Below are 110,766 nucleotides of genomic sequence, written 5' to 3'. Positions count from 1 at the left end.
GATCTCACAATAAACAACACTTTCAAAGAGTCCTTGAGTCGTTGTTTCTCCTAATCTCTCACAAAGACACTTATATAAAATTCCTCAGCCTCGAGAAAAACACATGATGTCAGCAAACGAGAACGACTTGAGGCTTAGCCGTGAAACTGCTTCTGACACAACAACGGGCTCCAATGGAAGATTGAAACGTGGCAAACTGCGTTGGATCACAGTTATTTGCCAGCTCAAGGTGATAGCGTTTGCGTGCAGCTCAATCACTCCTTGACCGCACCTTTAGCATCCACAGGGAATTGTAGCAGGGAAAGAGGTGGAGTAGCCATGCTGGAGTAAGACATGCACACATGCCCGCAGGGCATCGTTCGTTATGCAGGGCTGTGCTGGACAGCGCCTAGCCTGTGGTTCATAGCGGTCACCTGACGGATCGCGGAGGGAGCCGCAGGGAGCCAAAGGGAGTCAACGGGAGGCAACAGGAGCTCGCCATACATTCCGCTTACATCACCATGATCAGTTGATCTATTCTCTAATCAGTACGCTCGTATAAGTGAGAAGCCGGTGACGCGTTCGGAACTGCCTGCAGGTTAATAGAATACTACTGCTACTACTGTTTATTCACGGTACCTTGCAACACGACTATTGTAGTCAAGCAACCAAACTTCTACAGACCAAAACTGTAGACTCAGACATCACAATGTCGAAAGCCAAAGATATCGCCGTCGAAGACTTCTATGACATCGAGCACCGCGTCAATGGCTTCTGGAACTCTGTTCTCTTCAAGTTCTTCAAGCCTGAGACCATCGCACCTTCTGGAACGGGCCCCTTTCAATCGACCTTTTACATCTCGCCAGAAGTATACCCAAAGCCGAAAGATACATCGGGCGTCAGAGCCGATCTTGTCGTCAGTAAGATGGTATACAACGAAGAGACCCACGGCGCCATCTTCACGACAGTGTTGGCCTACGAGGGCAAGGGCGCCAATGGGGACACGCTCACCCAGGCCCGTTCTCAACAGGAGGACTGGTTCAAGAAGGCTGGTCTTAAAGGTTCGTCGCCGGTTTGCTATTGTATTACCACAAGAGGACCGTTTGTCAAGTTTTATATCTGGGAGCCTAAGTATGGTCCGTCTACGCTGACGCCGATCTGGTGGGATCGCACGAAGGGAAAGCTACTCAAGGGCGATGTAGGGGGAGATGCGCCTGTGCCGACGACTAATACTGATCATGCTTATGATACGTGTGTTGCGATGGATGTTCAGGATATCAATCAGATCTTGACGCAGATTAAGACGAATGTTGGGGAGCCGGATCAGACGGATAATGGGGATGTGCCGAAATCTTGATTCTTCCAGACAGCAGTACCTTCTAGAATATGAATAAGAACTTTGAAGTCTTAATTCTGGTTTGACTTTGGGGTAAGGCCGTCAACGCAGTCAAGTGGCGGAGAGAGTAGAAGTTTCGAGTTGGCAACGTTAGTGATCCGAGTCCATAATCAGTGATGACTAGTTCTTACCGCATCTGTTACTTTCTCCCAAAGGTTCAGGTTTGAAACTCCTTACGTACACAAGAGTCATATATGGGTATCTTGTGCCTGGATTCTAGCTGAAATCTCTACATTCGCCAAAACTGTTAGTCAGAGCTCCATGATTCAGCTGACAATGTGGCTAAATCTTCAGTCGTTTCGAAATTTGTACTACAGAAGACACGCTCCTCTTCTGGTTATAGTATCGATATCAAGATTGAATGGTCCACCTGTCGTCATAGCTATTCCATAGCTGATAGCCTCCACGATGCTGTGTCAGGTCATCATATCTGCTGGTGTTGACTATCTCGGAGACTCAGCATATCTGATCATTTCAAATTCACACCAACACTCTTAGCATTAAGAACGAGAAGCAAGCACGGTTGTCATTCGATTTGGTCTGAAACTAAGCGCCTTGACAAATCCAGGAATCCCCAAGGAAAAATGTTCTCGACTTGAACATGTCAGTTTGAAAACTCTCACCGCTATTCTTCTCCTAACGCTGTAGTTTCGCACCACGGACTTGGATGTCTCAGAACATCAAGGTTCGTAAATCTTGCGCACAAGGCGATGGAGGTGCCAACGCCTCCCTCCACTCACCCCAAGCCGCGGCATCTCCCACCGTTGTTTGCCCGGAGGAAGCGTTGTCACGGCCAAACTGCAACGTCGATCCTGTTCTTGGGGGGATAGGGATTTGTGCGACCTGACCTATCAACCACTCGGCTGGATTAAGGCAGCAGGCGTCGATCTTGACTGTTGAGGTCGCTAGTCCGACCAGAATCTGCACGTATCTGTCCGTGCTCAAGTCGAAGTGTTTCAACTCCGTTATGGTGCTGAAGGCTTCAGCTATGTCGTCGACTTGCACGTGAAGGTCATTCAGATGGACTTTGAGGTCTTGGAGACTGGGCATCAATGCAGTGATGTGGCTTCTCAAAGCTGCAGTCTGGGCGTTGAGATTGTTAACGTCGTTGATGATTGGAGTTGCTGCATCGACGATGCCGAGGGCGATGTCACGAGTTTTTGTTTGTTGTACGATTTGTGTGTCGAAGTTGCTGATATTTTGGCAGTGGCTTTGCAGGAATTGATCGGTAATCACCTGCAGCACGGCGGATTTCGGCGGGATATGTTTTAAGATACCTTTGTTATGGGGCTCGTTCTGTCGGTTTAGTAAGTCAGAAGGGCCCGATTCTCATCTTTTTTCCCCCTACTACGCTTGCTCCGAATGTGCCGCATTACTAAACAAGCTATGAGAGCTCTAAAGTCATCCACGACAAGGTGCATGATGCATCATCTCAGCCAAGATTCCAGCTGGTGATCGGGGAGCGGCCAAATGTTCCCAACACCACAGCACTGGTACATCATGTTCATATGGACCCTGAAAGTCATCGTAGATACCGATATCGCGATTGCGGCCACGATCATCACAGGCGAGCTTATCCAATCCACGAACGCTGTTGGGTCTTGATCCGGCAGACCTTTGGCAATTCTGGCTCTTCTTCATTGTGTGCTGTTGAAGAAAACCTGCACCTTTTTGTGGAAGCTCTCCATCAGAGATGGCAAGACACCTTGTGTAGCAGCATAGACGGGTGTTACCCAGAGGACATACGATGGATCGAGGGCAATTCATACCATGGGGGCAAATACTTTCGCGATCCAGATGAATTCCTGCGTCAGGATAGGGACTATGGGGCTTGAGAGTCGGCATACCTACCTAGGGATCCCGTGAACGTCTTCGAGCTCCGGGATATAATCGATCGGGCTATCCAACGTCGCCGGTCGAGGCCGAGAAGAACAACAGGATGAAAAGCTTTCCATCTGCCTTCACGACGGCAAATAATAATCCCCCTTGAAATCCAATACATGACCATGGAATGACCTCGAGGGCATGCTCGACGCTTTCGGGTGGGAGATCCCAGATTCATACTGGCGGGCTAGATTCCCAAAGGATATCATCTTTGAATTCGAAGATCTTGTTTCCAGAGATGTGGATCTGGACTGGCAATATCTCTGCCTGAATGCGGAACGTCTACTTAAAATCTCACATGGGTTACTGAATCGACGACGCATCATGGGACTCCTTCAACGCACGAGAAGTCTCCTCTTCGTTCGAATGATCGATGAGTGGGAGCGGGCAGAAGAAAAAGACATAGAGAGAATGGTACTAAAATGCCAGGAAGCGAAGGAAGAATAGGAGGAAAAGGAGGAAAAGGAGGAAAAGGAGGAAAAGGAGGAGGAGGTGGTGGTGTTGGTGGGGGAGGAAGGGGAAGACGAGCATTATATTGTACTACGTCGCTTAGAACGTGCCTTGGTTGTTCAGAGCGTCTGAAAGATAGGCAGACAGAAATGGAACAGAATGTTTGTTTGCTTGCTCTTGTTGCCTTCTCTGGCAGGGCTGGAACAAAACATTCACAAGGCAGCACAGTGAGGATCCTGGAACGCGAAAGGATCTTTTATTTGTCACGATGATATGACGACCTAGTTCTTGTATCTCGAGCCGTGGGTTCTTACGACATCGTACCTTGTACACGATGCAGCCTGAAGGCATATGCTGTGTCGAACAGGGGTTCGCGGGGTGGCCTGTGCACCTCCACCTTGACGGCGGAGAAGCATCTTCATTTTCACCTCTCCATCCTGCCTCCTCTCTCCCCTCTCCATCTTAATCTGATCTCCATCCCCGACTCATACAACGACTCCTCCTGACTCAAGGTCGCGTGCTCCCGTCAGTTCCGCCGTCCGTCCGCTCCGCTCGAACACTTGGCTCGTCGATGCGACTGGCCGCGCCAGAGCTCCACCGCGCGCGGTTCTGCTGTGGGGAGAGCTGGAGTGATTGGTGCTGGGCGGAATCGCAGCCCATCATCGAGCCCCTCCGGCGTGCCAGAAGTTGCACAGTCAGCAAGACTCACGTCTGGCACCGAATCCCAGAGAATCCATCACGTCACGCTGCTCATCGTCCGGTCCGCCCCAGATGGCCGCTGCCTTCGACGACGAAGATCTCTCCCTCTCCCTCCCCTCCTTCGACCGCGATCGTGATCGTGACCGTGACCGAGACCGCGAGCGAGCCTGCGGGGCTCTCCCCAACTCCAACCTGTCCGCCATGGCGATGCCTCCGCCTCCACGCCCCAACGGCCGGGGCGGCGATCCTTCGGTCCAGTCCCCTGCGACGACCAGGGACATGCAGCGCCTCGACCAGTATCAGATCGTCAAGAACCTCGGTGAAGGCTCCTTCGGGAAGGTCAGACTGGCAATCCACCAGCCCAGCGGCCGCCAGGTCGCCCTGAAGATTATCCCTCGCCGGAAGCTGCTGTCGAGGGACATGGTCGGCCGGGTCGAGCGCGAGATCCAGTACCTGCAACTGCTACGACATCCCCACATTATCAAACTGTGCGTTCCTACTGATGTGGATTATATGACATGGCAGAGACTGACCAGACCCGGCGCACAACAGGTACACGGTGATAGCAACGAAGACTGATATCGTAATGGTGCTCGAGTATGCGGAGCGGGAGCTGTTCGATTACCTCGTCAAGCGCGGTCGGTGCAATGACGATGAGGCGCGCAAGTTCTTCCAGCAGATCATCTGCGCTGTCGAATACTGCCACCGGCACAAGATTGTGCATCGGGACCTGAAGCCTGAGAACCTGCTGATCGACAGCGAAAAGAACGTCAAGATTGCAGACTTTGGTCTGAGCAACATCATGACCGATGGAAATTTCCTGAAGACCAGCTGCGGAAGTCCCAATTATGCCGCTCCGGAGGTCATTTCGGGCAAGCTGTACGCGGGTCCCGAAGTGGACGTCTGGAGCTGCGGAGTGATTCTCTACGTGCTGTTGGTGGGCAGGCTCCCATTCGACGACGACTACATCCCAGCTCTGTTCAAAAAGATCGCAGCGGGCAACTTCCACATGCCCTCGTACATCTCTTCGGGAGCAGCTAGGTTGATCAAGGCAATGCTGCAAGTGCATCCTGTCCATCGAATTACCATCCCCGACATCCGCAAAGACCCGTGGTTCCTCAAAGACCTTCCCAAGTACCTACATCCTCCGCCAGAGGAGTTCATCACGACGGGCGTGGACCCGAACAAGGCAATTGATCCCCGAAAGATCGCACCGGGGAAGCCTCCCTCTGTCCAAGAAAAGATCCACCAGATGGCGGTTGCGAAGCTGGAAAGGAGTATGGGCTACGCGAAAGAAGATATCGAGGATGCATTGAGAAAACCGGAACCTAGTGCGGTCAAGGACGCATTCTTCATCATTGCTGAGAATGAGATGATGCAGACAACTTGTGAGTATACTCCACTGTCCCGTAGCTCGTACCGCCACACAGACCGGATGGTTTTGGAAGTGTGACGTTGAATACTTGCTTGCGCCCTTTGATGCTAACTTCAAACAGCACCAACAGATGAAAAGATAGAAGTTCCCACACCTGCTTCATCCCCTCCGCCACAAGACGCATTTCCGTTGTCACCTCCAAGAACCAGCAAGCCCGCAGCGGCAGCTCTCCGCCAAGAGCCTCCCATTGCTCCTCTCACACCTCAAGTACCACAGACTCCACCTCAGCGATTCCATACTCCTCAGCAAGACGATTCCGAAGACCCGGAACCTCCTCGTGTTAGCCACGTCCGGATACTACCAACCAGCCTGCCGTACGTTCATGACCAGCTTATGGAACAGCGCGACCATGATCAGAGGGCGCGCGCTGCAGAAAGAAGTCCGGACGAAACATCCCCAACTGGGGTCGAGGCAGACCAGGACAACGCCGATGTTCGCATGGAACGTTCCCCTGAGGAACAGGCGGCAACGGCAAAGGCCCTCAAGCCCCACGCCCGTAGTATCATCGACCTCGAGAAGCTCCGTCTTGACCCTCCCGAAGGCTTCACTGCTGCTACGAACCAGCCGAAGAAGCCCCGTAAGTGGCAATTCGGAATCCGGTCTCGCAACCAGCCGTACGAAGCGATGCTGTATCTGTACAAGGCCATTGCCGCACAAGGTGGCGTCTGGGAAATCCAGCCGGCTGAAGCAGGTTAGTGTCTTCTATCCTCTGTACCTCCAGGGCCGCAAACTAATTGACACAATCCAGAAGGGAATGAACCCGAGATCACTCCTCCTGACCAACCGAAGCCGCTACAGCGCAAGTATCCGGATCTCCCATCCGATTACTACATCCCGAAGGAGGCATGGTTCATACGTGCGCGACTCCTTAAGGAGGGCGTCACAGCTCCTGGCCAGTCTGCCAGCACACACAGTAGCCGTAGCGACCTGGAGGAGCTCCGCCGTCGGCACATGTATCCCGACGACAAGGTCGCCGCAGCACACGCCAACTTGGACAACCCAAGCGTCACAGGTCCTGCATCCGCCAGTCCACAGCACCACCCTGGGGTGAAGATCTCGCATGGCGTATGGGTGTTCATCGATATCCAACTGTACCAGCTGGAGTCGAACTACATGGTGGACTTCAAGTGCGACGGCTACCAGAACGTAATCCGTGCCGAGGGTGACACGGAATGGCGCCCCGTCAGCAAGCGCATCAAGAATAAGGAGAAGGAGGTTACCAGCCCCTATCCATACCTCGATGTGGCCTCGGATCTGGTGGCGCAGTTGGCAGTCGCCAGCTAACAGACTTTCACCATTGTCTTCATCTCCTTATTCCAGCTTCATCTAGTTATCTTGGGTTAGTGATACGGCGTGAAGGGGTTTGCTGGCGTATGGACATACTTCGAATGTTCGCTTGAATATCGGCGCGATGACGAGTTATGACTTTTCTTTGATATTTTCTGAGGGTTCTTCTTTTTTTTGCTACTAAACTGCCCCTGATGGATGTGGCAGACAGGATTTGTGATAGCATTTACATTGAAATCCATTTCGGTTGATGTCATGTAAAATAGATTACGTCGCATTGCGTGTATCCGAGAGATGTATCGAGGAGTATGACAGCTTTGATTATCTTTCTACAATCCAGCTACCCACCTATGCATGTTTCTATCGCATTCATAAAGCCCGATCATATCGACTATAGGAGACTTCGAGCGTTCAGTACTTTACATCCACTTTCTGGACGAAGATTACCTGCCAATTCTAGAGACCGAATCCTGTAGCTTCCCGTGAGTCTTCCGTTATAGGGCCATTCCATTTGGATCCTGCTCAAAAGTCCCTCCAAGTCCTGTAAGAGAACTTTCACGAGGCGCATTATTAGTAACCGAGTCAAAGAGAAGTCAAGAAGTCAAAACGGGGGTAATAATAGAGCCTTCGTGTGCCTAGTCATCCTGTCGTAGAATGTCTGTTCCGGGGATGGTTGTCTATAGAGAAATCCTCGAAGACGCATATTCCTGTCGATGAGGATGGCATTGGCGTGCCCTTTGTTGTGGAGATAAAACAGGGGAAGAGAGGGAGGGAGGAGAAGGTATAGTATGGGAAAAGGGGGGGGGGGGGGTGGGGCAGAAAGCTCACGTCGATATCGCTGAGAGGACACGGTGATTTCGGTGCCTTCCTTGTATCTCAACATTACGCCGTTGGGGAAGTAGTCATCCATGGTGGTGAGATCCCTATCGATAAGTGGGCTTTGAAATATCTGATATATGGATGGAGTCGGAGTATCTCTGTCACCTTTTGATGCGCTGGACGGGGCTCCCTTATCCAATTACCGTGGAACTTGAAATCTGGGAAAATTGAAGAAGAGGATAGGATCAGAGGATGGAATGTAGGTGGCGTAGGAAGGGGACAAGGTACCTAATTGTGAACAAAAAAAGGGTAGTATCTTTTCTGCATTAAGGCTGTGATGTCAGTGAATGACAAAGATTCACATAATGGAAAAACACTCTAAGACATAGTCACCAAGTCTTCAATGGCAGGTAGGTACCAACAGACTGGTACTTGCTAGAGTTGATCTAACTTTAACTTAACTACCTACAGTAGATAACCTAGGTAAGAACACCATGATGATCCCTGCGATGGGCAGAAAGGCATTTGATAATACTGCTCCTTTGCGCGTTTCAAACTTACTGTATCCCCGTAACTTTATATACCTAGCCTCGTCCTCTAGACATTATAGGGCATCATGCGAATCGTGTTAGTGGCACCTAATTCATTGTTTTGAGGATTATCTATCATTTCTGTCATTATCATATTTGTGTGTTTAGAAGTTCCTTACATGGTAGACAAGATCGTCCGCATCTATCACTCTTAACGCTTTTAATGGAGTTTTCTGTTGAATCAGGAGGTCTCGGACCAGTAGAATATCCTCGTACACACAGATCCGTGTGGGAGATAATGCCAAAATCCAGGATCTAGATCAATCTCTCTAGTGGAAATGTCAATTTCTCTTTTGGGCTATTTGAGGTCCTTTGTAACTACCTGCAGATAGACAGATTAGTCAAAGGACCACAGAACATTCTCAAGTCATCTGTTGGGAGATGTCTGACGTCGCTTCTAGAGCAAATGAGACCGTCTGCTAGGTAGCACCCATGTCTGATCAGGTCCGCAAGCAGGGGAGGGAACACAACCAGGAAAAAGGCAAGCTGAGTTGGTATGAGAGTGGCAGTGCAATCCCAAGGCTCAGATAATACTTCAGCGCAGTCCAAAGCAAAGGATGCTTAAATTTCAAGACGCCGAATGGATCGACATTATTATTGCTAAAAGAACTTCTGGCGATCTGCGATGCAACTCCGCGAGTCGGGCACCACATCCGGTTTAGCGCAGAGTCGGGGAGTGCAACGGGGAAAGCGTAGGCCGGAAAGTCGAAGCATGATTGGCCCAGGGTCAATCTCCAGCTCGTCCTGTTCAGCCGATGACTCGAGGGGCTGCTCAGCCGTCAGCGTTCGAATATAGACGGCCGCATCCCCGGAGATCTGGTGATTCCTTGAAGCCTGGTCTGCGTTCGTTGGATTTTCTTTTGAGATTTCCTTTCAGTTCAGAGTCGGTGCCTGGCACCTAGGAACTTGGTCCTCGACCTCTTGTACAGTGCCGAACCTGTTCCTTACAGACTCCGTGGTCGAAGTTGTCTCTCATCATCAATGGCTTCGGACAATCTATTTTATCCAATGGATCAGAAGAATTTCCCTGACGAGTCATTTGACTTTGACAATTGCTTCGGTTACTTGGTCGACGATCTGGACCGTGCCCTGATGTCGACGAGTTCTCTCCCTGGAGGTGAAACAAACCACCCGACAACATATCTCGCAGATGATTTGGTATCATCAAATTTACATTGCTCTCAGACAAGTGCTGCTGGCTTCGACAGTTACGAACCCCGGCCAGAGAACATGTATGAGGACTCGAGAGCAATTGGCCTGCCAGATCCGTACATAGATACCACGTTTGATCATACTGCCAACTTCTCAGAGCTTCCCATGCAGACGTCCAACCGATCTACTCCGCAAAACTATGCAGGAAACGAGTTAACCCAGCTGAAGTCTTCCATCCGGAACTTCGTTTTTTCCCAGGCAGCTGCCGACCCTAATTGTGTCTCGAGAAAGGAGACGCGGAGAGACACTGCGATTGCACTATATCTTCAACGGTTGAGGGACACGTCTGCTGAAGATGCAGGCTTCATATCGGATTCGAGCATGACGAGTTTCTCATCCCCGCGGTCTGCGCAAGGAAGTCTAAACACGAGCGCTGCGAGTCTTTCTCCCTGTACACCAGCCTCCTCCGTTGCCTCGTCAAAGGCGGAAGTCGAGGCACCCCGATCGAAACCTGCGACTGGCGGGGTCGAGATGGTCCTTGACTTGAACATGAACGCGAGCACATGTTTGCCTAAAAAGCAGAAGCCTAGGACACGGGCTCAGAGGGAGAGCTACATCAATGTCCGCAGAAATGGCGCTTGTGAAAAGCACAGGAAGCAGCACAAGAAGGTAGGTCGACACTATCACGCGCATTGCTGTACTCGGAAAATAACCATCCAGACGACTACCAATGTCTGCTTATCGAGCAGTGCTGATCAATATCCAGTGTAATTGCTTGGAGAAAGCCTCTTCACGTGTTAGTTCCGGCGGAAAAGCAAGAGCAGCCCAATCTACGAGGGAGCAGAGGCAACCAGCAGAGGAGCTGCATGGTCAGCAATTTGGTCCATATCATTACGAAAATGTGCCGATTGAATGCTCTGATGCGGTGGAGCCCTCCGATCTCGATATATCTCGGGAGCGGTATACATGCCTCATGCCTGGCTGCACGTACTCTAGTCGTACGGTGCCTTCTTTACAGCAACATTATTCGAGACATTCCTTCCGCTCTGTGCACACTGCCCCAGTGCACCTCCAAGTTCCAACATACCAGCATCCCAGTGGTCTCGCGTCGTCTCAAATCGCCGTGTCGACTGGAAACTTGTTATCAGTTCCAGAGGTCATCCCAACTGCGATCCGCCGCACGGATGTGCCCTCGAGTGGATACTCATTGCTGTCTGCTGCCAGGATACTGGAGAAAACCACGACTCTGGCTTCCAAACCGTCTCAAATATCTGGAGTCGATGTTTCTGCTGGAATACCTGCACAGACGCAGAGCGAGGTCTACGCAAGCACAGAAAAGGTCTGGCGTGAAGTACGGTGGCGCGCTCCTCTCTACAGACTGGAGCACGGCCTCACCTCTCAGCCCGTGCAAACAAGAACACTTCGGGGCGCCGGAGACGCTCTGCTGGCGTGGTACGATGGTTACCTTGTCCACTGTGCGATATCTGCTCTCGTTACGTTTTGGCGGTTTGCTCTTGCTGTTGCTTGTTGGTTTCAGGCTCACATCAGGGCCGCAGCCGTCTTCTCCTGTTACCAAACGGTGGTCACAGACATGGGTATGGGAATGCGTCCACTCTTGACGTAGCCTTTTGGGATTGGTGCCATTTAGGATTTCATGCTTTTTGGATTATTTTGGCTACATGGTTACAGAGGCTATTATCCAGCAGCGGTTGCTGCACATTTAGATGGAGTCTCACGCAGTTCATGAGAAAAAGGAGGTCAGGAATAGCGCAAACTAAAAGGTGTTGGGGTACTGTGACAATGTACTATTCATGGTGAATTGGGATGTGTGATACTTCAACAAAATGCGGGTCTTTTCTGATTTCAAGATCTAAGATTATTGCATTGCACGGATGATACATAATTAAGATGGTATTTTGTTTTATTGCCCTGCTCTTTTTCTGAACAGTGCAATTGGTTTTTCATTACCACATAATGTCCATCAACTTCTCCCGTAAGTCATGATGCATGTAGAGCCTCCCAATTTGCGCCAGCTCCTTTTTGGTCACCATTAACGCCATACCCCAGACGCCATTATACTCCCCGAGGACCCCGTCAGTTGAGATCGTCTACGATAACGCCTTCATCATCGTCTCCAGCAACCTCATCTGTGCCTCGATCGAGCTCATCCTCGTCTCTATCGCACCGATGCTCATTTCCATTAGCACCGCGCTCACTCACGTTTGCATCGCGTTCAACATCGTCTTGGCCATTGTCATTTGCGAGTGTTCGTCTTCGTCCTTGTTCTTGTTCCCGTATCGATTATCCTGCACTGTTTCCTGAGTGGTTGGGTCATTATCAATTGGCTTTTTTTTTTGCAAAGACGACCTCGGATTCGACCTTGTCGGTATGGTCATGGTCCTCCTGCGCTTACTGATGCGGTTCATTATCTTGGACTGGCCGCCGCCCCATCATGGTGGTGCCATCGTCATCACATCCTTGTTGTCTCCATTCCTCGAATCCTCGCCTCCGTCGCTCACGTTTCGGTTGTCCGTCTTCGTGGACTGTGCGGGCTGCCCAGTACATTGAAGTCTCCGACGAACGTATTCCGCGGAACGTTTATCTAGGGTCCTGGAAATTTGATTTTTTACAATTCGATTTATAGGTATCATAGAGAAAAAGTCACGACTTTTTTATTCATCTGCTTATGAACAGCTATCTATCTGCCTTCCAGACTAATGAAAAACCGTAGATGGTTTCGATCTCGTTTTAGATTAACAGCATAACCCACTTGTGGTAAATACTCAGAAAGAAAGAAAGCTGAGTGAACGCTCTAAGCACTGCATGGGAAAACAAAGACTGAAGTCTGAAAGATGGAAGCGAGAACAACATGCAGTCCCCCAAAAAAAGCTCAAGCTTGAAAGCCTTCCTTGTCTGAAACTACCTATATTGATGTACTACAGCGCTCTTGATCGGGCCGACGGCTAGGGCCTTGACCAAATGGATTCCATTCCTCTGTGTCCTCCTGGATTGATGGCAGCCCTGGTGGTGAGTCTGACCAAGTCAAGCCACTTGTCTCTGCAAAGCTTCTCTTTCTCGACAGACTGGATGTTCTGGTGGTCACTGGAGAGAGAATTGCCGCATGTACGAGGATCTTATGGATCAGTGAGATTATCTCAATCTGCTTACCCAACTCCCAGCGGAGTGTGCATGAGGAATACTAAATGGATTAGTTTAGTTATTCTTTCAATCTTCTTGAAGGGTTTATCTTACGCAAGTGTTGTTATCTATTTGGAGAAAGTGCCATGAGAAGCTGTAGGTCGCGATGCCAAAAATGGCAGTGTTTTCTCTGCCAGCTTTCTTTCGTGCATGGTGTATCATTGCTGGTATGTGAGCAAAGTGGTAGATACATAATGGAAGCTTTGAACTTACCCATGTACGCAAGAGCTTGGTGGTAGCCAGTCTCCGCATGGCCAGACTTCTTTGCTTCGACAACCACCAAATTTGTTTCTTGGTCTTCTGGATTGCCATACCATAAGGAATAATCAGTTGTACCGTTGAGTACGAACTGCTGTTGTTTGTAAGCCCAAGGGAGCTTGACCATCTTTCCAAATTGCCGGTAAAGTGATTTGTATGAAGCAATTGTACCAGTAGAGATGCGGTTGGGAGGTCGCCTGAACTCTTCCCTCTTCTTGGTTGCAAGGGTTATCAAGAGGATTGCATCAAGTCGTGTCCGAATCAGTGCTTCATTTTCTCAGCACCACCAACTGCAAGCTCATAGTCTCCCAGAATGGATCATATATTAACGTAGTCAGTAACAGCACGGGCTCATATTAAGACTTTGGCCTCACTCGCTCATTTGCAGTCAGATGCCAAGCAGCATCCGCATTCCGATTGCCGCGAAGCTCAAACATGTTGATAATATCCCTGGGTTTAAGATCTTCAGCTGGACTAGGGACCTTATCAACAAGAGCCTTCTTCTGGCTCTCCAACCTTGCAACTGCAAATGCCTTTTGGACCTCTGCACGAAAGCTTGGGTCCTTGAACTTGGAAGCCAGCTTTTGGATCTTGCTCTCGAGATTATTAAGGAACTCACTCCATTGTGATAGATAGGTATCAGACAAGAGATCAGTAGACAACAGAAGAAGAAAAAGTCTCAAATTAGGTTGTGCTCCAAGTCAGTCTTCAAGAGGATGAGGAACAGAAGGATATTTACTACAAAAAAAGGATGTTTGTGTGCTCCCTTAGAGCTGAAGTTCTGGTTCAGCTGCCTGCAGTGGTGAGTTAAGCTAAATCAGGTCAGAAGAGTACAGCAGACAACCATATCTTTCATTACCCTCTTCCCTGCCACCTACTGTCTTGGCAGATTGCTATTCTATAACCACATGACTTTGAAGCCACTGGAGGGTACCTGGGCACTATGATAGGCCACAGAACCCTAGATAAAGCCAGTCCAGGTCAAAATATAGCAAAAGCGGCAAGCTAAGTGGCTTGGACAGGGGGGAGGGGGTGCTGAAAGATATAGTTGCCTACTGTAGAAGATCAGATATTTAGGTAAACAGTGATGAGAGGAAGTTGAAACGAAAGAAAGGGAGGAATTGGAAAGGAAGATAGCTCACATTGTGCTGTACTTGTGTATGTACAGGGCAATCTATGGCCTGGCTGTTGACATCTAGATCGTCTGCACGTGGTTGTACCCGCATCCGTGGATCTGCGGCGGGATGTGAGAGGTCCGTTGCGCTGCTCAGGAACTGGAAACTTTCATCTACAGATCCATGAGTCCTCAATTCGGTCTCACTGATCCAGTCATTTTGACTGCTCATCTCAGCCTTTGCACGCTCTTAGATAGTATCACCGCATCAGTCTTCACACCTTCTGTCACCCCGTCTCCACCTCTTAAGGATGCCCCGCTGGACGCGATGGTCCCGCTCCGCCGCCCGAGACTCCACGTCAGTCCCCAGCAGGACGACCACCGCCTACCGCTCCTCCATGACGACTACTATGACAGACGTGGGCATTGGCGGCCTTTGCGACAAATCTGCCAGATCGTGGTGATCGTGTATGTATTCTTCCTAGTATAGAGAGCGCGTAGTACGCCTCGCAATCATGTACCGCCTCTATCCTCCCCGCACCGGCTTCACCTAGAAAAGATTTATGGGGTAGTACTTAGCTAACTGCATGGTCCGCAGCCCTGCCCTGCTTCTGGCGACTGTCCTCGTTGCTGGATTCGTCGCCATGGCTGAGTCTGTGCCCTCCGCGTCCTATCTCAAGTACAGCACGGTCACCGGGTACTTCCTGCAAGACGACCCGGCTACGGATCCCAGTACCTTTGACTACGTATGTTTTTGTATCATTTGGTAGCATCAATTGGATCGCGTGCGCTCAGCATTAATACTCGTACGCTGACTGGTATTATATCTTCAGGTCTCGACCAATTTCGGCCTCATCAACCAGACCTACGACACGGATGCGCAATTCGACCCCGACGGCCAGAAGACGCAATGGGAGCGCTTCGAGCACAAGGTGCGCACAATGAATGGCATGAGCGGTGACAGTGTCGAATGCAAGGTGCTGTTCCTGGGTCGTCACGGTCAAGGGTACCACAATGTTGCGGAGGAATTTTATGGGACGGAGATGTGGGATGTACGTCCCCCTTCCCCGCGCGCATTCTTGTAAAAAGCTGAAGTACATGTCTGTGCTGACTTTGACAGTGCTACTGGTCCCTTCAAGATGGCAACGAAACCACGACCTGGGTCGATGCGCGCCTCACGGACAAGGGCGTTGTGCAGGCTGAGGTCGCGCATGGTGCGTGGGAGAAGCAAATTGAGAGCAAGATCCCATTCCCGGAGTCTTACTATGTCAGTCCGTTGAACCGCTGTCTCGCGACGGCGAGTATCACGTTCAAGGGTCTGAGTATTCCTCATACGGATCCGTTTCGGCCGACTATCAAGGAGGTACGCTCTTTCCATGTCTAATCCAGAAGGATCGAGACAAGAACGATATTGGCTGACTGACGTCCAGCTCCTTCGCGAAACAATCGGCATTCACACCTGCGACCGCCGCTCATCCAAATCCGCCATCCAGGAAGAATACCCCCTCTACACTTTCGAGGACAACTTCGCGGAGACCGACCCTCTCTGGTCCGCCGACTGGCGCGAATCCAACTCCCAGCGCGATGCACGTCTCCGCAAGCTCCTGGACGACATCTTCACCAGTGACCAGAATACATTCATCTCCCTCACGGCGCATTCGGGCGCTATCACCAGCATTCTCGAGGTCGTCGGGCACCGGCCGTTCTCCCTCGCCACGGGCGGCGTGATTCCCGTCCTAGTCAGGGCGGAGCGGGTTGCAGGTGCTCCTCCCGCGACGAAAATCGATCCGCCCTTGACGGCGCCGACGTGTAAGGTTGATCTTGTAGGTGCTAGCGCTGGCGCCGCCGCTGCGCGTGTTTCTACAAAAGCATAGCGTAGGTACAGTACTTATGTATCTAATTCTCGTCAAAAGGCATTGGGGGACCTCTGGATATACAGTTACGAGCATAACCTTATAGAAGGAAGTAAAAATAAACGTCAATGAAAGAAAAAGCTCAATTAATTTATCTAATTACACATTTCCTTTCAAACTTCAAATTTCAACTTCTTCGGTTCACGATCATATCTAAATCTAAAGACTAATCCATCCATCCCACTCTTGGAATCGAAATTTTTCGAAAGAGATCCCATCATATATATACATTATGTTCTCCATTCCTCATTTCTCATCGTCTCTACCACATCCCCCACAGAAACAATAACAACAACCACCCCATCGATATAGACATAAAAACAGACATAACAATCGAGACCAACACCAGCTCAACGTCAATAGCAGATTAATAGATCGGCAACTCCAACCCCCCCCCCCCCCCCAAAAAACCTGCCAACAGCGCCCTCTCGTACCTCTCCTGGTCGTGCTTCACTTCGAAGAACTCTCGCGCTCGCTGGGCCTGAGCCTGGGACATTGTTGTCCAGTTCGTCGCTTCGTCCTGGGTTCTAGACATATTCGTGTGATTGTGAACAACATGATGGATATCGACATCGACATCGACCTTGACAGGCTCAAGCTCAAGCTCCGGTTCAAGCTAAGAGACAGTAGTGTCGACGACATTAAATTAAGAACGTGACTGATAGCCATGACTTTCTTGATCGTTGCAGCTGTGCTGTTGTCATCAGCCTCACTGTCCTTGCTGCTGTTGCTGTTATTGCTGCTCGTGTCCATGATGGTAGAAGCGTTGGTAGTGTTACTGTCCCTGCGCACACGGCTCCTCGTCCTGGACGCCACGGAGTCTGAGTATCTGAGGATGGGGAGGGCGAGGGACTTGGTTTCTGGTTTTGGTCTTGAGACTGGTTCTGGTGCTGGTGCAGTGCTTGGTGATTCTGGTGGGAGATGCGCTCGAGCTCGAGAAAGACGCAGTGGAGGTCGAACGAGATGAAGACGGAGAGGATGCCATGGCTGTCGTATTTTGTTTAGTTTCGTCCGTTTCGATATCGAAGACCAGCTGACAGGAGGAGGAGAGAAGAGCAGACAGAGTCGAGCAAAAAGTATGCAATGCAAGTACCTATGTGTTGTAGGTTTGATTTTGGTTTTGATTCCGATTTAGATAGGTAGTCAGGTCAGGAGTCCTTCGCAATCTTCTTCTTGAGATGAGAATGAAACGGCCTGATAGATTGAGAGTTGATATGCAATCGATAGCTAGAGACGCAAAAAATTCACAGACGAGGGAACGTGAAAAAGAAGGCGAAGAGAAGTCAAGGAGCTGGATGTTGTGTTCCTCGGGCAGTTCATTGAGATTACTGTATTAGAAGAGGAGGTATGGTGACGGGTAGTGAATATGCTGGATGAAGAGGCTGGGGGGCTAGAATACTCCGCTAGTGGTGGTTGGTGTGTTCGTGTTGTGTTGTGTTATCGATTTCGAGGGTTATGGAGGTAAGGACATTCCTTTATCGACCTTTTTCTCCTAAATTTCTTTGATTTCGTTACATTCCTGAAATCATCTTTATATGTATCGGGTATCTCAATCTTTCCAACTATATACATACCTAACCTAACCTAGAGAGCACCCTGTATACCTGTTTATGAACAGACTCCGATGAGATGAAATCGTGTTTGAAAAGCCAGCCCCTCAAAACAGGTAGATCCAAACTGGGCATGGACTGGCCTTAGATAGTGCCTCTAGCTTCCTCCGGAGGAAGAAAAAAAAGATGAATGGTTCTTCCTTTCCTTTCGCAGACTTATCCTGCTTTCCGACCTGCAGATTGCAGTTGCTGCTGTCACATCGGTGGTGGTTGTGAGGGTGGTAATGTCGTCCCTCATCCCTTTCCCCGTATTCTTCTGTACCTCCTTTCTTCGATGGTGCGAATTTCCAAGAACTTGGAGCGTTTCCAAAGACGCAGGCTGCCAATAGCCTGGTCTCATTTGAGCTCTAGCTGAGACCGCATTGTGATATCAAGTCACCTCCGGTGCTGGGCCTTCCCGGACGCTGGCTCGCTCGATCTCGCCTTTAAGGAATGCTATGGCACGGGAATTTCAAATCTAGTCGTGATCTGCCATAGATGCAGATAGATGGATAGCACATCTCAAAGACGACATCTAGAGCGGCCCCGAAAAGTTTCTCTCCTCCCCCTGCCAGCCGATCCGGGGCCATCCATCAGGCAATGTTGCGAACGGCGGCAGCGTGTACTGGCCCTCGCAATGGTCGTCCTTTTCGCAATTCAGGTCACACAGGCCGTAGACGTTGCAGTAGCAGTCTCCTGCGCTGGGGCAGTAGACAGAGTCTTGGCCGAAGATCACTGTAGTAATAACGTCAGCATCACCTATGCCCGCCTTCAAATGTTCTAATTAGAGCTCGGGGTGTAGAAGGGACATACTATGCCACGAATACTCAAACACCCTCCCCGTCAACGAGTCGTCCAGCGACGACCTCAACAACCACTCCCGATACCGTACATACTCCTCTCTCGGCCTCTGACGGATCCTCTCCCTCGTCACCGCGAACTGCGCGCAGCAACTGACGCCCACTTCTTGCGGGACCTCGAGATCCGGGAGCAACTCCTGGAATGCTTTCTTGTAGATATCGCCGGTCCGCTGCTCGTTGCTGTTTTCAGCCTCGGACTTGGCCGCCGCTTCTTCCTCCTCCGCAAAAGGGCGGATCTCGAGTGGACAGCCGATGGCCCAGACGCAGCGCAGGTTCACGTACCCCTGCTGCTGGAGGTAGGGTAATCGAAAAGTGCGCAGGAGGGGGAGGCCGTCGTAGTCCGGGTCGTCGTTATGCCATTGGAAGCGCTGGGCGTGGATGAAGAGAATGTTGGCGGGGAGGTGGTCGTAGTTATCGATGATGTATCTATCATGGTTTAGCATTCTACAACATCTCAAGAGCTACTGCGTTATGGCAAGAAGGTATACACACGTCAAATAGACCATCGACTCGCGTCCTTTATTCATTGGGACCGTCAAGGCCGCCTCCGGATCGTCCACGACGTAGATGCTACTGCGCCAGGTCGGGAAATACTCGAGTAGCCAGGCCGTGTTCTCGTGTTTCATGCTCGCCACGACGAGCTCAACATCTGGAGCGTCCTCCGTCGAGACATCATTTGGCGGGGCTGACGCCGTCGCAGTACGATTCCGGTCGAGATACCGGAGGTGCAGGATGATAAGCAACGCGCCCAACGTGCACAGCGCCCCTATCACGTCGGAACGCGTGATCCTGCCTTTGAAGCGCAACATAGTCGTTAGGATATCAGAAAACACAAGAGAAGAGGTATGTACAGATCCGTCATGTCTTGACCGACGGAACATCCAAGAAAGTCTGGAGATTATTTAAGAGCTTAGCTGCAGCTGGGATTGTTATTAAAGGTGCGCTCCGGCGCCTGGAGTCGCTGATCGAAGCGGCGATCGCGAGGGGCTGCCAATTCACAGCGCTCGTTTAGCGCCCGACGATCTATTGTTAGCCACGCTCCAGACGTCCCCTCGCCTATCACCACGCGAGAACTTGAAGATGCTAAGCGCCAGTTCGAATTGTCTTTTCGTTCACCATACCAGTCCAGGGTTGCATTGCATCAGGTACTTTGTACCTATTTTAGCCTAAGATGGCTCTACGTCTCAAATGTCAACAGTTTCCCAAGCGCTCAGTCTCTTTCTCTTCTATATGTACTCGCCCCGCTGTCAGCATTCGTATATATCGATTTCCTACCTAGGCAGTGTTCCATGCTGAGTTGGTGCTTACATGCCTTCCAATCTTGATTGAACATTAAGAATGGCCCCGTTCATGGGAACCCTCCTCGCATCCGCCTGGTCCTTCCTCTCCCTCTTCCAGTCTCAGGAGGTTCTTCAAAGAGCTACATCTCTATCCCCATCTCCAAATCAGGAGGAACCATTATGGTACGGCGGGACGCCAGTGCCGGACCTGTTTCAATCCTATTCACCATCACATCCATACGGAATCAACGACGATGAGCTCTACGGCCACAGCATCTTCAGACGAGACTCCTGTGGCGATGCGTTTGGGCCGGGCGCGGCGAATTCACAGTGCGCGCCTAGTATCACTCTTTGCTGTATGTCTCTTACATCTCCTTTGTCAGACAACTTATGGGTGTGCAAGAAATGCTAACGCATGTTCTGCAGGCGTAAGAACAGACAACGCCTACCCATCCTGCCAGCAGCACTTGAATAAAGGATGGTGCTGCATTGGGAAGTACGTACCACTCATCCCCTTCCTAGCAATGCTTTACACCACCTAGGTATACGATATAGAGTCTTGCTAACACAAGACATCCAGCAACGCAACCGACAACTGCTACGTCGACCAACCCTCGGCCTGCGACGAGGAGAACTCAGTCCCCTGCACCAACCTCGCCAAGGGCACGACCAAGGCATGCTGCCCGCGTCTGACCAGCTGCGCGACCAACTTCGCCGCCAGCAACATCGTGCGGTGTAATATCCAGTACGGGGATCTGATGCGAGCTGCCGCCTCATCTTCCTCCTCCTCATCTTCTTCTTCTACAGCAGCAGCAGCTAGTACCGCCACCGAAAATGCTTCCACTTCGACATCAGTGTCAACACCTACCTCCCAAACAACAACGACACCTTCAACCCCAATCTCAAACAACCCCCCACCTACTACACCATACCAACCCCTCTCCAGCGCCATAATCGCCGGCATCGCCGTTGCCAGCGTAGCAGGCCTCGCCCTCCTCGCAACTCTGATATGGTTCCTAATCTGGCGGAAGAAAAAAGAACACCAACACCAACATAACAGCCACAACATCGACTACCCATCCCAATACGCCGAAGCGGCAGGGAACCCCATCGCCCCCGGTCCGTACGGGAAGTCATCATCACCGCAGATGGGTGCGGGTACCTTCAGCAGCTTCCCGGTGGAGATAGGGAGTAGTGGAACGAAGGCTGCAGAGTTGCCGTCGTCACCGGCGCAGACGACTCGGTATGAATTGGGGATGCCTTGTCCAAGAATATGAATATGAATAAATATGAACATGTCAAACTGTGACGGTGGGACTTTGGGCGTTATGATGATGAAACTTATTTATCAGGAGCTGTTTAAGCTGGATTGATTCTATTCTTTTTTTGGTTCCCTTTTCCGTCACGATTTTATCTCGAGCGAAAAGAAATGACGGGTTTAATTTTCCAGATATATGTAAATACGGCACAGTACAATACCTGCCTCTTTTCATCAATGGGAATATAACTAGTCGCTCATATGGACCTTTGAAGAGAACAAAGCATATGATTTATATACATGCCTTCTACTAGCGAGGACATTCATTTACCTCGTATGTCGACGAGTATACCTACAATTCCATACAACAGCATAGAGAAACGAGACGAACTGAAGATAGAAAGGTATTCATTTTCATAAATTCGTCCGCGTCCTGTTAACATCCCATTCATGCTAGCTAGCTAGGTTAGGTAAGATAAAGGATAGGTAAAGAAGATAAGTATGAATATAGCCATCGCATCGCATCCCTCACCATCGCCTTCACACCGGCCGAATTAATGCAAGTCAAATCGAAGGAAAAAACAGTCAAAAAAACACACTGCAAAAAAGACAAAATAACGAAGGTAATAAGTCACAGTCAATCACAGATAAACCGTCATGCAATCCGGTTGTGCTTTTCTCAGCAGAGCTCTGCTCCGAGTCATGCTCAAGGGGGAAAGGGGCTCCTCATCTATGGATTTTCCTGGTGGGCCGTGAAAGCCACAAATATACCCATGCTCATGCCACAAGAACAACGTCTTCGCTGAAGAGCGGATCCCGGATCAAAAAAGGGGGAGACGAAACAAAAGTGGAGAGAAAGGAAACTGACAGAGCAAGATAATCTACATGGGATCTTGATAGACGATAATGCTGATATTGATGCTGTCGCTGATGGTGTTGGGATATAGTCTTGTGGTAATGAAACAGCGGGGTGGATAGAATGGAAAAGCGCAAGACCGAGAGAGCTAATGGAAACCAGCGCCCAATCGAAGATGCGTATGTAACATCGCTATTGTGCACTTCCCTGGATCATCGCGCGGAAGTCATCGTTGCTTTTAGAGGCCTTTTCTCCCTCTGCTCTAGGGCCAACGTCTGCTGCTGACGGAGGACCGCCACCACGCTTCACGCCTAATCCGCCTCGTCTGCCGCCGCGGACACCGGGCTGTACGGGACGTTTTATCGGTCCTGCAGGCTGGACCATCATGGTCGTGGTCTTCTCCTTCTGCTTACCAACCTGAATGCGGTCGACCTTGCGCTCCGCGCCTTGCTTCAGCATCTCAGGGACGCTACCGACGTGGAGCTTGCGGCCCGGAGCGATCTCCTTGCCCTCCAATTCCAGGGACGCCTTTCCTGCATCGCTGACATCGGCGAATTCCACGATCGCGCCCTGATGATCGGGCCGTAGAACAATCTTGATCAGCTTTCCATAAGGTTCGACGAGCGACCGGATGCGGGCGTCGTTAACGGTGTCGGGGACGTTCATCAAACCGAGGGTGCGGGCGGTGCGGTCACCCGCTGTACGGTCTCCCTCAGCCGCGGGGGACGGTGCTGACACGCCGTTGGGCTCAACTGAAGGCGATTTCGATCGACCCACGCGAGATACGATGGTGGTTGCCGTGCGCTTGGCTCCGGTGGGGGCTGACAGCTTCACGTGGAGCGGTCGTCCACGGAACTCCTGCTGATCCATCTCAAGCGCAGCATTCGCCTCATCCTGCAGAAATTAGCTTGGCACTAAATAGGTGTTTCTAAAAACGCGCCTACCTTTGACGAGAACACGACATAGCCGAATCCCTTGCTGCCACCGTCGACCTTGGTGGGAATACGAGCCAATTCGACCGTTCCGTACTTTGAGAAAAGCTCCTTGAGGTCGTTTTCGCTCGCTTTCCAGTCGAGATTCGACACGTGAATCTCTCGTCCCTCGTGCATAGGGCCATGGCGTTCCTGTCGCTTGGAGGGGTCTGAGATCTTCGCGACCAGTTGCAAGTTGTCGCCTACCGTGCTACCGTCCAGCTGGGTTGCGTTGCAGGCCTCATGAGGGGATCTAAACTGGACGTAGCAGAACCGTCGGTGCGTATTGTACTTGAGGGAGGGGAACCGCACGTCGAGAATCTCGCCATACTGGTACAGTGATCAGCACCCAACACCAAAGCATAGATCTCACAAATCAACATACCTCGCGGAACAGATCACGAATGTACGCCTCGTCGGCTGTGGGCGGGAAGTTGGTGACGAACAGAGTGGCACCGCTGGCCAGCTGGACCTCGATCGTGTTGCCGTCGAGGATCTTTTGGTCACGTGTCTGGGCAGAGACGGCGTCGTCGCGGTTGTCGAACTCGATGGTCGCCAGCGCGGAGTCATTTTCCGGCACCACCTTCAGGCTGTTGATCGTGCCGCACTGCGCACCGTTAGCTAAAACACGCTAAGTCGTGCTAAAACGAAGCCACTTACGTCGCGGAAGAACTGGCGTATTCTGACCTCCGAGATGTCGCGCGGCAGGTTTTTGACCACCACCGTTGCGTTCTCCCGGTCTCTCTTGGGGGGAGCGGCCGCAGACGGCCGCAGGGCAACATCCTCGGGCCGTGGCTTTTTGCTGGGCAGAGCTTGAGCATCCGCCTCTTCTTCTCGTTTTCGTTTGGAAACAAGCACGCCGTTCTCGGTCGGCGGGGGCTCTTGCACCGGGGCGGGCTGCTGCGCCGCAGCTTCCATCGCCTCCTTTTCACGTTTCCTGGCGACAGCTTTCATTGCCTTTCGTGTTTCCACGAGGGCAAGCTGAAGCTCGTCGGAGTCCTCGTAGTCCTCGCAATGGGCGATGTAGGTGGCCATGATCTTCTCAGGCCAGTCCAAATCTGTCCTCTTGATCGCCTGCTTCAGCACGGCCGTTGCATAGCTGGGGTTGGGCGTCCGCCGGGCAGCATCCGCCGTAGCTTCTCCCTGGACGAACTTGCTCCATGATATCAGCTCCCAGGCGTAGTATGTAAGCCAGAATTCGTAGCTACTGCCACGACGACCGACAAGGCCTTTGAATGTTTCTCGAGCGCTGTCCCAGCTTCCGCTTTCGCTGAGATATCTGATGTAGATGCGCTCCAGACGAAACATTGGGTCCCCTTGGTAGGATTTGCCGTATTTCTTTTCGCCCAGTTCCTGGACGCTTTCGATGGCGGACCGGATGCCGACTTCTGCCACATCGAGGTCCTCGTCAGTGGAATCTGGCAGGAAGGCGCGACGGCGGAGGTAGCTGCACCAGGTCGTGTGGACTTTGAGAACCTCCTCCATCCCACCAGCGTCAAGCAGACCGGTGCTCGTTGCCTTGTGCTTGATATCAGCGATCTTCATGAACGGTTGCCCTTCCCGTTCGGAGCTCAAGAGGTACTGCGACCACAGTGAACCAGACCAGGGACAATGTCTCGTGGCTCGATCAAGCGTGGAGATCGTAGACGTGGAGACCTGGCCGTGCATGGATTCGTCAATCAGGAACATGATGTAGTCCTCCCAGAGGTTCACATCGGTCGGGAAACGGAGCACGGCTCGCTGGTAGAGTGCGTTCGCCAGATCAAAGCTGAAGATGCGCTTTCTACGGTTCCGGCTGACTTCCCAGTCGATATACTCGGAGAACGTGGTCCATTCCAGGGTCTTGTCGCCCGATTCGACGGCCCGCTGGAGTTTCATTTCCAGCTCTTCACGGGCACCATACTTGGCCTTGGCCTCCGCGGCTCTTGTGACCGTATCGGCCATGATTTCCTCGTAGTTCGCATTGTAATAGGTCGAGATGAAGTTGGAGAAGAGCTGGAACGTCTGATCCCAGGTGGCGTGCGGGGTCTGGAGACGGCTGTCAAAGAGGGCGCGGACCTGAGCAACCCTCTCCTGGGTGGGTGTGCGGGCAAGATCCTGCATGGACAGGTCGAGGAACCGATCCCAGACAACGTTGCTGTCGTTGATCCGCCAGCGGGTGGCCTCCGCGCCTCTCTGCCACACATCCATGACCGATTGCCAGCTGAAGACTTCACGCCCGACCAGCCTATCCTCCTCACTCCACGAGCTCTGTCCAGAGTCACCGGCTGCGGAGTTGTACAGATAGAGCATCCATTCCCCGTAGATGCCCCACAGCTTGGTACTACCGTATTCTTCCTCTACGGACCTCTGACATAGCTCCATCACGGAGATCCTTTCTTCCACGGTCTGGGCCAGCATACTCTCGTCCTGGATCCACTCCGCCCAGAGATCCTCTCCTAACGCGAAAAGCTTGTCCATTTCCTCTCTAGCAGTCCTCATGTCCTTGAGCAGGTCGTATTTCTGGGGGTCACCGTGTACATCAGGGTTGTCCGGAGGATAGACGTGATTGACAAAACCCGCGTGGAGCAGCTGGATGAACTGGACATGCGACTCGTACGCATGGGGATTCTCCTGGATATGGGAGAACAGCTGCGTGGCCAGCTGCTGGGCCTCAGGAGCCAGAGAGGTATCTGCGTAGTTCCTCCGGGCGTACTCCTTTGGACCTTCCGACATGGCGATATCAAACGAGGACCTAGAGGTAGGGGTGTTATGTGAGACCGGATTGACGTGAGGATACATGGTGGATGGGGAAAGTTGGCTTTCGTAGGACTCCGTGCTGCGCAGGATGGGGGCATTGGAGCGCGGGGGTTGATGGTGCTGCATCGATGCCAGGTCTGCGAGCGTGTCCATGCCCGGCGTAGACGGCTGTCTTGACGGGGGCAGCTCATTTGCAGGCGGTGTGCCGTTCCCTCCACCCACGTTCTGACCATTTGTAGGACTCATCGCGGGCGGGGACGCTTCGGGGAGGCGCGAGGGCGCGTAGACATGCTGCGCGAGCGGGGACGAGGTCATGCCATGTCGAACGGATCCTGAGCGCGGTCTCCGAAAACTCCTGCTGTGGGGAGATAGGCTGGAGGATGGGGCGGAGGAGGAGACAGGCACGGGAGCGGGCGCAGGGGAGGAATGCCCCGAATGGGCGGCCGAATCCTGCGGCGAGAGAAGTGAATTGATATCCATCTCCGCGGCGGGTAGGATGCGCCTGGGGAGAGGACAGCTGTCGACGACCCTAGACGACAGAATGGGGCTACCACGAAGCTCAAGGGGCCAGATGCGCTGTCAGGGAAAGTGGAATCAGAGCGAGACCGCGAGATACCTCATCAACGAGTCCATTCCTGCCTCGGCCGCGAGCCGTTTTTTTTGTCGAGCCACTACCACGGTGGGCGATCCGGAGGAGGGGAAGCAGAGGGGGCGACCCGAACGAGCGCGACACGAGGCCGTGAACGGGGGGCGTTAAAAGAGGGCGCCGAACGACCGAACGGAGGATAGGGTCTAGGGTGGAAGGGGGAAGAGTGGGTGGAGGTGGAGAGAGCTTTTCAGGTGCAGGACGCGGAGGAGCGAGCACAGGGAGAGCGACGATGGAAGGGAGAAAGCCAGCAGAGAAACCGACGGAGGAGACGAAGGAGCGGCGTCCCAAGCAAGGCTGACGGGGAGAGCGAGAGATGAGGACGAGAGAAGCAAGAAAGATGAAAGAGATGAGCCCGGTGGATCGACGGGGTGGAGATGGACGGGGTCTCTGGAACGGACGACGGACAGACAGCTCGTGATGGCGCACCGTCCACCTGCGGCTTGACGTAGGGACGAGCACTAGAGCGCTACGGGGTCGAGGAGGTATCGATAAGCCTCGACTTGGGAGTCGTGAGTCTGTACGAAGGAGATCTCGACTGCTTGACGTTCGGGGAGGATGTCGTCCGAGTGAGGCTGATGCTGTGGCTGGTCGTTTAGGGGCTATGATCCTCTCTTGTTCTCCATACCTACAGTCGCGATGGGACGAGCACAGCTCCGTCTGTCTAACCTTGTCTGCTACTCTGTACGCAGTAGAACAGCTTACTATGCTTCTCTCTTCTACGTGATCCTCTCAGATGAACAAGATGACCTCCGGTCGACCACCCATGGCCATCCTCCCCATCTGCTGCCCCAGTAGGCGAAATAGTCGAGCGCGACCACGACATCTCCGTGCGCTGGGCCAGAAGAGCCCGAACATCTCCATAGGCCCAGCCTCTTCGCGGCACAACGTATTGCCGTCCCTCAGCCCTTTGTGTGGTCACGTGATGACCATCGTGAGTAAGCGCGCCGGCCTGGACCCTGGTCCCCCCGAGTCCTCCCCGACTTCTTCCCCAGCCGCCCGGATGTTCTTCTTCCTGCTGTCCGACAGAGTCTACACAAATGCTCTAATGATCTGGCTGTATGCATCTCACGACATCTGTATACGGAATGATGGTAATCCGTCCTGAGCAGCGCGCGGCTTGACCAACGCAGGAACGCACGAATCCTGCACGCTCTCATTCGTCAATTTGAGAGCAATTCCATCTGCCCTCGTATACAAAATATCTCGACCGCTCGCTTTGCTTTTCTCCCACATGACATGTAATGAGAATATTCATCTGCCACTTTCTTTCTATTTTTCCTTTGATATCTGCGACTCGTTTTATACCCATCTCAGTGGTTAGTGACTGGTTCTCTCCCAGCTCAACGCGTGTCGCGTAAAGTGACTGCCAACCGACCACATCTCTACTATCTACAAGATCATCCAGATACATCACAAATAATCAGAATTGTCCATCCAAGCTGGAACCTGGGCGTGTGCCTTTTGAACCGCAACAATGAACACCCGCAGCATAACCACAAGCACAGCCACTGCCAGCACCAGCGGAAAAGACAACATCCTCCGGGCCTCCACCCGCGCAAAGATTACAAAGCCCAATCTGAAATCCAGACCTACCACCTCTAAAACGACATCAAGGTCTTCAACCACCACACCAAACCCCCAGCACCAACCATCCCCCCACCTCGACCCAACCCTCATCACCAAATCCCTCCGCCGCATCGCCTCCCACCCAACCCTAACCCCCTTCCGCCGCCAGGTCTACCGCACCCTCCTCTCCGTCCCGCCCGGCCGCTGGACCACCTACTCCGCGCTCTCCGCGCACCTCGGCAGCTCCGGCAGCAGCTCCAGCTGCGCGAGGGCGATCGGGAACGCGATGCGCGACAACCCGTTCGCGCCGGACGTGCCGTGCCACCGGGTTCTGGCGACGGACCGGACGATTGGGGGTTACAGAGGGGCGTGGGGGCAGGGGGGTGAGTACGCGGTCGAGAAGACGAAGTTGCTTGTGGGGGAGGGGGTAGTGTTTGATGAGCGAGGGAGGGCTAGGGGGGAGTGTTTTACGGAGTTTGTCGATTTGGGGGAGGTATATCAGGTTTGACTTTAATGATGATATGTGTTCAAGAGATGTATTATTATTATTATTGTGTCTGCTTTCTGAACCTGCTGCTGATCAAATTCTCTTCCGTCTTGAAAAGATCTCGCTAGCTAGTCTTAGGTAGCACACACATAACACAAGCTACATAATTAACACATCATAACTCATACATCCAAAAGAATCCCAGAAAAAAAAGAAATAGATAAAAGACCATGAACTACAAGTTATCCCCTTCAGGGAATACCACAGTAACTTCCAATACACGGAGCTCCCAGGAGCTTGTAATATATTTGTCCTATTGCGCGTCCTCCCTCCCTCTTAAAATCACCTAATCAAGGAAAAACGACTGTAAGCTTCACGTAACCACTTATTTAGTCCAGTAGATTGAACAGACCATATAGACCCGCGTAGTAGGCACGTCTCGGCAGTGAGAGCACATCTGGACCTCACGAACGCCAATACCTGCTACTGGGCCACATCACGGAGCACTCCCCTAGCACCTAGGGGTTGGTGCTAATGTTGAATATAGGTGGCTTTTCAGATGGATAGCCTTCTGGCAGTTCGATCTCGAGGGTCAGGGGAGGAAGATGAGCGAGCTCGTGGACATGCGGTCCGGTATCACTAGCCAGAGGGTCGATCCCGTCCTTTTCTCCATTGCTGAGACCTGCCTCGCTGGCTTCGAGAGACGTAGGTGGCGTCAAAAGAGCAGGTGGAGGACCACCCGTCAGCACTCCATATATGCCATTCAGAGCACTACCTACCTACCTACCCCGCAACAAAACTTAGGGCCCCTAGCTCAGTTATAGAGGTAAAGTAAGATGCCTGCAGCGCCTGACCTGACTTGGCCTCCTGGGTCCTTAGAAGAAAGAATGTGCCCCGGTTCTCAAATTCTGGGGGTGGTATTAGCTTAAATTCTAAGATAGAAAAATCCTGTCCGCCAAAAGCAAGACAGGGTTTTCATAGCATTCTTCCCCATCTATCAAAGGATAAGCTGGTGGAGTGAGCTGTTTTCGGTTTTTGTTACTTTTATGGATCGGTGTTTATATCTTTTAGTAAATTAGAAGCGTACTGTTTGTTGTATTTTTGAGCTGGAAGTTAGATAAATGTGACTTCTATCTCTGAGATGCATGTAAATAGTGCTCGTTTTAGATATTACTTTACTGCGTTGTATAGAGAGACAGGAAGAAATCGAGACCACTAAGGTAATAAGGCACGTAGGTAAACAAAGGGGGAGTGGTCAAATCCCGTTACACCTAGGAAGACGACATTACCAGTAATGGAAAGCCAGTGTTATGAGGCTTCGAACGCGGGGAATGGGCGGCCACCATGGACTTTGAGTCTTCCTCCAGACCAACAATCAGAGTCCTTCATCAAAGCAGATCCGTAAATTGTCACTGGATGGTATCCTAATCATTTTCAGAGTCAGAGGATCAAATAGGCAGACAAAAGAAACGGCTCTTTTCAATCCTGCAACTTTGAAACATTGTGGATATGCGGGGCAAATGGGGGTAAATCCGGGGCCCCTCACTGTGGGGGAGACGGCTCGGTGTAGCTCCGAGCGAGGCGTTGCAACGTGATTATGAAGCCGTAACTAGGTATTTTTCATTGCTGTTTATGAAGGTCTACATGGGATCTGATGCCCAGTAGTTGTAGAATACATGCATCTGAGAAAACGTCCCCAAAAATTGCATCATGAGTGCGCATCCATAGTAAGTTTAGGGCACAACTTATTCGCCCAGGGAAGGAAAAACGGCAGGATTTCCTGTGAAAGTCCACCAATAACGACTCCATACCTAGACGCACTCTACGCGTATCATCTCGTTGAAGAGGTTTGATTGCTCCTCCAGTGTAAGATACACGCTCAGACTGAAATTTCCGCCACCCCTCGCGTGTTCTTCAAGGGCAGAATATCCCTGCGGGTGCTCTGCTGGCACCAGTCTAGACAGTCCGACGAAAGGCGTACCGTGCCATAGCGGCTGGGCGCCGGATAAAAGCCTGAACGGAACGGAACATCCACTCCAAGCTATACGACCATCGAAAACCCTCCAGTTGAAGCCATTGCATGGAGCACCAGGAAGATGGAGAACAGGCTTCAAGACAAGGACATATGGATCGGAGTCAGCGGGGCTCCATTTGACTGTAAGCTCGACGGTACCGACGCCAGCGACAGGGGCGCCTCCTGCGGTGCCGCTGATTTGATGGTACTTGGTGAAGGATGCCCGGTTTTTTGCAGTAGTGAACGTCTCCGCAGATGAGCATCTAGTCATAGCATCGCTGTTCTGCCGGGGTCTGGACGGCGTCCTGGTGTTCGTTCTGAGAGGTGGCATCGCGAGGAATTGCACCGAGTTCGCTCATCCTGAATGCTATGACGGTAAATTAGCAACTTCTCTGTTCACTTAATAGCAAAAACAAGACATATCTTTAGGTAGCCACGTTCCTGTACGGACGAGGTACTGGCAAGCGAGTCGTCGAGACTGACAGTGGACAGGGTATCACTGTGCTGGTCGTCCTTGTGCATCTAGCAGTTGTAGACTTGGATAGAGAGTGAGTTAGCTCGACTTTTGTCTATCCTCGTAGATACCTAAGGAGCAGGAAGGTACCTGGAGTAAGTGAAGTGTGGGCGTGTTTGTGGACAGACGTGACGGAGCCCACCCTTCCTGTCGGACTCTCGAGGTAGAGAGACCTCCTGGTCATGTGTTCTCCATACTGCTTGCGCTTTCCAAAGCCATTCTTTATCTTTTTTATTTCCCACTCACTTCAGACACAACATGTACGGTGTGTGAAGCAACGTGGAGTCTACTATATCTGTTTACATAGTATCCCGGGCCGCAACTCCAGGTCCTCAAGATCTGGGACTAATTAATCGAACGAGGTAAAGCACTAACGGGTCAAATCGCCTGCATAGCCTCTGGGCTAATCCCAAAGACAGTCATTTACTGGCATTGACTCCGCACTTTGCTGATACCGTTTCATGCTCGACAGATCGATTACCGGGAAAGATGATGAGAAATACTACTTATGGTGACTGGTCCTTACCTGTACATTATCGACTTCAATACTCGATGATGAAATTGGTCCAAGGTGCAGTATATCAAGCCGATTTTACAAGAAAGCTTATTCACTATTGCAACCATGGATATGCTTCTGAGTATCCTACTGCACTGTCTTCTGATTGCGGTCCCCGTTTGCGGGGAGGTGATACTTATGCCTCAGAATGACTTCCAACCCGTATCTGGCCAAAGCTATTCATTTCCAGTCGATCTCAGCCCGTTCTTTAACAACCGTGGATTTGGAATGACTTCCAATGAATCCAATTTCGACGGTTACGGAAGTAGCGCACCTTTTCCCACTTCAAGCGCTTAAACATGCTAACTATATGTACAAGACGCATACCCTGCTCAGGAAATGCCACCTGCCAACTTTGTCTATACGGGGATCAATTATCAGTTTCCTACGTATAAAGCTGTAGGAAATGACAACGTTCTGGCGCTGGGTCAAGAGATCAAAGTTCCGCTCTCGAAATATTTCAGCGTCCAAATGCTGGCAGCTTCAGAGACCGGAATGGCCTCCGGGACAATTAATGCAACGTATGTAGACGGAAGTACTAGCTCTGCACCTGTCTTGGTTCCTGCATGGTGGAGCTGGCCATATCCCACCGGAGGGGACCTGGTCTTCCCCTACTACTTGACGAACACTTCCATGAACTATAACCGCACCAACATCTTTCAAACTGTTACCTGGCTTGATTCGTCGAAAGATCTGGTGTCCTTGACCCTGCCCAATGTGACAAGTGGGTCGGATACGAGCCCGGGTGGAGCAGCCATTGGAACAAGGTTACATATCTTCGCCTTATCGATGTTGCCTATTCCAGACCAGCCTTCTGAAAGCCCCGGACTTGAGGTGCAATACGCACGGTCAACACAAAAATGGTTTGACGGGACAGATAAGACTCAGATCCTTGAAGTCTTTGTCAATAACGTGGGCTCGCAATTTGTCTTGAAGAACAACTCAGTTACCCTATGGGTCGACTCCCCGGGCTTAGAAACGGTGACCAACGGTACATTGAAACGGCTTCACCCTGGCGATCAGGCCTTGGTAGAAATTGGAGTTGTGAACAAGAAAGGTGTCGATGCCGGAAGTACCGGTAAGGCAACCGTTGTCATTTCAGGGACCGGAATTAGCAGCGCCAACTATACATTCAATGCAACGTATGGCATCCGTCCGTATGAACCTACCTACGATTCCATCTATGCACACGAAGCGCCGAAGTGGTACAAGGATGCGAAATACGGAATGTTTATTCATTGGGGAGTATACTCAGTACCTGGATGGGGGAATACTGGCAAGAACGAAAACTACGCTGAATGGTAAGAAAGAATCAGTATCTGCCGTTCAGAGCTAATGAATGTAGGTATTGGTGGAGTCTTAACCAAGGCCCTGGAACTGCGGACCAAACATATCAATATCATCTGGAAACATATGGACCAGATATTGTTTACGATGATTTTATTCAGAACTTCACAACAGATGCATGGGATCCGAAGGAATGGGTTGATCTATTCGCAGATGCTGGCGCAAATTATTTTGTTCAAGTCAGCAAGCACCATGATGGATATGCGATATTCGATCTTCCAGAAAATGTGACGAAGAGAACCTCCGTGGCACTGTTCCCTCATCGTAACTTACTTCAGGTTAGCACAATATATACCTACCGCAGGTCAACATATATTCTTATTGGCTTATTTAAACAGGAGCTTTTCGATGCATCAAAGAAATACCAGCCACATCTGCACTGCGCAGTTTATTATTCTCTACCTGAGTGGTTTCACCCAGACTATAAAAAGTATGGCTTTTCATCATGGCCTGGAGGTATGCTGCTATTGCTCTACCTTTTACTAGAGCCATTCATTCACCTGGTATTTAGGAAACGCTACAAACCCCTTTACCAATCAAACGCTCCAATATACCGGCTACGTTCCACTAGAGGACTACATCACCGACAAAATAATACCGGAGATGAACACTCTAGCCGATATGGGCGTCGAAATCATGTGGTGTGATATCGGTGGTCCTAATAAAACCGCCGAATTTGCATCTTCCTGGTTCAACCGTGCGGCAGAGCAAAATCGACAAGTCGCAATGAATGCTCGCTGTGGGTTACCAGGAGATTTTGACACACCCGAATATGCACGGTACGACAGCGTGCAGGTCAGGAAATGGGAAAGTAACCTCGGTATGGACCCCTACAGTTATGGATACAACCGGGCGACCCCCTTGGCTAGCTACATGAACGCCAGCAGCATCGTCACTAGTCTTGTGGACATTGTCAGCAAGAACGGGAACTTCCTCCTGGACATCGGGCCCACTGCGAACGGGACCATTCTGGAAGTCGAGCAGAAGAATCTTCGTCAGGCCGGAGCGTGGATCAAGAGCCATGCCGAGGCAATCTTCAACACGACGTACTGGTTCGTGACGCCCGAGGAAGGAGAGAACATCAGATTCACCGCGACACCGGATGCTTTCTACATCCACTCGATTACGAAGCCCGATAGTACGGTTCTGCTTGACACTCCCGTCCCGTGGGTCGACGGAGACAATGTCACCGTTGTCGGTGGCAAGAAAGCGGGGACAGTGGTTCCGAGTGAACGGCTGAGCAACGGGAGCTTGAGGCTAAACGTTAGTGAGGAGGTGGTGAATGCAGATCAGTACGCATGGATCTTCAAAATCACCTATTAATGTCAAACACACGGTTTTTTTATAAGGCGGCATTTATTTACGGACGTAAGAACCGGATGAACTTGAGTTACTCTGGAGATCGAACTTGGAAATTTATCCAATGTTATCACAGCATATTGACCAAAAATAGTACTGTACCTAGGCAGGTGCTTTTTCATGTGAAAATTCATCTCCTCGATATCTGTCTTCTGACTAAGCTTCTGCATGCATGCCCTGAGCTTCCGCCTGTTCTACTCTCCTTCTGCTGCAGCCTACCACTGCCAACACGTGATGTGATACCCATCTGGTGCCATGGGCACTCGCCCGCCCTCCGACCAAAAGAATTTGAAGAATCGGAGTGATCAGAGAAATGGGAGAAATTGAAGCTGGCATCGCTACCCTCTTCGGTTCTGTTTGAAAGTAAATCATAGAGAAAGTGGATATGACCTTTCCTAGGGTAGACGAACATTCCCAAACGCTCATTTTGGATAGCTACAACATCATCTAATACTGTCGTAAGTACGGCTAAACCCAGTTAGCATTAAATCCAAGGTAGCTATCCCGCGAAATGTGCATGTCTCATCATCCAGATTGAATATTGCAGACAGACCTTGAGGGTAGGTAGTGGCGGATAAATGTCTCAAAATCAGAAAATGTCAAAACACAAAACACCTCTAAAAATGGAATAAAAAGCCTTGCCACTGCTTACAATCTATTAAAAAAAAAAAACAGTACTGCCTGCCTATGCGCGAGTCACAGTCATTTCATTTCCGTCCAGCCTTCATACCATTCTCTGAAATCGACGAGTATTTCACAAACCCTTAGCATGCATTTCTTCTCTATGTATGTACAACAGTTACCGTACTGTTACACATATCTTTATCTATAAGATCCTCACACTTCTCTTCCTGTTCTTTCACACTTTATCTTGTCAATACACAGTTGATCATCTTACAGCTATCAAAGCAGACATTGTATTTCCCTCGGCCTGTTGACCACCTGACAGACATGGCTCCAAAACTTAGCATTGTTCTGTGCCCTGAAGAACCTGAGCTAGATTGCATCCCCAACTACAACAAGCACACAATAGGACTTTCCGCCCCAACCGGAATATCTAGAAAATGTTACACAGTTCCAGAAAGGTCTCTACGAGCAGCTCCACGCCCAGAACTGGACTGACGAGCAATGCTACTTCTACTTCACCGATCTGGATGTGAACCAGGGATTTAGAAGTGAATTTTTGCGTCACAAAGGCTGGACTGAGGAACAGATTCAGCAATGGGATGAGGCGTGTCAGAGGATCAATCCTCTACCAGATTCAAAGGAAGAAACTGGGCTCTATACAGAGAAAACGTGCAGCTTTCATGGATATTATGAAGGAAGGGAATCGGCGCAGAAATATTGCAGGAGAGACGATGAAAGGAGTTGATGGGTCTACATGAGATTGATCTTTCTATTATGAGGGAATGGAATGTTAAAACTGACGCAGCAACCGGATACTGTCAGACGAACGCGATCGAGCCATCGGCCGATCCAAAGTTGGGACGATGCCGAAGAAGCCCTCCGCAATAACGCGTCTATAAGGTACCACAAACTGGTAGTATTGCCTTTTTGTTCAACAGAGACTCTCATATAGATAAATCTACATACGTTTAATATAAAGATGAAAGAATTGCTCTATTTGAGTAAGTTCTCAGGCTGCAGGTCATCGCTCAGGGCTAGGATACGAACATCACTTAGGCATTCTTCACAATAATAAAGGCATGAAGAAGAAGCAGTCTCCTATAGCTTCCTCTAACCTCCTAGAATTTCCCTAGATCTTGCAGAGTACCTACCTACTGACGTAGAAGCTCCCTTTCTCAATAGCTACGTAAATAATGAAAACAGAGTTATAGCTGAATCCCTGCTATGAAGGAGAATATGGCCCTTTGGTACCAGTCTATGTAACAACTTCCCGCTATTCTCTATTCAAATGGTCCTTCCTTCCTGCAGGTCTCCGAGTCTGAATCCCGAAGGTCCCCGATGTTCTCACACTATACCTGCTATATAACTAGTCCGTGTAGAACTAACTCCTGGATACACTGCCACGGCCATGGCCTCATCTGATGTGATATCGGTATGAATAATGGGGTTGAACGAGATTACGGCTCTAGTGGTACGGTAAAATTGAATAAAAAGAGCTTGGTAAAGTCAGGTGGACTCCTTGAGCCCCTAGATAGGTACATGCAAGATGCAAAATGAGTTTGGCGCTCCCCGCCTGGTTGCTTTGTTGTTTCTCTTGTGCCATTCAGCATGTTAATTATTCTTTGTTACCCTTGTTGACTTCCATGTGGCGGCGACGGTGCATCAGGTACCACTGGCTGGACGAGTCGATTAGCTTGGCCAAACCGCCCTGCATAGTTATGTAACTCGCCCTGACTAAGGTACCTAACACACCTGCCTATACATACCATTTACTTTCTTTGGAATGGTGCTAAGGTGAGAATCTGCCGTGGAACATTGTATTAGGTAATTTCGACGAAAGCGGAAGCTTTCCATGTGGTCCCCGTTGGAGCCCGTGGATTTGCAGTGATATGTTGGCCGTTGATTGGCCCGGGCATCGTATTACTTGGTGGTTCCCGAATGCCGGGCTATTTGGCGGGTTAATTATAACTTTTAACGAAGTTACCCGGTTTACCTAAGAAGGTACCTAAAGTAGCGAGTCGAATAGTTACGTTTCCTAATATTTACTTTTTTTTCATACCCAGTAAAAGGAAGTATGTACATGGATACTACCTTTTTAATCAAGGAATTCTGGGTGAAGGGAGAAGAGAAAGAGAAAAAGCCACAGAATTCCGGAGTCTATTGTATAAGTCCTATGAATAATGGCACAAGCACTTTATGAGAAGTGATACAATGACAACCAGTTGCTCTAGTCCTACACACTGAGATCAAATTATATTTAGATTAATTGATTGATCCCACCCAAGCCAGCTAGGCTTATATTGGGACATCAACGTTCATATGGTCATAATCATGACAAGTTCATAGGTTAGACTCGTCCAAGATCGTACTCCTTAACCAGCTTCTCAGCACACGTGGCTCCGGTCACGTAAGCCACGGCCTGAATATGGCAACTTGGCAAGACTGGAGCAACACTCATATCGGCCACGCGGAGACCCTCAATGCCGATCAGGCGGAAGTTGTTGTCAACGGCAGCATCCGCATCTCCGGGCTTGCCCATCTTAATCGTGCCCGTCATGTGCCAACTAGAGGAGATGTTCTGCCTCCAGTATTCCAGAAGGTCTTCGTCTGAATCGGATTTGGGGACGGCAAGCTCGCCCACGTTGTCCTTGGTGTAGGCATCATTCTTGATGACCCGGAATGCATCGCGCAGAGATTCAATGGCTGCGCGGTGGTCGAACGGGTGAGACAGGAATTTGGGGTCAAACCGGAGGGGCACATTGGGGTCTGACGACTGCAATGTGACTTCGCCCTTGCTTTGAGCGTTGTAAAAGAAGACGAGCAGGCATGAATAGTTGAGAGCGTCCTGGGGGAAGTTCGGGATAAACCAGTGAACAGGGAAGTGGGTCAGGATCTCATAATGGGGCACGGTCTCCTGCAACAGATACTTCTGCTCATCGGCCGGGAGCTCTTGGAACTCCTTGGATGCCGTCAACTTGTCCAGCTTGAACCAGCCGATGCCCAATTCACAGGCGAACTTGGACCAGGGTCCGGACCCTTCCCGCTTCCATTGTTCTAGAGCATCATCCATCGCCTTCTGATCGCCAAAGAAGGCACGACGATCGGTGCTGCTGTCGGTCCGGGTGTAGACCAGCGGGCAGAAACAGTGATCGCGGAGACCCTGCCCGATGGCGGGAACGGAGTGCACGACGGGGATGTTGTACTTTTCAAGCTGCTCTGCAGGCCCAATTCCAGAATGCATAAGGATCCTCGGCCCATCTAGAGATCCTGCTGACAGAATGACCTCTTTGGAAGCGAAATCTACAAAAAAGAGTGGTTAGTCGACAAAATGCAGAGACAAATCACGATCGGTACACAATTGCTACTCAACTCACATTTCTTGCCGTTCGATTCCACACCTACAGCCTTCTTGCCTTCCAAGATCACGCGCTGCACGGGTGCGCCGGTGATGATCGTCAGATTGTCTGGCGGGGGTGTCAACAGGTCTGCCGCCGTGGAGCGTAGACCCTTGTGGGCGGAGTTGATCAGCACAGACATCCCAATCGGGTTGCCAGAGTTGTGGTCCGGGTTCAAGGGAAACCCAGCCTGCTCAAAGACATCGAGCAACGGCGGGAGGTCCCTTTCCCACTCCGCAGCGAACCCGACATGAAGGGGTCCGGAGGAGCCATGATCGGAGGCCTTGGGGGAGGCGTATTTCTTGTCAACGCCGGCCGGGACTTCACCGTGGAAGGTCTCCAGGCTCTTAAACCGGGCCTGGATGTGTTCCCACCGAAATTCATCATCACCCACGATCCTTGCCCACTCCTCGTAGTCGTCCCGGGCGCCAACGCTGTAGACGCCAAAGTTGATGGCACTGGAGCCTCCCAAGCAGCGTCCACGGGAGTAGTCAATCTGGCGGTTGTTGCAATGCTCCTGGGCAGCGGTCGAATAGCCCCAGTTCATGTCTTTGTTCTGGAAGGTTATCCACCGCTGCCCGTCGACCCGGAGGTTTCGGTCCTCATACTTAGCTCCGGCCTCGAGGAGGAGCACCTTGGGACTCTTTGGAGTGCGTGCAAGCCCGGCAGCAACAGCACTGCCGGCCGGTCCACCTACATGGATTTAGCATCGATCAATGAATCAACACGGCATCCGTTGATAGACTAACTTCCGACGATAATGAAATCAAAAGTCGACGCCATGGTCTTCTATTAGCTTAGGCAATGCTCGGGTGATAAATAGGCAATTGATGGAGAGGTGAGAGATGGGCAGAAGGAGCGATGGTTACACAAAGGGACCCGTCCGTAGCAAGGGACCGTCAGCTGGGTAAATATATCCCGTACGAGGGTCGATGTCCTCGCGACATTGTTCTCATCAAGCCGTGAGCAAGTGGGAACACCGTCCACCTGGCAGCTGCTGGTGTCCTTCTGCGGACTAGTCAGGAGTTAGCTGCATGATAGTAGCCCGCATTAGTGCATGATACCATGCGACTCTATACCTCCACATCCTTGCATTTGGTACGATGTACGAAGTACTGCGCAGCGGACGTTAGAGACGACACAGTAGAGAGTTCGGGGATTGGAGGTGTGAGAATGTCAGGGGCGGTTTGAGAGATTTGGAAGGTCGAGAATATTAGGTAATAGGATCTATGATGGACTCGACGTTAGAAGAGATATAGTTGGCTCTAAGATACTTGATACATAAGTTTGACGTTGAAGGAAGCGTGGTGAGCCGAGCTGGTGGATCATGGACGTTCTGCCGTCTCCCAAGCCAGGGCCCGCCCCACGGGGTGAAAGCCGAAGCGGAACCGCTCGATCCGGCTCCACGTCCCGCCGGTCCTCTCGTTTTACAGAGTTAAGCCCACGAGATAGATGTTGCTGGTAAAGACGGTGTACAACTCTACAACGGCCACGCAGGGGCTCCTCTACTACTACTATAGAGCCAAGATACACTTCTGTGGCCATCGGCGCCGATCCTTTCACCGAATAACGGCTTCCACCACGAGACGATGTACGAGGATGGAGAACGAAGACCTGACAATTTTGCTGAACCTGAATAATATGTTGCTAGGGCCCTACGTGGTCTCCCTGGTTGGGCACTAAGAGAAACTAATAGTTAACAGATTTGTTGCCTTTCTCTTGACGGTTTCCTCCCATGAAATCGCGTATGACACGAGATTAAAGATCAACATCCTCACCTTGCTTTCAGCTTGACCTTCGATTGCGTGGCACGAGGTGTTGGGGCTGGATCCGACAGATTAACGGATCAACCCGACGGGAGTGAAGCACTGATCCAATTTTTGCGTCTCGGGGAGTGGACTGTGGATAATCATCACCAACTTTTGTAGTTTCCCCACTTCTCTCCGAGACGGTCTCGAGAACACCCAATCGGCTTTGCATGAGTGACTGGATCTGAAGGCGGTTTAACTCAACTACCGAGGTGGATGGGCCTGCTTCAAGACACAATATGAGTTGCCAAAGCTTTCGTTACCCAGGATCCCCTGTCTTCCTAGCAGCATTGGCAGATTGCTGCTTTATAGCCATGTGATTTTTTTTGGAGCTCTTGGAGGATACGATGATACTATAGGTCAAGCAAAGTTCGTTAGGGCAAGCAAAAGCAGCGAACTAAAGTGGACAGGGGTACCCCCTTGCCAGCTGCTCGGTATTTCTCGTAGTATATGAAACAGCTGCGCCGCATCGCTTCAAATCTATAACGCCCTACCATCTGCTACTTTAAAGGACGCAACGAAAATCTAGGCAACCTGCTGTAGATTTATAATGGCAAGGACTTCTTACCTTACTGACACCCAACTAGTACTACAAACGGTAAAAGCATACGGCACGGGCCGCAGTAGCTCTTTCGACATGGGGTCAAATGCAGATATATCCAGATGCCCCATTTCCGGTCGTCCGCAGAGGCGTGCTGCTTCAACCCCAATTTTCCATCTTCCAGCCCTTGTGTGAATTAGACGCCCTCTTCGAAAATGGCCGATGCTGACGTCGAAGGTTTTACTCTTCTCTCGTTGGGCCTTGTCATCATCGGTATACGTGTTTACGTGCGCTGGACATGGGTCGGCCCTTCGAACTTCCAGCTCGATGATTATTTGATGCCTTTCACGGGGGTAAGTGAAGTCTTCAGTTTTCACGACCTGTACACAAATTTACCACCAGACGTGAGACTAAGCGTTTTGTTCTTGATCTTAGGCGGTGTTCACAGGAGAAACGGTAGCGGCGCATCTCGTCGGTGCCAAGTTTGGAGGCCTGACGAACAGTTTTATGACCCCCGAGCAACGAGCGGCACTCGACCCCAACTCGACGGAGTATCATAACCGTGTATGGGGCTCCAAAATCCAGGTTATAGGCTGGTCCTTGTACGCCTGCATTCTGTGGTCGCTGAAATTCTGTGTGGCCATCTTCTACTCCCGCTTGACGTACGTGGTCTGGTCTCCAAGCCGACCGTGCAATTCAACGATGATACTGATAAAACGGACCTTAGGGAGGGGTTGGCTCATTTGACGATACGCGTTCGCATCGCATATGTATTACTGGGTGTGACCTACATTGCAACCGCTCTCTCCATCTTACTTGGATGCCAGCCCCTGGAAAAATACTGGCAGATTAACCCCGATCCTGGAAGTTAGTTCCCCCTGGACTTCCACATTGCAGACCGAGACGTATACTGACTGGAATGCCATAGATCTATGTCAACCAACGATTTCGATGCTGTACATTCTGGTTGTAGTGATACCAAATGTCCTAACTGATATCTACCTGCTTTCCATTCCTTTGCCGGTATGTTCACCACTTACCCTTTCGTCTTTGGACTGGATGAACCCAACCTCTCTAACCACTATCCGCAATAGCTGCTGTGGAAGGTCAATATCACCATGCGGAGAAGGATGATTTTGATGGGCCTCTTCAGCGGGGCTATTTTCGTCATCATGGCCGGCATTATCCGCGCGGTGACCATTGCCAAAGTAAGTCTGCCCAGTTTGCCGAGATTAACCGGCACCAGTTCATAGTTCTTGATTTGACATTTCTTTCTTCTTTAGTCCGGCAAAGACGGTGCAATTGCGGGAAGTCGATGGGCGTGTCGCGAGACATTCGTCTCAATCGTCGTTTCCAACCTGCCCATCATCCAGCCTCTCATTCGAAAGTGCGCCGACAAGGTTGGACTCAGCCACTTGTTCAGCACGTACGGCAATGCAACCTCAAAAAACTATCCTCTCTCGAGCAGAGAACCCCGGAGTGGTCGAAAGCAGGGCACACACCCGCTCTCCATCCCTAAGGGCACCGCTTGGGGCAGCGATGAGCACATCCTGCCTCAAGGGGACACTAATGGTCAACCGGGGCCAACCAGATCGTCCAACGAAATGAACAACGAAATCACCGTGGTCCAGGAAACCGTCGTTCACTCGGAATCCTGGTCAACGAAACCAGCCACTCCTTCGGTGTCTGCGGCGCACGATTGGGAACAGAGTTCTGCCGACCGTGGTCATTCGAAATACCGGTTCTCTGTCACCGGAGGGACATCCCATCCTGATCGCTAGTCCTGCTGGATCGGAGCTATACATATATGTCTGCGCGACGTAGACTTAATCTTTTATGATGCTGATTTTTCTTTTCTTATACCCATGATTGCTATCCAGTGCTCTGGTGCCACTATGGCGGCAATATTAAAATGTTAATCAAGGCCTTTTTTTTGTTGGATTGCCTACTTTGGATTCATTCTCAACCTTGTCAGCTCCACATTTTCTGACAAGCTGCATGGGATCTGGGGTCTGGGGTTTGCTGTCCAGGTCACCGTCGTATTTTTCCGCTGATCTTGTACTGGTCTGTGTGGCGGCGTTATCGATAATACAATTGTATCCTTATTCGCAGGTTGTGATTCAGGCAGGATTGCAGTGAAAAGCAGGGAATAATGGTATTTCTGTACAATAGATGCGCCTTGTTCCATCAATAATCATCTTGGATTCTTCTATATCCCCTTTTCTGCTGATGAATTAAGAGGTGAGTGGACGCAAAAGGCAAGTCCCGGTAGGATTCTTTGCATGGTTCCTCTTACAGGGATAAGATGTCGTTGGATAGCGGGCAGCATCAAAGCTCAAACTAAGCACACACTCTTTTGAGTGGGACTGTACTAGTAGAAATCCTTAAGACTTACTGGGACCTTTTTGTACAGTAGTGGTTTTGGCCCCCACATTCAGGGGGGCGTTTTTTCCATCCCCCGGAAAAAGTGGAAGCTTTTAGTCTATCGCCGTATCAATATAGTAAAACTGCCAGGTCTTCAAAAACTTTAATTGCTACCCATAACGGCTGAGTTATCATATGACCCTTTCTTTCTATCTGCACAGCTGAAAGATGGTCACCTTAGGAGAAAAGCCGAGACCTAATAGGCAGCAACAGAAGTCATCATGATGGTCACATTTCCCCTGACCATAAGTGCCTCCTTTCCCTCCCAATTCTTTATTTTCTATTGTCAAAATGGACTTAGAGTGGTGAGGTGCTGATGGTGACAAAGCAAGTAGAAGGGTTATCTGCGTGGTCGATCCTCGACGGTGCTGTAAGTGGATACACATTCCCCAAGGATGCATGAACGCCTTGTATAATTACGGGAGTACCTCGCTGAGGACAGCCTTGGCCGAGACAAGCAGTTCTCTTCTCCGCTGTCACACCAATGGGCATTATATTATGCTCTCAGCTTCCTGTCTTACTCCCTTCCATTCTGTTCTGTTCCCTTGGTATTCGCTTGGTACTGAGTCATGTGAGGGATTAAACCTCTTGTCTGTGGACAGAAATGGCATGTGGTAAGCTGCATTTTGGCCCCCAACTATGAGTACCTGCACTACCTTGGCAGAAATTTTGGCTACCACCCTGTCCCTATCCAAGTCGCCTACCTTATACGGTCTGTCACCCACATCTATCGTAATGTTTGATTACCTGTTGTGGTTTCATGGTCACGTGGATATATACCGATCGCGATCTACCAAGCCACTAGCGATGTGGATGTACATGTAACCAGTCTTTTGGAACTGCGGCACTGCACTTAGAGAGAAGACACGGATCAGTGGACAAGCATAGACCGCTGCTTATCTTATCATTCTCTTAAAAACCTCTTTCAGCCTTGTCTTTTGCGGCTAGTCATGTCTGAACCTTACCAGACCCTTCAAGCTCGGGGCCGTTCTCCACTTCAGCCCAGCTTGTGGAGTTCAGCGGCACCTGAATAGCAGCACTTCATCGACTATGACTGCGATTCGTGACTGTGATTGTGACCGCGTCAGATGATAAGAGTTACTGTACATGGTGCATCTCGTGAAGAGGGCTGGAAGTCCAGACGCTACCCCGCTCTGGGCGTAGCTGCACGAGCTGAACTCGAGAGTGGAGGTGCCAACAAGGCGCGCCCCCCTCACTGTGCTGTGACCTGTCAACACCAGCCCACTAACATTTCAAGGACAGAGGACCTTTTCGTTTGTAGCTGACGTCCCTCTGCAGTACTCCTTGGCGACCATGACTTTCTCTTTTTCTCTCTTTTTCTGGTTTCTTTCCATGTTCTATGTTTTTTGTTTGATAGCAGCGCTTCTCCTCCTGGGCTTTTTCGTTCTCTATCTTTTATTACTGCCTTAACTGGCCTCCTTCTATTCGCATCTCATATTGTTCAGTACAAGGATGGTGGTAGAGTTTCTTCCATCCCAGATCGGTACCGAGGATGGCGTCCCGCTGCCTTACACGGGTTCTCCGCTGCTTCTCCTCCTGAGCGACGTCCTTCTCTTCTTCCGCAGCCTCTGGTGCTTCCCTGGGATCATATTCCCACTGGAGCCATGGGGTTCTGGGGAACTGGACGAGCTCTACCCCTCTCGGGAGAACCTAACCGCACTCGCTATCCATGGGTTTCTCTGTATGTACCAGATCGCCTTTCTTGTGTCGCTTCCCTTCTGCTATATGGTCCCACTTGTGTGGATGGTGCTTTACGTGGTTGTGGTTCTTGTCGTGAATCATGCTATCTGCAGGAAGTTGAATGGCAACAGGAGGTTCCTGCAGTCACGCGTGCCTGTTGTTTCTCGTCCGGAGCATGAGTCGGAGCATTGGATCTTCGTAAATGGCGTCGCCGTTGGGTACGTCGTGGAGCTTTCCGCTGGTTGGTCTTGGTTGCGGTAGATGGTCTGACAGGCGCGGTGTTCAAGGGAGCATTGGCTTCAGAGCAACATCGACCGGCTTTCATACACGTTTGGTCGAAGGATCACTGGAGTGCATAATCCTACGTGAGTTAATCGAGTTCCGCGAGTTTGTCGCTTGGTCGTGATTTTACTGACTGTTCTATGCATCTTCCAGCGCCGGAATCATCTTTGACACGATCCAATGCTTAATAGAGCGCAATTTCTGCTACGCGACGGACGACGTGAGGGATGCATATGAGCTGATCAAGGGAGCCCTAGCGAACCCGAAGAATAAGAAAGTCGTTCTGATCCTGCACAGCCAGGGCGGTATCCAGGGTGGTCTGGTGATCGACTGGCTCCTGGCCGAGATCCCGCAGGACCTCCTGCAGAAACTTGAAGTCTACACCTTTGGCAACGCCGCCAACCACTTCAACAACCCGCACCGGTATGTCGAGGGGCTTCAGAACGCCAAAGCAACCCGCGGAGCAACGCACTCGGACGGCAAGTCCATCCGCTACATCGAGCACTACGCCAACTCGTACGACTTCGTCAGCGTCTGGGGCGTTCTGAACTTCATCAGGATCTCGAACCGATACATGGGCCGGGTCTTCGTCCGCCCGGGTTGGGGTCACCAGCTCAACCAGCATTACCTGGACACCATGTTCCCGCTGGGCCCAGATCGCAAGGTATTGGAGAAGAATGAGTTTATGGAAATGGAGGTCGAGTTGCCGAAGTCTGGTATGACGGGAGATGAGGGCGAGGGCCTTGTTTCCAGCATTGACGACGACACGTCCGACGAGGAAGAGGCCACTGTCTTTGATGCGAATACTCCCGTGGACGTCACGGCTCCTGTGCGTAAACGGCTGAATGGCTCGCTGCCACGGACGTTGAAGGTGAAGCATTTTAGCAGACTGTGGCTGTATCGCAATGGGAGATCGCCAGCCACGTCGGGTCAGACCTGAACGGATGACTATACAAGCATAAGGAGTTCCTTTTTCTCACTTTGGAAGATGACTGTTCCTTGGTCATTATGGTTTACGTCACGTTTGAATATACCCGCATTGCGCTTCGTTTTGGATGTCTTTGTTGCAAATACTACTTCACCCAGATCTATATATCCAGCGGTCAATCTATACAGGCATACCACGCACGTGAAGAACAAATATCCATCAGATATATATCTCCTATTACTTACCTTTGAGTTTAATCTATGGATGTGTTAATTGCAAAGAATTGTTTGTGAATTTTATGAAGCCTGCCATTTCTACTTACCCGTTTAGGTAATGACGGTGGCTCAGGTGGGACCTGACATCGCGATGACATCACTCCCAACAACAGCCAGACGAACAGCACGATGTGCAGCAGATCGTGGGGCAGACACAGCACGCGGACAGTGGATATTTTATTAAATCTAAGAGACCCTCTACATTAGCCTGTCCGCCATGTCCATCACGCGAGCCCTTGCTTAGTCCATAACCGTCCTAGTATATACCAGCATACGGGCGTATGCGCATACGCACTACATACTTACATATGCATACACGCAGAACAACATGTCCCTTATCCTCCAATACATCCACAACCTCGTCGATGCGGCATTGGGCCTGGTGAAGCTGTGCCAGAACCGCGAGGTTGGGTGGCTCACGATCGACCGCAAGACGGGCGAGTTCAAACGCGAGAAGCAGACGCTGTGGAAGAAGTTCAAGCTGCTGTTGCTGTTCAACCCGCTAACAGAATGGATTGACAAGACGCATCTGCTGCGGCTGTGGACGCATGAGAAGAATTTGTGGGCTGGTAAGTATATATATGCATATACCTGCATACATAGAGACATCTAGGTATCTAGTATCTATTACTAACTATAGACAGGATTTATCGAAGGGCAAGCTCGCTCCGCATACCACATCAAGGGCTTTGTCGATTTCTACCAAATCGACATGTCCCAATTCAGCCCTTCCGACATCTCCCAATACCGAACATTCGAGGAATTCTTCGTCCGCAAACACGCCCCCGGCGCGCGCCCCATCTATGAAAAGGACGACCCAACCAAGGCCATTGTCGTCGCAGACTCCCGCGTCGTTGTATACTCGACCGTTGAACGCACCCGTGCCCTCTGGATCAAGGGGACCGACTTCACGATCGCGAACCTGATCGGGGACGCTGGCGGGGACGCTGGCGGGGAGTACTCGAAGGCGTGGGACGATGGAGCTGTCGCCAGCTTCCGCCTCAGCCCGCAAGACTACCACCGGTACCATTCCCCCGTCGAGGGTGTCGTGAAGTGGTTCAGGGAGATCCCCGGGGACTATTTCCAGGTTGACCCGGTGTGTTTGCACAGCTCTGTCAACATCCTGACGCAGAACGCGCGGTGCTGTGTGTGTCTGGAGACGGAGGACTTTGGGGACGTGCTGTTTGTGGCGATAGGAGCGACGGAGGTTGGGACGGTCGAGTATGACACTTGCTTCTTCCTTAACCATCTAAAAAGGATGCTCACGGGATAATTGTTGGTATAGAATCCACGAACCCATCCGCTTACCCGGCCGCCACGTGAAAAAGGGCGAGGAGATCGGGCTCTTCCAGTTCGGAGGGTCGAGCATCATCGTCGCGTTCGAGAAAGGACGGATCCAGTTTGACGAGGACCTGGAGAATCTGAGTCACAAGCAGGTCATGGTGGATGTGGAGGTGGGGATGAGCCTTGGGCGGGCGACGCTGGTGGAGGAGAAGAGGTGAGTAGTAAGTATGATACGATCGGAGACTGTTTCCTTTTTTGATCTTTTTGTCTCGAGGTGTGCAAAATCTAGGCTAAGATGTGGGATTGTGATGACAGTACTATCATTGTATGATATGATATGATGTGCGTATATAGGAAATATATCCCTCTCTCTCTATGTGCATATCATTCCAGCTGTCTGCCATAGTAATGTCCTGATACTATCTGGTATCAACAAATGCAGAGTCGCATACATTGTCTATGTACGGCTGACAAGTAAATAGTAGGAGAGGAAGAGATAAAGACTATTATTAAATTAGATTCATGTAGTACTAATAGGAAGATTGTCATGCAAGCATCATGGTTGATGCATTACTGGCGTACTTACTGCAGTCTCCGACGTCTATGTCTATGATGCTCTCTGTTGTAATGCGCTCGAATAATATCAGGGAGAGTTCCAAAGACTTCTATCAAAGAAGGTCAACCCCGCTTTAAACTGGCCCTGCCCTGCCCTGCCCATCTAGTCCCAACTACCTGTTGTCGTTTAAAAAATGAAATGAGACGCGACTGAAAATATAAGAGTCCTCGGGGGACCGAGATACCTGCCTACGTACCCAATATACCAACAATATGACAGAAAAAAATAACACGGAATATTACCCCCAAAAAATGAAATGATAGCATTCATCGCAGAATAGAATAAATAGACACCCATCCACCCATCCACCCACCCACCAACACCCAACCCACCAAGACCAAGTCCGATGATGACTACAAGTATTGATTTGCTGCAATTGCTGAACCCCGCTTTCATTTGTAGGTTGTTGTGGGGGAAACGCAACATGCGCGGATACATAGTCAAAAATGTCCTGAGGGTTCCGAGGTCTTCGTTTTTATTATTTACATGTTTCTTGTTCCTTTTTCTTTTTGTTTCTGCCTGTTGGTCAATTTTCAGCCTGTTTGTTAATTCTCAGAAGACAAAGAAAGAAGAAGGGTATATCCTTCAAACTGGCTCATCTTCAGGAAAATCGTCTGGGAATTGTCTAATGTATATATGGTACATGTACATACAATTAGTATGAAAAAATGCTGCTGAAGAATAATGAAAATTAGAGTTAGAGAGAGAAAATACAGAAGAGCAGAACGCAACTGTAAAAAGTAGGGCAGCAGATGATGCAGAGAATGAGAAATGGAGATATTGTTAAGCTAAAAAGGCAACGCTACCTATTCGTTCCTGCAGGGTTCGACCTTATATTCCAACAGATATATAGTATGTAGTATCCTCAAAGAAAGAAAGAAAGAAAGCAGCGAAGACATGCATCCACTAGAATGGGATGGAATTGAAGAAAACAAAACAGAATGGTATCTCCATGCGAGGTTCAAAACAGCAAGAAAGCACTGAGCCGATCAACTCTATTGACTTGACTTGCACTGAATTGAATCGGAAAGAAGTATTCGTGATTTATGGAAGAAGAAGAAGAAGAAGAAGAAGAAATAAACAGCTGCACAACGAACATAGAAGGTATATATAATCAATACACCCAATCACACCTATACAATGCAAATGCATATGATGACAAAGAAACCAGTGCTTTCCTTTCTCAACTGAACCTTGACTGTGACCGTGACCTTTACCTTTATCCTAAAATTTCCCATCCCAAATCCCAAAGTTAAATTAATCAAAACCCAAACCCCACCTCTTTAGACATGTAGTATAGTGTACAGCAATAATAGGATGAGATACAGTCTGTCATAAAGAAAAGTCATAACAACCTAAGAAAAAACACAAAATGAAATGAAAAATGGAACAGTGATATAAAAAGGTAGAAGAAGAAGAAGTAGGTATGTTTCTATGGTTGGTTATACTTCCTTCGTCTTGAACCCAGATCCTTGTGATGCCTTAAAAGGAACCCTGGCCGGTAAGAAGTACGGTCTTTACCAGACAGGACATATCAACAGGACTACTGAGACGATAGACCTGTCTGTCTGTCTGTCCAACTTCAACGTAAATGATTTGAGAAACTTGCGATTGATTGCGGACGGACGACACGAGCGGTGCTAGCCAGTATGATAAATCCGATATATATATGTATATATATATGCATCTGTTAGAGTCAGGTTAGGAATGTGTTCAATTAATTATCTGCTAGGTAGAAATTCTGGGTTCTTTTGGTTGGTTGGTTGGGTGCAAGATACTTACCTGCCTAAGAGACGACTGCTATTTGTGGGGGTCTCTGTGGGGGATTCGTCATAGTGGTATATGTGGAGCGGTATCTGGTCTGCGCTGAAGGAGGAGGAGGAGAAGAAGAAGGCTCAAGCAACATAGCTTGCGCTTGTGTTTGTGATGGCCTTGCTACTGCTGGGCGGTTGCTGTTTGCGGAGCTGGTGGCGGAAGGCAATGTCGCCTGGGATGCGCGGGCATGATGATGAGGATGTCGTTGCCTTTGCGCGAAGATGATGGCTCCGTCAAGTTCGGATGGAGTTGTGGCATCGGAGCGCTGAGTAGTACTAGAGGAAACTAATCGTTCGATGATAATGTGTTCTGGTCCAATAGCTGAATAGGGTTGGAAATCCATATTAGCGCTGGTACTTGAGCTAGGATACTGATAACGATAAGGAGATAATATAATATAAGGAGGAAGTACTTCTAGCTTCACGTCGAGTCCGTCGAGCTTCCCAGAGAGTCAATAGAGCGACAATGAGAGATGGGATGCCTAGAGCCAATGAGATGAGAGCTTCGATGGAGAGTGCTGGCATGTTGATGTATTGGCTTGTTGGGTTATACTGTTATACTGTGGTAGAGGCAGTAAGTACCTAACTAAGAGGTATATGTAAGGAATTGGAAGCAAGGCGAAGATAGTACCTGGCAGTGGTAGAATTTTAAATAATAAATAAATGCCTCGGTACCTATTTATCTGGACAGGGCAGGTATGTAAATTCTGTTGTTGGACGCTTATATAATTTAACCTGGTCTCGTCTCAAGTTTACTCTCCTATCACGACTGGGGCAGCGATAGGTAGCTGCTCCGCCATGGAGGCAGTGAAAACACAAGGGACCAATGTTGTTCGGCAGCACCTGTTACAGCGCCACAAGTCTCTACTCCGAACCCAACTTTATGAGCCTCAGGACGTGATAGCTGGTCGTTTACCACTGGGGCTAACTGGCGGTGATCCCCGAGCAGGGATGGGTCACCCAGATGTATAGCTGGAGCGTCTCAGATGCAAGAGGATTTATGTTCAATCTTGTCTTTTTTCATTGTTTGAAAGACAAAGAGACAATAACCTCGATAACCTTAAATAAATAAATACCTACTGATTGCTTGATCAAGACCTCCTTCTCTGATCGCTCGGAATACCGATGAGGTTGAGGTGACCCTACACTTGCGTTCTTTCTGTTCGAACTACTGCCTTGTGAAAGATGTATCGACATTCTTGGACAAAGTTACCTAGTCTATTCATGACGTTACGAATGATAGACGTGAATTGAACCCTTGGTCTCGACCCACCTCTTGGAACCGACAATCGTGCTCAATCCTACTAAACTTGCAGCCAGAGTTTCCATCCACATTTGGAAATAATTCTGAAGAAGTGGCGAACTAGAACCCATTAAGGTCATAATAATAGTAATGCCCAGGTACAGTACCCTATGTCCTGTATAACCGACTACGCCATCTAATAACCATATGCATGAATTTGAGTGATTCCGTGAAGGCATGCAGACATAACATATAGCTATGTTCCATCTTCATACTGTAGTGACAATGGACGGAAACCTCCCGCCACAACCCAACCCAGCCCAAAAACAACCAACAAAGCCCATGAGGAAGCAAAGAACAAGGACAAGAGAACAAAGAATCGAAATCATTGTCAAATTCCACCAATAAGTCAAGACAAAAACAAAAACAGAAAAGCAACTTCTTTATCTCCTGCCAAGATGTATATAAATACGAGTACAATACAACGGGCATGCTCTTCTCTTGACATCCATATCCACATGTACATACATCGACATACAGCAAAGCTCAGTCTCTCCTGAGCAACTCGCAAGATCGACTGAACAAGGACACAGAAACAAAAGAAAATCCCAGATATGTACTAACTACCAGACCAGTGGCTCACTATCACTCAAAACCAGTATAACTGGCTGATAACGCAATGCCGCTCCAATTACCGACCTGCTATCCCCTCAGGATAGAGGACCTCTGGAGCAACGACCTCAAACTACTAACCTTCATCCTACACACGGACATCACCAGCGTCGACCCGAGACAAAAGCCCGATGCCGAGAACCGCGTCCGGAACCGGATCGACGAGCTGCCACTGCGCCTCCGGGATCTCTGGATCTTCAGGCTGATCCCGAACTTCGCGATCCGCGGCGCGAAGGTGTGCGAGGTGCACAGGGACTTGAACAGGCCGGTAATCCACCACATCTTCCGCCTCGTCCGGCGCGAGGTGGGTGAACATCTTAACGTGCTGAAAGAGTTTCAGGGTCTTGTCGGGCAAAAGGGTGAGATCGTGCGCAGACTCTGCGCGATAGAGGGCATGTGGACGATGTCGGCCCCGATGCACGCTGCGCCGTGGCTGCCCTGGGATTTCCAGACGGACAAGTGCGAGGCGTGCATGTTGGCCCGGATTGCAGCTAACCAGGAAGCATTGGAGAATCTGCGGATCGTCTTGTTGAGCCGAAACCCGACGAGAAGTCCTCGCCCGCCACCGAGACTCATCAGATGGGTGGAGGCGTGCATGGGCCAGTACAGTCCAGGAGAAATACAACGTCTCTGGTACGATAGCAGCAAAAAGGCATATCCCATGAAGGACATAAGAAAGATGGCACTGCGTTTGGATCAGAAGCAACGACGGCAACAGGAGCGCCGTAAGTTGAGGGAGAAGAGCGAGAAAAAGAGCAGCAGTAGAATGGAAACGACCATTGAGACAGAAAAGTGCATGGAGGCAGAGCTCTCGATTCGTAGCAACCGCGAGATATACCAGCATAAGCAACCCAAACCCATCCGAGTCAACAGCAGCAGGTTGCGCGTCAACCGTACAGGAAACAAACCACTTCAGGGCATCTATGGGCCAGGACAAAGCTACATCGCCATCCACAACATCCTCGACCTGTATGCGCGCCGGAGTGACGCCATGGCGTCCCTCGAGCGGCTTTTGACCGAGACGGGTTTGCAGTCACAGACAGACGACAAACCGCAGCAAGCTTTGTCCAGCCCTTCGACACCAAACCTGGGCACATGGTCGAACACTCAGAGCCCTCTGTCCGCCTATCATGATACTCAATACAACACCAGCGTCGCAGAGCTGTTCGAAAATCCTCGAGCCGGTCGTAAGCCGACCCGCAGAAACGCCAAGGATCCCGGAGAGGAGTATCGAGAATCCCTGCCAAAGTTTGAGTACTCGGACTCCGAGTACAGCAAAGAGGAGTAGGAAGATTGCACGGTGCATGAACTAGAAGAACCCTGCAGCTAAGACGACATGGAGCCTTCTGCTCAAGGAGACATAGTGCAATGCGCCTCAGTTGGATCCGACGAGTTCGGTCAATTGATGTATGTCATAACCATAGACAGCTAACACATTATGTACCTGGGCGCAGGCGCGCCTCGCAATAGATCAAAAGATACATTATTTGAAATGCAAAGATATAACCAAGACCAAGACTGGATATAGACTTCCCCCAGCATCGAAGAATAGAAATCCAATCAATCTTTACAGTCATTAGATCAAGTTCTCGTGTAAATAGACACGGAAATAAGAGGAATCACGAGAAGGAACGCTGTGTAAAAGCCGTTTGTACGGAGTTGCAATCGGCGCGGGGCCGGTATTAATTAAAAGAGACTTCAGAGCAGCCGAAATGTACAAAAGAAACCTACCCTGTACTGCCACAAAGACGTCCAGAAACTCCAAGACGGGCAATTAGCGGTTTTGCAACGGCAACAAGAGCGACACTGCCACTCCCGGTACTCCAGAGACAAGCAGACTAGCTGTGACTACTTCTATAGAACGCTCCCCGTCACCCCATGACTGACGCCTTTCAAGCCGTCCGTCTGGGTCTTGCTCCGAAGGAGGTTTCGTGCACAGGTGTCTCTTTCTTTCTCGGTGGTGATGCTTCCATTGCTCCGGACGTCGGCGGAAGTCGTTGCCGCGGTAGTCGATTCAGCTTCCGCGCGCTTGGCGTCGTCCGCATCAATCTGTTGCTGGGCAGCCACCCGGGCTTTCTCATACCGCAGGGACACGTCACCCTTCCACTGGGTTCCCATGAGTCGGTCCCAGAAGATGAAGAACGGCTGGGAGAAGTTGGTCTTGATGCCCCAGCTTTGGTGGTGGATGTCATGGTAGGCCGCATTGTTAGACGTCAAGTGCTGCAACGGGTCCCAAGGGAATGCGTATCCGCAGTGGTCGTCGACAGTCTTGATGGTGGAGAGCGTGAAGAACCACATGCTCTGGCGGTTGGTCATACGGGAGGTGAGGAACGCGACGCCCGTGCCTGCGGTGTCCAGAAGGAATCCCTCAACCGGGTGGTTATAGAGCGCCCCAAACGCGTACGGTACATAGAGGCGGTGATGGCGGGAATGGAACGTCACTACTCGAGTCAGAACCAAAGAAAAATGCCTACTAAAGATGTTGCAGTGAGAGTATGGGTAAGCACTAACCGTAGAGCCATCTATTCAGATGCATGGCCCGGTGCAGGAAGTACTGCCAGGTGTCTACGACGGTGATGGCCCAGATGAACTGCAGAACAGGGATAAAGTACCAGTAGATGAAACTGGCCACGGACAACTCCCAGCTCGCGAAGGCGGGTGCGACCACCTCCGCGCCCGTGTCAAGGATGACCGTCTCCGTCAGGGACGGGTATTTACCACCGGCAAGGGCTCCCGCGAGCATAGGATGCCCGGTCAGATTCTTCGCCAGACCAACAGAATCGATGCCTACCAAAGCCAGCAAGCGTGGAAGGGCCAATTGGGCGATACGGATGCGCCTGGCCCAGACAGCCACGTCGTACTCCTCCTTACCGATGTACTCGGGAGCATCGAAATACGCCACGACCAGACCAGCGAGAGTCTGGACCACCTGCTGCAGAATGACATCCTTGACGACGTCCCAGCGGGAGACATGGTTCCGCTTGAGGAGCTCCGCGGGAGTGTGCAGACGGTACTGAGGGAAATAGTCATTGATGTCGATGAAGTGGAAGGCCATGGACACGGTCCAGTAGGCGACGATTGGCAGGATGAGCGCCAGGATATTGTCAGGTATCGGCGGCAGGAGAGGCTGGCGGGGAGTCAAGGTGTACGAGGGGAGCGGTGGGAGGTCGAGCGGAAGCGATGAATTGGACGCCATGTTGACAGGCGAGCAGAGAGTGTATCTGGCGACAAAATGATCAGGGTAGGCGTCACGACTCGGGGGACATCGGTCTCTTTGTACAGGTTCTTCGATGGCAACTCAGAGGACGGTTGATGGATTCACGACTAAGAATACACCACGGAGGACAACGAGGACAGAAGATGGACGGTGCGACACGAGGATCGACGGCGCGTAGTAGGGAACAGGGGGATGATAGACGATAGGATAAGGCTGAACGAGGGAGGAAAGGCGTGGACAGGGAGGTGAAACGAAGGCGACGAGATTCCTTATGGGGCGGTTGTTGGACAACAAAGCAGGCGCCAGTGCAGACCGACCAGCGAGCCGTGTCGGGGCTGCCGTCTGAGCGCGAGGCCCTAGTGACAAACGAGCGCAGCAGACGATCCCCGAGACCACGAGGATCTGCCTGAGAAGGTCAGATTCTAGGGCGGTACGGGCGCAGAGGAGAGCACAATGAGGGAAGGTCGAGAGTGGGAAAAGATGAGCAGAAGAAAAGAGATGGAGACGCACAGGCAGCACCGTAAAGTCAGGGGGAACCGACGTGGCGGCACGCGGGAAGACGGGCCTCCGGGCTTATCTGATCGATCTAATCAGCCCCTTTCTGCCGGCTTTGCTCCGGTGGTGGCCACGGAGGGGAACGACGTAGAGAAGAAGCCGAGCAGAGGTTCAGAGCAGAGAAAGACAGCAAGCAGCATCTAGGCCTAGAGGCTAGATCTCTTTGCCATGGACGCCCGCGTCGCCACCACCGCGTCGCCCGCCAGAACGCTGCCCCTGCCCCGAAGCGGCCTAGCGCCCTTCGCCCCCTCGATCCCCCACCAACGCCGCATAAAACTTCACAAATTCCCCTCCGGCCAGATCTCTTTCCTCCCCATCCCTCTCTTCTTGGTCCTTCTCTACCGCCCGTTTACATCTACGTCTGTCGTTTGTTTGTGTGACTTAGATTCTCGCGAACCGCCATCATGATCATTTACAAGGTGAGTTTACCCTGCTGACTTTTTTTTTTCTTTTTTTCCTGCTGGCCCTTAGCGGGCCCCGCGTCTCCCCGTGCATCGCACCCAAGAACGAGAAATGTGAAGCACAAAAGAAAGAACATGAAGAGCTGACATGTCAAAACTTTGACAGGACATCCTCTCCGGAGACGAGGTGCTCTCCGACACCTTCCAACTCAAGGAGGTCGAGGGTGGTGTCCTCTGGGAGTGTGACTGCCGCAAGTACCTCAAGAAGACGAATGAGGAGTTCGCGCTCGAGGGTGCCAACCCCTCCGCCGAGGGCGAGGATGAAGACGCGGGCGGCGAGGGCGAGACGAAGTTGGTCTACGACGTTGAGGACCAGTTCCGTCTCGTTTGGCTCAAGACGGAGGAGGGCATGAAGCCCTCCAAGGACGCCTTCAAGGCCCACCTGAAAGGTAAGTCCATGCCCCCACTTACCTTTTTTCCGTGTTTATTTTCAGTCCGCTGATAGTTCCCTCAGCCTACGTCAAGAAGGTCAACAACAAGCTCAAGGAGAAGGGTGCCTCGGAGGAGACCATCAAGGCGTTCCAGGCTGGCGCCCCCGGTGCTGTCAAGAAGATCCTGGCCAACTACGACAACTATGACGTCCTGATGGGCGCGTCCATGGACGGTGACGCTATGTATGTACCTTTCTCGTGTCCCCACGGTGTTTTACTCGAACAGCAGGTACTAACAATGCCACAGGCACGTCCTGATTGACTACCGCGAGGACGGTGTAACACCGTACGCCACTGTCTGGAAGCACGGTCTGGAGGAGATGAAGGTCTAAACTTGCGATTCCCCTTCTGCTAAACAAGTGCTGGCCGGGACGTGAGCACCTTTCCCCATCCTTGGGGGAGGACTCGGGAGGACTTGTTTGAACAAACAGACGCCCTTTCCTTGCCAAGCCATCTTCCTGCTGTCCATGTGTCTCCTACCTCACCTTTTGTTTCCCCTACGCCCTTAACCCATCCGAATCTGCCACGCATCAGAATTCACGGTTTCACGAATCTATTGCTGTCTACTACGTCCTAGTGCTACTTATCTTGTCGCGCCCGGAGCCAGCACCTTCTGCCTCGCGCGGCCCGTGGCTGTTCCAAGTCAGGTATATCCAGTTACCGCTTGATATAGAAATCAACGCGTTTGCGACACGTTCTCTTTTCCATTTTTAAGAAAAGTGATAGAGCGTAGAGTGTAGAGAAATGTAATGCCACTTAAGTGATCATCTTCCCGTTTCCATTGCGCTGTGGATCCGGTTTGAATCATACCCGATCCAGAAACAGGCAAAATTGCGGCAGAAAAAAAGACATCCGGCAATAGAATGTTGGTCCAATGATCCATCGCATCCATGGATCGGATCCATAGAGAGCACAACTTCCAAGTCTGGTAAGGCTGAGTTGAGATCCTCTCGAGTTGAGCTGTTGAAAACTCGCAACCTTACTGGAGATAAAACAGAGAAACCCCATTTTACTCGTATCCAATGACATCACGTGTATTTTCCATCCTACACTTAGTATCCTATCTTATCCACATTCACATGCACATGCATGGACATGCCCGGAAGGTTGGGTCCAACCTTAACATTGATATCATTTGATGCCTTAGGTATGTAATACAAATTGAAAAGTAGTACATACGTAACGTAGCTCACTCAGATCATACATACATCAGCCGGAATATGCAATATGTGTTAGTCAATCAAACGATCCAATCCAATCCTCCACAGAAAAAAAAAATAGAACAAGAGGAATTAAAACTCAACTTCAGACACAGATAGGTATAGGAGGTATATAGATAACCAATAAGTAGATATGACCAAGAACAAAGTAACTAAGATCCGATGGATATCATATCAATCATCCAAAATCCGCCCAGTTCCCTCCTCCCATGGGACCCGCACCTCCCGGACCACCTGGCATACCAGCGCCAGCACCGGGATCAGCAGCACCAAAATCACCAAATCCGAACCCGGCAACAGGGTCCAGTTCCATGAACTCGTCTGCAACGGGAAGATGTTGTCCGAAGACGGCGTCCCATTGGTCCCAGTCGAAGTTGAGGCTCGGGTCGACCATGGAGGGAGGGGTTGATGCTGCTGCTGCGGTAACGGCGGCCATAGTGGTGGCGTTTCCGTTGCCGTTGCTGTTGGCGTTCATGTTCGCGGGAGGAGCATGGTCAAGGAAGGAGACGGACGGGGAGGAGGAGGAAGGAGTGGTCATGATGTGAGCGAGGGGATTGCTGTTGTTGACTGGATGATCGGCCATGCTGCTGTCTGAGGGAGACGGAACGGCGGGGGGACTGCCAAGGGTGGAATCCAGACGGGGGTTGAGGACCGCATGGGGGATGGAGAACTGCGGCGGCGTTGGCGGAGGGGGGAGTTGGGGCGGTGTGCGCGGGGCGGAGGTCGGGCCTTGCTGAAGCGGAGGCAGCTGGTACGAGTACCTGTGCGGGGAGGAGCGTGACGGCACAGGGTTGGGCAGCATGTGAGCGCGGGTCATGTTGTAGAACGTTTTGTTGAAATCGCTCAGCTGGCGGTCTACAATGATCGGTCTTCGAGGTGCTTCCGCCGTCGGCGGTCTGGAGGCCACGGGGATGCTGTTGTCTCTGATGAGCGAGTAGTAGCGGTCCGCGAAGCTGGAATGGGGCGCTTCGTGGTAGTCCTCCGGAGCTGAAACCACGCCCGCTTGGATCTGGGCTTGCTCGGTCCAGAGTTGATGCGGATCGAGACCGGCCTTTTGCCATGCCTTTTCGCGCAGTCGACGCATCATATCCCATGCCTCGCGGCCCCCGTCTCTGAGCGGTCTTGAAGTGGTGATTCCGTCTTCACCCCCGACGACGCCTCCGTCGGGCCCCGACAGCGAGAATATCTTGTCGACGAAAGCTCTCGACTTGGACGCCTCAGGGCTGTTAGGCCGTTCGTAAAGGTCGATTAACATTATCCTGTTAATCGTTAGATACATTTTCATTTTGTGCGAGAAAGGGACTCGACTGACATTGTAGCATGCATGGGTTGATGGTTCCTACAGATCATGTTAGCCTCAGTTCAGGATCAATAATGCAGGACCAGATATTTCACGGCCTGATCATAAGAGGGGGATAACTTACCCAGGCCAGCTCCATTGAAAAGGCTGGAAGTCAGGATCTGTCGCGAGAAGTATAAACTTCTCCATGAATCCGTGGCAATGCCGAAGGGCGCTGCACCAGTCAGAAACACAGGACAAGATAATACCGTGACTGGGAACCCTACCCTTGTCGCGCTGCTGGCCAGATCCTGCTCTTGGCGTTCTTCAAAAAAGGCTGATATGCAACACAAAAGGCCTGGGAAGAAGAGTTAGTCGATATCCGAACCTAGTATCATCTTCAGGATGCTCACCTTATCGATGAACAAAGAAAGGAGTATCCTCGCCCACTTGTGGAAAGCAACGAGCGTTGGTGAGTGATACTGCTCCGGACAGCCTGATGGGCCCTCCCCAGGCAGCTCTGTGTTGCTCGTCTTCACCTCCACTGGAGAACGGGACGAAAATGACCGGGATCGGTCGGATCCAGAATACCCGACGCTGCCTTCACGATTATATGCCGAACCCTTGACTTCAGGAATCCTGTTGATAAGGGAATTCAGCTTGAATTGAAGGTCGAGAAGGATTGATCTCAAGTCCTCCATGTCCTTCCGTGTAACTGGCCTTGTGCCCAGCTGGATCTTCAGGATTTTGCGGATAGCACCTGAGTATAGTTAATACGACATTGTATTTCCCAAGTCTATGGGCAGAACTTACGAGCCATGGTGTATTTCCCTTTGGCGGAGAGGTAATACACATTCACCATAGACGGCCCGCCACAGAGCGTTGGCTCGTCCGGGTTATCCGGTCGCCGCAAGTTGCTTTCGACCAACTGTTCATAGTTCCTGGCCTCAGGGGTCCCCAAAAGCGTGTCCTTGACCTCACTTGTCATGCGAACATCCCAGTAGTTCTCATCGCTGACCAAAGGTGGCAATCCGCTGGACATGGCGACCACACCATCCATATGCACAATATGCCACCACACCCGGCGTCGAGATTCTGCTTCACAGGGTTCAATTCCGAATTGCGCCGGATCCCGATGCAAGCCCATCGTCTGGGCCACTCTCAACGCAAGACTAATGAACAGACTACTGGTCAGGGGCTCCTCCTCCTTAGACAATATAGTTTGGACAATAAGAAAAGCGGCAAGTCCCCGAAGTGACGGGCTCCGCGGAAAAGAGATCTTTGTCAACCACCGGGTCACCTCGTCATTATATGTTGTTGACAGCGCGGACCGGGAAGAGACGTTAAACTCGGCCTTTATCGTCCGTATCGAGATAGTGACGGACCCGCCATACCAGATGGCGTACAGCAACGGGATAAAGGATGGGTCCGGACACGGCTCTCCCGAATAACTGCTATAATCGTACCAGTCCCAAAACGCGTTGTACATCTTCAGGACCGTTGGAGGGTGAAGGACCGGACTGATGGCATGGACGCCAGACATGAAGCCCTTGTACAAAATATGACTTTGCCGCTTGGTCGGGACATGGTCGAGCATTTCAGGCTCGATGACCTTGTCATTTATAGAAGGAGAATCGCCAGAGGGAAAAAGAACCGACTTTTGGAAGTGGTCGCTCCGAGTATACGACCTGCGTCTGCTTCGCGTGGTGCCGCTTCGACCGGAAGACTTCCAGTGTCTTGCCGGGGCTCTCATGCCCTGTTCGGCCGCTGTTTCTTCGCTAGAAACATCATTCGATGTATCATGGGACCGGTTTTGATCCCTGAGCAGCTGGTTGAGTTCGTTTATCTCATCCGATATATAAGCCCAGTACGTCGTTCCGACATATCTCGACTTTCCGCCATCTTCGAGGCTCAGGTGGCCGAGGTTAAGACTCCCAACAGGGTCAACAAGGTCGGTCGCGTGGCCAGAAGGGACGGGGAACTCGTCACCGCTGCATTCTCCATTACGACGTGGGCTCTGCTGACGAGAGTGAGGAGACGACTTCCAACCGTGTCCATTTCCCAAAGCCGCGTTGGATCGGAGCGCGCCCTGACGCCGATCCCTTGCGAAACGGTCGAGATCTGGATTCTGCGCCCAGATCTGTCTGTCCACATCCTCCTGCGAGAGCGGTCCATTCGTCCGGCTCAGCCTCTCTATCATAGAGGTCAATTTATCCAGCCGCGCTTCGATCGCATGCGATCCCGTCCGGGGGTCCTGCGACGCGGCCGCATCTCTCAAACTGTTGTACATTGAATGCGCGTCATCGATATCGCCTTCCGGCGGCCTGGACATCTCTCTTCTCCGCTTGACTCCATGACCACTGCTGCCATCTGCGCTCTGAACGCGCCCGGTTGTGTCCTTCTTCGGCACCGCATCGTAGACGCACTCCGCTCCGTTTTTCAGGCAGTTTCCGCAGACAGGGTGGACCTGGAAGGAGTCAATCCTCCGAATCCATTCATGAGACAAAGGACCTGGGGGCAAAAATACCTTGTCACATTTCACCTTCCTCCTCCGGCACGTGTGGCAGCTGTAACTGGCGCGGTTGCGGGTGATCTGCCGCCCTCCTGCAGCGCCGCCGCCGCCTCTGCTGCTGGACGGCGGTTTGGAAACCGACGCGCCGGGTATTCTGTGCAGAGTGTCGAAGCGAAACGGGGACGTGCTATCTTGTTTTGCAAACCCGTAGTCGGTCTGATGATTCGTCGGACTGGGAATCATCCTGTCTTCAAGATGGTGACTCGCGGCGGGGTTTTCATCGCACGAACGGGGAGCGTTCCGGGTTTCAGCTCATCGAAGGCAAACAGTAGGATGGATAGGCACTGGACGAGGCCATCCAATCCATAGGATGGAAGACACGCTGGTGAGTGAAGCGACGGGACTCCTGGCGTAATGTTCCTCTTCTCGAGGCTCGCGCGGAGGAGGCGGTTTTCGATGTCAGCAACCTTGGGCGACGACTCCGCCCGTCCAGGCCCGGCGCGCATCCGAGTCTGGGGTAACTTACGGGCTAGCTCGGCTTATCGGAGGCGATAACGTATGATAGCCGGCCAATTGCAAACAACTCTCGACAATTCTTCAAGACCTGATCAGCTTTGCATGCAGCTAGCATATTCCGTCGCAGGCGTCTGCGTCTGGCGGGCTTCACTATGTTTAAACCCCTGAGCGTTAGGAGTGCTGGCGAAAAAGCTACGCTTCAAGTAACACCACTACTGAAGACATACCGTAACTACGTATTGCTGAATTCTCAGCGGTATTAAAAGGCCACTGTCATGCGACAAAGTCACTAGGATTAGAATACTGAGCCCTACGTATCAAAAGGTGTGTCACGCCACCCTATAGAGCCATGTAAAATAGGGTATATATGGACATGACAGGATTCTTGTCAATGTGATAATCCTCCAGAAGCCATCTTCCTTTTACATCAAGAAGTACGTGCATCGAACAGAACAAACCGGCAAATTCGACGTCAACCCTGGAGTCCACATCAATTCTGCGCGTGTGGGAAATTCCAGCTGCAGATTGCTGAGACCGCGACAGATTCAAGCCGAAAAAGATATGTCCCTCCTGGTTGGCAGTTACCAACAATGCGCTATAATCGTATCGCTCAGATCAACACAAGAAAACAGAGTTCCTTCCTCAATTCGAGATCGATTAGAGTTGGCAAAAGTCCCATCTCCAGAGATAATCCTTTTGACAAGACCTGATTCTTCGATTCCGTCTTCATCCCATACAGATATCGTCCAGTGGTAAACCTTCTAGAAAAAAGAGAACAAACGCCCATCGCCATGCAATGCAACCCGACATGGAAAAAGACAGTATCAAGATCTTCGTTATAAACAACTAAGCTCATGCCTTCCCCTTCTTTTTCTCCTTCTTCTTCTTCTCGCCACCAGCACCCGACGGCTCGCCCATACCTGGCATTCCCGGAATGTTCGGCATCCCGGGGAACCCAGGCATACCCTGCAAATTCTGCATCTCGGCCATGGCCTCCTTGAAGGGGTTGTCGCTGACTCCGCCACCGCTGTATGCGGGAGAATGTATCGGGAGGATCTTGCCGATCTTCCAACCCCGTGGTGCTGGAGGAGCAGGAGGCAGCTTCTCTGGCATGGGTAAACCTCGTATCCTCAGACGGTAGGGCGATTCCTCGGTGGTCGGGTGGGCTTTCAGGTACTGAGCGACGAGGATGAAGAGGTGATGTTCTGGAGGAGCAGTTAGCAAATGCCAAAAAAAAACAATAATAGAAGACGAGTAAATGTAGTGAGAGGATATATAGTAGGAGTGTGACATACTGTTCTTAATTTGAGGGTTCATCAGATTGCCATTCTCATCCTTCAACAACACCCTCACCCTTCCTGGATTTGCCCAGTCCTTCGGGTGCAGCTTCTCGGGCTCGAAGCCGACCCTCAGACCAAGCATCTGCACCGCATCAAGAATGTCCCTCGCAAGCGGGTTCTCCACCGCCAGCTCACTCCCAACCTGTCTTCCCTCCGCGCGCGAGCGCGTCTTGTCAAAGTACACCGGATACAAGCACTGCCAGTGCTTGGGAATCTCCCGGCGCTGCTCTGTCGGAGGTCTTGCACCACCAGATGACGATGTCGGGCCAGGAACTATCGAAGGGGAGATTATGGATTCCTGCGCGAAGCGGGCTTGGTTGAAGTTGGACTCGGAGGGTGCGACCTCTTCGGGATCGGAGTCGACCTCCTCAACGCGCGCGTGGTGCGACATGGTTATGGTACTGTGTTATATATGATTGCGGGACGGTTGTCAAAGCGCGATCAGACCATGTAGCGCACGGAAGGGGAATAGAGACGTTGGTTGATGTGGTGGCAGCGTACGGGGGCGGAGGGCGTAGTCTGGCCTTTCTGTGCGGAACTCCCAGTAGCTTTCAGTGGGTCGGGGTGCGGAGCGGAGCCTTAGTGTCCGCCCTCTGTTTACCCGGTTTGACTTTTCATCACTTGCACCCATCATTTAACAGTTGCATTAAAGGTGTCATCACAGAAATATGTGATACCATCATGTTTTGTTTTGTTTTATGGAATTTGTTTTGGGTATTATAGTACCCTGAAACCTCTCCACAATGTCTTCTCACCTTAAACAATGGCAGCTGATAGCACCATCTACTAGAAGATCCTGTCTATAATCTATAATCCGCCTACAGGAACATAATCATTCCGGCAAACCGACAAATAAATGATCATCTCGCGTCAGGAAATAGGGAAGGTCACATAACATCCCGCGAGGACCTTCTCAAGTGACATATGTGCACAGTGTATATTGTACATCTAATGCTTGGTGGCAGAAGGCTTTCCCATGTCGATTCTCATGATCTCACTGACTGAAATACGCTATCTGCTGTACTATATGATCTATGATGGAACCCTTCCTTCTTCGACACAACGGAGGATGGATTGCTCGCAAGCCTGTTGAAGGCCCGTCCATGATGTCAGCTACGAGATCAGATGTCAGCCATCAATATCGACTTATTTGTTCATTCTTCCGTATCTTCTGTAACTATCACCGCAGGATGATCGTACCCACTGCACTCGGAGGTCCATGCTTTGTTGTTCCTATATCAAAGGCTCATAAAGCGCCGTCAGGGCATAGAATGGCAAGCATGAGGCATTCCCACTACCATTCACGATAACATGAAGAAAACAGAAGGATAACCAGCTGAGTAATATTATTCTTGACACTCACTAATCCCCGAGACGTTGAGATGGGAACTGTTGATATGGTGAAACGCCAGGAGCTTTCGTCCGACATAATGCCTGATTAGACTTCTCAGCTTCATAATGCGCAGGTTGGTGGAACGAAGGAAAATTGTTTAATCACAAACAGCATTCACGAAGAACACGTTCATCCGGGTGCTTGGTTTGGAAAACAGCCCAAAGCCTGTACACGGCCGCTTGGCCTCTGCTGCAGCTTTCGAGCGGGGAATTGGGTCTCAATCCAGCGAAGCACTTCAAGACAACTTGGTTAGCTTATGGTTATGTCTCGAGCTGTGAGTCATCAGATGCGCTCTGCCAATTGGAGGCGTGGTCTCCTATTTCCTCCCTATTTATATCACAGTATGCAGTACCACTACTGTGTAGGTTGACACAGGAAAGACTTACCTAGCTACGTATAGATCTGCACCTCTGAATTTTTTTTTCCTGTACTCTACCAGCGTGCACCGTTACATGATCGTATCACAGGGTTACATAATGCTTGACTCCAACAATGCACCCGTTGGGCATGCTGGTTGAAGCCTCGGAGTCACGCCGCCCCAAGAACGACAATCCTATCTGACATCCCGCTCAACTCCGCTTTCTTCCGTCAATCATCGTCCACCGATAATATCTCATTCCTTCAAGTGGAGGTCGTTTCTTCCGAGGTCGCATTTCACCTTCCTTTTAGCACAAGTTAGCGGCGATAAAGACCAATGGCCGTCTCGGCTTCTTCCCGTCGGCATCCCGATCATGCCTTAGTCCGCGCCACCAATCCCCGCATGACCCCTCGGTAAACCAACAACGGCAGACCTGCTTCGGGTTTGTATGGAGGACATGATTTCGAAAGGCGCCGTATCTGCGATGCCGTTCCCCTGTTGGGATTCTCTCAAGATCTTCCTTGGCATGTCTACAGATATATCTTTCCGTACACCTCAGCGGCTAGTACCCAAATTCCTCAACCACATACCTCATCTCTAGTGATCACGAGATCACCTGGACGCTGTTTCAATCGAACACAATGACTGTGATTGGAGCCATGGATCCATCAAACAAAACTGGAAAAGCATCCCCTCCAAAGCAGAGCGCCGTGCTACACCGGGATATACATGTAATCCCCAAGAAAGCAGTTGGCGGGAAAGGGAGCTACATCTTCCTCGAAGATGGCCAAAAGCTCCTCGATTCCACAGGCGGTGCTGCCGTATCCTGCCTTGGCCATGGGAATGAGCAGGTGAACCAGGCCATGATATCCCAGATTAATCAACTGTCATTCTGTCACTCTGGTTTTTTTGGCACGCAGGCTTTCGAGGAACTTGCCAGCTTCCTGGTAGAGTCGACTGGTGGAAAGCTATCAAGGCTCTTCGTTATCAGCTCTGGTATTGATACCTTAATTATACATCGAGGTGGTGGTTCGATTGATTCTCACACCAAATACAGGTTCCGAGGCCATGGAAGCTGCAATGAAACTGGCTCGTCAATACTTCCTCGAACTCCCTACACCGCAGCCGCAGAGGCACAGATTCATCGCTCGCAGACAATCCTACCATGGAATAACCCTGGGCGCATTGTCCATGGGCGGGCATGCTGGCCGACGTGCCCCATTCACACCTCTTCTTTTACCCAACATCTCGCATGTCTCCCCGTGCTATCCTTACCGTGGACGTCGGGACGGGGAATTGGACGCAGATTATGTTGCCAGGCTTGCAGAGGAGTTAGATGCTGAATTTCAACGTGTTGGACCCGAGACCGTCTGCGCCTTTGTTGCGGAACCGATTGTTGGCGCCGTATGTATCTGACTCTTGGAGATTCTTCGACAGGCTCTAACCAGGTTTCCAGGCTCTAGGCTGCGTCCCCGCCCTCCCAGGCTACCTCCCTGCCATGAAAGCCGTTTGTGACCGGTACGGCGCCCTCCTCATCCTCGACGAAGTGATGTGCGGCATGGGTCGCTCGGGCACCCTCCACGCCTGGGAACAGGAGGGCGTTGTCCCCGACATCCAGACCATGGGCAAGGGTCTCGGGGGTGGTTATGCGCCCGTCTCCGGCGTGCTAATCGCATCCAAGATCGTGGATGCGCTGGACAAGGGGACGGGTGTGTTCAAGCACGGTCAAACGTACCAGGGACATCCCGTCTCGTGTGCCGCAGCGCTTACCGTGCAGAAGATTATCAAGGAGCAGAATCTTCTGGAGAATGTCCGCAATATGGGGACTCTGCTTGAACATGAGCTCAGGATCCGTCTTGGAGACCATCCGAATGTCGGAGATATCAGAGGAAAAGGGTTATTCTGGGGAGTATGTTCTGATATCCATATGTAGACACTATACCGCAGAATTCGCTACTAATCACACATCCACAGATCGAATTCGTCAAAGTCAAAGAGACCAAAGAGCCATTCGACCCCAAGCTTGGCGTAGCCTCCCGGCTTCAGGAGACGGCCCTGAAACCTGAATACAGTATCTCCCTGTACCCAGGCACCGGCACGGTGGACGGCACTCGCGGGGACCACGTCCTCCTCGCACCGCCGTACAACTCAACAAAGGAGGAGATCGAGTTCATCGCGAGCACGACGGCGAGGGTTGTGGAGGACGTGTTTGGAAGGCTGGAGGCATAAGATCGATAAGAGCCTAGGACGATCCAAGTTAGAAGCGGAATAATTGTATATACTGTACGTAGTACAGTACATATATACATCACGGAAGGAATAAGACTCGCGCATGGAGTCATGTTATATATCTTTACTTTTTATTCTTTACGTCGCAGTCTCCTGAGAATTCGGGAAGTGAGGATGAGGACGGGTGGAGTGACGGAGCACTCGACATAAGAACTAAGTGCTTGATGATAGTGCATTAATACCAGACAATAAAAAGGCAGTCTATCAAGTAAATTATGCACTGAAAACCGTCGTACTTGAGCGTGAAATTGGATTTGACTAGAAGTTAAGATTTGACATCCATAATCCCCATTCATTCATGCTATAAAGATTCCTGTCGATAGTTTCACGTTCACACAGCTGACAGCAACAATAACTGAAGCCAAAGATAGAATATAAAATATAATATCTTTCAAAATTCCTGGCATGCAGAGGAAAACGCCATCCACCTTTCATTGCAGGGGCGAGGTAAAAAGAAGAATCAAAAAGGACACTCGCTATTAATACAAACGACATCCCCGGCACAACAGGACAAGAAAAAAGGGTATGGTAAATGAAAGCTTGAATTCAGAAATAATTCCAAAATCAAGCCTCAGCCTCGATCTCAAGTCCGGCTTTCTTCTCGCCGCCAAGTGCACCACCCTTCCCATTCGCAACGGGAGCAGAAGGCGGTCCTTCAGCCCACATCGGAGCGACGGTCTCGACGGCTCTCTCAACGACAACTCTGACTCTGTCTCTCAGCACGGGGTACGAGCACTCGACCTCGAGATTCTCGAGCCAGACACGGGCAACTTGCTTGTCGACCTTGATCTCGATCCCGGGGACCTGGATGCCCAGAGCGTGGAGACGAGCGAGCTCTGCCTCTTCGAGTTCCGCGTTTCGCTCCTTTTCCTCTTCCTTGGTGTAAATCGCCCCTGGGGTGGATGCTTCGGTGTCAGGTTCAGTTTTGATGGGAGTCGATACACCGTTCTTTGGTGAAGTCAGGTTCTTCGGCAGGCGTGGACGCTCGATTGGGGCGATGTTAGGTCCAAACTGTGCTTCGAGCATCATGAGGAGACGGGCGAAACGTTCTTCAGAGCTGAGATTGGCATGCGGGTTAGGAAGCGGGGGCGCTTCATGATGATGGTGATGATGCTTATGTTTGCTCGATTCTGTGAATTGATTTATCAGCATTCGATAGCTTCTGGAACTCTTTCTGGGAGATTAGTTCACTTACGCTTAACGGAAGCTGGGCTGCTCTCAACTGTCAAGAGCACAGCCATGACAGCGTCAGCAACCCCGTCGTTCACCATGTTACCCTCCCATTCCAATTCGATTTCTCGGGTACGACCGTTGTATCTGATGATGACGCAGCCCATAACAAGGTACGTCCGTGTGCCCTCCATTGGGATTTCCTCGTCAGCAGGTTCCTCCTTTTCTGCTTCTCCACTTTCATCTCCGGTGGCCGAATCGCCCTCTGTCTTTTCCTTCTTGACTTCCGGCTCGCTAGGGGATTCGATCTCCTCAATTGCTCCGAATGTACCCTCGAGGGCCCATTTTATCAGATCAATGCTTGCCGAACTCAACGTGATATGCTGCTTGCAAGTGATGGTCGTCGTTGTCAGACCAGCATACTCCCGGAGATCATCCGGCGCCATCAACGACAAATTGAAGCCGTTTTGCACCAGCACACCTGCCATGAGATGACCATCATCCTGATCCGAAGGAGGAGAGATTTGTGCCAACTTTCCGACAACCTTGGCGATTTTGTCCTTCTTGAACGGAATCCGGACTTCCTCACAGTTTGCAGGGGTGTAGACCTTGACCTTCACGGCTTTATCCGCGTTGAGGCTGAGGAGTTTCGACTTCAGACGCATCATTTGGTGCTTTTCTCCATGGACAAGGATCTGTGGTAGAGCAAGTTAGGTCACGACATAATACACAGGCGGGTGCTGAGGGATACATACCACAACCGGAGCGGCGACCTCCTCTATGAAGTTTCGATTCTCGACACCGTCAACGTGCGCTGCAAAGCTGATCTCGTCCACAGTACACCTTCGAGGGATCATGACCTTCTGGTCGTCCTCTCCTGTCGTGGGGACTCTGCCTCCTCTTGCCATTCCTGACGAAACCCTTGACATCACAGCGGGAATCTGTTCAGGCTCATTGAGAAGCTGTTTGGCCATGGTTCCTTCGACGCTGTAGCCGGTCATCACGACACCATTGCGTTCACTCGGTGCCCATCGCTCTAGCAGCTCCCTACTTGTTCCCGTTTGCAACATACCGGGCGAAGCAAGCATGACACACCCTCCCACGTCGTCAAAGCGCTCGAGACTCCTAAGACTTCGTACGTACCTGAAGTCCCAAGGTCCAGCGCTGACGCTCTTGTCGCCACTTGCCTCAGCTTCCGCCATGCGCTGACGGAAGAGACGCTTGATGTTGTCATTCATCGCACCAATATAGGTTTGGTACACGACCATACACCTTCGTGCCATATTACCGATATAGTAAATCGGGATCTTTTGTAGCTCAGGGTGCCGTTCCCAGTACTCATCGAGAATCAAAAGCAGCTCCTGAGCACGACCAAGAGCGAATACTGGCATCAACACCCTGCCTCCACGATTCAAGATATTGGTGACGGTCTTCATAAGTGCCGCTTCACGTTCTAGACGAGGAGGATTCGATGATATACCAAACGTCGACTCCGTTATGAGCACATCGATCTTAACGCCCTTTGGAACTTCGGCAGGGATAAGGTGGCGGTCCTCTTCACGGGAATAGTCGCCAGTGAACAATATATTTAGCCCGGCAATTGAGATCAAAAACATGGCCGCACCAAGGACATGGCCGGCGGGGAAGGGAGTGATGCGGATACTGTTGATCGTGTGCGTTGTATTGAAGTCGATCGTTTCAATCATGGGAAGGGTAGACAGGTGATCGTGCTCGGTGTATAGGGTGGTGCGTTGGTCTGACGATGACGACGTATTGCTAACTCGGACATTGTCCTGTATAAGCCATTTGTAGATAGCCTTGGTCGCGTGGGTCATGAAAACACGGCCCTTGAAGTTCGTTTTACTCAGGACGTAAGGAAGGGCAGATGAATGGTCAACATGAAAACTGTAAAGATGAGACACGTTATCAGCTATTGTCACGGCAGAAGAGAATCGATCCCATATATGGTGGCAGCGGAAGCGGGGGAAGATAGCATCGCATAACCCCAACGGGGGCGCGAGAATACAGGAGCGTACGCAGTACACATGGGAAGAAGCTCAAAGAGAACACTTTGTATTGATTTTCTGATATACATGCAGCGGAGCAGGGTCCAGGGTTGCTGAATATTGATCCTCCTCCAGTACTAGCCGTCTGAGCCGGAGGTCTAGCTCCAACACAGCTGCGGCAGCATACCCAAGGGTACCCTTCTCTCCTCATAGACATGATGTGTGCGCTATAAAGAAGGAAAGGAGATCTAACGTACTGGCTTATAAGGAGTACATCCACTGTGCTCAGATCAAACTCGTCGAAGAAGGGAAGAGCTGCGAAGCCTTCTTTGGCAGGATGCATACCAGCATCCAGCTACCTCGGGTGTTAGCAGGAAGTCTTAGAAGGCTCCGAGACACTAGAAGGGACCACAAACCATAACTGTCTTGCCCTTGTACTGGATAATATGACATGACCGTCCGACCTCATTTCCTCCGCCCAGGCAGTAAAAAGCAAGCTCATCCGACGGGTCGACGGGTTCCTCGTCGACGTTCGCCGTCATGGCAGACGCCTTGCGCTTTGTTGCCATAGTGCGACACTGTTGTACACTAGAAATCTGACCTCAACAGAAATATCTCATCAAATGGATGAGGTACTTTGTAGAACAGGACCGTCGATCGCTGGCAGGGATACTGTGTAAGTCTCACTTTGAGCAGAGGGAACGCAGGCAAGCCATTGTGCTGAGGCCGTAAAATATCGCAAGTGTCTGAAGAGGTAGTAGTGAATAATAAATCAGTCAAACACAATGCTTTTGACCGTTGCCTCTCCCTGGGGCCGGAGCAAACGCAGCTCGGCGGAGAGATGGCTTACATAAGGGAACCTCGCCACGTGACAGGCAGCTACGCTGGGCCGCGCGCTCTTTGAGGTCGGCTTCAACCTCATCCGCGAAGCTCGCCTTCACCGTCGCAAACCACGTCCCGCGCGCCTCCCACTCACCATCCGCCTTTGTCCTTCTCTCCCAGGCATTCACGTCGAGCCTTATCCCATTACTAATGTCTGCTAGGCGGTATTGAGATGGTCAAAGCTGGTGGAGGGATCTGGTTTGAGCGCCCTGCTCACTTCACTAATCCACGCGCGGGCACCTCACCTCGATAGCCGTTGCAGACCCGCCATCCACACAAAGGATCTCAGCTCTGCCAATATCCTGTCACCATGGCGCAAACCCAGTCTCATCAGTTCTCTTCGCAACCTTTCTCTCCTCCCGTTTCTACACCCTCTCCTGGCGCCGGCTCCCCCGTGAATGGAAGCATTCCGCCTCCACAGAAACGACAGCGCCTTTCTCCTCACCCACAACAATCTCAATCTCCATACGCATCCCCCAGCTTTGGAACACTACAGCTCCCGCAGAATCCGCCACCTGCAATGAACGGCACAAATGTCAATGGCATGGCTTCCACGTCGGCACCGGCACCGGCACCGGCACCAGCGCCGCCCGGCTCGATGGGCCCTCCATCTCGACCAGTGGAAAAAGCGACGGATGCAGCTGAGCTTACAGATGTTCTGGCGTCTTCTGGTATCGATGTAAGGGAAGAAGAGGCATATCTCACTCACAGCTATACACCGCCTGGTGCGCAGCCACAGCAGCTACAACGGCAGCAGCAACCACCTCTGAACGCTTCCTTTGCCTCTCAGCCCTCCACGACCGGAACTTTATCCGCCACGACCAGCTTCACCGATCCGTCACAGCCCAAACCTCCAGATTCGGTCGCTACTACGGAGCCTGCCGGCCAACAGCCTGCTCCGTTTAAAGACCCCAACGAGCCAACGCGAGAAGACACACTTGCAGCTAGACGGGCACAATATCACCTGCAGGATCCGTTCCTGCTTACGAAAGTGTTGGAACAGAAGCTGCAGAAGCGTGGTTTCGAACTCGGAGTGCGTATACCAGCCGAGGGTTTGTTCCATCCGGTTCCAGGACGTCCCCAGCCGATTGAGGTGACCGGGCCGGACGGATCGTCTGTCATTCGTAAGGGCCAGACGATTCTGAATCAAGAGGGTGCACCTCTTGTCGACATACTTACGCTCATGTCGCTGGCCTGCGAGGAACGGCTGCGGATGGTAATCGACTACTCTGCCACGCTGGCAAAGAGCCGTCGCGCACATTCGCATGGCGCAGTGCCAATGGAATGGAAGGATTTGGCCGTGCCTGCTGGCTCAGGTGTGGAGAAAGCAGCCAGCCCGAAAGCTGCTTCCCTCAAGCGTACGGCATACCTTGAAGAGACAAGGAATTTCCAGGATGCTAACCAACTGTTTGCATAGGTCCTCACTCGGCAACTGAAAACATTCCTCCGAATCCGATCGCAGGGAAATACCGTAAGTTTATGGACAGAGATGTCTCGAGCGAGGAGGCTCGTGCGGCCAAGCGTGCCAAGCGCAATGCGAATGCCATCTTGGGAGACAGTGCCAGCAGGGCGGGCTCTGTTGACGTATCAGGCTCAAGTGCCGCTACGCCAACTGGCGGCATCGGTGAGAAGGCCCCAGGTCTTGATAAGAAGGGTCTATCGAAGAAAGAGGCCAAAAAGCAGTCAGATGCCAGAGCAAGCGAGGCACAGCAGCACCAACAATCTATCGAAACTGCACGAATGGCCACTAACAGCATGATGTCTGGACGTGCATTCGGAAGCAAGAAGACATACTCGTGGTTGCACCAGGGTACCTCGAGTAGTGGTTTTTCTACGCCACGGTTAAACGCAGCTACACCCAGTGCTGGAGCAGACAAGGGTGGGCGACCCGGCGACGCTGGTCCAGGAGCTGCAATAAAGCGGCTTGGAGACTGGCGAGAGGATAAAGAGAAGGGTTCCGGCATTCAAGTTCGGGACATCCTCTTTACGCTTGAGCAAGACGGAAGAGGTTTGAAGCATGTGCAGAAGGCCTTCTCGAAGGATCTGAAAGAGGACCGATTCGACTAATCCCCCTCAAAATATTTGTCTATGTTTCGCTTTATTTGTACTCACTTTGAAAGCAGCCAGAAGCTTGATGCTGTGTATGAAGTTCCGCGTGGTTTCTGTGCAGGACCGTGGTTTGAGGCGTTGGGGAAATATCTTTATTATTATCCGGGACTGTTCTGTGAGCTTTGTGCCTGATTTGCATTCTTCTACGGTAGCAGTTGATTCACTTCCCGTTACGCAAGGTTCCAAAGGAGGGGACGAGGAGAGGCTTTCTTTTTCGAAGAGATATCAGGCAGGTTATGGTCTGCCAGCACGGCGCTTCACGGTATCTTCCCTTGAGTGGGACGAAGCGTTGGCCTGGCATATGAACTCGATTGAGGCTTTTGGTGACAGTTGCATACCTAACGTTTCTCCATGTGAGGTCCCGCCGGCATCACATTAGTTCCATACATAATAGGGGACTTTTGCATCTCCGATTCTCGTGCATACCGTGTCTCTTCTAGTTGTTGATCCTTAGTCGACGTAACCGACTGTACCGCACAGCACCTACAGTGAAAGTAGCAACCTTAAGTAGATACCCATAAGCGCCAACGGAGATGAAGGCTCCAACATCTAACCTCTCGTGCCAAACACTATCTCGACTCGAACTAATAACATAGGGTGGTATTAAGCACGTTTCGACATACTTCAGGATCGGCGTAAGCCTACCAGATAAAATTTACACAGCCACTTCAACTACCCGACGAGGTCAACATCTTCATCAATGACAATGGTCCTGACATGCGGTATCCTTCATCCCCGAATGTAGACTAGGCCCAAAGGACTCTAGCTTTCTGCTACGAAGTCTACCTACTCAGTTCAATCATCACTGTACAGTACCTGTGGTGTTATCCCGCACAGTACGAGAAATGCTGCAACAAGCAAACCAGCAAACTGAAACCCTCGAAAATCGACATCGTTAACACCAGTAAAGGCTCTCCATGTTATCAATCAATCAATCAATCACAACTTGCAAGAGAGTTGTGGTACGCCGTAAGGAAGAAAGAAGACAATTTTACGGAATAATTGCAGACTTTATTAACTAGGTTAGGTAGGTAGCTCGTCAAGGAATTCACCGTTTAACAGCAGATCCTACAAGGAAAGAGATATAAAACCCCCGCAGGCGAACAGCTACCGGACTACCACCGGCCAGGTTCATATCTTTCCTAACGACAACCTACCAGAGACAGTGTGTCCCAGGGCAGGTCTATATCTTGTCTTGTTAGTATAGAATCTCCATGGATCATATCATGTATGACACGATTCGGAACGGGACCTGGCTACTAACTCATACTTTCAAGGGAAAAGCAGCTACTGGATTTAAAGTTGGCTGGGGTGATGATTATTGATGACGGATAGCGAGGTCATAGTTTAGGTAGTATTCAACCGCCAACCTAACGCATGATGTAAACCCCGTCACGTTTGAAATCCCGCATTCTGCAGAGTATGTTACACTTCTTGGGACGGTCATGTCTGAAAGTATTGTACCCATGTCTCTTGGGATAATTTCCTACAGAGGTCCATTTACTTATCTACCTGGGTAGGTACCTCGTAGTAGGTGACGCTGCATGGGTCAGCGAGGTAGACGTAGACGAAGACTGAGCGGAGCAGCGTTGGTTAAACGCACCAGTTAAAAGACCGCCTACACCGTGCCTCGGTTTTAGTTAAGACTGCCCCCTAAATTTAGGCACCGTAATAGGGGGGACCACGTGGACGGGGGGGGAGGGGGCACTTGGAGATTCCTTGCTGCGTCACCAACATGCCGGGTGACGGGCGCGGGCTATGAGGTCACTGGAGGGATGAGGTCCGGGGATGTCTTGAAGAATAGAAAAAATTGAGAGATATCGATCAAAGATATCCTATCTAATAGAGCATTATATCCATACAAGGGACCGAGGTAAGGAGACCTGCCATCCCGCCGTCTGGAGGCTGGTGGATGCAACGGGGAAGCCCCTCCATAGATGTTGCAGCTCACGTGATATCATGTGACCTGTATGGAAGGATGCCCGGCCGAATGGTTATAGGCTAGGCCCAAGTAGGTTAGTGACACTTGCCCAGGTGCTTGTGGCCCTGTGCACTCGCAGGGTGGAAAGTGGAAACATGGGGGGTCCGAGTCCTTCTCCGTAGTTAGGGAAACCGGCATGAGGTCCATCGAATCTGCTTCCATTGCATGTACTCTGTGCTCACCGTCTTTCGCAGCCTTGCTTGATCTCTCTGGTTTTCTTTTGGGCTTGCCCTTTTAACGGAACATTATTTTTTACTCGTTCCATTTCATTTGGAACGTGTTTCGATTTTTTTTTCGGATCTTCAGACAGACGGTTGAAACCCAAGAATGTGTTCATACTTGGGGGTCTATGGAATAGGCTTTAGAGGCCATCGTAGATGCAGAATTATTAGTTCTCGGCAGTCAATCGCTGTTGCTAGTGCCCATAGATGAAATCGGGCCGTATCAGGCGTCCTAGGGCGACAGAGAAGAGGATACCAGCAGCCTCAATTGACCGGCCAGGCCCGCGAGGCGAACATTACTGTACGGTACATGCGGCTTCACGCGCTTGCCGTAGCAAGCTCCGGGCTACCTCCAAGGTAACAGACAGGTCTTATCATCTGGAAAAGCAGACCAAGAAAGAAAATGCGAGAGGACTCCGCAGTGTGTGTTGGGAGCATATTCGCAGCACTGTGTCTCTACCTAGGTACATGTACCTATGCCAGAGACGGCGTAGATCACCATGCCTGGTGGCGCGATAGCACGGCCGTTTTGAGCGGAAAAACATTCTTGAAAACAGGGACCTACGGGAATTCCGTTTCCAGAGTAGTGAATGCGAGAAGAAAAAAGTGAAAATCCCACCGTTGGTCTTGGAACAGGAAAAATAAGCGATGCCGATATGCCTTGGGTTCGCATGGACAATGGGTGAGGAATGAGGTGTGCCGCCCGCCGTAGAGGCTCCGGCAGTGGCAGCGTGCAAGGGACTGTCATAGTGGAGGACGGGATCGGCCCCCGTCAGCAGACGCATGACATACGGTGTAACTACGCAGGAGGAGAAAAGGAGCAGCGTGCGCAGAGTGTGTCATCGCCACCGGAGAGGATGTTCTATGTAGGTCGAAACTGGTATCTTTATACTATCTATATCCCACGGCGTACGCAGATATCTGCGGATGAGGTCAGACCGGGGCGCGTGTCTGGAGGAGTCTGGACCGCCTGACGCTACGTGCTGGACGTAGGCTCGGGCGGAGACGCTTTTTCTGGCCCTGGAGAGCAGATGGAAAGACTCGAGGCGTAGATCGACGGACTTTGGACTTGTGAGCAGGAACTGTGTGCTCTCGTCCTCGTAGCCGAACGGCGCTCTGCACGAGCGGCAACGCCCCAGCCCAGCCCATCGCATCCCATCCCCATCCCCATCTCTCCATCCCCATCGCGAGGCGCCTGTCGGACTTCGCCATTCCCGTCTCGATCCCCCCGGTTCCGCCTCTTCCATCCTGCATCCAGGTCTTTGTGTCTTTTCTTTCCTCTCCCCTCGAGCAGATGCTCTGTCCCTCCCCAGCCAATGGTGCCCCCGTCCGTCGTCTCTCCCCGCTGAAGGAAATGAGACACTGTGGCTCTGGTTGAATCCGCGCTGCTCCCCCCGACCGATCGCCTCACGAGTCGCCATCTCGACGACATCTCCACGCTTCGTCTGACCTGAGAGATCCCCTTTCCCCTTCTTCTCCTCGACTGTCATCGATGAACCTGCCTTGAACGAGCATCTCCCTCCCGTTTTGCTTCCCGGACTATCCTACTCTACCCTACCCGATCGAGTCGCCCAGAGCAACTGGCATCATCGTCATCACCAGCATCATCATCGACCGTTCGACCCTCTCGACGACATCGACCCTCCAGCAGCATCCGCCGCTCGTGCGACCGGCTGGATCTGGCCCGCCATGTCGACCCCTTCGACGGCCACGGCGGCGCACCCTTCGCATCACCAGCACTATGGATATTCACATCACCAGACGGCGTATCAGACCAACGGATCCTACCCGACCACCAGCTCCGCAGGAGCCTCGTCCCGCCTAGCCAACTCGTACGCATACTCAGCCAACACTCCCACTGCCACTGCCACCATCCCCTACCCTCAATCCTCCAAGGCTCCCCCTTCCTCTACGACCGCAGCCACCATGCCTACCTACCAGACCACCAACGGCTCGATACCATCCGGCCAGAGCGGCCGGAAGAAGAAGCCGGATTGGGGCGAATTCTACAAGAACGGGTTACCGAAGGAGGTCATTGTCATCGATGACACCCCTCCTCCAGACCAGAGAGCGACCGACTCTCAAACCCAGCCTTCCTCGTCCACCGTCACCGTCTCAAATGGTACGGCACTCAGTCAGCCCGCCGGAAAGAGGAGGCGGACGGGCATGGAGACTGCTTACGACCTGGGCTACTATGATCGCCCTTCCTACTCGATTATCCCACAACAGTACGGCGAGGACTCTTCGGGAGGGTCACTCTCGACCGACCGCACCACGTCGTTGCACACCACTGCACCGACGTCACTCGGGTCCCAAGGCAGTGCCGGTACCAGCAACGGTGCTTACTACGACGATGCCAACGTTGGCCAAAAGCGAAAGCGGGTGACCACTCGCAAGTCAGCTCGAGATGAGCAGAAACGTCGAGAACTCGAGACCGCTGGTGATGCTTTTCTCAGCTACATTCCCCCTCCCAAACCGCCAATCAAGGCTAAAGACGTGCATGTGCCAGTGATTCGCGATGTAAGTGATGCCCTTGAAAAATTTGGATCACATTCACTTTGCGATACTAATGCAGTATACAGTATTCATACTCAAAAAACCAGAAGGTCGATGACGATGATGGTCACTACATTGTGCAACCGGATACGGATTTGACGGATAGATGTAAGTTTCATCTCATGCCATTTCGTTCATCGCACGAGACCGCGTGTTGGACGTCGGATACTGACCGGTGACAGATTCAATTATCAAATTACTCGGCCAGGGGACCTTCGGAAAAGTTGTTGAAGCCTATGACAAACAGCGCAAGACCCGATGTGCTGTTAAGATCATCCGGTCAGTTCAGAAGTACCGGGATGCTTCGAGGATTGAGCTTCGAGTGTTGTCAACCCTGGCCTCAAACGACAAGACCAATCGCAACAAGTGCATCCATTTGCGAGATTGTTTCGATTTCCGCAATCATATCTGTATTGTCACTGATCTGCTGGGACAAAGTGTCTTCGACTTTTTGAAAGGCAACGGCTTCGTACCGTTTCCCAGCAGCCAGATCCAGAGCTTTGCAAGGCAGCTTTTTACGAGCGTTGCCTGTAAGTTTTACCCCTCTTCAGTGATTTCTGGTGATAAGTTTCGGTTCTGACTTCTTCTGCAGTCCTCCATGACCTTAACCTCATCCATACCGACTTGAAGCCCGAGAACATTCTCCTCGTGAACAATGCATATCAAACATTCACCTACAACCGAACCATCCCCTCGTCCTCCCACACAACCAACAGGAACGCACGTCAACGACGTGTACTGCTGGACAGTGAGATCCGGCTTATTGACTTCGGGTCTGCTACTTTCGATGATGAGTACCATTCTTCAGTTGTGTCTACGAGACACTACCGGGCCCCCGAGATTATTCTGAATCTCGGTTGGAGTTTCCCCTGCGATATCTGGAGTATTGGCTGCATCCTGGTGGAGTTCTATACAGGGGATGCTCTATTCCAGACCCATGACAACCTTGAACATCTTGCCATGATGGAGGCTGTGTGTGGTTCCAAAATTGACGCAAAGCTTGTCAAGCAAGTGCAGCAAGGACGGGGCAGCAATCAAAATCAGGCGGCTAAGTATGTTGCATCCTCAATTTCTAAACATGAACACCATACTGACCACGGCAGGTATTTCAACCGCAACAAACTTGATTATCCGAACGAGGAGACTACAAGGGCTTCGCGGAAATATGTCAAGGCTATGAAGCAGTTGACTGTAAGATCTCTTAACCCTTCTCTCTCTACTATCATGTCACTGACACAGACTCTAGGAGTTCATCCCCACCAACACGAGCTTCAACAGACAGTTCCTCGATCTGCTCCAGCGGATCTTTGTCTACGATCCAAAGAACCGCATCACTGCCAAGCAAGCTCTCAAGCACCCGTGGTTCAAGGAGACGATCATCGATGACGGCACAGAGGCCTACCGCATCGGCCAGCAGTTGCAACGCGGTGCACAGAGAGGCTAGAGCTTGGCCTAGCCTCCACATATCTCGTTACTGCCTATACTTTTAGGTGCATTCCTGTTACGTGTATTATGATCATCGAACCGTCTGATCACTCTGATCCAGTGATCTCTGGCTGGCCCGATGATAAGGCAGTGCTTTGTACGTTACAGCTATTGATAGACGGTTCTGGATACTGGGACTATCATTGCTCAGAGAGGATGGGTGTTGATACTGCTGATTACGACAATCGATGATTTACATGCGAGGTTAGTTGTGTTGCAGGGTGGTGAGGATGGTAAATGGGACAGTTTGGGAATATGGTCTGGCGTGTGAGGCATCTTGCTCGCATTATTGATGGGTGTATAACGGAACACGATGCTGCAAAACTGAAACAAGAAAAAGAAAAAAAAAACAAAAAGACCGCTCGAACCGAAGTGGCCTGGATTTAGGGATCTGTACGGACTCGTGTGTTTTTTACCATTTCTCAGCATTCTTGTTTTCTTCTACGGGCCTTTTTTATCTCTTATTTATCGGCTCCTGGTGATATGGCACGGCTTTACATTCTTGCATAGTACTTGCTCTAGCTTTCGACCTTGCAGTGATGCTACTCTCTTGACGTTCCGGGATGTCGTGAGTGAAGTAGTTAGTTAATGTCTTCGACTTATCTGCCAACCTGTGCATACTCAGGTGGTCTTTCTCTGAATTTGAAACTCGCCGGACGGCTGAAATTTTCCTTGAGTATGATTGTACATATATTATATTACTTCTACAAAAAAGAAATGAAGAAATGCGAGAGTAATGTCCAAGTCTACTGTACTGTACCCGTGCTGGCCTCCTCGCATCCATTCCACCGAGAGAGGGCATAAAATCGACTCAAAGCTATGCTCATTACACCCCAAACTTCCAGAAGAGCTTGGCATTCCACAGGCAATCAATTCCCGAGCCGTCCTGCGTAAGCCTACTAGGTACATTATTTAACAGTGATTTACTCGTCGTGCGTCGACGGTGTGTGCTTGGCGCGGGAGGGAGATTTCGCTGACGTCAGGGCCGAACATCCCATCCCGTCTGGAGATCCATTGCGCTAGTAGCATTGAAACTGTGGGTTCTTACAACAAAGATAAGTCGATTTCATTGTTGATGAAGTCCCAGATCGCAGGAGAGAGCATTTTTTTCAATTCGTGATCAACCCAGCGTGCCGAAATTGGGGGGGTCATCTCATACCTTTGCCTGTCACTTTTTTTATTTCAGGGTACATCCAATCTTTCAATTGGTTCATTTGTACTTCATATAACCATACAAACCTCGAGACCTCTCTCCGATCAAGGTACCCTCGACTCCCCCTGTATCTACCTAATCTTCTGCCTGTTTTCATCCTGCCACACACACCCACGCACACGAACATCCACCTCAAAAAAACATGGTCGTCATCCACATCTCCACCACCGCCCCCGTCAACCCGCCCTCCGCGACGCCGGTCCTCACGCACGACGAGCTCTGGGCAGCTCTGGTCGCCAAGGCACGACACCCGGAGGACTTTGTCCCCGTGATCGAGAAATCGCGGATCATACGGGAAGACGAGACGGGGCTGACGAGGGGTGTGCTGTTCAAGGGGGATATGGGGAAAGAGATGGGCGGGGAGGTCGAGGAGGTGGTTAGGTATGTTGGGAGGATGAAGGTCTGTCTCTACTCAATCCACTCCAAGTTTCATCATGTCATGTCACGACACGAACAATTGACTGACACTCTTCGTTTACTCCAGATCGACTTCTCCGTCCCCGCGACAGGCCAATTCGTCTCGAACATCATCTCCCACTCCGCCACGGCCGCAGGACCCGGGGACATGTTCCTCACGTTCACGTTTGAGTTTCCGCACCCGGACGTTGCGGAGGGGAGTCAGGAGGCGAGGACGCTGGAGGAGAAGTACCGCGCGATGAGTAGGCAGGTTGTGCCGCATACAGTGGATGTCGCGAGGAGGCTGAAGGGGAAGGGGAGGTTGGTGGTGTAAAAACAGGTAGCTACCTAATTTATGCATGCATGCATGCATATGTGCCAGGTGGTTATTGCAAAAGCGGAGGATGGACTGGTTGATCGAAAAGAAAGGAAGAAGAGAAGGTCCCTGTTTTAATTGGGTGAGAGGGAGCAGGATTTTCAGCATTGCGGGTTGTACGCGGCTGCTGATTTGATTTCTCTAATAATATGAGCGGATACCCTCTGGCGACTTGCCTCCACTCGAAAATGCTCTTTTTGCCCTTGGATGAGTGAGGAACCTACGTCGTTTGATTGCATCGACAAAATATAGCATGTATAGCACAATGGACCGGATTTCCCGGTTATCATTCCCAATGGGCTTCGTTCTTCCCTGGGGATGTTCCGATACGATACCAGCTTCGGCGCTTGTAAATCCTATTCCTTGCTTCTTTGGTTTATGCATGATGATGCTTATGCATATAATTACAAATCCCTTAGCTTTCATTCTCGCGCATTGACCTCTCATGGTTTCACATATTCAACAGTTAGGCATTGGACAAGCCTACATTTCAACAGGCACAGACCTTGACCCAATCCCATAAGCCTCGCAACTAAGTATGCACTAATGCAGTGGCCAGACAAGAGCCGCGGGTATCGGGATTGAATCAGGGGCCATCTCCAATTATCTCCAACTTCCCCGTTGCGGAGCCCCGCATCACCCCCGCAATTTCAGCATCGAGCTGCACTTTTTGAAGTTCACAATTGATAAAGAAGGGTGCAAGCTAGAACGAGTAATTTGTTGGCGTCTGAGTACCCCAGTGGCCTAGTTTGACGGACTAATTCGTATCTAACAATTGTCACGAAGGATCACTGTGCGTTGGTGGGTGGACGCGTCCACTAGAACATACATCGAGACCTGCAAGTATCAGATATATCTATTCTGAACAACACCACAACATGGCTATTGATAGACCATCGACGTTTGAAGTGCGGGAACTCACCATATCCCGCTACCACGAAGACCTGAAATCCGGGCAGACAACATGCACCGAAGTCACGGCTGCCTATCTATCACGGATATCAAGATACAACCCCGTCCTGAAGGCCCTCATCACCATCAATTCTCATGCGCTGGACATTGCCCAAGAGAAGGACTTCGAAACCGCTGAAATACTCCGCAATGGAGGAAAACTCCCACCCCTCCACGGCGTTCCCATCATCCTCAAAGACACCTACAGCACAGCCGACATGCCCACAACCGCAGGCTGCCTCGCCCTGAAAACCCTCACCACAACCACCGACGCCTTCGTGGTACGCAAACTCCGCGCCGCGGGCGCCATCATCCTCGCCAAAGCCAACCTGCACGAACTCTCCATGCAGGGGATCACCATCTCCTCGCTCGGCGGACAGACCCTCAACCCGTACGACCTCACCCGCACGCCCGGAGGGTCGTCGGGCGGAAACGCCGCGGCGCTCGCGGCAAACCTGTGTCTGGCGGGATGTGGAGGGGACACGATGAACTCGTTGCGCTCGCCAGCCAGCGCGTGTAGTATTGTCGGATTTCGGCCGACGAGGGGACAGGTGTCGAGGAGTGGGACGTTGGGGGTATCGGAGACGCAGGATGCGATTGGGCCGATGGCAAGGACAGTACGGGATGTGAGGGTTCTGTTCGAGGTGATGAAGGGGGAGGATCCTGAGGATCCAGCTACTATCAACCCTGAAAGATTGTCCGTTGGAGAAGAGAAGTCACCTACTACTACTACATCTGAAAGAAACCGCCCATTCAGAATCGGAATCCTAGACACCTACTTCGACTACGACAACGAAACCAAAAACCCAGAAACATCAACAGTCAACAACCTCATCCTCTCCGCATTAAACATATCCCAATCCTCCTTTGCAACCCTAATCCACATCTCCCTCCCCCCATCCTGCTCAATCGAAACCCTCCTCACAACCGCAGACGTCCAATCGCACGAATTCCGCACCACAATCAACACCTTCCTCCAATCCAACTTCATCAAATCCAGCCCGCACCGAACCCTCTCCTCCCTCGCGCAAAGCGGACACTTCAACCGCGGGGCACTCTCGTCCGTCTTCTTCGACGCGTTACAGCCCGAAGAAGTCTTCGGGACTTCGACGGCGGAATATAAAGCGCGGCTCGAGCGGATAGCGAAGGTTAAGCAGACTGTGAGCGGGGTGTTTGAGGAATATGAGCTTGATGCGGTGGCGTATCCGCATCAGAGACATTATGTCGTGAAGGTTGGGGAGAGGAGGCAGCCAGGACGGAATGGGATTTTGGCCGCGTCAACGGGGAGGCCGGCGGTTTGTGTTCCTGGTATGTTGTTTATTCAATTCTTATCCTCTGTGATATTGCCATATATATATATATGTATATATACATGGCGTAGTGTAGAAGGTGGAGATCTGACATGAGAATCTACAGCTGGATTCAGTCCCCCAACGGAATCAGCGCCTCTGGGCGTGCCTATGGGATTGGAGTTGATGGGTAAGCCGTGGAGGGACCTTGAGCTGCTCGATATCGCGGAGAGGTTTGAAGCGGTTTTGCAGGCGAGGAGGGAGCCGAGGCTCGATGAGGGAAGGGAGTTGAAGCCTTAAGAAAGAAAGAAAGAAAGAGTATGGATTGGCTGGTAGTTTTTTTTCCCGCTTTGGACATGAATAAGATATATACATGCATATACACAATGAACTTATGATAACAACACGGGCGGACAAGGTTCTGTCTGTCTATCAGGTATCTATCCATTGGAATCATTATCTATCGGGCAAAACAAACAAGGAAAAAACAAATATCTACAACTGGCCAAAAAGAAATCCCCTGTAGTAAAAAGCCCGAACTTTTTCTGACTTTTCCTTTCCAGAGACAGCAACTCCAAAAAGATAAACTCAAAAAAAATGATAGTGATACCAATGTCTTCCTGTGGAATTGGAACCTCCGACGGGATTGCTGCCGTTCATACTTGCGTAGGCCAGTAGAGCATGCCCAAAGCAATGTCGTACATCGGATACATAGTTGCTATGCATACCGTTCTGCATATAAAGCATGCGTGATGGTCCACGCAGCAGAATATTGTCTCTCTGGAGCAAGCAAGTACGGGTGTTTCGCGGCTTCCCGTTGCAATCCCCAGAACGGGGAGGTCTTCACGACATGGTCAAGTCTCACAGCATGTCCATTGCAAGACGCACCATAGGAGTGCCTCACTTATGGACAACAACTTAAGAGTTGACTGGAAAGAGGTCAAAGACTCTCACATTCCGCGGTTGAACTCGACCTTGCCATCCTGGCCGCCCCGACCCCAGAACTCGGGCTCCAAACTGTCCGCACTGATCGTCTCACGCTGCGGGAACGCTCCCAGCGCCAAGGGCAGCGCGAACAGCGAAGTCGTCAGGATCAGACCGAGGTTGACCGGGAGGACAAGACGCGGACGGGTCTTGAGCCAGTGCATCTTCTCCAGCCGGACGAGGATCAGCGGCGGCAGGACCATGATGGGGGTGGCGTTCAGCACGCGACTGATGGCCGTCTCGCCGACGGCCAGGGTGGCGGCCTTCTTGCTCTTGCCCAGACTCTCGACGGGCTCGCCCGTGATCTCGCGCTTCTTCTTCTCCTCCTCCGACAGGACCGGGTAGACGTCGATGCCCTGGCGGATCTCCTCGCCGCGCATGAGGAAGACGTTGAGGGCGCTGGCGCTCGAGACGGCGGCGAAGGGGACCAGACGGCTGAGGATGAGTCTGGTGTTGGGGGTGATGTTCTTGAGGCGCGGGACGAGGGCGTTGAGACCCAGGGCGACGGAGCACGAGGCGGACACGGCCATGCAGTAGGACTTTGCCATGGAGGAGAGGGAGAGCGGGGTGGACTTGTTGGCGTTGGCGCTGTTGATGGCGACGTTGAGCGACTGGTTCGCGATCTGCCAGAGGAGGGTGCCGGTCGTCTAGTGCAGTTAGACCTTGATCTGACTGTATTATGTTGCCATTGTAGATATCCGTACCTTAAGCCCCGGCGTGAGCATACCGGCGGTCACGACCAAGTTGGAGAGGACAAAGCACGACATGCGGAAGGGGAGGAAGACTGGTTCGCCGGTGTCTGCAAGTCGTCAACATAAAGATCTTGTTGACAGTGGCAGACAAAAAGAGAACAGCATACCAGGATGCAGCGTCGAGTCCACCACCTTCTTCGCATGCCACAGCTCCGGCGTCATGGACTGGATCTGGCCCTGCTTGTAGGCGGAGACGAGGCGTTTCGCGTTCTCAAGACCGGAACTGGAGACGAACAACATCCTGCGCAGAGGTCGATTAGCGACGCATGGCCTGAAAACTTTGGAATTAAGATCTAAAAATCCAAACGACACTAATGACGCTGGAATAATCCTCATCAGAGCTGCGAAATGCAGAGCATAAAAGGCACCCATATCCGTCGGGCATCAATCGCACCGACCACAAAGCGAAAAGGTAGCACAAAAAAATGATCTTTGAATTGCAAACCCATCTTCACCCAATGCCTATAACCACAAAGAAATATATTCTTTCTAATTGGACTCTTTCTCACCTCGGATCTGATATCTCAGCAGACTGCCTCACACGACCCCAGTAGGTGTTGAGGTCGTATCGCGAAGCGGGCAACTCCCGACTACCGGGGAGAGAGGCCGACATGATGAATTAACGGACGACTGTAGAGAAAAAAAAAAGATCAAGCGATCTGGCTGGACGACAACAAGTAGAAAGAACTGACAGACAAAAAGAAGGACAAGAGCAGGGCAGAGAGAAATGAATGCGGGGCTTTCTCTCAGTCAAGGGAGTCACCGCGGCGCTATCCAAAAAATCCGCTTCGGTATCGGAGGCGGTGAGGGGCCGTCGCTGATAAGAGATCTCGGCAAATACAGACACACTGTACAGAGCCCATCTTGCATAACTTGCTATCGCTATGAGTCAGAAGATGGCGGATCCGTGGAATTGATCGATCATAAACTACGGCTTCCTTGTGGAGAATTATGATAAAGATCGCCAGTGCCTATACTTCCATCAGGTTCAAAATTTGAGGAATATAGATACGCATCCACGTTCGCCAGGACCAATCAGAGCATCCCTGTTCCTGTGCTATTTCTCTCGTTCACCGCCTTTGGATATTCTGCCGGGTATCATGGAGCACGCCTCCAACAATCTCCTGGGATAAGAAAAGATTCCCTAGTGACTCCTCGACAAGTAAGATTAAGGCGTCAATGGGCGCTATAGTTCTAGTTCTACAATCCATTCTCACATTTTCAGGGTTCCTTTATACGCATTGTCAAAGTAACTGAGCGCCGCTTAAGACAGAAGGACTTGAACTTATCTAAGGGTATATTTCTAGCCGTAAGATTAAATAAATAGGGTTCTTTATGTATGATGTATCTGCTAAGCTGACAATCATAGGGGCTATGCATGGGTTATAAGACAAACAGGGGAGGAAAAAACAATAGGGGGTATTATCCGCATCGACCGCCACACTCCGTTTCGAGTCCTTCGCTGCCGTAAACGTCTTTCAATCCATGCTCTTCTCTGCCATGTTGGTGAATCTACATTGAACTTCTCCGTAAAACTCTCGGGAAGTAGATACAGTACATACTAAAATACTTGGTATCACGTATAGGAGAGACTCCAAGGGGGGTATGAAAAAGGAAAAGTAGTGGTTACAGTCGCTGTCTGATAGACATAGACATGAACAAGGAAATATGACGCGAAGGATCGCTGTCAAAAAAAATAACACTCTCGGGTATCGTGGAGTACGAGTGGTACGAAAAAGAAAAGGAAAGAGATTTCCTACTCCCTCGTATGTCGTCGGATCGTCGTTAAACTCAAACCGGGACTTGCGAGACACGTCCGGAAGTCGAGGAGTAGCCAGAAGTGATGATGTTGTGGTCAATGGGTTGTATGAGGTCATATGTGCTATGTTCAACGGAGACCGTACAGGTTCATGCTCATGACGGAGACTAGAGACAAATGGAAGATAGGTGGCCTTGGTTTCAACGAGTTCGGAAGGATTTGTGTGCCAACGGGGATGAGGGCGCATGGCCCGCTCCAGCTAAAGGATCCCGGATTCGGCCTCCTCTCATGGGAGTCTGTGTACAAAAGACGCAGACGTAAACAGGCGGGAGGTTTGCTCGCTCTAGACCGACACACTTGGTATGCAACCAGTGGTGACAAGATTCGCTTGTAGCACGTCAGTATGAGAAATGGCGGGCAAAGAGTTAGAAGCCTAACTTACCATTGAATCATGAGATGGCCACCGTTGTCCATTGAATTACAGATACACCTGGTGCTATTGCTCGGGTTGCTCTGTCGGTCTGTGCTGGGTGTCGCGAGATCGGGGTCGGTGAGAGTCGTTGGGGAGGTGTTAGGAGCCCCGGAGGGGAAATCATATCGGTTTCCATAGCGTGGAGGGGAGGAACGTAGATTGTTGAAGGAATGGTGAGACCGTGTTGGCCTAGCTCCGTATCCTGGAGGGTGTCTTAGGCTTTTGCTTCTTCCTATCAAAAGTTTCCTCAGAGCATGCTGCGCGTCACCAGACTCCTCATCAGGGTCTGGAAGAGTCTCCGATGCAGAGCTAGAAGTGCCATGTGTGAAGTTGGGATTGACGGGCACTGATGGTCTCCGTGGAGTCTTGCTCCACTCTTCCTGCGCGGGTCTCTGGGATCGTCTCACATTGCCCCGAGAAGAACCAGCCCAAGGAGACTGGCGCCCGGAGACCGATGATGCCATGGTTGATGAATAGGACGAGCTTTTCGAGTGTGGTCTGGAGGATGTGTCGGCTTGGCTAAGTTTAGGCCTATGTGATGTAGGATCAGGAAAGGCAAATGAAGGATTGTGGCTGCGAGCGATAGGATAGTCCGAATATTCAGTGGAGTCAGTCTCGCTTTCCGTAGCGGAACCATCAAGGTCCATCCCTGTTATAGGGTCTGTTAAGTCGGTGTGTGAGTCGGTAAATTGCACCTCGGTCTTTGCTCTTCCGTCTTTGCCAATCTTAAGGACAAGAGACTGTGAGCGCGTTGGCAAACCGGGAGTATTTGCACGGGGAAGATGATTGCGCTGGGACTTGACAGGTGATTTACGACCCTTTGAGGGTGACTTCCTGATGCCGCTGGTAGAGGCGAGCATCCCGGAGTTTTGCTGACGGCCATGGACCGCGCTGTGAGTTAAGCTCCTTGTAAGCCCTGGCCTGATCCCTCGAGGTGTCCAGTCATCATCGTTGTCATCCTCGTCGAATGAGAATGAACCGGACATCTGTCTGGCTTTGTTCCTGGCACGCCGTAGCTCCTCTCTTTTCGACTCTTCAGTCTGATAATGATAAGGTTGTCGGACTTCTCGCTGAGCATGTCTCGTCCCTGATCTTGACTGAGGAGGGCCAAACCGTCGTGCGGGAGAGCTTAAGAACATGGCAGGGTCCTCAGCCTTCGTCACAGAGATACGGGAAGTTGAGAACGGTGCAGGGAACAACGCGGCGTCTGCAGGACCTGTTGACCCAATACCAAGGCTATTATCACCAAAATCCGGCAAGTCCATTGAGCCTTGCATGATGGGGAGCTGCGGTATACTAAGATCCTGACCACCAGAAGTAGAATTGAACGCTACTCTTGCGTTGGAACCAAATGGATCAGCACTAGTCTGCGGTGCAGCAATGTTGTCACCATGCTGCTCAGTATCCTGATCCCAGAACAACTTTTGTTGAGGAAAAAAAAGGGATGAAGAAGGATCCATGGAAGAGAACTGAAATAGGTCCGGCGAAGCTTGCAGGTCTGGGAACAGTTGAGGCGACGCTCCCACTAAACGGCTCGGTGTCTCGAGATGAGTTCCGCCAATGCTGATTGTAGACAGTCTTCTTGAGCTCTCCGCGAGAGACTGGGCAGTTCCACTATTCTCCGCAGCCTTCCTCCTTGAAGTGCTCGTTGGCGGAGGGGTCTGTATCGAAGCCGCCGACTTCGCAGATTCAACAGTTCCCGGCCCGTCTTCTCCATAACTTGTATTCTGCTTCGACTGGCGCACCCGTTTTGCAGTGTCCGTTTCGTCGGAGGCCTTGGAAGTATTCGGATGATTCGGTGATATGTGCTGACCCAAAGAAGCCCTCCGTTCCGACAGACTGTTCTGACCTTTCAATTGGTTCGAAGGTGTGCTCAATCCAAATCTCTGAGGTGTTCTGAGGAACTCGGGGCTCGAAGCGTAAGGATCTGAAGTATCCCAAGTGACTCGGGGATCGTAGAAACTGGATTCGAGTTTGGGTGTCTGAAAAGCGGAGTCTCCGAAGGCTGCGGAGGACGTCGGCGTTCTCGTCGGAGTCTGCGGTTCGCCATTTGGATAGCTGAAGCTGAACATATCCACGGGCTCCGTTAGCATCATCTCCACTGAATTTTGAAGCGGAGAAAGGTGTAGAGCGAACGATGGCAAGAGTAGCTGGCCGCCATGCAGCAACAATTACAAGAACCCCGCCTGAGGGAAGGGGGAAGGTGGCCCAAGGCCATTGGAGTACATAGCAGTCACATACCTATGGACCGGGCGATCCCAATTCATGACAGCGGAGTTATCCTAGCAACCATGCAACTCGAGCAGCCAAGCAACCTTGCGGTACGCCGTCGAGAGGCTTGGAAGGAGTCAGGAATGTTCGATGGGGGAGCGATATGTATCTCGTGCCGGTGATGTGCGACGCAGGAGGAGCATTGAAGCCAAGCAGGCAACAGGGCCCGTCGAGAACCCCAAGGGATAAAGTCGAACAGTCCGGCCAGCTCTAGTGCATGTTCTCCCGAATGTGATCGCCGGGATGAGTTCGAGAATGAGAGAGGGTTTCGAGGCGGACGATGTCCTTTACAGGGAGAGTTCGCGATGGAAGGGGAAGAATGCTAGTGTCGCCTGCTTTCCTGCCGAGATGTTCACAAGGCTGCGAACATGATGCTGCTGTTGCTACTGACAGGAAACGGTCGTCCACGAGGCTGCTGCTAGGTTGGTGTGTTTTCTTTTTCCTCTCTTTGTTTCCTAGTGATGGTCGATTATGTGTTTTTCTGCTCTTTTTCCTCCGCAGATCCACCGTCGAGACTCTCCTGAGTATGGTATACGGAGCTGTCTTGTCAGACCCAGCCAGATTCCTCCACTCCCACTGGGCTGGGCGGGCTCCAGTCCACTTAAAGACCGTCTGCAAGATGTTACCGCCAGTGCTCTGCCCCGGCGGGGACGGCGAAGGCGAGGCTCGGTCCTCCTGCGGCGACACGATTGGCAGAGCGTGCTGCTGCGGGCTGTCTACGCGGACCTGAGCCCGACGGCGAGGCGACAAGTTGAGGTGAGCCCACCGTGCCTACGAGCGGTGATACTGGTGTTGTGCGGCTTAAAAGTTGACTATTATTTTCTTATTCAGATCTTGCCCCCCGCCCAGGACCACGAACTCTGACGAGAGACCAGGGACAGCGCCAAGGCAGGAGACTCTGCCCCGGGAACTGCGAGAATGATAACGGCCCTTTCTGTTTATAGAACATCTCACCTCGAGCTACAACCGACGGGCTCCAGACACAGCACCCCTTGAAGGGCATCTATAACAGCGCAGGACGCAGGGCGCATCCGTGGTTCCAGCCCCGACAGACAGGCTGCACGTCTCCAACGAACTGCCTGCGCAGCTGCAATTTCCGTGGATCGTCCTCTCCGACCTACGGGTCGATTGGGCTGAAACAGCCCTGAGCACCTGCATTGGCTTCCACTAGAGAGGCACAACAGAATCGCCTGTGGCTGGTCACCGCCGCTGTTGCCCAAGGAGAGCATCCAACGGGAACACGGCTAGGCCAGTTGCTTACTGCGGTATGACGCTGTAGTCCTGAACATCGGGCTCCTCGGTCATGGCTCTTGAGCGGCAGTAGAAGCTACAAAGAACAAAAGTATCTCCATAGAAAGCTTCCCAACGCCGCGGATCGTCGGAAGATCTGGCTTTTATGTTGGCTTGTGGGGGCTAATGACTAAGATCTGCCCACCGCCCAATTCCGCGGTCGGCTTCGGCTCAAAAAAAAGATTTTGATGAAGCGCGGTGCGTCTCAACAATATCCGTGGTTTCTCAGCCTTGGTTTTGCGCAGGAGTTCCCCGGAACATATTGGGAGTTGATACAATGCCGTGCTGGCATAATTGATCACTCCTGAACGACGGTGCTCGACGTATTCTGGTGGGGAGAGGCCTCCAATTCGCCAAAATTTTCCGACCGTTTATTCGCGAGGTCTGAGACTGATGGCAAATGATGCGTGATGCTCCCGAGTACTTGTTACTGAAGTGACCATCCCTTGTCGCCCTGTTCTTTTGACTGGACAGCACGACCGGGACCTGCGTCCGGAGTTCTAGGCATAGATTTACCGACCGGACCGCCTATCCCTGACATACCCGGAGGCATTGATCGAGCTCTGGACCGAGCACATGGCACATGCCAACTCATCGTGACTGCTCGAAGAGGACATGCAAGCCGAACAACACGCTTGGCACTCGATGAATTCTCTATCGATTCAAGGCTTTCAAACAACGAATCTTGCTCCAATGCTTCCTCTAGACTCATGCAAGGGAAACAAATAACCGCATGTGCTCCATCCTATACTCCACACTATTATTTCTTAGCTTTTGAACCGCGAGCCTGCCCTGACTGTCCTGTATGGATGAACTACTACAACAGTCATCACTAGGGCAAAAGGGGTGTCTCCTGCTACCAGCCCTGCAAGACTGCAACTAACTGCCGTCCGCAAGCACTGACTATACTCTAAAACCAGATCTTTCCCGGGCCTAACAAGTCCAGCCTGTCCAGCTCCCGTGTTTAAGCTTCGTGGCATTCGCAATGTGCCCCACACCCCGCACTTGGGATAATTCTTAGGGGTAGAGCGGCCAGGCAGACAAGGACAGACGGAAGACTGGGACCGGAAGTAATTATGTATAAAAGCTGTGTACCTCGGTATACAAGCTAAATCAGAAGTTGGGGGGCAAAGTACAAGGCTATGTGATTCCATTCAACGCGCTGCCGTACTGTTGCTGCGCCATCTTGTCAACGTACCCCTAGGCCGCTTGAACTGGATAACGCTCTCAACAGCCTTCGAGACTTCGAGCCGGAATTTGAAATCCCGTCAAAGGAGCCTAGACGCAATAATGGGATGATATTCCGACGGTTCGGAACCAAATCTAAGCTGTCACAGCAAGGGATGTTCCATGTCACATCGGCTCAGATGATTATTTCTGGAAACAAAGGGGCCACATAAGCCAAATCCGTAGTAAAAAAAAAATGAGACCTGGCCGCTGAACTAGCAGCAAAGAAGGGATAGATGCACAAAGTATTCTTTATTCTTCCAAATGAATAAACACAGGGTACCAACATTGATGACCCCGACCAAGCTGCGCAGCAAAGCCACAGAGACCGACACCGGGAAGGGACAACCACGTCCATTGGCTGACTGCGCCACTGTTCCTGGATCAGCCACAGAGCCTCCCGACGCGTCGCCAATCACGCATATTGTCATTCTTGACTTGATCAAGGAGTCTTCCATAGACTTGCTCATCAACACAATATACAGCATGAGTTCATTATTATGAATCCTTTTTTGTTGTGTTTGCACACAAGACCACGTTAGATAATCCGTCTTTGGGGCTCTCCAAGTTTCCTCTAGTGGGATTAACACAATGCATACATCAAAAGGAAAGCTCGATTCTGAATGAATAACCCATGCTCAGAAAACGATACTGCAGTTTTTTAACAGCTCCGGAAAGGCTGTAACATTTCTTACATTTTTATACTTTTTCTTTTTCATCTTTTCTCTGATGAGCAAGAAGGACTTTTATCCAATCCGTACGACGTCATGACAGCATCAAAAAGGCACAGCGCCAGAAAAGGGCGACAACACACCAAGTCCCTTCTTGCGCGGAGAAAGAAATCCACAAGAAGACCAACAAAGCAGAAGCCCAAGCAGAAGCCTACACATGGGCCAACCAAGAGGAGAATTCTCGAGCAGCCCCTGGAGGATGACGATAATGGCTTGTATATTGTCATCAGTGACAGTGATGATAGCACCGAAGATGCTATGGATTACATTATGGATAAGAAACGCGGTGGGCAGGAGCCAGCGAAGCAGATTCCTACTAAGCAGAACGAGGTCCCTGTCTCGACGGAGCCGCTCGAGAAGGTACGTGTTTGAAGCTGATGATGAGTTCCTGTGTTATCAATGATATCGTTTGCTTTCCGTGTCCTTGGCAAGGTCACATTTAACGTAGAGTCCGTATTCACGAAAAAGGACAGGAGGCTAATCAGACAAATGTAGAACTGTCTTCAAAGACATCCAGTTCCAGAGGGCTATGTCTTCGTTCCCAAAGGGGACGTGTACATCACACGCCACTGTCGAAGTCAGACAAAGGAATCGGGACGTACCGTCTACGTAGTCTACGTTAGTAACCCTTCTTTCTCGCACTTTCTTTGACCCTCTTCTTTGCACAAGTTATTTATTGATCATAAAACTAGGACAACGAAGGCAAACGCACCCGCGGCCTCCGCGTCCCGCAGGACATCTACAACGCCGTCCTCCGCAGCGCAGCAGAGACAGCCAGTGCACGCGCGGATGCCGTCAGGCAGCGCGACGAGAAGGACACTAAACAAGCGCGGGAGCTCCTGCGGGCCCAATTCCCTGCCATGCCAGCGGCCTCCCTGGAGACGGTCGTGAACCACGCGTTTCTGAAGGGATCCGGCCGTGTTGGGCGCACATCGAAGAGGACTGACGAGCGCAAGGCCGAGCTGGCGGTGGAGGCGCATATCCGGCACACGCATACTCCGTACGAGGAGCTTCTTGATGCGGGAATGGATAGGGAAGAGGCGAGGGAGCTCGTCTGGGATACCATCCAGCAGATCAAGGCCGAGTGGGGTTGGAAAGAGCCAAGACAGAGCGGAAGTCCTCCTTTGAAGAAGCTAAGCGCGGAGACGGCTTCTGGATCCAGAATCGCGAAGAAAGTGAGGAAGAAGTGAACAGGGTTGGCCGCATCATTTTGGGAACCCTTTAAGAACAGAAGTCTGCCAGGGCTAGTTGACAGCCGAGTTTGTTGGCACGCCTCTATAAAGAGAGGCTATGATATTCTCACACGAAATCGAGATAGATGCAAGTGGTGACAACTGTATAGGCCGTCTGCCTGTTTACCTGAATGGGCAAGTGTCACCCAAGCTCACTGATCGAGGAATCAGTCCACCGACAGCATTGTCCGCATCTCTGTCAGAACCAAAAGACAGAGTTTTCGATGTTCTGATTCAAGGAGACGCATTCGAAGAATATCGCATACATCTTCAGCTCCTGTTTGGTTTCATATCCTAACTGAGGAGTTTTCTTGATTCGACTATGACATGCTAGAGTGGTATCGTTGGGTTTTTGCTATGGCTGATATGTTTTATTGAATACCATTCCCTTTTGAAAGAATCAGTCAGAAAGACGTGGGAAGGGAAAGTGTTCAAAGGAAAGATAACCTGTGTCGTGAATGGATGGACAGAAGGACTAAGAAAGCAAAACACAACCAAACAATGTAAAGCAGAACCTAGAACTTAACAGACCATTAGGGGCTGGAAAGGGAAAGATGTTTCCTGATACGAAGACGGCCCTCCTCCGAGACTTGACTCGACGACAATGGTCAAGATTCTACTGGAAGAAGGCATGCAGGTCTATTATGACAGTCAGGCGATCAAGGACTGCGATGGGTTAGGCTTACTAGTTTTTTTGTCATATATGCCTTGGTTGGACGACTATGAGTTCGTTCTGGCTGCGGAATCGATTACATAGATATTACCTACTAGAGGTGAGATATGCAAACCTGTCGAAATGAATTGGGTAGGGTGCTACACCTGAGGACTTCCCATATATTTATTTTGTCTACATTAAATCAAACCTCTTTAAGGCTTAAACAGCGCTTGTTTCTTCACCAGCTACATATAGCTGCCTGCCAACACGAATAGGCTGCGAGACTTGGTTACGAAATTCTGGCTATCTCTAAGCCATCGTCAGCAAACGACTTCAGGCGCAGCTAAGGGAAAGACCCCACCGGTTTACAAATATTTCAATCAATTTATAGCCTGTGATCTTCTTCTTGACGCTGGGATCCCTTGCAAGATCTGGGGTGGAGGCGTGTTTACTTGCCATGGTCTCCCAACCTTCGTGGCTGACACCTTCTTACTCGTAAACGATTGGGGAAAGGCAGCACAGGCTTTAGAAGCGCAAGGCTACCTGCGCACAAAACACTGCCGTCGCTACTCTTATATTCCCGAATTAAGCGGCGCCGATTCATGTCGTCTCGTGAGCGGAGTGTGGGCATCGGAAAATTTTCAGCGTCCCATTTCGCGAGCACTCCATTCGCAAAATATCATGATTGCTTGACGGTAACGACTTCGTTTGCTGTGGTGTCGTTCTGCTTTTAGCACAGCACTGGGGTTATCCCCTTCCGAAGTCCGTTACCCATCTGGAGATGGCGATACCAGAACTGGACGAATTCTCCGACCATGTCGTCGCGAGGTGGATGGAGATCGAAGAAGACGATTACCGCCTACGGAAGGTTCTCAATCAGTATATGGACGATTGCGTGAACTATTTTGACTATTTCTGGACGGTTGAATTCGAGAAGGCGATTCGAAAGGAAATGAACAGTTCTATTTTGATCTGCTTGCCAGAGGACGTGGCGGCCGGATAGACCAGGGGAACCCTGAGTACCTTCGTTACCATAAAAATACCAGGGATCAATTCTGCTGGGAAACCACGAGCCTGCTATCATTGAAGGCCTCAAGAGGCCTCAATCGGACACGATATGAACCGCCCACAGTTGGTGATCGTGTGCTCATTACCCGTCCCGTCGAGGAAATCTCTCATAACAGTAGACAAGAAAAGAGGGTTTCGCGAAATCCTTTGGGAAGAATATCTGTTACATGGAATTGCAAAATATTTCGTGGAAACCTGGTAAAGCAATAGTCTATACCTAGGTCTGTGGGTGGTCTCCCAGAGCCTTGGCAGAGAGGGAACAGAGAAAGCCGGAAAAGGGAGACAGGTTTGAGAACATGATACTAATAGAGAATAGAAATTCCTATGCATAAAGATAAAAAGGCCAACTATTGATAATTGATCACTAAATTTAAAGGGAACATAGTGACAGTGTAGTTCTTTGAGAAGAGAATTCCATACCTGTTGATACCTGCTAAACATACCTAGACGAGATACCTCTTGGTGGAAGACCCCAGAAGACATAAATAAAGCAAAAACACTTCTTTGAAAGAACAAAAAACCTCGCGCTCCCGGCCCACCACCGGTCGGGGAGGGGTGCTATGAAAACCCCGCCGTGCTTTTGGCGGGCAGGGTTTTGCTGTCCTGGAGGTAAGGGTCATCTGGTATGTTAGCAGATGTCAGTAATCACCGCACTGCTGCAACCATTTCCGCCTCCCGGACCTGGTTTCAAACCCAGAGCGCCTAGCAATCAGGTTGCTAAGTTAGCCACTGAGCTAGGACCCTCAGGTTCTGTTGCAGGGTTATGTTTTTAATGAATATATGGGAAGAATCCGGGGAGGACTCCCGCGGGCACTGGATATAGACCGGGGTTACGTAGCTCCGCATCCGCTCCTTGGGCGGAGACCGGCCGCCACTAGGGTTGGGCCCTACATCTGCGCTATACCTTTCTGATCAAGGAAAAGTCCCGCCTCGCAGATCGGAGGGCCGCGACGCTGATAATTCGTACCCCGACAAGCTCGCGGTTGAATTTCACATTGCCGCTTACAATGGAGAAAGAAGAAGTCATGGAACAGCCGCGAAAGCGGCTGAAGACAGACGACGCGCCTCAAGGCGATAGTTTTGTCTTCCCCACCTCCGAGGGCGCGCAAAAGCAGGCCGAAGCCAGTGCAACTGCGCAGCTACAACTGTCTACGGAAGATGCTCAAGCATTGAAGGAAGTTGAGGTTGGGATCACAGAATTTGTGAGCTCAGATGTCCAGGGGTTTTCAGGCATTTTGAAGAAGAGGTTTGTCAGATCGATCGCTTGCTATGAACGTACGACGATGCTAACGACATTGTCTATCAGATATACCGACTTTCTGGTCAACGAGATCCTGCTTTCTGGGGAAGTTCTACACCTTCGAAACCAGTCGGTTCCAGAGTCTGTGAAACAGGAAAGCAAGGCTGGCGATGTTCCCCCGGTCTCTGGAGATTCGCAGCCAGCTGCGCAATCTTCAGAAGGACAGCAGGAGAACGAGGATAAACCAGGGGATGTCAATGCTCGGGAGAAACCTGAATTTCACCTTTCGGATGAAGACAAAAGTCTTTTGGAGTCGTACTTCGGTTCTGAAAATACGCAGAAGATTCTCGCATTGCATGACCGCGTGCTGGCCTCGCCCAAGGCTCGGCCTGGCGAACTCGGCAAAGTGAAGACTACAGCCATCCCTGACCGTGACCTACGGATACAGATCCACCAAGCAATCAGACGCATCTTCAGCTCGAGATTGGAATCTTCGACGGACGCCGAAGGGGTGATGACGATATCCGCAGCCCCAAAGAGCAACAGGCAAGATGGGCGGACTTCCCGCGGTAATGCTAACCGTCAGCCTAAGGGGAAGGTGGGATGGGACGAGCTTGGAGGTCCCTATCTACATTTCACCATCTACAAGGAGAACAAAGATACCATGGAGGTCATATCTTATCTTGCGCGGCAATTGAAAATGAATGCCAAGAGCTTCCAATTCGCCGGAACAAAGGACAGACGCGGAGTTACAGTCCAAAGAGCCTGTGTTTACCGTGTCCATGCGGAACGTCTTGCAGGACTCAGCAAGACACTTCGCAACGCTACGCTTGGTGATTTTGAGTATCGCAAGCATGGACTTGAACTGGGTGATCTTGGTGGCAATGAGTTCGTGATCACTCTCCGCGAATGCGAATTTCCGGGTGTCGATTTGAAAGACACTAAGGCTGCAATCGCGTCGGCATCTCAGATTGTTGAAAAGGCACTTCGTGATCTTCGAGAACGAGGTTACTTCAACTACTACGGTTTACAGCGTTTTGGTACCTTCGCTACGAGGACGGATACCGTGGGTGTTAAGATGTTGCAGGGAGACTTTAAAGGTGCCTGTGAGGCTATACTCCATTTCAGTCCTCACATTTTGGCAGCGGCCCAGGGCACTTTGGATTCTGAGGGAGGAGAACCTCTCATTAGCACAGACGACAAGGCTCGGGCGGAGGCCATTCACATCTTCCAGACGACTGGCAAGATCAATGATGCTCTGGACAAGCTCCCACGAAAGTTCTCTGCGGAAGCGAATCTCATCAGACACCTTGGCCGCTCCAAGAACGATTACGTCGGTGCTCTTCAGACTATACCAAGAAACCTGCGGTTGATGTATGTTCACGCTTATCAGTCATTGGTGTGGAACTACGCGGCCGGTGAGCGGTGGCGACTCTACGGAGATAAGGTCGTCGAAGGGGACTTGGTCATTATAAAGGAGCACCTTGACAAGAACGGCCACGAGGAATCTGGAAAAGTAGATGCCGACGGCGAGGTTATCATCGACCCGCAGGCGGAGGACAGTGCCAATGCGGCAGATGACATGTTCACGCGAGCGAGAGCTCTGACCGCAGAGGAAGCCGCGAGCGGCAAGTATTCAATCTTTGACGTGGTTTTGCCTCTTCCCGGTTTCGATATTCTCTACCCACCAAACAAGATGACAGATTTCTATAAACGCTTCATGGGAAGCGAGCAAGGCGGCGGCCTCGACCCATTCGACATGAGAAGGAAATGGAAGGACATTAGTCTCAGCGGAAGCTATCGCAAGCTCCTCAGCAGGCCGGGGCCTGATTACTCGTTCAAGGTGAAATCGTACTCGAACGACGATCAGCAATTCGTTCAGACCGACCTTGATCGGCTCAACAAAGCTGGCGACGGCTCCGACTCAACTGCAGAGCCGGGAGACAAGCTCGCCGTGATCCTCAAGTTCCAACTTGGGTCAAGTCAGTACGCGACCATGGCCCTGAGAGAATTGATGAAAGGTGGCGTCAAGACATATAAGCCGGACTTTGGCGGCGGAAGATAGCGGAGGTTTGTATCACCTTGTTCCTGAAAGTTCATCCATATAGATCAATAAATATATATGCACAGATATTTGACAGCAAGAGGTCCTGCAAGGACCCTGAACTAATGCAAAAGCCCGAGGCTTGATCCTGCTAAAGGATAGCATGATGAACATCATCCGTCGACACTCCCCGGGCCAAGCGCTCTGGACCATTCAAGCAACCGTAGATTTTTTGTCCCGGACATTGCTCATTTGCATGCAGCCTAGCGGCTGATCATGCAGTTTGTTTTTGTTGTGACGTTTTGTCCTCTATGATACCCCGTAGTAGCCCTAGATCTCTGTTGATCTCTGTCCAATTAATTGGAATTAATGCTACGTGGCAGGAGACTTCCAGGCCACTTTTAAACACCATTTTTCAAACAGGACAACAGATACGTTTACATTGGAGAGCCGTTTTTCAGATGACTCATGCAGCCAGGGTTTCAAGACTATATATAGTGCAGGGTGCTGTGTTTCACCCCCAGTCTGCGGTGAATCTGGTGTCACAGCATAATATGATTCGACCACATCGGTATTTAATGTAGGATCGCAATGACCGTGATAGATACAGTAACACTATCACGATATGGAGATATATGGCTAATAAGTATCCTAGGGCTGAAATGCTACATGCAGCATATACTGCAGTACATGCATTCATTGGGTCCTGGGGCTGGTCGTCGCGAGTTCATTCTCATGCCAAGAATTTAATTAACACCTCTTCTCTACACAACACAGAAAGCGGCGCAACATCCCTTGTAAAGCTATTGGCGACATCTACGCTGGTAGGACAGATAAATATCCAGATCCTCCTACCAGGGTCCTCCATTAGTCGTTTCAAGGAGATGGACGCCAAATACGCCAAACAAGGTCGTTGAATCTCCAGCTGAGAAGCTCTTATGGAAAGCTTTGCGTCAATACGCTGAGGATATAAACCTCAATTGTTACTGAGATCTGGAGTTTTGCTTTTTTAACTTACTTTCCTTATTAATGTCATTCGACAGATCCTTCATGCCTTTGTGATTTTTTAGAACACAACAGGGGACGGGTCTTTGTCTGGCTCATGTTATGATGCTTTTCATATTGGTGGAGGCCGCCGTGTGACTGGTCGGGAAACACAAAACTGTCACGACTACCTGGTTCTGACGAAAAAGACACGTTCCTTGAATCTTCTGTCTTCTATGAATCATTTGACGCATGTTCTTTCATTCTTGAGGCTATTTACTACTCTCTTGAACACATACCTCGGGAACTCGGATTCGATCCTTACTACAACTAAATCCCGAGTAAACATCTCTCTCAAAGCAAAAAGGTCAACTTCGAGAAGCGAAAACAACACCAACAAAGATGCGAGACATCAAGACCATCTCCATCTCCCTCCTCTCCCTCCTCGCCGCCTCCGTGCAGGCCCACATGCGGCTCTACTACCCCTACCCCTTCCAAGCCGAAGAGAACCCGCACCGCATCGGCCCTGCAGACCAACAACTGACATACCCGTACGACTGCTGCGGCAAGAAGACGCCCTTCCCCTGCCGGGGATACCTCAACCAAGTCGGTACTCCCCAGGGCGCGCCCGTGGCGACCTGGGCCGCCGGATCCACGGCCAACTTCAGCCTGACCGGCACGGGCAACCACTACGGCGGCTCGTGCCAGGTCGGCTTCAGCATCGACAACGGGACCACCTGGAAAGTGGCCCGGAGTTACGAGGGGAACTGTCCTCATCGTGATGGCGGGACTGATCCGGCAAAGCAGACGTTCGAGTTCACCGTCCCGGAGGATATGCCGGCTGGGGATCACATCTTCGCGTGGACGTGGTATAACCGCGAGCAGGAGTTCTATATGGTTTGTTCGCCTGTGACGGTTACTTCTTCGAATGGTGTTTCTCCTGGAGCAGCTTCTCCGGTACCATCACCATCTACACCCGCCCCAGCCCCTTCTGGCACTGGACCCAGTTCCAGTTCCTCAGGCTCAACATACACCGACCCGAACGGCTGCACCTGCACCTGTCCACGGATCCCAAGCCGCCGCTCTCCCACCCTCCCAGGGACCTACAATCTCATCCCAGCCCAAAACAACAACAACAACAACAACAACAACAACAACAACAACAACAACAACAACAACAACAACAACAACAACAACAACAAACCTACCATCCCCCACATCGCATTCAAAGACCGCCCGAGCTTCCTCTTCGCGGACATGCACGACGACGGATGCAAGACGCCCAACGGCTACGCGGAGGTCAAGTTTCCGAATCCCGGGCCAGATGTGCTGCAGGGGGATGGGGCGTATCCGTTGGCGATGCCGATGGGGGAGGGGTGTGGGTAGTTATGTATGTACTAGATGTACTGTATGTACTTACGGGACCGGTGAGGGAGGAGGTGGTGGTGTTGTGAAGTGCGGGACACTTTCATCTTCATGGACGGAACACCCTATCCATATGATATGGATAGGGACTTGGATCCGAGTCTGAAGTGAAATGTGCCTATCCTGTCCGTCTAAAGTTTGATTATTTTTTTTAAGAGCTGGAACTCTTTTCATTTTTAACATGAAATACCACTTTGACTTGATTCGATATTGGATGTGAGGAAATGGGTCGTCTTCTCTTTTGTGAGATGAGATGGTTTTATTAACTCCATTTCTTTCATTCTACCTTACACGGGTTGAACCTGCTTGTCATTCACTTTCTTTCTTTCTTTCTTTCTTCTCTTTTCTTCTTTTCATCTCCCTTCTTGTATTGTATTACATTAACAGAATTTGTCTTTATCATCGACCATTTCAGTATCTCCCGCTATCACCATTATTGCTCCCTATCGAATGGAAAGGGAAAGGAAGAAGCTACGTAGCATACCTACATTACATTCCTCTTTTCAGGGACAACCTTCTCCCTCACTCTATACAGCATGAAATGGACCAACTGGTTATAAATACTAGAAAAAAAAGCTGTCTATAATGTTGTGTTATACACTACGCTTCTCGACGGCATAAATGACACTATATGATCTGTTAGCTCCGTCGTTCTGTCTGTCCAGTGCTTAATTCGACTCATTTACCAGTAATAGTAATTAATAATAGAGAATGATCATTATTAACTAGAGATAAACAAAAAAATCATTATAGAATCTACGAGCCGTCAGAAAGGCAGGTTCGAGGTTCGGCCGATATAAACGAAGTCTCACTGAATGATAACAAATTATATACCAATATCACAGAAAATCAGAACCATACATACGTCAAAGCAAACTAGGTATCAAAGTATGAAAATATTCCAGGAAAAAAGAAGAAAGAAAGAAGAAAATCCTCCTTGTTATACACATATCGACCCGTAAACGTGTTTTAACCATAATCCCCCAAAAGCAATACCCAGCTCTTAATTGAGGTCGAGAGAGAGATGGGTTACCTGCCCAAAACGCGACTCCCTCTCCTGCTACCATGTTCATCATCCAACGATGAAACGGCAGAAGAAACCTCGTCCACGTCACGACCATGCCCACCACCACCAATACCAACAGGTCGCTCCAGATCTGAAATCGCAGATTCCGAATCATCCTGCGGATCGTCGAACGGCGACCGCGGTCGTTCCTCTCTGCTATTGCCCCTGTGCAGAACGGCAAGGTTCTCCTCCGTCAGGGGGGCTGACCGCGCATGGGGCTGAGACTCCGTCACCGTGTCTTCCAAAGGCGGATCGACAGCGACAGCCGGACCCGCTGCTGCTGGTGGCGGTGGTTGCGGTGGTTGCGGTGGTTGCGGTGGTTGCGGTGTTGCCCCCATAAGCCTCCTCGATTCAGCCTCCGACGCGGCATCCCGATCAGGCGCGTCATCGAATCGGGAATTCTGCGAGGCGGGGCTCCTCGGGATGGGACCCGTATATGGGACATCATCGTGACCTCGCGCCGGCTGGCTCATACCGACATCGGCGTCGAATCCGTCCTCTCTGTTGGTGTTCCTGTTCTTCTTCTTCTTCCGTCTCCACCATAGAATAAAAAGGATGGCAGCTGCGATGAGCAGGAGGGAGCCCACGACGACGGGGACAACGATTGCAACTATAGTTTTGGCAGGAAGGCCGTCATTGCTATTACTCTGGACAGGTTCAGTGACGCCTATGGGTGGAGAGAGGATGCGTGTAGCTTGTGCGGTATGCTCGGTGGCTGACGATGACTGCGTCGATGCCGCTGTCGATGTCGATTCTGTTATTGACGGTGTGGACTTCGACGTTTCTATCGGCGAGGTTTTTGATGTCCGAGACACTGGTCCTGCTGCTGCGTATGATGGTGAATGTGAATGGTAGGTACTAGTCCCTAGAAAACTTGAAGTTTCTAGCCGACTTTCTAACAGGCCAGGGTGGTCCACGGCATGAAGGGGAAGAAATCGTTTAATCTTGCTGTACAGAACGCGAGACATGGTATCAGAGAGTACACGGCGCAAAAGATACGATCAGTAGAAGGGATAAGGGTAGGTATGGAGTGGTCTTGGCCACGCGGCGAGTGAGGTCGGTAAGTACCTATCCATCAGCATTTCTCAGCCGCATCAGTAGGAAATCAAATCAGGCTGAACATACAGCAGCGTCTGAAAGTATACCACATGTAACATTGCAGGAAGAAATAAATTAGATCGACTCAGAAATGTAACAGTAAGTAACACGCAAGGCCTGTTACCCCATAGTACTCATATCCATCATAAAAAAATATTGGAACAAAGATCATAAACGGTAAAACTATAATGGAAAGAAAAGACAAGAGGGAAGAATAAGAAGAGAAGAAAAAAGGAGAAATCCTGGGCATAGCCCAGCGAGCGAGGCGGAGTCATTGTGATTGTGTTCCATAAATGTAGAGCTGAGTTGGAGGCTGCACGGCTCGACCAATCAGCCAGGGCGATCTGCACATTTTGGGCGCCTAAGACGAGGCTCCAAAGCGACATGGGAGCATGATCTCCAGCTCTTTGTCTCCATACGTATGCGCGGAATAAGTCTGTGCTTCATGCTTGGCCTATGCTTGTCCATTGCGGGGTTCATCATTCTTGTGATCCTGTCCCTGAACAGGTTCGTGATCTGTTTACGGAATAATGATCATAAACCGAGCACACTGTGTTAGCACCTCGTAACACCAGCAAGACCTGCGCATGAAGTCTGTCGCTAAGCCTCGTGTTCACCTGTCAGTAGCGCCGCGCAGTTTCAAATACTGGCAACGGCCAGAAATAGCGAGGGTAGTGATTAGCGACTTGCTTCGGCGGCTCGACCTAAAGGTGTAGCTGCAGGGAGTACGGGAGCAGCCTCAACCGACGGAAACGACTGGCTAACGCGCGTTCAAATGCCCAGGTGATATTTGCTTGGAACATGAATCGACAAGCCCGGCGGCCTAGTAGCCTAGCACCCTGCTCGAAGCACAGAAGGCCAACCATAAGGCCTGCACGGAGGACCTAACTTAGGACGGGGGTTCCGAGCATGTTGGGGGCGGAACCAAATCGACAATTTCATAATTGGTCGGTATGGACTGATGTAGAGAGCTTTAATATCTGACGAAAGAAAGAAGAATAACGGTCCGAGGTCTCTGACGAATTCTGATGAAGCTGTCAAGCCAAGTCCAGATGGACACATGTCTTGCACGTGACGGTGACAGCCGGCGCGGCCGCGCCGAGGCCGCCGGAGATGGAGAGCTTCCGAGAGCTTCCCCAGACGTCCGGTCTTCCTCGAGGACGTCGGGAAGCAGATATCACTATATATACCAGAACTCATGCGTTAAAAGGTTCCTACTTATCTATGAACTTCCTCTTCTTCCTGGAAGACCCGAAGACCGATCAGCATCATGAGCGGGCTTCGCGGGGTGCTGAGAGATGGTTGGCATCCGAAGGGCCGCGACGGCGGACGGGAGAGCTGGCGAGGAGACTTCAAGGGCATCAACCAAGTGGTCCGTTAAACATCAGATTTCTCTGGGATGTCTCTCGGACGATGACTGACTTTTCTTCAGGCCGGATGGGTAGGTATAGGAAAGGATAAAGACACCAGCGACCGCTCCCAGCACGTGTCTCGCCCGCTATCGTCCCTCAAGGACCCCGCCTCCTTCGGACCCCCTCCGAAACACATCAATTATCATGGCCCGGCTGCTGTTGCGGACAGGGCCACACCCGACCGGAGAGGTCTCGGGGCGCCGTTGTCGCAGGAGCAGATCCGCCAGCAGGAGGCTCAGCAGGAGGCTCAGCAGCGGGCCCAGGCTGAGGCAGAGGAAGAGAGTGAGAAACCCGCCCCTCCTCCGCGGCCATATCGCGTAGACACGACGGGACTGTCTACCAGTCAGCTCCCTCCGCCCCCAACCAGGAATGTACGGCCCCCCGCGGAGTCCGGGCCCCCCAAACCAAAGCCTAAGCCAAGCCTGCCGCCCCGTCTCCCCCCGCGGACGAACTCCGGCCTGTCCCAGCGTACGTCGCCGCCTCCTGCATATTCAGAGGTTCGGAGTCCTGAGCCAGAACAGGGAGAATTGAATCAGGACGCGGTGTCCCGTCTCGGCCAGGCTGGCGTCTCAGTCCCCACCCTGGGGATTGGGGGTAGCAGCACGGGGACTCAGGCAGGGACCGAAAGAAACACCCCGGTCAACGAGCTCCAGGCCAGATTCTCAAAGATGTCGACCTCGTCATCTACCGATCAGACTCCGCCCGCCCAGGGAACTACGCTGGCTGAGAAGCAGGCCGCACTGCGGACGGCCCAGAACTTCCGCAGCGACCCCTCATCCGTCTCAGCTGCGGATGCGCGGAGCGCTGCATCCACGGCCAACAACTTCCGCCAGCGGCACGGCGACCAGATCCAAGCGGGGATGAACAAGATCAGCGGGCTCAACGAGAAGTACGGCATCACAAAGCGCTTCAACAACTTCGTCGAGGACCACCGGTCCCCCGCGAGCACTGCGCCTGGGCCCCAGCGCGAGCAACCACCCCCGCAGCCGGACCGGACGACGTCAGCGATCGACCGGGAGACGCTCAACAAGAGAAGGCCCCCGCCTCCCCCGCCGCCACGCAAGAAGTCCGAGATGCAATCGACGCCCGTGCATTCGCGGCCTCCCCCTCCCCCACCGCTCCCACTGGAAACGAAACCCCGCTGCTGAGGGGTACAGATTGTTGAGATTTGTCGTGCGTGAACAATTCTGGTTGAATTAGAATATCGCGTTCTGGCGCAGTAAATGTGAAGGTGCGGTATAGGATATGCGTTGGTGATCGTTTTTGTCCCGGTTCTGCTGGCGTTGCAGGGTTTCCTTTTGTGGTGTACATGGAAAGAAGAAATTGCGTGTATTATATACCAGACTGTGACTATACTTGGTTCCTCAATTCATATTTCTACCTGCATCTGTGTCTGCTTTTTCGTCCATACTATGCAGACCACTTGTTATACGGCTCTATTGTATTGTATGCAGTATCATAAACATTGGGGTAGAGATGAGATCAGACGTATCTGATCGACGGGCGATCGATCAATCACATGCACGGCGACATGTGGAGGGCGGTTGGGGCTCGGCCTCGGAAAACACAGCAGCTGCAAAGACGTGTGAAGTCTCAACAAGACAGCTGGCGCCAATGGCGTGAGTGATGTAGCTAGCTATGCAGGTGACAGCTATAGCATATGTGCAATGGTTTTTCTTCTCCGGTGTTGACAACGGAACAATCATATGGATCGATAAGTTATCGATAGAGAGAGATCCTGTCGGATGCACGCGCAACACGTGATGGCCACGGAAGCGGAAGCGCGTCGCGTGAGGATGACGGAGGTGGCGATGCACGTTCTCTTTTGACCGACATCTGAAAGACATATATATCTTCTTTGTCCACAGCTTCGGCATATAAAAAGACAATTGGCGCATGTTGACAAGCACACGCTGAGCCGAGGTCAACCGCCCACCCAGAACTGCGCGAATCCCAACAAAAGCGGCCGTCTCCACACTCCGCCATCCGCCTATCCGTCAAGTCCCTTCCTGGGGATGGTCTGGCTCAATTGAGCTTTTTCTTTTTATCTTTTTTTTCTTTCTTTTCTTTTCTTTTCTTCTCTTCTCCTCTCCGTCTCCCTCTGTGTCCGAGGACATGTTCCCCAGCATCGACGCCATGTTCGACTCCCTCCGGGTCAGGACCCCGGGTCCGGCCATCGAGCTCGGCCTGCCTCCCGTGTCGCTGTTCAAGTTTCCTCCCAACCCGCGTCCGGCCACCATTCCCGCGCCGCAGACCGAGCCCTCGTGGTTCCAGCCCTTCAACATCCCTCCCGACCTCTACACCAAGCTCCTCGACGTCAAGGTCCCCATCACCATCGCCAGCGTCTATGCCACCACCGTCATCATCCTCAACCGCGTGAACCGGAGCCGCGGGTACAAGCCCTGGGGCTTCAGCCAGACGCGCCTCTTCAAGCTGCTGGTCGTCCTCCACAATGTCTTCCTCGCCGTCTACTCCGCATGGACCTTTGCGGGCATGATTCGGGCCTTCCGCAACTCATGGCCGCACCCGGATGACCCCCGTGGCATCGTGGCCATCGCCGACTCGCTCTGCCACATCAATGGCCCGCGCGGCTACGGCAATGCTGCGATCTTCAACGAGACGGCGGACCGGTGGGATATCTACAACCCGGAGTACAAGCTGGCCGAGGGTGGCATCCCGGACCCGACGGACGTTGGACGCCTCTGGAACCAGGGCCTGGCGTACTTTGGCTGGATCTTCTACCTCTCCAAGTTCTACGAGGTCCTGGACACCGCCATCATCCTGGCCAAGGGGAAGAAGAGCTCGACGCTGCAGACCTACCACCATGCGGGCGCCATGATGTGCATGTGGGCGGGCATCCGCTACGTGGCTTCCCCGATCTGGATCTTTGCGCTGGTCAACTCGGGTATCCATGCTCTGATGGTATGTCCCGTGGCTGCATATTTTGTCGGGAAATCACTAACTGACGGCTCTAGTACACGTACTACACTCTGACCGCGCTCTCCATCCGAGTTCCAACCGTCGTGAAGCGTACCCTGACGACCATGCAGATCACGCAGTTCGTCATTGGCACAGCAATGGCCGCGATTCACCTCTTCGTCCGGTACACCATTCCCGTTTTGGTGCCGTATGCAGCACCGACTCCTGCCCCGGCCGCTCCCTCTGCCGCGGAGTCGGGCGTCGCAGCTTCGGCCACTGCCAGCGCTAGCTTGGTTCCCTGGCTGAAGAAGCTTGCGCTCCGCGCGGCCGGAGCTGAAGGTATTGCGGAGAACGTCCTCGACGCCCAAGGCCAGCAGCTCGGTGTGGACGCTGTGCAGGCCTCCCACCTGGCGCAGTCAAGCGTGCCGGAGAATGTCCTCCAATACCACACAATTCAGTGCATCGACACCACCGGCCAGGCGTTTGCCGTCTGGCTCAACGTGATGTACCTGCTGCCCCTGACGTACCTGTTCGTCCGCTTCTTCGTCCGGTCCTACCTGCACCGCAAGACCCCGAGCGTGAAGCACCCCACGCACATGCACATCGCAGAGAAGGCGGGTCTGGACGCGCTGAAGGGCGTGAGCCGCGAGATCCAGCGCGCCGTGATCGAAATGCACGGCGACGGCGAGACCACCGAGGACGAGATCGCCCCTGCTGCCAAGGCCCAGGCGAACGGAAGCGCGAAGTTGGAGGCCACGCGGAAGAAGGTCGATGGTGAGATTGCCAAGGCGACGGGGTCGCAGACTGACGAGAATGGGTTCTCGACCGTCCCGATGAAGCACCGGGCCAAGAAGAAGGAGGTCGAGAGCGCGCCTAGCGTGCCGGAAGCCAAGGGGACGAACCCGTTTGAGGTGTTGGAGACCGACGGGAATGAGGCATCTTGAGCAGCCAGCCGCTGAATCCGGGCTTGACCCTTAGAACATCCTTTTTCCCGAACATTTCCAGCATCTCCATCTGGCAGCTTTCATCCAACGCTCGAACCAGCGTCCATCCGACCAGAACACCTCAGAAGGGGCCGTGTCGAGCAAGCAAGCGAATTGCATCTTCCGTTCTGAAAGAAGGCAACAGAGTCCTCTGGGCTATTCGTTCGTCATTCAGACCACTTGCATATCGCAGCACAGGTGTAATAACCTAGTCACGAGTCAACGACTGCATTGAATCAGACGGTCTCGATAATGTATATTTTTCTTCAGGAGGGAATTTTGAACATCATTTGGTATATGTACTGTACATATTGGCTTGGTTTTGGCATTTCGGGTATTTTATTGCAATTTTTTCTTTTCTTTTTTTTTCTGCTTTGAAAAGATCGGCTAGTCTTCGAGAAGGCTGTACTTGTACATATAGGTAGGTAGATATAGGAAGGAGATAAAATAAAGGTTTGGTCTTTGGTTCGATAATCGATAAACCCCGGTGGGTCCCTTTCAGTTGGATCTGTCCCGGATCCGGTGATGATCGTGCTGGGATGGAAAAAGGATCCGAGCCGTTGGATCCATGTTGATCCGTGGATGAGGACTAGCGACATGAAACAGATAGCTCTCCACATGAACAACAAACAACCATATCTGGAGAACTGTACACATGGCTGTATAAGGTAACATATCAAGTACCTCTAAACTACCTAGGTAAGTTAGAACTGCCATGCTGCATGGATGCACTGTGACCCTGTGAGCCCACAAATGGGTTCTGGCTGGTGTGCTCGCTGGCTGGCTGGATGGGTACACTGTACAATATAGGGTATGGATCGAGATACAGGTCCTGGTAGGCGTGCCTGTCCATGCGATTGCCTATTAGGCAGTATAAGTACTAAAGCAAAAGGGCAAAGCTAAACCGGTTCCCTTTCTTGAACATGTAATGTACAATTTCAATTCTTCATTCAATCTATAAACAACAAGAAGGTCATGTCTACATCTACATCTACAGATCGCTATCATCATCATCATCATCATCATCATCATCATCATCATCATCATCATCATCATCATCATCATCATCATCATCATCATCATCATCATCATCATCATCATCATCATCATCATCATCAC

General features: G+C 51.2%; 35 protein-coding genes across 35 annotated transcripts; 22 read left to right on the top strand and 13 right to left on the bottom strand.

The window, feature by feature from the left end:
* Window positions 1-688: 688 nt before the first annotated feature.
* VTN00DRAFT_9572 (uncharacterized protein) lies at window positions 689-1,336 on the top strand (the record flags this gene model as incomplete). Its single annotated transcript, XM_069436547.1, has 1 exon — window positions 689-1,336. One exon carries the CDS (start codon window positions 689-691, stop codon window positions 1,334-1,336), a length of 648 nt encoding a protein of 215 aa, XP_069285157.1.
* A 675-nt stretch (window positions 1,337-2,011) lies between these two features.
* On the bottom strand, window positions 2,012-3,016 carry VTN00DRAFT_9571 (uncharacterized protein; the record flags this gene model as incomplete). The annotated part of the gene is made up of 3 exons (XM_069436546.1): window positions 2,012-2,037; window positions 2,116-2,671; window positions 2,873-3,016. The coding sequence occupies 3 exons, from the start codon at window positions 3,014-3,016 to the stop codon at window positions 2,012-2,014; spliced, it is 726 nt and encodes a 241-aa protein (XP_069285156.1).
* Window positions 3,017-4,480: 1,464 nt separating this feature from the next.
* On the top strand, window positions 4,481-7,127 carry VTN00DRAFT_9570 (uncharacterized protein; the record flags this gene model as incomplete). Its single annotated transcript, XM_069436545.1, has 4 exons — window positions 4,481-4,896; window positions 4,961-5,796; window positions 5,905-6,534; window positions 6,592-7,127. The coding sequence occupies 4 exons, from the start codon at window positions 4,481-4,483 to the stop codon at window positions 7,125-7,127; spliced, it is 2,418 nt and encodes an 805-aa protein (XP_069285155.1).
* A 2,945-nt stretch (window positions 7,128-10,072) lies between these two features.
* VTN00DRAFT_9569 (uncharacterized protein) lies at window positions 10,073-11,315 on the top strand (the record flags this gene model as incomplete). The annotated part of the gene is made up of 2 exons (XM_069436543.1): window positions 10,073-10,360; window positions 10,458-11,315. The coding sequence occupies 2 exons, from the start codon at window positions 10,073-10,075 to the stop codon at window positions 11,313-11,315; spliced, it is 1,146 nt and encodes a 381-aa protein (XP_069285154.1).
* A 470-nt stretch (window positions 11,316-11,785) lies between these two features.
* Window positions 11,786-12,087, bottom strand: VTN00DRAFT_9568 (uncharacterized protein; the record flags this gene model as incomplete). The annotated part of the gene is made up of 2 exons (XM_069436542.1): window positions 11,786-11,867; window positions 11,912-12,087. The coding sequence occupies 2 exons, from the start codon at window positions 12,085-12,087 to the stop codon at window positions 11,786-11,788; spliced, it is 258 nt and encodes an 85-aa protein (XP_069285153.1).
* A 2,358-nt stretch (window positions 12,088-14,445) lies between these two features.
* VTN00DRAFT_9567 (uncharacterized protein) lies at window positions 14,446-16,135 on the top strand (the record flags this gene model as incomplete). The annotated part of the gene is made up of 5 exons (XM_069436541.1): window positions 14,446-14,729; window positions 14,860-15,007; window positions 15,095-15,313; window positions 15,382-15,624; window positions 15,692-16,135. 5 exons carry the CDS (start codon window positions 14,446-14,448, stop codon window positions 16,133-16,135), a joined length of 1,338 nt encoding a protein of 445 aa, XP_069285152.1.
* Window positions 16,136-18,298: 2,163 nt separating this feature from the next.
* On the bottom strand, window positions 18,299-19,432 carry VTN00DRAFT_9566 (uncharacterized protein; the record flags this gene model as incomplete). Its single annotated transcript, XM_069436540.1, has 3 exons — window positions 18,299-18,498; window positions 18,577-19,049; window positions 19,116-19,432. 3 exons carry the CDS (start codon window positions 19,430-19,432, stop codon window positions 18,299-18,301), a joined length of 990 nt encoding a protein of 329 aa, XP_069285151.1.
* A 541-nt stretch (window positions 19,433-19,973) lies between these two features.
* On the top strand, window positions 19,974-21,180 carry VTN00DRAFT_9565 (uncharacterized protein; the record flags this gene model as incomplete). The annotated part of the gene is made up of 3 exons (XM_069436539.1): window positions 19,974-20,259; window positions 20,330-20,399; window positions 20,484-21,180. 3 exons carry the CDS (start codon window positions 19,974-19,976, stop codon window positions 21,178-21,180), a joined length of 1,053 nt encoding a protein of 350 aa, XP_069285150.1.
* A 1,029-nt stretch (window positions 21,181-22,209) lies between these two features.
* VTN00DRAFT_9564 (uncharacterized protein) lies at window positions 22,210-26,207 on the bottom strand (the record flags this gene model as incomplete). Its single annotated transcript, XM_069436538.1, has 4 exons — window positions 22,210-22,911; window positions 22,962-23,318; window positions 23,374-23,595; window positions 23,649-26,207. The coding sequence occupies 4 exons, from the start codon at window positions 26,205-26,207 to the stop codon at window positions 22,210-22,212; spliced, it is 3,840 nt and encodes a 1,279-aa protein (XP_069285149.1).
* Window positions 26,208-27,850: 1,643 nt separating this feature from the next.
* VTN00DRAFT_9563 (uncharacterized protein) lies at window positions 27,851-28,450 on the top strand (the record flags this gene model as incomplete). Its single annotated transcript, XM_069436537.1, has 1 exon — window positions 27,851-28,450. One exon carries the CDS (start codon window positions 27,851-27,853, stop codon window positions 28,448-28,450), a length of 600 nt encoding a protein of 199 aa, XP_069285148.1.
* A 1,790-nt stretch (window positions 28,451-30,240) lies between these two features.
* VTN00DRAFT_9562 (uncharacterized protein) lies at window positions 30,241-30,774 on the bottom strand (the record flags this gene model as incomplete). The annotated part of the gene is made up of 1 exon (XM_069436536.1): window positions 30,241-30,774. One exon carries the CDS (start codon window positions 30,772-30,774, stop codon window positions 30,241-30,243), a length of 534 nt encoding a protein of 177 aa, XP_069285147.1.
* Window positions 30,775-31,579: 805 nt separating this feature from the next.
* On the top strand, window positions 31,580-34,183 carry VTN00DRAFT_9561 (uncharacterized protein; the record flags this gene model as incomplete). Its single annotated transcript, XM_069436535.1, has 5 exons — window positions 31,580-31,778; window positions 31,833-32,814; window positions 32,859-33,138; window positions 33,199-33,316; window positions 33,372-34,183. 5 exons carry the CDS (start codon window positions 31,580-31,582, stop codon window positions 34,181-34,183), a joined length of 2,391 nt encoding a protein of 796 aa, XP_069285146.1.
* A 3,010-nt stretch (window positions 34,184-37,193) lies between these two features.
* VTN00DRAFT_9560 (uncharacterized protein) lies at window positions 37,194-39,024 on the bottom strand (the record flags this gene model as incomplete). The annotated part of the gene is made up of 3 exons (XM_069436534.1): window positions 37,194-38,146; window positions 38,221-38,934; window positions 38,991-39,024. The coding sequence occupies 3 exons, from the start codon at window positions 39,022-39,024 to the stop codon at window positions 37,194-37,196; spliced, it is 1,701 nt and encodes a 566-aa protein (XP_069285145.1).
* Window positions 39,025-40,805: 1,781 nt separating this feature from the next.
* VTN00DRAFT_9559 (uncharacterized protein) lies at window positions 40,806-42,371 on the top strand (the record flags this gene model as incomplete). The annotated part of the gene is made up of 6 exons (XM_069436532.1): window positions 40,806-40,943; window positions 41,026-41,252; window positions 41,318-41,457; window positions 41,519-41,613; window positions 41,685-41,798; window positions 41,874-42,371. The coding sequence occupies 6 exons, from the start codon at window positions 40,806-40,808 to the stop codon at window positions 42,369-42,371; spliced, it is 1,212 nt and encodes a 403-aa protein (XP_069285144.1).
* A 2,116-nt stretch (window positions 42,372-44,487) lies between these two features.
* Window positions 44,488-45,937, top strand: VTN00DRAFT_9558 (uncharacterized protein; the record flags this gene model as incomplete). The annotated part of the gene is made up of 3 exons (XM_069436531.1): window positions 44,488-44,933; window positions 45,003-45,080; window positions 45,151-45,937. The coding sequence occupies 3 exons, from the start codon at window positions 44,488-44,490 to the stop codon at window positions 45,935-45,937; spliced, it is 1,311 nt and encodes a 436-aa protein (XP_069285143.1).
* Window positions 45,938-46,528: 591 nt separating this feature from the next.
* VTN00DRAFT_9557 (uncharacterized protein) lies at window positions 46,529-47,702 on the top strand (the record flags this gene model as incomplete). The annotated part of the gene is made up of 3 exons (XM_069436530.1): window positions 46,529-46,769; window positions 46,845-47,421; window positions 47,486-47,702. 3 exons carry the CDS (start codon window positions 46,529-46,531, stop codon window positions 47,700-47,702), a joined length of 1,035 nt encoding a protein of 344 aa, XP_069285142.1.
* Window positions 47,703-51,836: 4,134 nt separating this feature from the next.
* On the top strand, window positions 51,837-53,117 carry VTN00DRAFT_9556 (uncharacterized protein; the record flags this gene model as incomplete). Its single annotated transcript, XM_069436529.1, has 1 exon — window positions 51,837-53,117. One exon carries the CDS (start codon window positions 51,837-51,839, stop codon window positions 53,115-53,117), a length of 1,281 nt encoding a protein of 426 aa, XP_069285141.1.
* Window positions 53,118-53,683: 566 nt separating this feature from the next.
* Window positions 53,684-55,025, bottom strand: VTN00DRAFT_9555 (uncharacterized protein; the record flags this gene model as incomplete). Its single annotated transcript, XM_069436528.1, has 2 exons — window positions 53,684-54,270; window positions 54,341-55,025. The coding sequence occupies 2 exons, from the start codon at window positions 55,023-55,025 to the stop codon at window positions 53,684-53,686; spliced, it is 1,272 nt and encodes a 423-aa protein (XP_069285140.1).
* A 980-nt stretch (window positions 55,026-56,005) lies between these two features.
* On the top strand, window positions 56,006-56,825 carry VTN00DRAFT_9554 (uncharacterized protein; the record flags this gene model as incomplete). The annotated part of the gene is made up of 4 exons (XM_069436527.1): window positions 56,006-56,020; window positions 56,169-56,451; window positions 56,517-56,676; window positions 56,741-56,825. The coding sequence occupies 4 exons, from the start codon at window positions 56,006-56,008 to the stop codon at window positions 56,823-56,825; spliced, it is 543 nt and encodes a 180-aa protein (XP_069285139.1).
* Window positions 56,826-57,891: 1,066 nt separating this feature from the next.
* VTN00DRAFT_9553 (uncharacterized protein) lies at window positions 57,892-61,747 on the bottom strand (the record flags this gene model as incomplete). Its single annotated transcript, XM_069436526.1, has 7 exons — window positions 57,892-58,972; window positions 59,026-59,052; window positions 59,138-59,227; window positions 59,280-59,350; window positions 59,406-59,752; window positions 59,806-61,459; window positions 61,520-61,747. The coding sequence occupies 7 exons, from the start codon at window positions 61,745-61,747 to the stop codon at window positions 57,892-57,894; spliced, it is 3,498 nt and encodes a 1,165-aa protein (XP_069285138.1).
* A 1,125-nt stretch (window positions 61,748-62,872) lies between these two features.
* VTN00DRAFT_9552 (uncharacterized protein) lies at window positions 62,873-63,751 on the bottom strand (the record flags this gene model as incomplete). Its single annotated transcript, XM_069436525.1, has 2 exons — window positions 62,873-63,225; window positions 63,316-63,751. 2 exons carry the CDS (start codon window positions 63,749-63,751, stop codon window positions 62,873-62,875), a joined length of 789 nt encoding a protein of 262 aa, XP_069285137.1.
* A 2,001-nt stretch (window positions 63,752-65,752) lies between these two features.
* On the top strand, window positions 65,753-67,340 carry VTN00DRAFT_9551 (uncharacterized protein; the record flags this gene model as incomplete). Its single annotated transcript, XM_069436524.1, has 4 exons — window positions 65,753-66,107; window positions 66,169-66,515; window positions 66,568-67,020; window positions 67,086-67,340. The coding sequence occupies 4 exons, from the start codon at window positions 65,753-65,755 to the stop codon at window positions 67,338-67,340; spliced, it is 1,410 nt and encodes a 469-aa protein (XP_069285136.1).
* Window positions 67,341-67,964: 624 nt separating this feature from the next.
* On the bottom strand, window positions 67,965-71,145 carry VTN00DRAFT_9550 (uncharacterized protein; the record flags this gene model as incomplete). The annotated part of the gene is made up of 5 exons (XM_069436523.1): window positions 67,965-68,530; window positions 68,596-69,265; window positions 69,326-70,475; window positions 70,834-70,931; window positions 70,993-71,145. 5 exons carry the CDS (start codon window positions 71,143-71,145, stop codon window positions 67,965-67,967), a joined length of 2,637 nt encoding a protein of 878 aa, XP_069285135.1.
* Window positions 71,146-71,768: 623 nt separating this feature from the next.
* VTN00DRAFT_9549 (uncharacterized protein) lies at window positions 71,769-73,525 on the top strand (the record flags this gene model as incomplete). The annotated part of the gene is made up of 2 exons (XM_069436521.1): window positions 71,769-72,816; window positions 72,876-73,525. 2 exons carry the CDS (start codon window positions 71,769-71,771, stop codon window positions 73,523-73,525), a joined length of 1,698 nt encoding a protein of 565 aa, XP_069285134.1.
* Window positions 73,526-77,458: 3,933 nt separating this feature from the next.
* VTN00DRAFT_9548 (uncharacterized protein) lies at window positions 77,459-79,769 on the top strand (the record flags this gene model as incomplete). The annotated part of the gene is made up of 6 exons (XM_069436520.1): window positions 77,459-78,289; window positions 78,352-78,433; window positions 78,508-78,855; window positions 78,918-79,377; window positions 79,429-79,516; window positions 79,572-79,769. 6 exons carry the CDS (start codon window positions 77,459-77,461, stop codon window positions 79,767-79,769), a joined length of 2,007 nt encoding a protein of 668 aa, XP_069285133.1.
* Window positions 79,770-81,165: 1,396 nt separating this feature from the next.
* VTN00DRAFT_9547 (uncharacterized protein) lies at window positions 81,166-81,753 on the top strand (the record flags this gene model as incomplete). Its single annotated transcript, XM_069436519.1, has 2 exons — window positions 81,166-81,423; window positions 81,508-81,753. The coding sequence occupies 2 exons, from the start codon at window positions 81,166-81,168 to the stop codon at window positions 81,751-81,753; spliced, it is 504 nt and encodes a 167-aa protein (XP_069285132.1).
* A 920-nt stretch (window positions 81,754-82,673) lies between these two features.
* On the top strand, window positions 82,674-84,335 carry VTN00DRAFT_9546 (uncharacterized protein; the record flags this gene model as incomplete). The annotated part of the gene is made up of 2 exons (XM_069436518.1): window positions 82,674-84,054; window positions 84,163-84,335. 2 exons carry the CDS (start codon window positions 82,674-82,676, stop codon window positions 84,333-84,335), a joined length of 1,554 nt encoding a protein of 517 aa, XP_069285131.1.
* Window positions 84,336-84,985: 650 nt separating this feature from the next.
* Window positions 84,986-86,384, bottom strand: VTN00DRAFT_9545 (uncharacterized protein; the record flags this gene model as incomplete). Its single annotated transcript, XM_069436517.1, has 4 exons — window positions 84,986-85,666; window positions 85,724-85,818; window positions 85,879-86,012; window positions 86,281-86,384. The coding sequence occupies 4 exons, from the start codon at window positions 86,382-86,384 to the stop codon at window positions 84,986-84,988; spliced, it is 1,014 nt and encodes a 337-aa protein (XP_069285130.1).
* Window positions 86,385-87,730: 1,346 nt separating this feature from the next.
* VTN00DRAFT_9544 (uncharacterized protein) lies at window positions 87,731-90,269 on the bottom strand (the record flags this gene model as incomplete). The annotated part of the gene is made up of 3 exons (XM_069436516.1): window positions 87,731-87,917; window positions 87,973-90,066; window positions 90,244-90,269. The coding sequence occupies 3 exons, from the start codon at window positions 90,267-90,269 to the stop codon at window positions 87,731-87,733; spliced, it is 2,307 nt and encodes a 768-aa protein (XP_069285129.1).
* A 3,288-nt stretch (window positions 90,270-93,557) lies between these two features.
* Window positions 93,558-94,711, top strand: VTN00DRAFT_9543 (uncharacterized protein; the record flags this gene model as incomplete). The annotated part of the gene is made up of 3 exons (XM_069436515.1): window positions 93,558-93,881; window positions 94,017-94,139; window positions 94,214-94,711. The coding sequence occupies 3 exons, from the start codon at window positions 93,558-93,560 to the stop codon at window positions 94,709-94,711; spliced, it is 945 nt and encodes a 314-aa protein (XP_069285128.1).
* Window positions 94,712-97,483: 2,772 nt separating this feature from the next.
* Window positions 97,484-99,781, top strand: VTN00DRAFT_9542 (uncharacterized protein; the record flags this gene model as incomplete). The annotated part of the gene is made up of 2 exons (XM_069436514.1): window positions 97,484-97,722; window positions 97,783-99,781. The coding sequence occupies 2 exons, from the start codon at window positions 97,484-97,486 to the stop codon at window positions 99,779-99,781; spliced, it is 2,238 nt and encodes a 745-aa protein (XP_069285127.1).
* Window positions 99,782-101,146: 1,365 nt separating this feature from the next.
* On the top strand, window positions 101,147-102,130 carry VTN00DRAFT_9541 (uncharacterized protein; the record flags this gene model as incomplete). Its single annotated transcript, XM_069436513.1, has 1 exon — window positions 101,147-102,130. The coding sequence occupies one exon, from the start codon at window positions 101,147-101,149 to the stop codon at window positions 102,128-102,130; it is 984 nt and encodes a 327-aa protein (XP_069285126.1).
* Window positions 102,131-103,198: 1,068 nt separating this feature from the next.
* VTN00DRAFT_9540 (uncharacterized protein) lies at window positions 103,199-104,203 on the bottom strand (the record flags this gene model as incomplete). The annotated part of the gene is made up of 1 exon (XM_069436512.1): window positions 103,199-104,203. The coding sequence occupies one exon, from the start codon at window positions 104,201-104,203 to the stop codon at window positions 103,199-103,201; it is 1,005 nt and encodes a 334-aa protein (XP_069285125.1).
* A 1,400-nt stretch (window positions 104,204-105,603) lies between these two features.
* VTN00DRAFT_9539 (uncharacterized protein) lies at window positions 105,604-106,893 on the top strand (the record flags this gene model as incomplete). Its single annotated transcript, XM_069436510.1, has 2 exons — window positions 105,604-105,705; window positions 105,766-106,893. 2 exons carry the CDS (start codon window positions 105,604-105,606, stop codon window positions 106,891-106,893), a joined length of 1,230 nt encoding a protein of 409 aa, XP_069285124.1.
* Window positions 106,894-107,860: 967 nt separating this feature from the next.
* VTN00DRAFT_9538 (uncharacterized protein) lies at window positions 107,861-109,608 on the top strand (the record flags this gene model as incomplete). The annotated part of the gene is made up of 2 exons (XM_069436509.1): window positions 107,861-108,667; window positions 108,721-109,608. 2 exons carry the CDS (start codon window positions 107,861-107,863, stop codon window positions 109,606-109,608), a joined length of 1,695 nt encoding a protein of 564 aa, XP_069285123.1.
* Window positions 109,609-110,766: the final 1,158 nt, after the last annotated feature.

Source organism: Thermoascus crustaceus (genome assembly GCF_041956765.1).
Source record: "Thermoascus crustaceus strain CBS 181.67 unplaced genomic scaffold VTN00scaffold_7, whole genome shotgun sequence".
Classification (NCBI taxonomy): Eukaryota; Fungi; Ascomycota; class Eurotiomycetes; order Eurotiales; family Thermoascaceae; genus Thermoascus; species Thermoascus crustaceus.
Note: the sequence above shows the minus strand (reverse complement) of the source record. Positions and strands in the feature narration are given on the sequence as shown.